General features: G+C 45.0%; 5 protein-coding genes across 8 annotated transcripts in view; 3 read left to right on the plus strand and 2 right to left on the minus strand.

Moving 5' to 3' along the window:
- Window positions 1–9,934, plus strand: part of DHODH (dihydroorotate dehydrogenase (quinone)) — a 15,223-nt gene extending 5,289 nt beyond the window's left edge. Inside the window, exons 3-10 of one of the 3 annotated variants that reach the window (XM_088830456.1) lie at window positions 1–2; window positions 2,609–2,691; window positions 5,403–5,590; window positions 6,195–6,308; window positions 7,612–7,765; window positions 7,941–8,100; window positions 8,592–8,642; window positions 9,731–9,934. The exon at window positions 1–2 is cut by the window's left edge and continues 198 nt beyond it. In XM_088830456.1, coding sequence (XP_088686582.1) covers window positions 1–2; window positions 2,609–2,691; window positions 5,403–5,590; window positions 6,195–6,308; window positions 7,612–7,765; window positions 7,941–8,100; window positions 8,592–8,642; window positions 9,731–9,842 — 864 coding nt within the window. In that variant the 3' untranslated portion in view covers window positions 9,843–9,934. Of the gene's footprint in view, window positions 3–2,608; window positions 2,692–5,402; window positions 5,591–6,194; window positions 6,309–7,611; window positions 7,766–7,940; window positions 8,101–8,591 lie in introns of all 3 variants that reach the window. The other 2 variants (XM_055412409.2, XM_055412408.2) reach the window with 2 other exon arrangements.
- A 21,963-nt stretch (window positions 9,935–31,897) lies between these two features.
- On the plus strand, window positions 31,898–38,111 carry LOC129546942 (haptoglobin). Its single transcript, XM_055412410.2, has 7 exons — window positions 31,898–31,979; window positions 33,869–33,942; window positions 34,223–34,321; window positions 34,602–34,673; window positions 35,230–35,331; window positions 36,167–36,241; window positions 37,196–38,111. Exons 1-7 carry the CDS (start codon window positions 31,975–31,977, stop codon window positions 37,972–37,974), a joined length of 1,206 nt encoding a protein of 401 aa, XP_055268385.2. The 5' UTR covers window positions 31,898–31,974; the 3' UTR covers window positions 37,975–38,111.
- A 3,352-nt stretch (window positions 38,112–41,463) lies between these two features.
- On the minus strand, window positions 41,464–50,164 carry TXNL4B (thioredoxin like 4B). 2 transcript variants are annotated; one of them, XM_088829982.1, is made up of 4 exons: window positions 49,922–50,164; window positions 46,369–46,537; window positions 44,866–45,017; window positions 41,464–41,795 (listed from the first exon to the last, which is right to left on the minus strand). In XM_088829982.1, the coding sequence occupies exons 2-4, from the start codon at window positions 46,498–46,500 to the stop codon at window positions 41,630–41,632; spliced, it is 450 nt and encodes a 149-aa protein (XP_088686108.1). In that variant the 5' UTR covers window positions 46,501–46,537; window positions 49,922–50,164; the 3' UTR covers window positions 41,464–41,629. The 2 variants fall into 2 exon arrangements, with proteins under 2 accessions (XP_088686108.1, XP_088686109.1); XM_088829983.1 differs by lacking the exon at window positions 49,922–50,164 and adding an exon at window positions 48,563–48,620.
- Window positions 50,165–50,398: 234 nt separating this feature from the next.
- Window positions 50,399–68,826, plus strand: DHX38 (DEAH-box helicase 38). Its single transcript, XM_055412412.2, has 27 exons — window positions 50,399–50,605; window positions 52,648–52,989; window positions 53,339–53,526; window positions 54,201–54,305; window positions 54,865–55,012; window positions 55,116–55,234; window positions 55,352–55,428; window positions 55,859–56,014; window positions 56,546–56,707; window positions 56,875–56,982; window positions 57,314–57,426; window positions 59,037–59,174; window positions 59,524–59,710; window positions 59,855–60,040; window positions 60,378–60,518; window positions 60,840–60,950; window positions 61,041–61,157; window positions 61,341–61,448; window positions 61,843–61,955; window positions 62,899–63,107; window positions 63,201–63,355; window positions 63,763–63,918; window positions 64,018–64,152; window positions 64,348–64,473; window positions 64,983–65,078; window positions 66,850–66,971; window positions 68,338–68,826. The coding sequence occupies exons 2-27, from the start codon at window positions 52,667–52,669 to the stop codon at window positions 68,420–68,422; spliced, it is 3,684 nt and encodes a 1,227-aa protein (XP_055268387.2). The 5' UTR covers window positions 50,399–50,605; window positions 52,648–52,666; the 3' UTR covers window positions 68,423–68,826.
- PMFBP1 (polyamine modulated factor 1 binding protein 1) lies at window positions 68,730–120,043 on the minus strand. The gene is made up of 21 exons (XM_088829981.1): window positions 120,020–120,043; window positions 118,509–118,580; window positions 110,549–110,704; window positions 101,481–101,723; window positions 96,530–96,751; window positions 89,466–89,636; window positions 88,621–88,731; window positions 86,212–86,338; window positions 85,959–86,116; window positions 82,399–82,639; window positions 80,084–80,273; window positions 79,761–79,914; window positions 78,886–79,053; window positions 78,481–78,618; window positions 76,039–76,203; window positions 75,111–75,278; window positions 74,601–74,768; window positions 73,677–73,777; window positions 73,112–73,186; window positions 71,812–72,050; window positions 68,730–68,764 (listed from the first exon to the last, which is right to left on the minus strand). The coding sequence occupies exons 1-21, from the start codon at window positions 120,041–120,043 to the stop codon at window positions 68,730–68,732; spliced, it is 3,126 nt and encodes a 1,041-aa protein (XP_088686107.1).
- Between the last annotated feature and the right edge of the window lie 22,105 nt (window positions 120,044–142,148).

The following is a 142,148-nucleotide window of genomic DNA, read 5'->3' on the forward strand; positions in this document are numbered from 1 at the left end:
AGGTAGGTGAGTGGCCGTACGACGTGGTCCATTTTTCTGTCCATGATTCTGTTCTGGAATCATGTTGAGCATAAAAGCAGGTTTTATGATTTAAGTTTAATGTATATACATCCTGGGGCTCGGAAGACTGCAAAACAGCTACAGTCACGAGGTCACAAGCAGGAGAGCGTGGCTATGGATGTGGCTCATTTGACTTTGGACTGTGTGCTTCCACGTTGTTACTTCCAGTGCCCTTGCCCAGCTCTGTCCAGTAGAAATATTATGGAGTCCTATATGTAATTTAAAGTATTCTAGTAGCCACGAGAAAAATGTAAAAAGAAACAGGTGAAATTAAAATTAACTTTAATGATATATTCTACTACATTATTTGTAATATTTATTATACTACTTAATTGTAAATGCTTAATATATACACTCCAGTACTTTTGCCTGGAAAATCCCATGGGTGGAGGAGCCTGGTAGGCTGCAGTCCATGGGGTTGCGAAGGGTCAGACACGACTGAGCGACTTCACTTTCCCTTTTCACTTTCATGCATTGGAGAAGGAAATGGCAACCCACTCCAGTGTTCTTGCCTGGAGAATTCCAGGGACAGGGAGCCTGGTGGGCTTCCGTCTATGGGGTCGCACAGAGTCGGACACAACTGAAGCGACTTAGCAGCAGCAGCAATATATACTTTTAATGTATAAGCAACATTAACACGACTGGCTATTTACCTTCTTTCACTTGTACCAAGTCTTTGAAATCCAGCGTGTTATCCTCACAGCATTCTCGTTTTGACTGGCCAGGCTTCACTCTCTGTGGCCGCATGTGGTTAGTGGTTCTTCCACTGGACGGCACAGCCCCTGCCTTCAGTAACTGGGAAAGGTAATAATCAATGTAGACAGCTGCTTTTAGGAAGAGATCCTTCTAGAGTGTGTAAAGCCCTTCTCTTTGTGACCCCTGGGCAGTTTTCACCGAAGCAAACCTAGAAAGTGGAGCAGTTCCTCCTTTCTGGTAACAGTATTTTGAGAGCCTCCTTGGCGGGGGTGGGGAGGTTTGGGGGCACCTTTGGGGTCATGGAGGGCCTTCGGGGAGGCCGGTGTATGGAAGGGTTATTTGGCTGCACGTCCTGCCTTATTGTGCTTCTTTCAGGGAAAGTCTCCAGCATTAGACGTTGAGTTACTGATCTTTCCCCTGTAGGGTGGGATCGATAGCCTCAGAATGGTCAGGTAAAAAATGTTTACAATTCACCTGCCACAGATAACCGCGGGTACCAGGATGACGGGGCCTGGTAGGATCCAGTGTGTGAGAAGTGGCACGAGAGAGTCGGGCCTGAGCTCCCAGCCCTTGTGTTCCCGGCTTCAGGCATGCCTGGCCCAGGATGGGTGCTGAATGAACAGAGTCAATGAGTAAACATATTGTTAGGTGTTTCTGGCTGCGGAACTTACTGTTTAAGTAGTAATGGGTGTTTATTATTATTGTCTCCCTCATAACGGGTATAGTAGGCAGTTCTGGGGTTGGCTGAGCAGTGGGGTGGCGTCAGGACTCTGGTCCAACCTCTGCGGGCCTTCGCTTCTTGCAGCCTCAGCGGCAAGCATGTGTCCTCACCCGAGGGCATCAGGGAGCAGAAAGGAAAACAAGTATGGATATGGGGGGAGGCGGCATTTTCCCAGAAGCTCCCTGGTAGGCAGCACTTTGTGTCTCAGTGACCAAGCCCCATCACGCGCATTTTCACCCTGTAACGGGGAGCTGGGTTCCCCTGGTAAGGAGGAGGAAGGGAGCGGGGTGGCCATTACAGCAGCACCCCTTGGTGGGCTGGGGGCTGGAGATGAGAGAGACGAGGCCCAGCCTTTGTGGAGTGTCCAGTGGCAGGTGATGGAGAAGACACTGTAATGCAGTAGGGGAACGGCAGCCTTTCCGGACACCCCAAGTCAGGAGAAGACAGGTACAGAGCACTCCATGCATGCCAGGAGGTGAGGGAGCATTTGACTTGGGCCAGGAAGAGGGCGACTGGATGGGAGAAAGGATGAGGAAATGAAGTGGCGGGAGGGGTTCCAGGAGACGAATTTGTAGGGCGAGGAAGGAAGTGGGAAGATGGGGTCTGGGGGCAGCTGCGTTGTTGAGTCTGGGCTGTTTACAGTGCTAGTTGGCTGAGCGACTTGTTGGCAAATTATAATTTTTCCCTCTGTGTTTGATGGTGTTCTGGTAAGTTCTCTAGGACTTCCCGGGGTGTTTAGACTGTAGAAGTCTAAGAACTGACTCTGATTTTTCCTTTTGTTTTTACGTCACAAATATATGGTGAAATGGGCTTCCCAGATTGCGCTGGTGGTAAAGAACCTGCCTGCCAATGTAGGAGACACAAAAGACATGGACTTGATCCCTGGGTTGGGGAAGATCCCCTGGAGGAAGGCATGGCGGCCCACTCCAGTATTCTTGCCTGGAGAACCCCAGGGACAGAGGAGCCTGGCAGGCTGTAGTCCAGAGTAGCAAAGAACTGAACACGATTGAAGCGACTTAGCACGCATGCATATGGTGAAATGGTCAGGGAGCCATCTCCCACTCTCCGGTCTTTCCTTTCTGCCTGAGGGTCCTAACTTTGTCTCTCTCCTTGTGCTCTTCTGTGCTCCAGATACGGATTTAACAGTCATGGACTCTCAGTGGTGGAACACAGGTTACGGGCCAGACAGCAGACGCAGGCCAGGCTCACAGAAGGTAAAGGGCACGGCATCAGAGGGTGGTTCCTCAGCTGTTGGAAGGAAACTTGTGGGAGAAAGTCAGGAATGTTCCCAGTGAAGTGAACATGATTGAGCAATAAGAAAAAAAGAGTGTGGAACTCAGGGCTCCTCTCCTAGAGGAGTTTTCCTGGCTCCACTACAGCATCCAAGCCTTTAATTGAACTTTGCAATTGAACAAAGATAACACTTAGTTCCTGCTTCGTTATGTAACCTGTGTCACAAGTGGGCGACTTGGAAATAAGTAGTGCAGAGCGGCTGCTTTGTGATCACTCGAGTAGGGCCTGGGTGCCTTCTTCGTAAATCTTGCTCTGTTGTCCTTCTCTCCATTATAGAAGTGATGCATGCGAATGATAGACCCGTTAATAAATGCAGGGAAACATGAAGAAGAACACTAACATTACTCACACTCTTCCCCACTCAGGGATAACTAACTGTTTCCAGCACTGGGAAAGTATCCTCCATGACTTGTCTGGAAACACCATGCATTTTTGAAGGCCGCCGTCAGAGATGCTGATGTTCGTTCCTGGGGCTCTCTGACCCGCTGTCCCTCGGGGTGCATGTAGTCCTGGCACAGAGCTGTCTTCACCGTATCTTCCCAGGCATCCTCTGGGGTTGGGTGAGGCTACAGCTGTCTTCCTCTTTCCGCAGGCCCCTCTGGAATCCTTCCAGAAGTTTAGCCTCGTTAGATGTCCTGGTGGTGAGGTGAAAAAAAACCTGTGGATATTGGCTTCATTTCTAGAAGCAAGATTGAAAGTTAGCAGCCTCTGATTTGGGGAGTAGGAAGTGGCCTTGCTTGGAACTCCCTGGCTTTGGTAGAACCAGACCCTGCTATACTGTAGACCTTGCCCCTCGGGGGACTTGCAGGTCACAACAGCGCTGTCATGGTGTGTGATCCTCCCCTGCCTGGCCTCCCTTTCCTCCTTTTAACTGTCCACAGTGCCCTCTGTGCCACTTTTCTCCTCCGTACTCCCTTGCCTGACCCCTCAGCCCCCACTCTGGTGCTAACATTTGTTGGAGTGAAGCAAAATCACACAGCAGAGCTCTGCACATTGTGTTTAGCAGCAGCTGGAAGCCTTGAAGACAGCTTAATCGCTTGCCTCATGCCAATAAACTTGAATTGTTAAAAGTTGTGGTGCCCTTGAGAAGGCAATGGCAAGCCACCCCAGTACTCTTGCCTAGAAAATCCCATGGATGGAGGAGCCTGGTAGGCTGCAGTCCGTGGGGTCGCTAAGGGTCAGACACGACTGAGCGACTTCACTTTCACTTTTCACTTTCACACGTTGGAGAAGGAAATGGCAACCCACTCCAGTATTCTTGCCTGGAGAATCCCAGGGACGGGGGAGCCTGGTGGGCTTCTGTCTATGGGGTCACACAGAGTCGGACACGACTGAAGTGACTTAGGAGCAGCAGCAGTGGTGCCCTTTGGGGATAGAGTAATTCAGCAGTTTTTGTCTAACCCCCAAATATTGTCATTTGGGGCAAATGACTACTAATGAAAGACCCACTGGCTACATGAAAATGATATTCTCTTTTAAACCAGTTTGCCTGGTGGAAAAAAATTACAGCTTCTAAAACCATCTTAGCTTGATTTTGGAAGCTTGGAGACCCTTTATATAACTTGTCTAATTGGGTTCCCTTGCCTCCCCTCCACCTATGAAATTAGCTACACGAATCTCATTTACATTCAAGCTGATGGTAAAACAGGGACTGCATTTACAGTGTGTGATAGCAGGACCAGGTGTCGTTCTTTGACCCTCCCTGACCTGACACGTTTTGTGAACTAGCTGGATGTCTCAGATCTGCTCTCAGCCAACTGGTGGGGAAAACAGCTGGCTCCGTGTATATACTTTATCCTTTGCAGATAAGGTGGTATCCCAGGAGAAATCAAGTACAGAAAGCCCTTGCTTTCACACATCGAAAAATACCTTTCGGAAACACACTGAAAGTCGAAAATACAAGTCAGGTGATAATTCCCTGTATTTTAGAGTAAGGTAACCATATTACCTACTGTGCATGTTGAGACAACACTTTTGAGAGTGGAAGGGACACAGGCACGAATAATTATGCCCAGACTACAGGAGTGTTCAGGGCTAGCCTGGAAGCTCTGGAATGTGCGGTCACCTTAATTATAAGGGGAGTCCCTTCTCAGGACGGAAAGGATAAAACCGTTATGCCTCTTCATTTTAGGCGTGAGAATCGAAAATATTTTCCAGTCTATTTTATATGTATCCTTTAATTTTGCGTTTTCTTCACAACCACACACCCAGTCACTTGACCAAGTGCAACACGCAGCCCCTGAGAGTCAACAGCTGTCCTCTGGCATGCTGTTGACTTGTCTCTCCCAGCTCTACTGCATTTACGAGCCCTACCTTTTTCATCGCTAGTAGTTGCACTCCTAATGTCTCCATGCCCCATTAAATTAAAAAAAAGAAACAGCACAAAGCAACAAAGAAGTAAAACATCCTAGTAGCTGCCCAGGAACGGCTGTGCAGACGAAGGTGGAGGGTGGGTTTAGGTCGACAGGCAGGGCACCACACAGAGCTCAGGGTTTGTCAGCTGGTGTGGGCAAGGTCACATTTGGAGCTAGAAGGCCTTAGGCTGTTCATGGGCTGCTGGTCAAGGATGGCTTCAAAATATTGTGTGGGAGATAGTGAGTGGGGACAAAATCCTGACCGGTGATATTTACAGATGGGCTGCCGCTGGGAGTAAACCTGGGGAAGAATAAGACCTCGGTGGATGCTGCCTCTGACTACGCAGAGGGGGTTCGAGTCCTGGGACCCTTGGCTGACTACCTGGTAGTGAATGTATCCAGTCCCAACACGGCTGGGCTGCGGAACCTTCAGGGAAAGGCCGAACTGCGTCGCCTGCTGACCAAGGTGGGTAATTACATGTCCAGGCCCCGCCCCACTAGTTTGACCTACTGTTCATTCTCTAGGGCCAAGCTTCAGCATCGCTATCTAGTATCGAGGAGTTGTCCTTAAGACCTGGACCAGTTAGGACCGCTCACTTCCCTCTAATCCCCTGTGTAACACTGATTGTGCTCAGTATTAATCAACTGTTCAGTTATCTATCCCTGCTGTTAATCCACAGTGTCTAGGAGAGCACGGACCACAGTTGTCTCATTTACTGCTCTGTTCCTAGCATCTAGCACATTAAATGAACGAATGATAGAATGGCTTTTCATCAAACAGTACTTGTGACAGTATTTGCTGTCTCTTTTAGGGAGAAAAGTCTAAATAAACCTTAATGTATTAGCCAATGCCAGTGACATTAGGGACTGACTCTCGGGGATTAAAAGAATGGAATCAGATCTATCTTGATGGGGTTGTTTGCATAACTGAGAGTGGTGTCTCTGGAGAAGGAGAAATTGCTGGTGCCTTAGTTTGACAGCTGGTGTGAAGACACACTGCGGCCGCAGGTCACGGTCACACTGTAGGCTGCAGGCTCAGGGTCCCCGTCTCTGGCCCCATGTTGCTGTAGGTGCTGCAGGAGAGGGATGCCCTGAAGGTGGCCCACAAGCCAGCTGTCCTGGTGAAGATTGCTCCCGACCTCACAGCCCAGGACAAGGAGGATATTGCCAGCGTGGTGAGAGAGGTGAGGGTCAGGGCCCGGGGACACCCTTTACTGCCTGTAGAGGCCAGCTGACCAGCTGGGTTAGCCTGGATGGCAGTGTTTGTTATATTAAGGGCTGGTTTGGTCTGTCATGATGCAGTGTATCACATATAGGCATTATTGTTTAGTCGCTGAATCATGTCAGACTTTTTGCGACCCCATGGACTGTAGCCTGCCAGGCTCCTCTGTTCATATGTAGGCGTACCTCAGAGATATAGGAGGTTCAGTTCTGCCACTGCGATAAATCAAGTCATGGGAACTTCTTGGTTTCCCAGGGCACCTAGACTATGCTAGAATAGCCTGTTCAGCGTGCAATAGCATTGTATCTAAAAAAAACAATGCACATACCTTTTATTTTTTAAAAATGTGATCCTTGCAGATATCTCTGGTGATAGCTCTATTCTGGGAACTGCCCCTCCCCTTAAAAATATATATATTTACTTGTTTGTTTACTTACTTATTTTGGCTGCACTGGGTCTTAGACACCTGGAGTCTGGCACCTTAGACCACTCGGCCATCCTGACATGCTTGTGCTGGGTCTTAGTTGCAGCATGCAGGATCTAGGTCCCTGACCAGGAATTGAACCCAGGCCTCCTGGATTGGGAGCACAGAGCCTTACCCACTAGACCACCAGGGAAGTCCAAAACAATGTATGTCATTGAGTTAAAAAATACTTTATTGATGAAAATATGCTAACCATCCTCTGATACTGCAGGGTTGCCACAAACCTTCAACTTGTAAAAAACTCAGTATCTGTGAAGCGCCATAAAACGAGATGTGATAAGGCGAATATTTGAATCAGTGTTTGAACGGGTCCTTCTCTCCTGCTTCTTCCCTCTTCTTCCTCCAGCAAGGGCTTTAAAGGTTGTGTATCCTCTAGCCTGGGTCAGACTGCAGTGTTCTGTCTCCGGTCTATCACCAGGTATCGGTGTCACCGGAGACCAGTGCAAACCCAGTCTGAGCCCCGCAGTCCTGCTTCAAGCCCTACTTCCACCTCTTACTGCCTGCAGGCCTCGGCACAGGACACTCTAGATTGAGTTATTCTAAGGACTAAACCCCATCCTGGTGGAACCATACTGGCAGTTGGTAATGTGATGGCTGTTACTGTCATGTTGAGGCTCATTCTGACACTTGCCCAGGAAGTATAATGAGCGAAGTCTGGCTCTGGCTTCTGGGAGCTTAGGTGTGGGGGCGCCTGGCCCACCACTGTCTCAGACCTCCAGGGAAGCTTCTGCAAGTCCCTCATGCCCTGACCAGGGGGCTGTTTCTCTGTCTCCCCCTGCAGTTGGGCATCGATGGACTGATCGTCACGAACACCACAGTGAGTCGCCCTGCCAGCCTCCAGGGTGTCCTGCGCTCTGAACCAGGCGGGCTGAGCGGGAAGCCCCTCAGGGATTTATCAACTCAAACCATCCGGGAGATGTATGCACTCACCCAAGGCAAGGACTCCGAGTCTGTCTGCAGAGCTCTGTGTGTGCGGGCTCCGGGGCTGTGATGGGACTGGGGCTCCTGAGCCACCGCCCTCAGCAGTGTGCTGGGGCTGGAGCCAGACTGAGCTCCTGTTCTCACGTCTCACCCTCCCTTCCTCACCATGTCCCATGCGCTTCTCTGCAGGCAGAGTTCCTATCGTCGGGGTTGGCGGTGTCAGCAGCGGGCAGGATGCACTGGAAAAGATCCGGGCGGGAGCCTCCCTGGTGCAGTTGTACACGGCTCTCACCTACCGGGGCCCACCCGTGGTGGGCGGGGTCAAGCGGGAGCTGGAAGCCCTTTTGAAGTGAGTGGGGCCACGTGTGGCTTGAACCAGGAGAAGTTAATGTGGTTATCAACCAACTCAGAATGACTCAATCAGGGGATTTCACCTGTCTCTGTTCTTCATTCAAAAAGCATCTGAGGGGTACACCCCAAATGCAGGGGGAAATTTCCCTGTTGCTCTTTTGACAAAGGTCATACAGTGCCAAAGAATTAAAGATTAACTTCCAAGACAGTGGTGTTTATAGGCCTAAGGTGTTCTGGCCACATTCCTGTTAATTCGGTAACACTGGCTTGAGGTCAGGGAACTGTCAGTGTTTACAGTGGATTCCCTTCCTGGTCTGAAGACCTGGGGAGATTCCTGGGTGAAGACAGTTCAGAGGGGATGAGGCATGCGTTTGGGATAGCGAGGCAGGCGCAGTCACCGACCGGATGGAGCCTGGTTGAATGTGGGCTTCCAGTAAAAGCCAGGCCTTTCCTTTACCATTTGCTGAAATGGTTTTGTTCTTTTTCCAGGGAGCAGGGTTTTGCCAGAGTCACAGATGCCATTGGGGCAGATCATTGGAGGTGAGGACTGGTTGGGGAGAAGCCTGATCTGGAACTGTCCTGCTAAATCAAGTGAGCCTTCCAGGCTGATGGAGAGAGGAGACCACATTCCCAGACCACAAGGGCCCCTCCTCCGGCTGGACTGTAAAAGCCAAGCCTGACGGTCAGCAGAAGCCATGGGAGGCTTTCCTCAATCACTTGTCAGACAGGAACTGCGTCCTTGATTCTTTCTAGAGTCACAGTCCAGGATCCTTAAATATTTCAGGGACAGTAGACATTTGGAGGGAAAATCATGGTAAAATAAAGTCATTGAAAAACTGGACTTAAGTCGCAACCCTCTTACCTAGAAGTTGTAGGTCTTTTCAGGCCTCTGCCTCCCAGGATCTGCCATCGGCTTCCCAGGAGCTGGACTCTCTTTCATCCTATCTTTATTTAAAGTTTTAACTGTATTTTGAAAATGTTTCAAATGTAGATAAAAGTTGTAAGGATAGGGCGTGTGGACGGCTGTCCTCTCCATGTCTGCACGTGTGTCTGGGTCCTGAGCTCTTCATCGAGGGACACTGGTCATGCTGGTCGTTTTAGCTGCATTACTTGTGTAAAGGCCCTGTCTCCAAGCCAGGTCACATTCTGAGATACCGCAGGTCTGGATTTCAATCTGGCGATCTTGGAGACCCCGTTCAGAAGATGGGCTGGTTGTCCCCCTGCTATACAATCTGTGACCCGGTGCTTCTGGGCAGGCAGGCTCTTGAGGTGCCTGAAGACACTAAACAAGAGGCTCAAGAGGTCTGGTCATTAACTAAAGAAACAGAAATGCTAACCTTTTCAAAACCAAAGAGCAGATGGTGATGGGAGGTTGAGCGCCTCGGCTGGGAAGTGCTATTGATGTCAGCACGCCTTCACAGCCAACAGTGCAGGTTTTATTTTAAATTTATTTCTTGGTAGCTCTGTGGAGAGACCTGTAGCTGCCGTACAGATAACATGTCCTTGTCTCATCTCGGCCTCCTCTAATCTCCTCCTCAACCCCTGCCCATTCCCTCTGCCAAGAAACCAACAGCCAGTCTCAACAGCTGCCTTTGATACAAAGATCTTTTTCCTGCTTTTTAAAAAAGACTCTTAGAGATTTCCCTGGTGGTACAGAGGATAGGAATCCACATACCAATGCAGGGGAACATGGGTTCAGTCCCCGGTCCTGGAAGAGCCCACCTGCTGCAGAGCAACTGAAATCCATGGGCCACACAACTGCTGAAGCCCCTGCGCCCCAACCAATAGTAGCGACCGCCCTCCCCGCACCCCAGCTGGAGAAAGCCCGAGTGCAGCAACAGAGACCCAGTGCAACCAAACACATTTAAAAAATAAAAATAAACACAGTTAAAAACTTAGTATAATGATAATCCCTATTCATAAATTACACGGTTTTGGTTAAGAACGGACTGCCCGGTTTGAATCCTGATGGCCATATGCCAGCTGTGTGATCTTGGGCAAGTTGCTTAAGCTCTCTGTGCCTCTGTTTCCTCGCCTTAATTTAAGGGTGTCAGAAACATTTTTGTTACAGAGTTATTATAAAGTGTAAATGAGTTAATATTTGTAAAGCACCTACAAAGCCATGTTTCACATACTAAGTACCATGTAAAGGTTTTTTAAGTAGATCCCTGAGCCCCACAGCCAGCTGCACACAGGCTGCTCAGACCTGGGCCTTGCCCTCCAGGCCTGCGGCTCTACGACTCACAGGATGGTCTCCTAGGGGGGCCCAGTGCCAGGCAGAGGCTGAACAACTCAGCCGGATAGCTGCTCCTCTTTCAGAGACTGATGAACCATTTTGAGGGAAGTGGTAGATGTCAGGACACTTCATTCCTAAGTACTTTGTAACTTCTGTTAAAAATAAGAATATGTTCCTCTGAAAACATAACTCTGTGATCTCACCTAAGAAAATTAGCCATGATTTTCTAATATCATCTAACAGTCCGTATTCCAGGCTTCCTTATCACCCTAAAAATAACTTCTGGCATCAATCAAGTCTCACCTAGGGGCTTCCCTGGTGGCTCAGTGGTAAAGAATCCACCTGCAATGCAGGAGAAGCAAGTTCAACCCCTGGGTCAGAAAGATCCCCTGGAGTAGGAAATGGCAACCCACTCCAGTATTCTTGCCTGGAAAGTCCCATGGACAGAGGAACCTGGCGGGCTGCAGTCCATGGGGTTGCAAAGAGTCGGACACGGATGAGTGACTAAAAAACAATTCCTACATTATACCTTGTCTCCAGCAGATCCAGTTTTCTCACCATTCATATATATAAAGGCTCACCTATATGTCTCTTTAGCCTTTTAAAATCTAAAGCAGTCAACTTTGAAGAGATGAGTCCAGTTTTCTTATATACAGTCCTACATTCTGGATTCCCAGAATACAGGCTATATTTCCTTTAGCCTTTGATCTCCGCTGGAGCTGAGTGTGAATGTGTGAGTTAATTCTGCTCAGTGAGGTGCATGTAAAGGTACTGTGCACACTTCTGGTAAGTCTGCTGCTGCCCGGAGCATGATGTCTGGAGCTTTGGCAGTGTTTGTAGACCTGAGGATCAGGGTCAACCCAGAGGCATATAATCTTGTATTTGCCTGGGAGATACATTATCTGCTTTCTACTGATAATGTAGAGTGAAGAGCTCTCATTCGTCCAGGTGCAGCTCCCTGGGGCCAGCACGGTGTGAGAACAAGCTCAGACTATCACGTTACCTGAGGAATCTTGGTGGTCAGGGAAATTTTTTGTAAGAAACTTGTGGTTGTAGATGTGGGAAATGAGTATAGTAGTCACAGGTAAGAGGACTCTGAGGGACAGGGCCAAGAGATGTGGGTGTGCAGGGCAGGGTGGGAACACCCCTGGATTGGCACAAAACAGGTGTTTGTGAAATACATGGGCAGGAACCCCAGGGCCAAGTTCCAAAGGGCATGGCCTTATGGGGTGGGGTAGGGGGGATGCAATTAACACACAAACTTCTTGCAATCTTGCCTGACAGGGACAAGTTTCCTGGGTGTTGAAAACCCCATTTGGCAAGTGTCCCACAGGAAACAGGAACTTAACAGCACATGAAGGCCATCTGCCCACAGCACTGCCACCCCTGGGGTTGGGCTCAGGAACAGAGCTATGTATGGAGGGGCAGAAGGCCTCCTGGGGCAGCATAACCCTTTTCTTGCCCAGCCATGCGCAAGCTATAACTGAGGTGCTGCCATTTCAGCCCTTGGTCATCTGAGAAGCTGGGTGGCCTGTCGAGCTTCGACTATCTCTTGGAGGTTGAGTTTGTAGGGTTTCTGGATTTAGTGACATCTTCCTACCTGAGCAGAGCAAAAAGTGTGGCATCCATGTTTTGGATCCTAAAAACTTCACTCTGGTTAGACAAGAATTTCAACTACAGTTGAGACTCTGATACAACGATTAAAAAAACACAAGAACCAAACAAATATATGGTTCTATGCACATATACACACACACATGTATGTGTACATGTATGTATGTGTGTACACGTGTGTGTACACATGTATGTATGTACACGTGTGTGTGTGTGTACACATGTGTGTGTGAATACAGCTGGCCCTTATTCATTCACTCTTTCACTTGCTCGTTCCTCTAAGAATCATATATTGAGATCCTGTTGTAGCCACGCGTTCCGGGAAACAAACTAACTCAGAAGGACAATGCAGATAGTGGAGTGCAGTTCATTACACCCGCGGGCCCAAGGCAGAGTCTCCTCTTAGCCAAGGACCCTGACCAACATTTGTGAAAATCGTTTATACCCTATGCGTATGTGTCTGAACCCACCACTCCAAATTCCTTGAGACTTACATAAACCAAGGAAAATACAATCCCAATAACCTCATCATTCACGTGCTATATACTCAAACAGTCAAATAATTAGCCAATAATCAATAAGCCCGAGGTTACACTCCGATAGATACAGAAAAATTTATGGCCTGTCTGGAGGAAGGGGTGATTAGTGTATGTTTTCTCTTAGGCGATGAGTAACCTAGATACGATCTTCAAGGTTCCCCTGTCTGGAGGAAGGTTCCCCTTCTGTTGTCATTTTCATAGGCACTAAACACAGAGTTCAGAGTCCATTGGAAAGGTGGCCAAGCATGATCAGCATGAACAGGCCTAAGATGGAGTCCAGGTCCTGTGAATTCTTTCTTCAATCCTACTTCCTGTCAGTGGTGCTATGTGTTTGGAATGAAGATAACTGAGTTCACCATCTTTCCAAATCTCAGAAGACACAAATTCAGTTGATCCATGAACAAGGTAGGGGTTGGGGCATTGACTTCTGTGCAGTACAAAATCCATGTATAACTTTATAGTTCCTGAATTCAACCAACCAGAAATCGTGCAGAACTATCATATGCATTTATTGAAAAATAGTTGGGTGTAAGTTGATCCATGCAGTTCAAACCCTTGTTCAAGGGTCAACTGTACAAACACAACTGGTCAGAATCCACTGGGTCATACTCAACAACAGAGAATGAGCCCAGGGTTCCCTAGCAGAGAGGAGGGCCACCTGGGGGCTTAGCAGGTTATAGCCACACTCATTTCCCTGTGGCTGGGACTAATATTTCATACTATTTCCTGGTGCCATAATTAGGCAAATTCCTGATTTCTTGCACTGACTCAAAAGCAGAGCCCAATTTTACCAGCATTCCTTCTAGAGAGATCTGTTATGGGTCTGGGGTGGCTCTGGGATCAAGTCTTCCCAGAAGCTCCTGGCACCCAGGGGTGACTGTTCCCTAATGCTTGCCAGGCAGCTTCCCTGGTCTATTTCCTAATGTGTTTTGCTGCCATGGCCCACGTGGTCTTTTCCCACTTCCCCACTTCTCTGCAGCATCAGGCTTCTCCAGATTTGGGTCCCAGTGCTTTAGGGTCTCCTCTGACCTCTCTGCTGGATGTCACTGCCTAGGTCCTGGTTTTAATGGTACACTGGGCTTCCCTGGTGGCTCAGTGGTAAAGAATCCACCTGCCAGTGCAGGAGAGGATTCAGTCCTTGAATCGGGACGATCCCCTGGAGGAGGAAATGGCAACCCACTCCAGAATTCTTGCTTGGGAAATTCCATGGACAGAGGAGCCTGGTGGGCTACAGTCCATGGGGTCACGAAAGAGTCAACAGGACTTAGTGACTAAAAACAACAATGTGTTGACAGGACTGTGACTAAAAACAACGATGGTTCTTAACAAGCTTTGATAGCCACTCAGAACTGATACCCTTACTCTGACTAGTGAAGTTGGCTAGCAAGTTTGTTCTCCCTTTCTGGTAAGTAATGCCTTAATTCAGTACAGGATTTGTTTCTAATGGACCCTTAAACATGACTAATTGTGGGAACTCAAGGCTGCTTCTATGAGGAGGCCTTGAAAAATCGTGTAACGTTCCTCATGTAGGGGAGGTAGAACCTTAGAGCGGCCCAGGGCTGCCCTGCCCAGGTTTGAATCCTGCCTGCTCTACTTACTAGCTGTGTTACCTTGAGCAAGTTCCATATCCTCTCTGTGCTCAGGTGTAAAAGTGGGGTTATTAGGTAATAAAAGGCTCATCCGCTTCAGGGTTGTCGAAGAATTAAGTGAACAAACACAAAGGAAGCACCCCCAGCAGTGCCTGGCACAGAAGGAAGGACTCCAACAATGTTAGCGGTTATTTTTATGACGCGGGTGCCCGCTCTCTGGAGATACTTGTAGAGCTGGTTCTGCTGACGGCCTTCACGCTTCTGAGGACCCAGTCTTCATTACAGATGAAAGCTGATGGGACTGGCAGCATCTAATTATGTTGTGATAGTCATTTTTCCACCTCTCTGAACTTTTTGAGGGTAGAAGCTGTTTATTACTTGTTCAGTTTGGCAAACTGAATTGACTGAGTGAGTGTGTATGTGTGTGTGTGTGTGTGTGTGTGTGCGTGCGCAGGGTGCTGCTGGGTGTAGTGATTAAGGTGAAAAACAAATGCCAACCTGGCCCCTACACTGTTTCCAGGAGCGTAGAAGAAGTCCTTGTTTTCTGTCCTATGGGTGAGGCTGAAGAAACTGAGGAAAATGTACACGAATTCTGAATATAGATTCAAGTTTTTAAATTTATCCTAAGATCCTTACACTCTGATCCCTGACCAATTTCATACTAGGGAAGGGAGATTATATTTGCAGTCTGTCAAACTCTGGTTGGCTGTCCTTATCAATGGGAAGCTGGTCCAAGGATAATATTTGATTTAGAAGCCTGAAACCTGGAAGTTCCTCATTTATAAATGTCAGGGTTGATGCTACTTTCGAGAAGCTTTTTAAAAGATGTGAAATATCTGCCTGTGTGTCTGCCAGTGGCCCAGTTTTTGCAAAGAGAATTACTGGCACTAAGGAAGTATTGCTGGGAACTGATGTAATCTGGAACATAATCTGGGGACAGCAGGATTTTTTGGTTCCTGGTCCCCGGTCCCTGAGGAAAAGGGAGATAATCTAGAGAGAGGCATAACAGTGGGAACATCTTTGTTTAATTTTCTTATTGACACAAACTGGAATGTTGAACAACATGTACTGTTCTGAATTTGACACCCCACTAGTCATTCTGTTCTAGGGTCGTGTATACTCCTGGGAAAATCCATTTGTCTCATTCCATGGCTGTCCATGCACTTGTGACTGCAGAGTTTCAACAGTTCTAAGATGCTGATTATTGTTCCATTTTAACTCTTCTGAAATTGAGATGCATCTTGCGTCGATTCGCTGGATCATGGAGAAAGCAAGGGAATTACAGAAAAACATCTACTTCAGCTTCATCGTCTATGCTGAAGATTTTTGTGGATCACAACAAACTGTGGAAAATTCTTAAAGAAATGGGAGTACCAGACCTCCACAACTGCTTCCTGAGAAACCTGTCTCTATGTGCATCAGGAGGCAACAGGTAGAACCGGACATGGAACAACTGACTGGTTCCAAACTGAGAAAGGAGTACGTCAAGGCTGTATATGGTCACCCCACTTATTTAACTTCTATGCAGAGTACATCATGGGAAATGCTGGGCTGGATGAATCACAAGCTGGAATCAAGATTGCTGGGCGAAATATCAACAACCCAGATATGCAGATAATACCACTCTAATGGCAGAAAGCAAACAGGAACTAGAGTCTCCTGATGAAGCTGAAAGAGGAGAGTGAAAAATCTGGCTTTAAATTCAGCATTAAAGGAAACTAACATCATGGCATCCAGTGTCATCACTTCATGGCAACTAGAAGGGGAAAAAGTGAAAGCAGTTACCGATTTTATTTTCTTGGGCTCCAAAATCACTGTGGACAGTGATTGCAGCCATGAAATTAAAAGATGCCTGCTCCTTGTAAGGAAAGTTATGACAAACCCAGACAGCATATTAAAAAGCAGAGACATAACTTTCCCAACAAAGGTAAAAGCTATTTTTTTTTCAATAGTCATGTATGGATGTGAGAGTTGGACCATAAATGATGAGCACTGAAGAATTTATGCTTTCAAATTGTGGTGCTGCAGAAGACACTTTGAGAGTTGCTTGGACAGCCAGGAGATCAAAACAGTCAATCCTAAAGTCAATCAAAACAGTCAATATCAACCCTGAATATTCACTGAAAGGACTGATGCTGAAAAGATGAAGCTCCAATACTTTGGCCACCTGATGCAAAGAGCCAACTCATTGGAAAAGACCCTGATGCTGGGAAAGTTGAAGACAAAAGGAGAAGGGGGTGGCAGAGGATGAGATGGTTAGATAGCATCACTGACTCAATGGACATGAGTTTGAGCAAACTGTGGGAGACAGTGGTGGACAGAGGAGCCTGGCGTGCTGCAGTTCATGGGGTTGCAAAGAATTGGACACGACTGAGCAACAACAAAAACTGGTGGGATCGTAGGCATTTTGTCAGTGTCTAACTGACCATTTTCTTTTTCTTACAATTCACAGCATATTAAATTAGATGAAATATGACAGTAGTCCCCAAACTTTGCTTGCATTTGGAATCACCTGGCTATCTTTAAAAGATCCTGGTGCCTACCTACATGCATCATGTAATAGGGATGGGTTACAACTTGGACATCAGGATTTTAAAGTACAGAAAAGTTTGGGAGCCACTGAAATACAGTATTTCTGCTTTATTCAAGCTTTTCTTCAACTCCTAGGTTTCATGAACAGCATCTTTACAGATTCTGCTTACATACTGCACACTCCTCTGTCTCAAGTAATAATGTCTTTTCAACTCTAGCCACTAATCATCCATTATACTCCAGGAGACTGTCAGCTCCAGGAGGGCAGGGGTTTTGTTTGATTTCTTCTCTGTTATGTCCTCAGCACCAAGGTAACCGAGGCACATTGTAGACACCTGATAAATATTAGATGAATGAATATTCCTCCTTTTATATTTGGTGCCCTAATAAACTCATTTCTCATGGAATTTGTAGCAGAAGTGTTAGACATTCAGGTGATTTCCAAATCTGGTCCTCTGCTTCGTCTTTCACACCCCAGTTTTCACATAACGTTTTGAGCTTAATGCTTTCTCTTCCCACACACCCCTCACAATTTCAATCCTAGTCTCTCCAGGTCCATCCACTCGAGACCCTGAGTCTCAAGGTTATAATCCCGAATCATTTTCAAGCCTTGATAATTATTTGCCTTTAATGTAATTAATAGAATTGGCTTCATCTATTGTGCTATGTGGCTCCAGGTTGCTTTGAATTGGGGTCGCCGCCGCGGTTGGGGCAGGGGAAGAAAGCCGTGAGTCAGCTTTTTCGAGAAAGGGTCAGGGTTGTCCACAACCCTGAAGTGGAAGAGAAGGAGGTGACGTGTACAATTAAAGTAAGTATCGTTTTCCCCAGCAGTTGTGGGCCAGAAGTAGGCCAACCACAGGCATCATTAAAAATGTATATGTCGGATATTTGGGGGAAATCAAGACGCGCACCCACAGTGTAAGTAAAAGTCACTCCTCTGTTCACACGCAGAGATAATCTCTGACGGAGTTGAAAGTGAAAGTTGCTCAGTCGTGTCCGACTCTTTGTGACCCCATGGACCATACAGTTCATAGAATTCTCCAGGCCGGAATACTGGAGTGGGTAGCCTTTCCCTTCTCCAGGGGATCTTCCCAACCCAGGGATGGAACCCAGGTTTCCTGCACTGCAGGCGGATTCTTTACCATCTGAGCCATCAGGAAAGCCCAAGAATACTGGAAGAGGTAGCTTATCCCTTCTCCAGCGGATCTTCCCAACCCAGGAATCAAACTGGGGTCTCCTGCATTGCAGGCAGAGTCTTTACCAACTGAGCTATCAGGGAAGCCCTAGCATTTTCATTTTTATTTATTTTCTATGTGAATATTTATATATGCATTATAGTAAGGTTTTGTACAAAAGTGAGAGCACATTTTATATACTACTGTTTTATAAAATATTTTTTCTTTATCGTGAGGGTTTTTCAATTATTCGTCTCTAACCCAGTATATCCGAGAAGGCAATGGCAAGCCACTCCAGTACTCTTGCCTAGAAAATCCCATGGACGAAGGAGCCTGGTAGGCTGCAGTCCAGGGGTCGCTACGAGTCAGACATGACTGAGCGACTTCACTTTCACTTTTCACTTTCACACATTGGAGAGGGAAATGGCAACCCACTCCAGTGTTCTTGCCTGGAGAATCCCAGGGACGGGGGAGCCTGGTGGGCTGCCGTCTATGGGGTCACACAGAGTCGGACACGACTGAAGTGACTTAGCAGCAGCAGCAGCAGCTATGTGTTTTACAGTTAATCCTTCAGTTCTTGTCTCTTTATTTCTCCTTTCCTGCTCTTTTTTAGTACTCAGTTTAAAAAAAAAATCCTCTATTAGTTTTATATATTCTTGTATTATTTTTTCTAGTGTTACCCCCAAAATTTCAAGGTATGGTGGTTCAGATGAAAGAATCTGCCTGCAATGCAGGAGATGTGGGTTCTATCCCTGAGTCAGGAAGATCCCCTGAAGAAGGTAATGGCTACCCACTCCAGTATTCTTGACTGGAGAATTCCATGAACAGAGAAGCCTAGTGGGCTACAGTCCATGGGGTCACAAACAGTTGGACATGCAACTAAGCAACTAAGAACAATTCCAATTGAAAGGCAAAGAATGTCAGAATTGATTAAAAAATTAAATACCAATTATATGGTAAATAGAAAAATATATAGCACAAAAACACTAACCAAAAGAAAGTTGGTGTGCCTTGAGTAACAGGAGACAAAGAGACTTCATGGTAAGAAGAATTACTAGATAAACAGGATATTTCATGACAAAGAGTCAACTTAAAAGGAAGACATAACAAACCTAAATTTGTATGTACTTAATAACAGAACTTTTAGTTCGCTGATTCCTAAAATGTTGATGTTCACTCTTGCCATCTCCTGTTTGACCACTTCCAATTTGCCTTGATTCATGGACCTAATATTCCAGGTTCCTATTGCTCTTTACAGCATCAGACTTTACTTCCATCACTCGTCACATCCACAACTGGGTGTTGTTTTTGCTTTGGCTCTGTCTCTTCATTCTTTTTGGAGTTATTTCTCCTCTGTTCTCCAGGAGCATATTGGGTACCTACCGACCTGTGGAGTTTCATCTTTCAGTGTCATACCTTTTTGCCTTTTCATACTGTTTATGGGGTTCTCAAGGCAAGAAAAGTGGTTTGCCATTCCCTTCTCCAGTGGACCACATTTTGTCAGAACTCTCTGCCATGACCTGTCTGTCTTGGGTGGCCCTACACAGCATAGCTCATAGTTTCATTGACCACACTGCCATGTGGTCCACATGATCAGTTTGGTTAGTTTTCTGTGATTGTGGATTTCATTCTGTCTGCCCCCTGATGGATAAGGATAAGAGGCTTATGAAAGCTTCCTGATCGGAGAAATTGACTGAGGGGGAAACTGAGTCTTGTTCTGATGGGTGGGGTCATGCTCAGTTAATCTTTAATTCAATTTTCTGTTGATGGGTGGGGCTATGCTCCCTCCCTGTTGCTTGACTGAGGCCAAACTATGGTGAGGTAATGAAGATAATGGTGACCTCCTTCAAAAGGTCCCATGCACGCACTGCTACACTCAGTGCCCCGACCCTGCAGCAGGCCACCACTGACTCATGCCTCGGCTGGAGATTCCTGGACACTCATGGGCACGTCTGGGTCAGTTTCTTGTGGGGTCACTGCTCCTTTCTCTTGGGTCCTGCTGTACACAAGGTTTTGTTTGTGCCCTCCAAGAGTCTCCAAAGGATCATAAGAGACTGCTGCTGCTAAGTCACTTCAGTTGTGTCCAACTCTGTGCGACCCCATAGACGGAAGCCCACCAGGCTCCCCTGTCCCTGGGATTCTCCAGGCAAGAACACTGGAGTGGGTTGCTATTTCCTTCTCCAATGTGTGAAAGTGAAAAGTGAAAGTGAAGTCGCTCAGTCGTGTCCGACCCTTAGTGACCCCATGGACTGCAGCCTACCAGGCTGCTCCATCCATGGATTTTCTAGGCAATAGTACTGGAGTGGCTTGCCATTGCCTTCTCTGCATAAGAGACTATTATCAGCAATTATATGCCAATAAAATGGACAACTTGGAAGAAATGGACAAATTCTTAGAAAAGTATAACCTCCCAAAACTTAACCAGGAAGAAATAGAAGATCTTAACAGACCTATCACAAGCACAGAAATCAAAACTGTAATCAGAAATCTTCCAACAAACAAAAGCCCATATAGCTTCACAGGTGAATTCTACCAAAAATTTAGAGAAGAGGTAACATCTATCCTACTCAAACTCTTCCAGAAAACTGCAGAGGAAGGTAAACTGCCAATCTCATTCTAATACCAAACCCTAATACCAAAACGAGACAAAGATGCCACAGAAAAAGAAAACTACAGGCCAAAATCACTGATGAACACAGAAGCAAAAATCCTCAACAAAATTCTAGCAAACAGAATCCAAAAATATATAAAAAAAAATCATACATCATGACCAAGTGGGCTTTATCTCAGGGATGCAAGGATTCTTCAATATTCACAAATCAATGAATGTGATACACCACATTAACAAATTGAAAGATAAAAACCATATGATTATCTCAATAGATGCAGAGAAAGCCTTTGACAAAATTCGACATCCATTTATGATAAACGTCCCCAAAAAAAGCAGGCATAGAAGGAACATACCTCAACATAATAAAAGCCATATAACCCACAGCAAACATTATCCTCAATGGTGAAAAACTGAAAGCAGTTTCCCTAAAGTTAGGAACAAGACAAGGGTGCCCACTCTCACCACTACTATTCAACATAGTTTTGAAAGTTTTAGCCATAGCAATCAGAGAAGAAAAAGAAATAAAAGGAATCCAGATTGGAAAAGAAGAAGTAAAACTCTCACTGCAGATGACATGATCTTCTACATGGAAAACCCTAAAGACACCACCAGAAAATTACTAGAGCTAATCAATGAATATAATAAAGTTGCAGGATATAAAATTAATACACAGAAATCCCTTGCATTACTATACACTAACAATGAGAAAACAGAAAGAAAAATTAAGGAAACAATTCCATTCACCATTGCAACAAAAAGAATAAAATATTAGGAATAAATCTACCTAAAGAAACAAAAGACCTATATATCAGTTCAGTTCAGTTCAGTCGCTCAGTCGTGTCCGACTCTCCGTGACCCCATGAATCACAGCACGCCAGACCTCCCTGTCCATCACCAACTCCCGGAGTATAGAAAATGATAAAACACTGATGAAAGAAATCAAAGATGACACAAATAGATGGAGAAATATACCATTTTCATGGATCGGAAGAATCAATACAGTGAAAATGAGTATACTACCCAAAGCAATCTATAAATTCAATGCAATCCCTATCAAGCTAACAACAGTATTTTTCACAGAACTAGAACAAATATCAATAACCTCACATATGCAGATGACACTACCCTTATGGCAGAAAGTGAAGAGGAACTCAAAAGCCTCTTGGTGAAAGTGAAAGAGGAGAGTGAAAAGGTTGGCTTGAAACTCAACATTCAGAAAACTAAGGTCATGGCATCTGGTCCCATCACTTCATGGGAAATAGATGGAAAAACAGTGGAAACAGTGTCAGACTTTATTTTTTTGGGCTCCAAAATCACTGAAGATGCTGATTGCAGCCATGAAATTAAAAGACACTTACTCCTTGGAAGGAAAGTTATGACCAACCTTGATAATATATTAAAAAGCAGAGACATTACTTTGCCAACAAATGTCCGTCTAGTCAAGGCTATGGTTTTTCCTGTGGTCATGTATGGATGTGAGAGTTGGACTGTGAAGAAAGCTGATCGCCGAAGAGTTGATGCTTTTGAACTGTGGTGTTGGAGAAGACTCTTGAGAGTCCCTTGTACCACAAGGAGATCCAACCAGTCCATTCTAGGGGAGATCGATCCTGGGTGTTCATTGGAAGGACTGATGCTAAAGCTGAAACTGCAATACTTTGGCCACCTCATGCGATGAGTTGACTCACTGGAAAAGACTCTGATGCTGGGAAAGGTTGGGGGAGGGAGGAGAAGGGGATGACAGAGAATGAGATGGCTGGATGGCATCACCGACTCTGTGGACATGAGTTTGAATGAACTCCGGGAGTTGGTGATGGACAGGGAGGCCTGGCATGCTGTGATTCATGGGGTCACAGAGAGTCGGACACGACTGAGCGACTGAACTGAACTGAACTGAGAACAAATAATTTCACAATCTGTATGGAAATACAAAAAACCTTAAATAGCCAAAGCAATCTTGAGAAAGAAGAATGGGGCTGGAGGAATCAACCTGCCTGACTTCAGACTATACTACAAAGCTACAGTCATTAAGACAGTATGGCACTGGCACAAAGACAGACATATAGATCAATGGAACAAAATAGAAAGTCCAGAGACGAATCCACGCATCCATGGACACCTTATCTGTGACAAAGGAGGTTAGAATATACAATGGAGAAAAGACAATCTCTTTAACAAGTGGTGCTGGGAAAACTGGTCAACCACTTGTAAAAGAATGAAACTAGAACATTTTCTAATATCATACACAAAAATAAACTCAAAATAGATTAAAGATCTAAATGTAACACCAGAAACTATAAATCTCCTAGAGGAAAACATAGGCAAAACACTCTCTGACATAAATCACAGCAGGATCCTCTATGACCCACCTCCCAGAGTTATGGAAATAAAAGCAAAAATAAATAAATGGGACCTAATTAAACTTAAAAGCTTTTGCACAATGAAGGAAACTATAAGCAAGATGAAAAGACAGCCTTCAGAATGGAGAAAATAATAGCAAATGAAGCAGCTGACAAAGAATTAATCTCAAAAATATACAAGCAGCTCAAGCAGCTCAATTCCAGAAAAATAAATGACCCAATGAAAACATGGGCCAAATAACTAAATATACATTTCTCCAAAGAAGACATACAGATGGCTAACAAACACATGAAAAGATGCTCAACATCACTCATTATCAGAGAAATACAAATCAAAACCACAATGAGGCACCATCTCATGCCAGTCAGAATAGCTGCTATCCAAAAGTCTACAAACAATAAATGCTGCAGAGGGTGCAGAGAAAAGGGAACCCTCTTACACTGTTGGTGGGAATGCAAACTAGTACAGCCACTATGGAGAACAGTGTGGAGACTCCTTAAAAAACTGGAAATAGAACTGCCATAAGACCCAGAAATCCCAGTGCTGGGCATACACACTGAGGAAAACAAAATTGAAAAAGACACGTGTACGCCGATGTTCATTGTAGCACTGTTTACAATAGCGAGGACATGGAAGCAACCTAGATGTAAATTGGCAGATGAATGGATAAGAAAGCTGTGGTACATGTACACAATGGAATATTACTTGACTATTAAAAAGAATGCATTTGAATCAGTTCTAATGAGGTGGATGAAACGCATATATATGGAATTTAGAAACATGGTAATGATGACCCTATATGCGAGACAGCAAAAGAGACACAGATGTAAAGAACAGACTTTTGGACCCTGTGGGAGAAGGTGAGGGTGGGATGATTTGAGAGAATAGCATTGAAATACGTATATTACCGTATGTGAAATAGATCACTAGTCCAGGTTCGATGCATGAGGCAGGATGCTCAGGGCTGGTGCACTGAGATGACCCTGAGGGATGGGATGGGGAGGGAAGTAGGAGGGGGGTTCAGGATGGGGACACATGTACACCCATGGCTGATTCATGTCAATGTATGGCAAAAACCACTACAATATTGTAAAGTAACTAGCCTCCAATGAAAATAAATTAATTAACAAAAAGAAAAAGCATTTGATATCTCTTTATATTAAAAAAAAAAGCCCACTTCAACAAACTAAGACTAGAGGGAAACTTCCATAATCTTATAAAGGATATTTAAAAAACAAAACAAAACTAATCTCAAAATAAAACAAGTCTACAACTAACTTAAGAGTGAAATTTTGAATGCTTTTTGACTCCTGGAGCTTGGGAACAAGACTAGGATGTTCACTCACCACTTCTAGGTAACACTGTAATGAAAATCCTATTTAGTGCAATAAAGTAAGAAAAAGAAATAAGGTTTAAAAGTTAAAGATTAGAAAAGAAGAGGTAAAATAGCTATTATTGGCAAATAGCATGACTGTGTACCAAAAAATGTAGAACATTAATCAAAACATTAGATTTAATTAGTGAGTTTACCAAAGTTGCTGGATACAAGGTCAATACTTGAAAATTAATTGTTTTTCTATATTAGTAATAAACAGTACATTAAATGAAAATATCAGTTATGACAGCATAATAATCAAATACTTTGGAATAAATCTAGTGAAAGAGGTGCAAGAAATCATAGCAAGATCTTTTTTGACCCAATTCTTAAGAGTAATGAAAATAAAAGCAAAATAAACAAGTGAGACCTAATTAAACTTAAAACCTTTTGCACAGCAAAAGAAACCATAAACAAAATGAAAAGACAACTCACAAAATGGGAGAGAATAGATGCAAATGAAGTGACTAACAAGGAATTAACCTCAAAAATACAGAAACAGCACATGCAGCTCTTTATCAAAAAACCAAACCACCCAATCAACAAATGGACAGACGATCTAAATAGACATTTTTCCAAAGAAGATACACAGGTGGCCAAGAGGCACATGAAAAGATGTTCAACATGACTAATTATTAGGGAACTTCTAATCAAAACTACAATGAGGTATCATCTCATACCCACCAGAATGGCCATCACCAAAAAATCTACAAGCTAAATGCTGGAGAGGGTGTGGAGAAAAAGGAAGCCTCTTACACTGTTGGTGGGAAAGTAAACTGGTATAGCCACTATGGAGAACAGTACAGAGGTTCCTTAAAACACTAAAAATAGAGCTTCCATAGGATCCAGCAATCCCCCTCCAGGGCCAGAGAAATCATATCCAGAGAACATATCCAGATATCCAGAGAAAATCATAATTTGAAAAAACACATGTACCTCAACGTTCCTTGCTGCACTATTTACAATAACTAGGATATGGAAGCACCCTAAAGGTCCATCGACAGAGGAATGGATAAGGGAGACATGGTATATGTATATACAACGGAATATTACTCAGCCATAAAAAGAATGAAATAATACTATTTGCAGCAACACAGATGGATCTAGAGATTGTTATACTGAGTGAAGTCAGTCAGAGAAATACAAATATCACATGATATCACTTATATGTGGAATCTAAAAAAAAAATGGTACAAATGAACCTGTTTATAAGACAGAAATAGAGTCACAGATGTAGAAAACAAACCTAAGGTTAACAAGGGGGGAAGGGGGGATAAATCGGAAGATTAGGATTGACATATACACACTACTGTTCATAAAATAGATAACTGATAAGACCTACTAAATAGCACAGAGAACTCTACTCAATACTCTGTGATGATCTATATAGGAAGAGAACCTAAACAAGAGTGGATATATGTATATGTATAACTGAATCACTTTGCTGTACAGCAGAAACTAACACAACATTGTACATCAACTATACTCCAATAAAAATTAAATTTTATATGAAATGCAAAGGACCTAGAGTAGTCAGTCAGAACAATCTTGAGGAAGAAGAATAAATTTGAAATACCTAAAATACCAGATGGACTTCCCCGGTGGCTCAGACGGTAAAGAATCTGAGTGCAATTGAGGAGACTGGGATTCGACCCCTGGGTCAGGAAGATCCCCTGGAGAGCGGAATGGCTACTCACTCCAGTATTCTTACCTGCAAAATCCCATGACAGAGGAGCCTGGCGGGCTGTAGTCCATGGGCTCATAAAAGAGTCTGACACGACTTGGCAACTAAGCAACAACAAAATACCAGATATCAAGATTTTCTATTAACTGTTCCTTAGTAAGACTGTGACTTTGGCCCAAGATTAAACAAATAGACTCATGGAACTGAATAAAAAATACAGAAAGAGACCAACACATATTTGGTCATCTAACTTCTAACAAAGACACCTCTGCAATTTAGGGGCAAAGGATGATCATTATAGAAAATACTATTGGAGCAATTGCTTATTTATATGGAAAGATAAACCTGAACTTTCATCTCACATCATACACCAACATTAATTCTGTATAGATCACAGACTTCTAGAATAAAATTTAAGAGAATGTTGTTATAGAGCTTATGGTTGTCTTGGGGGTAAGGATTGGGGAAAGGGATAGTTAGGGAGTTTGGGATGGACGTGTACAGACTGCTGCATTTAAGATGGATAACCAACAAGGACCTGCCATAGAGCTCATGTAACTCTGCTCAGTGTAATGTGGCAGCCTGGATGGGAGGGAGTTTGGGGGAGAATGGATACATGTATATGTATGGCTGAGTTCCTTAGCTGTTCACCTGAAACTATCACAACATTTTTTGTTAACTGACTATACCCCAATACAAAATAAAAAGATTTTTAAAAAGAGAGAATGTTGTCACAATCTTATAGGTGAAGATTTCTTAATCAGGACACAAAAAAACACTCACCATAAAATTTAAAAAACTGATAAATTAGGACTTATTAAAATTCAGAACTACTGTACTTCTGTTCATCAAAATATACAACGAAGAGTGTGAAAAGACATGTCTTAGAATGAAAGATGTTGACAATACATTTACCTAAGATTAGTGTTCAAAATATCTTAGAAAAAAAAACTCCTAAATCAAATCAACAAAGACATTTCATAGAGAGGATATCTAAAAGGACCAACAAGAATACAAAAAAGAGTACATAACATTTGATGTCCAGGAAATGCAAATTAAAGCCATTATTATATTTCACTGCACCAGAATGGCTAAAATTGCAATGCATTGGCAAGGATATGGATCAATTGGAGCTTTGTCATATTGCTGTTGGGAGTGTATACTGGAGAACTGTTTGGTAGTATCTGTCAGACTTTATTTTTTTGGGCTCCAAAATCACTGCAGATGCTGATTGCAGCCATGAAATTAAAAGACGCTTGCTCCTTGGAAGGAAAGTTATGACCAACCTTGATAGTATATTAAAAAGCAGAGACATTACTTTGCCAACCAAGGTCCGTCTAGTCAAGGCAATGGTTTTTCCCGTGGTCATGTATGGATGTGAGAGTTGGACTGTGAAGAAGGCTGATCGCCGAAGAATCAATGCTTTTGAACTGTGGTGCTGGAGAAGACTCTTGAGAGTCCCTTATACTGCAAGGAGATCCAACCAGTCCATTCTAGAGGAGATCAATCCTGGATGTTCATTGGAGGGACTGATGCTAAAGCTGAAACTGCAATACTTTGGCCACCTCATGCGACGAGTTGATTCACTGGAAAAGACTCTGATGCTGGGAAAGGTTGGGGGCGGGAGGGGAAGGGGACGACAGAGAATGAGATGGCTGGATGGCATCACCGACTCTGTGGACATGAGTTTGAGTGTACTCCGGGAGTTGGTGATGGATAGGGAGGCCTGGCGTGCTGTGATTCATGGGGTCGCGGAGAGTCGGACACGACTGAGCGACTGAACTGAACTGAACTGATCAATATCAAAGCTAAATATATTCCCACTGTTGACACAACAAAGTATTTACCCAAGAGAAATAATGCATCCACCAAAAGACATGTGCAAGAATGTTCAAAGCAGCTTTACTGTCAAGCAGCTTATTGTTAAAGCTAATAAAAAATGCCTAGGGCAGGGAGGCTGTAAATTTCCTGTGTTGCCCCAGAGCTGGGGTTGGTGTAACAGAGTTCAGGTTTTGTTTGGAAGAGAAGTGCAAATTTTTGTGCACCTGAATTTTTATTTGATAGTGGTGGTGAGAAATATTTCATTTTAGATTCCTGGGACCACGGAACAAAGTGGTTGTGCAGGCCAGGAGAAGTTATGGCCATTTAGAATGCGGATACACAGACCCTGTTCAGACATGCTGAATCACATCTCTGGAAGGAGGGTCTGTGGCTTTGCTTTTTAAGTCTATTAGGTGACTCCTCTACCTTCATATTTTTAAATTTTATTTGATTCCCTGGTGGCTCAGAGGGTAAAGAATCCAGATGCCTGCAGTATGGGAGACCTGGGTTTGATCCCTGGGTTGGGAAGATCTCCTGGAGAAGGGAATGGCGACCCTCTCCAGTATTCTTGCCTGGAGAACCCCCATGGACAGAGAAGCCTGGTGGGCTACAATCCATGGGGCCACAAAGAGTTGGACACGACTGAGTGACTAAGCACAGTACATAAATACTGTATGTGAGATATATATGTGTATATGTGTCATACGTCTTTTTTTAAAATAAAGCACAATAAAATGTACTTTCATGAGCCCATTACCCAGTCCAAAAGCTGGATCATTAGCAAGAATGTATTTGTATTTATATTTACCTACATGCCCCTCTCTTATGCCTTCCTTCTGCCTCCCTGAGAGAGGTAATATTTTATATTTTGTGTTTTCTGTTCTATTAAAATTTTTAAAAATAAAGTTTTTGTCTTCTTGGTATCAATGCCTCTACATTATATTGTTTAGTATTGCTTGATTTTTTTTTAATTGACCAAGAAAATGTTCATTAGCTTTTTTTGAATTTGTTATTGTAATAAAATATATATAATATGAAATTTCTGATTTTAACAGTTTTGAAGTATACAACTCAGTGGCACTGACTGTATTTGCAATGTTGTGCAAACACTGTTTCCAAAACTTTTTCATCATTCCAAGCAGAAACTCTGAACCCATTAAGCAATACCTCCCCTTTCCTTCCCCTGCGGCACACACCCCTCCCCCGCACCCCTGGTGACCTCTATTCTACTTTCTGCCTTGATGATTTTCCCTTTTCTAGACATTTTATACAAGTGGAATCATGTATTTGTTTTTTGTTTCTGGTTTCTTTCACTTCACATATTTTCAAAGTTTATTCATGTCATGGCATATATTAGAACTTCTTATAAGCAAAAAATATTTCACTGCATGTATTTTTATCCACTCATCTGTTGAAGGACATTTGAGTTGTTTCTACCCTTGGATATTATGAATAATGTTGCAATGAACACTGGTGTACAAGAATCTGTTTGAGTCCCTTTTCAATTGCTTTGGGTTAAATACCTAGAGGTGGAATCACCGGTCATATGGTATTAATAATTCTAGGTTAGGATTTTGAGGTACCGTCTTACTGTTTTCCAAATACTACTCCATTTTACATTCCCACCAGCAATGTCTGGGAGTTCCAATTTCTCCACATTCTTGCCAAGACTTAAATTTTTTTTTTTCTTTTAATTGTAGCCATACTTGTAGGTGGAGGCTTCCCAGGTGGCTCAGTGGTAAAGAACCCACCTGCTAATGCAGGGGATGCAAGAGATACGGGTTCAATCACTGGGTTGAGAAGATCCCCTGGAGGAGGAAATGGCAACCTGCTCCAGTATCCTTGCCTGGAAAATTCCATGGAGAGGAGCCTGGTGGGCTATAGTCCACAGGGTCATCAAGAGTTGGATACGACTGACCGCACACACTCATGCTTGTAGGTGTAAGGTGGTATCTTGCAATTTTGCATGTCCTTAATGACGTTTTCCAACATTGTTGACCATTTTTCACGTACTTGCTGGTCATTTTTGTATATATTTATTGGAAAAATGTTTATTCATATCATTTGTTCATGTTTAATTGGGTTCCTTTTCACTTTGTTGCTGTAAGAGTTCTTTATATAGTCTGGATAGTAAATCCTTGCTGGATACATTATTTGTAAAAGTTTTCTATTCGGAGATTATCTTTTTACTTTCTTGGAATTATCTTTTGATGCACAAAAGTTTTTAATTTTGATGAAGCCCAACTTACCCATTTTTCTTTTTGCTGCTTGCAATTTTGGTGTCATATTTTAGAATCCATTACCGAGTTTGCTTGGTTTTGAGCTCTATAAAAGCAATATCATTCACAACATAGTTTCCCGAAACTTGAAGTTCTCTTTAAAAATTATGTTTATAAAACTATCCATGTTCTTTCATAGTTCATTCATTCTCATGGCTGTGTAATCTTGTTATACAAATGTATCACACATTATTTAGCCATTCTCCTATTGATAAACATTTGTGCTGTTTCCAGTTATTTTGCTATTACATCAGCACCACCTTAAATATCCCAGAGGGATTCTTCTGCACACTCTAAGAACCATTGGGCTTTTATAAATGAAATAAGTGTTATTAAAATTGAACAGTACTCAGCTGCAGACATTTGACTGAAGTATATCTACTTTTCTCTCTGCCTATTTGGATTGATTACTGGATTACTATAAATTTTTAAAGAGTTGGGAATACTAGATCACCTTACTTACCACCTGAGAAACCTGTATGCAGGTCAAGAAGCAACAGTGAGAAATGGACCTGGAACAACTGACTGGTTTAAAATTTGGAAAGGAATACATTAAGGCTGTATATCGTCACCTTATTTAACTGACATGCAGAGTACATCATGTGAAATGCTGGGCTGGCTGAAGCTCAAGCTGGAATCAAGATTGCCAGGAGAAATATCAATAACTTCAGATATGCAGATGACATCACCCTTATGGCAGAAAATGAAGAGGAATTAAAGAGCCTCTTGATGAAGGTGAAAGAGGACAATGAAAATCGGCCTAAAATGCAACATTAAAAAACTAAGATCATGGCATCCAGTCCCATCACCTCATGGCAAATAAATGGGGAAACAATGGAAACAGTGACAGACTTAATATATTTTCTTGGGCTCCAAAATCACTGTGGACAGTGACTGCAGATGTGAAATTAAAAGACGCTTGCTCCTTGGAAGAAAAGCTATGACAAACCTAGATAGCATATTAAAAAGCACAGATATCACTTTGCCAACAAGGTCTGTATAGTTAAAGCTATGGTTTTTCCAGTAGTCATGTATGAATGTGAGAGCTGGAACATAAAGAAGGCTGAGTGCCAAAGAATTGAGGCTTTTGAACTATGGTGCTGGAAAAGACTCTTGAGAGTCCTGTGGACAGCAAGGAGATCAAACCAGTCAATCCTAAAGGAAATCAACCCTAAATATGCATTGGAAGCTCCAATAGTTTGGCTACCTGATGCGAAGAGCTGACTCACTGGAAAAGACCCTGATGTTGGGAAAGATTGAAGGCAGGAGAAGAGGGTGACAGAGGATGAGCTGGTTGGATGGCATCACTGACTCAATGGACATGAGTTTGAGCAAACTCTGGGAGATACTGAAGCACAGGGAAACCTGGCGTGCTGTAGTCCATGGGTTGCAAAGAGTTGGACCCAACTGAGCAACTGAACAACAACAATAAGACCATGATAGCCACTGTCATTGAGTATGGTTTGCATCTACACTATAGCCTTAACCATTCTGTGTGATTTGTTGGAACAGGCAGTCAGAGAAGACACAATGAGTACATTTTACTGATTTCAGGTTGGAGAGCTTTGCAGAATAGGGAGATGGCAACACAGTACGGGGGACATGATTGTGAAAAGGAAATGCTTACTTGAGAGCCCTGTCTCAGGTTGCAGGAGTGTCTCTAATGGATTTGAAACAACCCCAAGAAGGGCTTTGTCCAGTGCTGAAAAGCACTCAGAACAAAGAGACCGAGATTGATGGTTCCTCCCCCAGTCCTGCACACTGGCTCATTTCGGGAAACCCTTTGGCAGCTGCATGGGGTAGTGATGTGGCCAGGATTCTTTGGCTCAAGCATGAAGAACACCAGGGGAAACTTAAGCATGAAGCAAGAGCTGGACTCTTTAACAGGGAGGTTGTTTGTGGCTTTTTTACCGGAAAATGTGAGTAACCTTAATAAGGCCAAAGTGTGGAGACACAGCAATTACAAAATCAAGAAGGGGGCGGAGTGAGATACTGGGGACATAAAAGCATCAGCAGGCGCTCCAACGGCACTGCTCTTCCAGAGCCAGACACACCAAAGATGAGGTGAGTCTACAGTTTGCTCCTATCCCTCACTTTCCTCTGGATTATTTCATCCTTCTTTGGATATATCTTTTATCTACATGACAGCCTGGGTACAGGAAAGGCCTACAGTAGAAATGCAAAAATAGAGCGAAGATAAATAAGGCAATTGGACTAAATTATAGACTTTGTTTGCTTTCTGATGCACAGCGTGTAGACAATATCTTTTATCCTCACAAAGCTTCTCAGGGTTTGTTCTGTCCTTGGCTCTGACTCCTGATTATTTAGGGTGGATCTCATTCTTCTTTGCCTGGGGCAATCTACTCATGTGTTTGGTTTTAGAGCCAGGAAGCACCAAGGCTCAACTGGTATTTATAATAAGAATTATCTTCCAAATAGTACCATGTTTATAGAGGATCCTCTATGTTCTATGTGCTGCATACGATTCTGGAGGAGATATTGGAAATGGATTAAAAAGTTTGTTCCTTGACTTCCAGGAATTACGAGTTTAGAGCAGTCCTTTCAGTCATTACCTCATTGTTTTCCAAATTTGATTCATTTGCACATCAGCTTCAAGGTTCTTGCCATATTCCTGTGCTGCCCATACTATTATTCTTTTTGTAACATTCTCTCTGGGGTGTCACTGGCAGCTCAGTGGTAAGGAATCTGCCTGACAATGCAGGATTCGATCCCTAGGTTGGGAAGATCCCCAGGAGAAGGGAATGGCAGCCCTACTCCGGTATTCTTGCCTAGGAAATCCCAAGAACAGAGGAGCCTGGTGGGCTACAGTCCGTGGGGACGTAAACAGTTGGGCCTGACTTGGTGACACACATAGCGAATAAAGGTTTACTATGCAAAAATTCTCTGCTTTTCTGTGTCCATAAAAGGTAATGTTTTCAGATGGTGCTGTCTTTCCCACGAGACGAGACTTTCTCTAAGGAATAGCTTTTTCCTTGAGATTAGAAAGTTTTCATCTTTGTGGGGAAGCCAGAAGCTCCTGTGGTAGGCTTCCTGATGTGTTGGCCACACCACATGGCCTGTGGGATCTTAGTTCCTCAGTCAGGGATTGAACCTGGGTCCTTGGCAGTGAAAGCTTTGAATCCTAACCATTGGACTGCCAGGGAGTTCTCCCTGGCATTTTGAATATGGCTATTAGCAGATTAAAAAAAAAAAAGTATAATGAGCAAGACCAAAAGTGACACATTTGAGTGACACAAGGCACTCAGATTTTATCAAAACAGAAAAAAGTTTTTCCTGAAATGTTGAAATAATGAAACTAGGAACCAAGCCATCTCTGAGTAGTTGCCAGCCTCCGGGGAGATAGTCCTCGGGTGGGTATGGCCTGGGCACTCATGCCCACGTGCACAGTCAAGCTTTTACGGAGTCAATTACCATCCAGGTAACCTTCTGGAATTTGGGGGTTCACGATACGACTTCCTGAAGTCAAATTATCATAAGATAATAGAAACAGCTACATCAGTGTTTTATATTTTAGGGAACCTCTTATTATGAAAAATCCCCCAAAGTAGAGAGAGTAGCATCATGATAACCCCACCACCACCCCATCTTCTAGATGCCCACATTCATTAGTGGGATCCTCGGAGCCCAGCACCGCAGGGTGCTTCCCACCCCAAGGGAGGTTCTCCTTGCTGAGGAGCTCATGTGTTGTTAACAATTTAGTGTTTCCTGAATCCTGCTACTCACTGAGGCCCGATCCCTTCCTAATCTTGCTTGCTCTTCTCCGAAGCTGCTGTAGAATTCCTGGCAGCCTGGAACACACGGGAACCTCTGTGACTGGAAAGCTGCTAAAGGATGCATGTGGATGGGTGAGGGGTTTCTAGGTAACAGGAAGGGTGTGTGTGTGTGTTGAAGTGGGGAGACCAGCAGTGCCCTCCTTTCTGTGTTCTCTGCAGAGCCCTGCCAGCTGTTGTCACTCTCCTGCTCTGCGGGCAGCTTCTTGCAGTGGAAACCGGCAGTGAGGCCACAGGTAGGTCTGCCTTTGGGCGAGGGCTGTACCTGGCCGCACTGCTGCATCCCACTTTGGCCCATCAGATCTGCATCCTCTCTGGGAAAATCCAATTGCTCCTTATCCTGATCTCTGGTCTTTCAGTATTGTAAAGAACATTGGGGAGCCAGCCAGCCAGCAATCTCTCCTGGGCTTCCGTTTGGGGTTGGGAGGTTGATATTCTGTTTCTTCTCTCCTGACTTTTCCAGTCTCTAGGGGCAGTTTCTGAAAATGAACCTTGTCTTCCTGTTTTCCTTTGCAGCAGACAGTTGCCCAAAGGCCCCCGAGATTGCCAACAGCCACGTGGAGTACTCAGTTCGCTATCAGTGTGACAAATATTACAAACTGAGTGCTGGAAATGGTAAGCTTGGGTGAATGCCTCCGGGTCCTCCTGTCCCAACCCCGGACCACCTTGACACAGTCTCCACTATTGCCACGACTGCCACAGTCACCTTGACCTTCGTCTGTCCTGCCGGCCTTTACTGGCGACCCCAGCAACTTGGCTTTTAGCATAGCGCTCCTCCCTTGCTCCTCTTCCCTAGCCCTCCCTGCTCCTACTTCTCTGACTCTGCTCTTTAAATACCTTCTCTCCTAGTGCCAGGTCCAGCTTTTGGCTCATTTTTTTTTTCTTTTTGTTCCAGGGGTGTATACTTTTAACAATAAGCAATGGATAAACAAGGACATTGGACAGCAACTCCCTGAATGTGAAGAAGGTAGGAAGTCAGAGGCCTGGGAGGCAGACTGAAAGTGGGTACTAAGGAGTTGGTGCACGGCAGGCATCTTGGTCGGAACATCCTCAAGGCACATCCTCCCTGTGAGGCTTCCTCTGGGCACACACCAGCCGAGGACAGGGACCGGGGGGGACCACAGGTGGCCAGGCAGAGACATGCACAGGCAGGTGATGCTTCCCCATAAAGTTCACGAGGGATGCGTTCATCTGGTCTCCTGGACACTGACTGGATCCACTGTCCACAGAGGATCAGGGGTCCCTGTATGTACAGAGAGCCCACCTAGAGATCCCTGGGCCACGGGTAAAGCAAGCTGCAGGAAGAGCAGGTCGAGGGAGGGCAGAACAAAACCGCAATCCGTGGGAATGTGCTACAAGAGGCTGGAGATGGCTCAGGACTCCACTGTCACCAGGAAGAGCTGGAGCTCTCCTTTTGGGATGGAGGGAGTTTGACGTGCAAACCAGCTTCTTCTGCTCTGACTTTTCGCGTCTCCAGGGGCAGTTTCCCAATATGAACCTTCTCTTCCTCCTTTCCTTTGCAGATGACAGCTGCCCAGAGCCCCCCAAGATTGAAAATGGCTACGTGGAGCACTCAGTTCGCTATCAGTGCAAAACCCATTACAAGCTGCGCACCGATGGAGATGGTAAGGCCTGGACGAATGCCTCCTGTCCCTCCACTCCCACGGGGGATGGCGCCAAGGTGACTGGTCAGAAAGGGCATGTGCTTTCTGGAGCCAGGAGATTCAGGTTCTAATGAGGGTTTTGTCACTGGCAGTTGTGATCTTTTGGGCAAATTAACTCTCCTCAGCCTCGAGTTTTCTCTCTTGTTAAGCAGAGTTGATGCCACGTAGCCTACCCATCTCAGGGTGAGATCTATATAAAACAGAATGATGGTGATGGTGATGATGGCAGGGAGCCCTCACCTCGTGAGCACTATGCTCCTGCACTGTGTACAGTTTTCTCCATGGATTTGCTCATGAGGTCCTCACAACACCCCTCTGGAGATACTATCATTTATTTTTGCCAAGTTGCACAGCTTGTGGGAACTGAACTTCTTGACCAGGGATGGAACCCGTGTCCCTCGAATTAGAAGCTCAGAATCCTAACCACTGGACCAGAATTCCCAAGAGACAGGATTATTATTCTCATTTCACTGCTGAAGAAACTGAAGGATAGAGAGGTTGATAAATTTGCCCCAAGTTCAGGGAGCCTGTATGAGGGAAAGTCAGGATTTGAACCCTGATTCCAACCCTGTACCACCTTGACACAATCGCCACGGCCACTGAGACCACCATCCGTCCTGCTGGGCTTCACTGGCCCCCAGCACTTGGCTTCTAGCACAGAACTCTTCTGTTCCTCCCCCTCCCTGGCCCTCCTTCCTCCTGTTTCTCTGATTCTGCTCTTTAAACACCTTCTCTCGCAGTGCTAGGTCCAGTTACAACATCCCTTTCAGCTTGCATTTTTTTCATTTTGTTTCAGGAGTGTACACCCTCAACAGTAAGAAGCAGTGGATAAATAAGAACGTTGGACAGCAACTCCCTGAATGTGAGGCAGGTAGGAAGCCAAGGGCCTGGGAAGCAGACTGAAAGTGGGTACTGAAGGGTTGGTGCACGGCAGGCATCTTGATCGGAACATCAAGGCACATCCTCCCTATGAGGCTTCCTCTGGGCACACATGAGCCAAGGACAGGGACGGGGGGGCCCAGAGGTGGCTGGGCAGAGATGTGTGCAGGCAGGTGACACTGCCCCTGGAAGTTCACTAAGGGTGCGTTCATCTGGCCTCCGAGGCACTGACCAAGTCCACTGTCTACACTGTCCACAGAGGACCAGGGGACTCTGTACAGAGAGCTTACCTAGAGAGCCCTGGGCCAAGGGTAAAGCAAGCTGCAGGAAGAACAGGTTGAGGAAGGGCAGAACAAAACCATAATCTGTGGGAATGTGCTACAAGAGGCTGGAGAAGGGTCAGGGCTCTGTTGTCACAGGAGGGGCTGTGCTTTCTCCTTTCCCTCCTGGAACAAGAGGATTTTGCCCATCCTCTTCTGCTACTTGGGCTGTGGAACCACTAACCTGCCAGGTATCAGCTGCAGTATCTATAAAACCTGTATTCCGGCCAACACTGCTTCATGTCCCTATTTATTCAGAGAGAATGAACCTTGGTAGCTCCTTGTCCTGACACTGAATTTCAGGGATCGTGGACCTCTAGTTGTGATAAATCATTTAAATATACCTAGAGTTCAGCAGCTGGGGTTTGGAAATTTCAGTGCTATTTGTGAGTCAGAAAAGCAGGGAAGGGAGCTCTGCTTTAGTGATGTGAACATTAAAAAAATATTTTTAAACTGTAAACACTGGGGATGGGAGGAGCAGAAGGGCAAAGCATGGAAATGTTTCTAGCCCTGGAGACATGAAGAGTATAGTTTTGGACAGCAGCAAGAGTTGGCGTTTTTGTTTTCCGGCCCAGAGGACGCTCACACCCTGCTCATAATAATGGCGGTCTTGCTCTCCTCAACAGTGTGCGGGAAGCCCAAGCACCCCGTGGACCAGGCGCAGAGGATCATGGGTGGCTCGCTGGATGCCAAAGGCAGCTTTCCCTGGCAGGCCAAGATGGTCTCTCACCATAACCTCATCTCGGGAGCCACGCTCATCAATGAACGATGGCTCCTCACCACAGCTAAAAATCTCTACCTGGGTCACACCAGTGACAAAAAAGCAAAGGACATAGCTCCTACTCTAAGACTCTATGTGGGGAAGAACCAGCCTGTCGAGGTGGAGAAGGTGGTTCTCCATCCTGACCACTCCAAGGTGGACATTGGGCTCATCAAACTCAGACAGAAGGTGCCCGTCGATGACAAAGTAATGCCCATCTGCCTACCTTCCAAAGATTATGTGGCGGTGGATCGTGTGGGTTATGTGTCTGGCTGGGGGCGAAATGCCAACCTCAACTTTACGGAGCATCTGAAGTACGTCATGCTGCCTGTGGCTGACCAAGACAAGTGTGTGACGCATTACGAGGGCAGCACTGTGCCTAAAGACAAGACAGCTAAGAGCCCTGTAGGGGTGCAGCCCATCCTGAACGAGAACACCTTCTGCGTCGGCCTGTCCAAGTACCAGGAGGACACCTGCTATGGCGATGCCGGCAGCGCCTTCGTCGTTCACGACCAGGAAGACGACACCTGGTATGCGGCTGGGATCCTGAGCTTTGACAAGAGCTGTGCCGTGGCCGAGTACGGTGTATATGTGAGGGTGACCTCTATTCTGGACTGGGTTCGGAAAACCATTGCTGACAACTAAGGCGGGGCCGGCTAGAAGCAGCTGCCTGAAAGGACGAGGGGAAACCTGGACAGGAGTGGAGGGGACAAAAATGCAGTGTGAAGCTGAGGGGTTCCAGCCCTGCATTGCTGAGTCAATAAAGAGCTTGCTTTGCCTCACTTCTGTAATGTTTCTTACGTTCTTTACCACTGAGAGGATTCTTTACCAGTGAGCCCCCAGAGAAGCCCTTCTGTGCTGCTTTTAGCCTTGGGTTTTTTTTTTTTTTTTATTCTCTCATTGATGGTATAGCAGCAGCCAAGTACTCTAGAGTTTACTGGGAATGTGGCAGAAAACACCCCGAACCAACTGGAAATCCCTAAGGTGATACGAACTGTCCCACTGGGGAACTCATGATCACCGAAAGAGTGCCTGTTCAATGGCAGGCCTCAGAGAGGTCCTGGTTATCCTTGTTTTATAGACAAGGAAATAGAGAGTCAGAGAAGTGATTTGCTCAAGGTTACACAGCTAGAAAATAGAAAAGCTGGATCTTGAACCTTTGTTGTTGCTTAGTTGCTAAGTTCTGTGACCCCCACTGAGACCCTACCAGGCTCCTCTGTCTGTGGGATTTCCCAGGCAAGAATACTGGAGTAGGCTGCCATTTCCTTCTCCAGGGGATCGTCAGCCCAGGGATCAAACCTGCATTTCCTACATCGACAAGCGGGTTCTTTACCACTGAGAAACCAGGGAAGCCCAAAGCTGAGTTCTGAACCTAGGTCTGTTTGAACACAAATCCCGAGCTCTTTTCACAGCATCCTCTGCTTCTTCTGAGTAGAGGAGGAGAAAGAGAGAAGGCTGGTGAGGAAGACGCTGGCTCAAGAGGCATGACAACTGTTCTGACAGATAGTACTCTGTTGCTTGTGCTCCAACACACCAGCGCTTCAGCTAACACAGTAAGATGGCATAAAGGCAGGACTTCTAGATTTGCTGGGTCCAAATCACAGCTCGATGACAAACCTGCCAAGTTCCTTGAGCTCCCTGCCCATTAGTCTCCTGGGCTCTCCCACAGGGGACTTAACCCAGACAGGCTCTAGGGTGCCATCAGTAGTAACATTCTGGGGCTGGGGGGAAGTCAGAAGTCTCTTCCTTAGGAGAGGCTGCTTTTCCCATTTGGAAGAAAACAACCCTCAACTAGGACTCAAACCACAGCCATCTGAGTCCTTCGTTTCACAAAGATAAAGGTCTTGCCATGAACGGTTTCCCAGAACAAAAGTTCTGGAACGCAGCCCATGAAGCTCTTCTTCTAACTGAAGAAGAAGAGGTCTGAGCCTCACACCTTGATTTAGCACACTGGCCCTTCACCAGCATGCAGGCTTGGCACACCAAAATGCGGCCTCCCCTGCTTATGGCTTAAAATGCCAGCTGGTGTCACTACTCTCTCACTAGCGTTCTGTCCTTCTGCGTGATGTTGTCACAGACACTCTCCAGACCCATCAATAACGGAAAACAGGTTGGAGCTCACAGGCCAAGGAACAACTGAGACCTATGTTCTAGAACCTGCACAAGAGACGATGGCCAAAAACTCAAAAATAACACAAACATGTAAAACCACGCCTCTCAGCATACAGCTATACCTCTTTCTTCTAATAATACCTTCAGCACTAAGTTTTTTGAAGAATAAACCATCCAAGTTTTTTTTGAAGAAAAATCTGATTCTATTAAGTGGCTTCGGCCTCTCTCTCAGGAGAAAAATAAAACTTTTGGTATATTCTCACTTTCCTTATCTCCTCTACCTTCCTCCCCGGCAGCACCTCCTGCCCGCCTGCCTCCCCCTCGGGTTTCAGTGACACTGAACTCCGTGGAGCCCTCTCAATATGCATGCTGTCTCCAGCCCCTGGGCCTTCCTTCCCCGGTTACCCCTAATGCCCTCCCCCTTCTCCATGAGTACCTCCTACTCTCCTTTAAGGCTCAGGAACTGTTTCTTCTAAGAAGATTTTTTTCCCTTCCAGGAGTCATTTGTTTTTGTGCAGTATCTGGCATAGGATGGGGGCATACAGTATGTAACTAATAAACACTCGTGGAAGGGAGAGCAACTATCATGGGAACAAAAACATAAATCTGGACTTCAGAGAAACATCACCAAAAAGCTCTCAGGAGGAAAGATGATATGAGAATCTTATGCATGAAAGTGCTGAGTTTTTGCTGTTATCTGAGCACTTCTCACACCTCAAATGCTGTGTAATTTAGGCTATGAGAGACAGAAAATCCAACTAAAGTGACAGGTGGTAAAGACGTTTTATTCTTTCACAGAAATCTGAAAGGAGGCAGGTCTAGAGTCCACTTGAGAGCTTGACATCATCATCAGGGATCCAGACTCTTTTCATTATTCTTTTCAGCATGTTCATTTTTCATCCCAGGGCTGGTTGCCTCATGGTCCTAAGATGGCTGCTGTGGTTCCATGCATCACGATTACCAATGTAAGCAGGAAGTGGGGCCAGGAGAATATGGAGGTGGTGGTGAAAGGATTTTGTTGTCTCATTCCTGAAGTGGCTCTCTCCTTTATCAACAAAGGCCACCCAGGTGCCCAGCAACCTTCCTCCTCTGCCACGTTTGTCACGGAAGACTTGGAAAGGAAGCACTCGGCAAAGGGGGGCAGCTGTGCAGTGACAGTGCTGCCTTGCATGAAGGCCAACAGCTGCCAAGCGGGTCTTGTGCTGCCTGGTGCACTGCCTTCTGGTTCTGCACACGTTCTTATTCTAGAAAGTCAGTGCCATTAGCTGCATGAAAAGAGGAGGAACTTGCCCAAGTGGGGAAGGTTGTACCAGGGGGCCCTGGGAGAGCAAGAATGCTTCATAAAGTTATTAAAACAGGCAAGTCCTATATAGATGATACTTCTTTCTAGCAGTTCTGAGATCTCTTTCCAGTCTTGAGTCCCTGAAGTACAGTTTTCCCCTCAGAAAGAGGTGGAGCTCCAGGAGAGATTGGCTCCTACTGACTAAGGGTAGTTAATTTTTTGTTTAGCTTAAATTGGGTGCTGGACAGTAAAGGTTCAAGTTCTTACCTCTGGGGCAATTTAGTAACATAAAAAGCTGGTAAAATGAGCAAGCCAAGATCTCTTTAAAATTCTGAGCCAGAAAGTCTTGCAGATAAAACAAACTGGGCCACTATCAGTAGAGAATGATTTATTCCAAGAGAACCCGGGGTAGTAGATGAGCATTAGATAAACACATGCGCGGAGGGAGGGCGAGGCTGAGGATGAAGGAAGGGGTGGGTATGTACACATAGGGTAGAAAACAAGTGTTTTTGCTCTTATGTGAACTGATTTTCTATTTTACTCAATGTATCTAATAAACATAGTTGAATCAAACTGTACTAGCCAAATTTAGAAGGATTCTGTACCATCTTAAAGAATAAAGACAAGCACAATATACAGAGTAATTAAAATACCCACACTGGGGAAATTGTCCATGGCTGGCTTGACCTCTCTGAGGTCTGCAGGGCGTAGATACTTGGGCATCCTCGAATGTCCCAGCACCATGTGGTCTTCTGCTTGGCGGCCGGTACTTTCTACTGAGGTCAAACCTCTTATTCTCTGGGATGCCGACCATGTTTCTGAAGGACTCCAGGAAAACCGCACAGCTGGAGTTAGGTACTGTTTTGAGATGGGCCTTTCTCTTCAACTCTGATGGCAGTGAAAGCACTAAATGTCTTGATAGAGGAGGTCATATTTGGGAATATTCTTGGGATCAATAGGACTTTGTACAATAAGTTTCCCCCTCATCGCTCCTCGATAAATTACTTCAATCAAATCTATGAAGTCTTGTTTGGTTTTGAAACTTCCCACAAACTTAGTGTGATCTGGAGACCTAAATAGCATAAAAGAGAAACAACCTGGCTCAGAACTTGTCAAAAATGCTTGTAAGGCCTTCAGGATAAACAAAGTCAACAGCAGCTCTCTTTCCTCTGGTCAGGGAGCCGTTAGACACAAAGCCCTGACACTGATTTTCCATTTGTGATTACAGGGCCCATTTGATACACGACTAAAACAGTGCTGTGGGCTACTGGGAGAGCGTGGAAGCCCTACTAGGTGAAAGCTTCTGCTTAAGAAACTATTTAATCACTTCTCAAGTCGTCATCAGGTAGCATTCCCTGGGTGTCCGAACGGGCTTAGTTTGCTGTTGCCAAAGCTGGCCAGACACTGTGCAAAGTCCATTAACTGGTCACTGTCTCTGGGCGGTAAGTATTAATACAATATTACTTTTTTTTTTTTAACTTTTCAAGGAAAAAAAAATTACCTGTGAGGCCAGATGCTGCATTTTGGCATATATCCTTTCAATCTTGCATGTGTATGCATTTCTTTTTTCACAATCATGAGAATCATATCATGCAAATTACTTTGTAATGTGCTTTTTTCAAATAACATATATTTCTTTCAATGTCATTAAACATGCATCTCCCATACCATATTAAATTAATATCTAGTATCTTTCTATGGACATCGAGCTTCTAAGCATTTTGTTCTCTAAATAATGGTGGGATGAATGAACATTCATGCGGCCAAATTTGGCCACTTTCATGACTATTTTCTTTCAGATAAATTCCTGGAAATACAATTATTGGGTTAAAATTTTTATACACTTTAAAGGTGATAAGTAGTATCACAATTCACCTCTGAAAAGATTCACCAAATTAATACATACACCAGCTGTATTCTAGGAGAATAAACAGCTTTAAAACACTTAAGATAGATAATATTTAACACACTTTCAAATAGATAATGACAAAGCAGGCACACAGGTTCTGGACAATTCCAATCCCAAAGAAAGGCAATGCCAAAGAATGCTCAAACTACCGCACAATTGCACTCATCTCACACGCTAGTAAAGTCATGCTCAAAATTCTCCAAGCCAGGCTTCAGCAGTATGTAAACCGTGAACTCCCAGATGTTCAAGCAGGTTTTAGAAAAGGCAGAGGCACCAGAGATCAAATTGCCAACATCCGCTGGATCATGGAGAAAGCAAGAGAGTTCCAGAAAAACATCTATTTCTGCTTCATTGACTATGCCAAAGCCTTTGACTGTGTGGATCACAATAAACTGTGGAACATTCTGAAAGAGATGGGAATCCCAGACCACCTGACCTGCCTCTTGAGAAACCTGTATGCAGGTCAGGAAGCTACAGTTAGAACCGGTCATGGAACAACAGACTGGTTCCAAATAGGAAAAGGAGTGCGTCAAGGTTGTATATTGTCACCTTGCTTATTTAACTTATATGCAGAGTACATCATGAGGAACGCTGGGCTGGAAGAAGCACAAGCTGGAATCAAGATTGCTGGGAGAAATATCAATAACCTCAGATATGCAGATGACACTACCCTTATGGCAGAAAGTGAAGAGGAACTCAAAAGCCTCTTGATGAAAGTGAAAGAGGAGAGTGAAAAGGTTGGCTTGAAGCTCAACATTCAGAAAACAAAGATCATGGCATCTGGTCCCATCACTTCATGGGAAATAGATGGAAAAACAGTGGAAACAGTGTCAGACTTTGTTTTTTTGGGCTCCAAAATCACTGCAGATGCTGATTGCAGCCATGAAATTAAAAGACGCTTGCTCCTTGGAAGGAAAGTTATGACCAACCTTGATAGTATATTAAAAAGCAGAGACATTACTTTGCCGACCAAGGTCCGTCTAGTCAAGGCAATGGTTTTTCCCGTGGTCATGTATGGATGTGAGAGTTGGACTGTGAAGAAAGCTGATCGCCGAAGAATCGATGCTTTTGAACTGGTGTTGGAGAAGACTCTTGAGAGTCCCTTATACTGCAAGGAGATCCGACCAGTCCATTCTAAAGGAGATCAATCCTGGATGTTCATTGGAGGGACTGATGCTAAAGCTGAAACTGCAATACTTTGGCCACCTCATGCGACGAGTTGACTCACTGGAAAAGACTCTGATGCTGGGAAAGGTTGGGGGCGGGAGGAGAAGGGGACGACGGAGAATGAGATGGCTGGATGGCATCACCGACTCTGTGGACATGAGTTTGAGTGTACTCCGGGAGTTGGTGATGGACAGGGAGGCCTGGCGTGCTGTGATTCATGGGGTCGCGGAGAGTCGGACACGACTGAGCGACTGAACTGAACTGAACTGACCATAGTAAGAAATGATTACTATGGATACATTCAAAGTACATATTAAGCATTGGATTGCTGACTAGGTGGTGGGGGGAGCATTCCAGATTTCATGTTACTCAGTCTTCTTATTTTTAAGATTGATGCGGCTCATTTAAAGTCACTATAGCATTTGTTACAATATTGCTTCTGTTTAATGTTTTGGCTTTCTGGCCTCCAGGCATATGGGGTCTAAGCTCCCCGACCAGGGACTGCACCCGAACCCCCCACTTTGAAAGGTGAAGTTTTAACCACTGGACCATCACGGAAGCCCCTCATCTTACCTATTTTTGACAGACTGAGAAAGAAGGACTTCAAAATTCTCTAACTGAAAGCAGACAGAACGCTTGGTAAGGGAAACGCATGTCTTAATTTGCTGAAGGATCACTTCTTTCACAGATGCAGCCAATAAGTATCAAGAGTTTAAGAACAATGGCCCATTTTGTTTGAAATAAAACTCCTGGGAAACTTTGACCAAAGCTGTTCTATATTTTCTGCAGTGATGGATGGTGAGTGCTTTACAAACTGTACTAGTCTCTCAGATTTAAGTAGTAAATTAACATTCGCCACTCATACTGGAAACACTCTCATTTTGTACCAAAGTTACACACACACACACACACACACACACAAAATTAGAGACTTCATCAACTGAGGAGACAGTTACCAACATAAGACACACAAAGCCCCCATCCCCTCCAAGTGGGTGAGCTACTGAAACTGACCAGAGAAAAGAAACGTTGAAGACTACAGTAACTTCATGTCAATCTAACTTACCCATAGTCCACTTTCATATGCTGCCCATTGAAGAAAAACACAGTGGACGGAATGTAACTGATGTCAAAATAGTGTGTATAGACTGGGGTTTGGTCCACGTCTACTAGATAGATAGCAGCCATTTTACTTAAGTCGGAAGAGGTCTTAGAAAGCTGCAGATGAAGAGAGAGAGGTGGGTTACAACTTGACGGCTGTTAACGTTCCTTCTGTGAACCTTTTAAATAGAAGAATTTTCTGTGTGAAAAAAATTCCTGGACCAAGAATCTCGCCTGTTGGGAGTTCCATGTTAAGAGACAGTATAACCTTATTCAGAGTGGGAATCACTGTTAGTAGGGTAATGAGAGGCCCTGAGCAAACTGGGTGAATACATTTCTTCTTTTCATCTTCTATTTTTGATTAAAATGTGTTTTTAAACTTTTCATGGATCTATAAAATCCATACTCGCTTAAATAAAAAAGTAAACTCAGAAATATGTGCTACAGATAAAACAATTCCCCCAAATCTTCTTTCTGATCTCACCCTTAAATGAGTTATGAGAAAACAGCAGACCTTTATGTGGCACTTGCTGTCTGCTAAGTGTTCTCAGTGCTTTACCCTTGTTGGCTCCTTTAATCTATACATTTCCAGGAGGTATGCACGGCTACAGGCACCATTTCACAGATGAGAAAACTGAGCCACAAGGAGGTCATGTGCCCCCGGTCACACAGCTGTAAGCAGCAAGGCTGGGATCTGAACTTGGACGGCCTGGCTTCAGAGTCTACACTCTGTGATATTCCACACCCCCACAGTTGAGGGTAAAATGCTCTGGCCGCTTTCCACCAGGGTAATGCATCACACCCTCATTGTTAATCACACTCATGGGGTTTCTTACACTGGATCCACACTGTGGAAGGCAGCAACAGAAAACGTGGGTGAGGTCTCAGTCCTGGGTAAGTCTCTCTCCACAATAAAGAGAAACCAAGATAAGCTTACTCTGTCCTGTGCTCCCCTCTCGACTCATCAGACTGTAAAGGTGTGCTGTGAAATCATAGATTACCATCAGGCACACACTGGAGGCATCACCCCAGAAAAGCATATTTGCAGGCAAAGAAAACAAAGTTCAGATTCCAGCTCTGCAACTTAGTGGTTCTGGGCCTGTGGGAAGTCACCTGACCTCCCTGGCATGCATCTCCCCTCTTGGGAATACTAATTACCCCACTGCGGGGAGCATTGAATAAGACAATGTTCATAGACTCTAGTTCGTAACCTTTCTGGTCTTCCACTGCTTGTTGGTGAAACCGAGCTTCGGCAGCTGCTAATGGGGAAGGGCATCTAGGGCGGATTCCACACAATCACAGACTAGGGGGTTCGACTCAGGCAGGCACATGATCGGTTCTTGGTGGAAGTGTGCTAACAATTGAACAGCTGTACACCTGGGCCCTGCCTGCTCCCGCTCATGCACTCTGCAGATGTTGGAGTAAGAACGTATAGGTTTTTAATACAAATCTTAAAAAATTCACTTACTATGTCGTCTAGTTGCAGACAGACTGGATCCTCGTCTCTCCCAAACCTGAGAACCAGCACCTTCTCTGCAGTACTTTTTATTGCTTGGTCTACTGCCTTTTTGCTACTCAGTTTGGGTAACAGGAAGCTCATGTTGAAATAATCCGATTATCAGTCCTCACTGTTTGTCCTGAAAGTTGCAATGTTTAAAGGCAGATTAAGTGCATGAGTCCTAATTTTAAAACACTGTTCATTTCTGGAGTAGGTAACATACATATTTTTCCCTCCTAGATGAAAAAAAGTTTCATACAACATAGTAACAAAAAAGTAAAAGGAATACACTAAATGCCCAAACTGGAGGCAAGTCAGTCCACCAGTTATAAAAAAACAACAGAGTGGTAATACTGTCATAAAATTTCCCTCTCCCCATTCAGAGGGCTTGGTTGCCAGCGCCCTGGCGTAGTTACCAGGCAACAACTTTCATTAGTTTCTCAGGTATCTTTCAGAGTTTGTTATGTATTCACAAGAAAATCCCTTGTCACTCAAAAGATAGTGTATTCTATCAGTTGGTTCCAGCGGGAAAGAAATGACATCTTCAAATTTGGTAATCTGAAGACTTTCATTGTGGAAACAACAGGGTGTAGTGAAGAACCCTTGGCTAGGAGGGCCAGGACGGGGAGCTGTTCTCACCCCCAGGCCTGAAGGCGCCACAGGAGGGAGTAGTTACCAGAACTGTGTGGCCGACGTTGATGGGCGGACAGGGCCACTGTAAGCGGGGTCAGCCTGCAGTGAGGGGGCGCAGCCACTCTCCTCCCACCCTCTGATGCTAGCACTAACGCTCCCGCTGACTGCCTCCAACTGGAATGGAGAGGGCAGGGGAGCCGCAGAGCAGTCTAGAGAGGAAGAGTGGATCTGGAGCGGTAAATGACAGATGTCAGCACACATACTTCACCCACTCTTCTGCACTTTACCTCACATGTGAACATCTTCCCATTGCTCTATGCAGAAAACTCACACATTTCTTGTTACAGTGCCATGCTACTTCATGCATGTTCCATCCCTTTTGTACACTCTTTTATTGACAGACATTTATATTATCATGAGTTCTAGTTTAAAGATTCTTGGTGTATGTCTTATTGAATGTACCTCATTACATGCAAACAGATCAACTAAGAGGGCGTAAAAACCACACACACACACACAAAACAAATAGCAAAACACTGAGATAGAAGGGGATTCTCATTTTCAGGTTCACAGTTACATTTTTAGCTACAAAAACAAGGACCAGAATCCATGCCATCAAATTTCTAGTCCAGTATTCCTTTTACTACAATGGAAGTGAAAGTGAAAGTTGCTCAGCTGTGTCAAACTTTTTGCAACCCCATACTATACAGTCCATGGAACTCTCCAGGCCAGAATACTGGAGTGGGTAGCCTTTCCCTTCTCCAGGGGATCATCCCAACCCAGGAATCGAACCCAGGTCTTCTGCATTGCTGGCAATTCTTTACCAGCTGGGCCACAAGGGAAGCCCAACTTTTTACTACAGTAAGTCCTATTTTTTATGATCAAGAAACTCTTTGATCAAGGAGCTCTATTTCTGATCCACAAGAGACTCCACTGAGATATTTGATATTTTGAATTCAGTCCCAGGGGACTGAATGCTATGAAAAGGGACGATTTCATTCTCTCTTTTTCAGTGACAAGTCACATTTTAAGATAAAACTCATATAGGAAAGGAGATTGTCCCAGTAATGGGAAATAGGAAAGAAGACTGTCAAAAGGGACTTTCGTCAAGTAGGAGTGGCAGAACAAATTACTGATGAAAGGGAAAGTCAAAGAGAAGATGGATTTGTCCCACCACTAGAAATCAAATGAACAGCAACTTCTGTATTGTTAAGAGAGGAGGAAGCGGTCAACAGGGAGTGTGGAGGTAAGCATGTGAGAGAGTGGGACTGGATAAATGTTGGAAGGAGGAGAGGGAAATTTCTCTCTAGGCATGGGGAGAGACCATGCCTAAGAAAATGTCCACAGCAAAGGATACCAATAGAGAACTGACAAAAGAAAAGGTAAACATGGACAGCTATATTTGGAAAGCTAAGCTTTACCTATAAGCAAAGGAAAGCAAATTCAAAGATATATCTTTAAAAGTCATTCATTTGGCAAAGATTAAAGAAAAAACTGCAAGAGTGTGAGTTAACTGGCAGGCATTCAATACCTGATGGAAGGTAGAGAAACGAAACTTTTCTAGAAATCTGAAATACTCTTTGACCAACAATTCCACTTCTGAGAATTCCTAGGATATAAACAGACATGTGCACAAAGATCTGTGTACCATTTATAAGTGTGAAAAACTGGAAACAACCTAAACAGTCATCAGCAGTGACAGAGGGAATAAATGATAGTATAGCCCAGTGATGTACTAGTACAGTATCATTATAAACTGGGTTCAGTTCAGTTCAGTCGTTCAGTCATGTCCCACTCTTTGCGACCCCATGAATCACAGCACGCCAGGCCTCCCTGTCCATCACCAACTCCTGGAGTTCACTCAAACTCATGTTCATTGAGTCGGTGATGCCATCCAGATATCTCATTCTCTGTCATCCCCTTCTCCTCCTGCCCCCAATCCCTCCCAGCATCAGAGTCTTTTCCATATACTGGGTTGCTGCTACTGCTGCTAAGTCACTTCAGTCGTGTCCGACTCTGTGTGACCCCATAGACGGCAGCCCACCAGGCTCCCCCATCCCTGGGATTCTCCAGGCAAGAACACTGGAGTGGGTTGCCATTTCCTTCTCCAATGTGTGAAAGTGAAAAGTGAAAGTGAAGTCACTCGGTCATGTCTGACTCGTAGCGACCCCATGGACTGCAGCCTACCAGGCTCCTTCGTCCATGGGATTTTCTAGGCAAGAGTACTGGAGTGGCTTGCCATTGCCTTCTCCGATATACTGGGTTAGAGACGAATAATTGAAAAACCCTCACGATAAAGAAAAAATATTCTGTAAAACAGTAGTATATAAAATGTGCTCTCACTTTTGTACAGAACCTTACTATAATGCATATATAAATATTCACATAGAAAATAAATAAAAATGAAAATGCTAGGGCTTCCCTGATAGCTCAGTTGGTAAAGACTCCGCCTGCAATGCAGGAGACCCCAGTTCGATTCCGGGGTTGGGAAGATCCGCTGGAGAAGGGATAAGCTACCTCTTCCAGTATTCTTGGGCTTTCCTGATGGCTCAGCTGGTAAAGAATCCGCCTGCAGTGCAGGAAACCTGGGTTCCATTCCTGGGTTGGGAAGATCCCCTGGAGAAGGGAAAGGCTACCCACTCCAGTATTCCGGCCTGGAGAATTCTATGAACTGTATGGTCCATGGGGTCACAAAGAGTCGGACACGACTGAGCGACTTTCACTTTCAACTTCGTCAGAGATTATCTCTGCGTGTTAACAGAGGAGTGACTTTTACTTACACTGTGGGCGCGCGTCTTGATTTCCCCCAAATATCCGACATATATATTTTTAATGATGCCTGTGGTTGGCCTACTTCTGGCCCACAACTGCTGGGGAAAACGATACTTACTTTAATTGTACACGTCACCTCCTTCTCTTCCACTTCAGGGTTGTGGACAACCCCGACCCTTTCTCGAAAAACCCGACTCAGACGGCTTTTTTCCCTTGCCCCAACCGCGGCGGCGACCCCAATTCAAAGCAACCTGGAGCCGTTGCCTAGCAACCCTCTGCGGCCCACCAGAGCGGACGGAAACTGAAAAAGAAAACGCCCAGGTGCGGTGATGAACGCGCGTTCCGCTCTCAATAACCCAATCAGCAGAAGAGGTTGTTCTAGTCACCGCCCACCTACCCTGCTCTGACCGGAAACCCCAGGGTCACTCCCGCCCTTATCAAACCTGACAGCTCTCGTTACTTCTCCCTCCCACGCCCCACCTGGAGGCGGGGCCTCGCCTCTTCCACTAAGCATGATTGGTCGCCAGGGGACTCGGAAGTGTCTCTCATCAGAGCCCCAGAGAAAGACCGTCTAGTCTCGCGTGCGTGTTCGCGTTCTGTGTCGCACCGGGAACAGGCGTCTTCCGGGCTGCTCTCGGTGGTATCTTTGGGTGGATAGAAGGAGCCGCGTAAAGTATTATGGGACAATAATGGCCGCTTTCATGTAGTTGATTTTGGCTCTCAAAGCTGTCTGAGCGAGGAGTTGGCGGCGCCAGCGCCCCAGAATCCCGGACAGCAGGTCCTGAGAGTCAGGCTTGGTGAGGTGAGTGTCCCTTTTTCCTTTCCGACCTTTTCTTCGCCAATCGTGGCAGCTCCTAGAGGCGGATCTCGGCCTCTCGCTCAAGTTCGGGCCCGGGCTTGTAAAGTCTTGTCCCTGTCACCCGACTTGCCTTACTCACGCTATGAATGCTGCGCAGGTTCTGCCGGCCGCGGCCTTTCTCCTTGATCAGGTCAGATCGTGCACACGGACGCGGCCCCCCAGAGGTCCAGGGATGCTGGCCAGGAGTCACCCCGCCCACGTCCTTAGACCTTCTCGTTAGCCCACTCCCAGACGGACACCGAGTCCAGAAGGGCTCTTTTCGTTTTCTTTTTCTCTGTCACAGTGGTATCTCTACCAGGCGGTATCTTTTAATAAAAATGACATCTCCAAAAAATCGGGATTTTTGTTTTGGTCTCTTATCTCTAACGCTCAGAGCAAGCGATTGGCTCACTGAAGGCACTCGGTAATTGTTGAATGAATGTATGTAGTTTCTTTCTTCGTTATTTTTCTCGTACCTCTTGTGGCTTCTTTGCCACTAATCCTTTTTCAGAAGACAACACTTAAACTTCTTGTTTTTCTCAGCCACTAGTTGTCCTGTTTGTCAGACTCTTTCCTGTGCTGCTTGGCACCTTTCTTTGCTGTCTCTAGAGATTTCTGGCTCCCTGTTTCCTTTAATCAGTTTAAAATTATTTATTCCTCAAATTTTTATTTTGCTAGGCACCGGGCAACGCAGTCAACGAGACAGACAAAGTTCTCCTGCATAAAAGGACGTTCTAGGGGTATATTTTCTAGTTCAGACTACTGAGCAGAGCATGTATATCTTACCTTCCCGGGTAGGTTTCCTCCCATGAGTACAGATGTTACTAAAAGTTAGCTTTCCCGTTTCTCTTCTGTGTGATGGCGTTTCCAAAGTGCAGCTCTTGTTTCTGTGTCCGTGTTGTGTCCAGTCTGTTTGGCTATATTTTTCTATAGAAGTGTGCATGTTAATTAGAGCTGCGCGAAACATTCTGGGTTCTGGTGGTTCTCTTGATAGTTCTTCGCTTCACTGACTTGTTGGAATGAGGGAAATTATTCAAGCACAAAATGGGATATGTTTATAAGCAGATGGTGTGTGGTGGGAGGTAAAGAGGAATTTGTTATGAGTTGAGTGCCAGGATATCTTACAGTCACCTAAATACATTTCAGAAACACCGTTTCCTAGCCTGGTGATTCTCAACCAGTTTTTTTTTTTGGTGAATTTGAATTGTTGTTAAACAGATTTTGACTGCCGTGAGGTAATTCTTCTCTGCAAAACAAAACTGGCCCAGAAAACTCATTTAAGAATGGATCACGTGGATGGTAGCCTTATATCCCAACAACTCTACTGTATCTGTAGTTTAAAGGAGTAGAGAGTAGGAAGAACTTGTGTAAAAAATGGTGAGGAACCCAATCAGTACCCAAGAGCACAGCAAGTGAAATAATGTAACAATGACGTTTATGTAACTGTTTGTGGTTACAGAGTGAGTGCTTTCACATATACTTTCTTGTTTGATATTCACAGTAACTTCATGAATTTAAGAGAGCAAAAAGCACTTCCATTTTTCAGGTATAGACATTATGCCTAACCAAAGATTAAGGTTAATATCTATTTGCTTATGGTCACACAGGTAGAAAATGTTGAGAGGGTTCTAATTGAGATTTCTGACTGCAGATCTAGTATTTTCCCTACACTCCCTTTATAGATGCTGTCCTTTTCTAGTCAGTGCTCCTTAGTGAGGTCTGTTCTTGTCTGAATGATACCTTTTTGGACCTTGGGGTATGTATGTGTATGTGTTTATCTATTTCTGATATGTGTTGGGTGGAAATAGAAAGATCTTTAATGATTAAGATTGTCAGTGAGTTGATGGAAGAGTCTTGTGAAGAGGTAACTAAAGGAATTCAGGTCTTGAGGGGGAGGTCAGCACCCCCCCACAGATATTCATATATTTACAGTTATTTTGGGATGTAGTGGAGCCAAGTCTTTTCCCTTCTTATGTCTGATAGCAAATGGTTTGTTTTCCTTGCAGGGAAATCCTGGAATCTGTCATGGAGGACAGCAGCGAGGATGCCTCGATCCATCGATTAGAAGGCACTGATGTGGACTCTCAGGTTGGCGGTCTTATTTTCAAGACCAAAAGTGCAGCTAGTGAGCAGCATGTCTTCAAGGCCCCTGCACCCCGCCCTTCACTGCTGGGACTGGACTTGTTGGCTTCCCTGAAGAGGAAGGAGAGAGAGGAGAAGGATGATGGTGAGGACAAGAAGAAGTCCAGAATCTCTTCGTACAAGGACTGGGAAGAGAGCAAGGATGACCAGAGGGATGCTGAGGCGGAAGACAGCGACCAGGCTGGCCGAAGTGGCCGAAAAGACAGGTAAAAGCCTTTGGGTGGATTGCCTGAGAGGGAATGAAAATAGAAGCCAGAAAATAATGTCTCATGTTTATCGTTCAGTTTTCTTATTGGATGTTTAGGACTTAATTTTTACTAGGATTCTATAACATTGAGGCTAGGTAGGAATTGGTGTTTTTTTTCAGATATGGGGAAACTGTCAAAAGCAACTGAAGAGTAGGTGATGGGGAGTTAGAAGTGCTTACGGTTGTCGCCATATGCAAGCCTGCCATACCAGGGAGATAAAGTGGAAGAGACCAGGTTGCTTGTTTGGCATGGCCACAGGTTTTTCTTCTCCGGCTGAGCCCTTCACCAGCTGCCCTCCCTGTTGCAGGCATTACCGATCGGCCCGGGTGGAGACTCCATCCCATCCTGGTGGTGTGAGCGAAGAGTTCTGGGAACGCAGTCGGCAGAGAGAGCGGGAGTGGCGGGAGCATGGTGTCTATGCCTCATCCAAAGAAGGAAAGGATCGGAAGAGGGAGAGGCTGCGGGATCGGGACTGTGACCGCAAGAGAGACAGAGGTAAACTGCCCAGCAGAGTTCCTGGGCCTGCTAGGCACCCTAAGTAACACATTGGCCTTTTTGCCGTTGTGGGAGTTTTTATAATGCCTGTTAATCAGGGAGATCCATTTTCATGTCAGCCTGGTGGTATTGGGTATTTGACTCTTGCTATTGGGACAGGCGGGCAGACTAAGAAAAGAACTGTTACTTGCAACATAGCTATTTTGCTTGCGTGTGTGGTTCTTTGCGCTTTATCTTGAAAATTGGTACTAAAGGTGATAGTGGGTAATATGAGAAACCAGTTGACAGTAGTGTTGGTGAGAGGGAAAGGACAGTGCTGTGGAGCACAGCTAGACATAAGGTCCAATGCTGGCTTTCCTTGGTAATATTTGAGGTCTGTAGCTTGTAGACTTGTAACTACTAAATAGTTATTCAGGATAGACTTGTAACTATTCTTTTTTGAATTCTTGCAGGAAAATAACTGTTACTGTGAGTTTGAAACTTTGTAGCCAGTAACTAATCTTTGCCCTTTGAAAGAATGGGGATATGTGAGATTCAGGAGCCCCTGGATCGCATTAGAGCAGTGAGGTTGCTCCTGTGAGTGAGTGGGGAGGCCTGTCCTTTCTCTTGGGTGAAGATGGGTGGAAGTTAGGACAGGCACCTGTTTTCTAAGCTCTGCTGGTGACTCCCGACAGATGAGCGGGACAGAGGCAGGCACAGCAGCAGATCGGAGCGAGACGGAGGGTCAGATCGCAGCAGCAGAAGAAACGAACCCGAGAGCCCCCGACACCGACCTAAAGGTAGTCCGAGCTTGCTTATGGTGGTTTGTGAGAGCCACGTACATGAGAGGCAGGGTGAGTGACTCCCATCCTCAGTGGAACTGGGTCGAAATTCCTGATTCCACCATGAATGACTTGGAATACTTGGTTGATTCAGTTGGGAAGGCCATGGACTTCTTTGGAAACTCATACGCTCCCTTAATGCGACTTGCCTGTTTGCCGAGTGGCCAGTTTTCCAAATGGTAGGAAAGAATAGGGAGCTGGGGGTGGGGAGTAGGGGGAGTGAGAGTGGGGTAGGTGCAGAAGAAGGGTTGATTATAAAGAAATACATATATTCAACAGAGATATGTTTGCAGAGACAAATTGGATATTCCCTAAAATGTTCTTATAAACACAGGTGAAAAATGGAACTCTTCAAATTCAGATATCTTTAAAAGCTGTCAAACCCATCATATCCATTGCAAATAGGTACAAAGTTTAAAAGTAGCAGAAGAAAGAAATTTGGCGAACTGAGTTTCCCCTAATGGCTCTAGCGCCGTGTCTGAGTTAAACGCTGAACTTCATGTCTTTCGTGGCCCAGATGCTGCCACCCCATCGCGGTCTACCTGGGAGGAGGAGGACAGTGGCTGTGGCTCCTCGAGGCGCTCACAGTGGGAATCGCCTTCCCCCACGCCCTCCCATCGGGATTCCGAGCGGAGTCATCGGCCGTCCAGTCGAGACAGGGACAGGTGGTGTTCTGTGCGCATGGCTGGGGCTGGGCGGGCAGATGGTGGCTGGGAACACGTCTCAGCTTAGTGACTGTTTAGTGAAGCTGGTTTTCCTGTTTCCCAGGTCTGTGAGGAGCAGGTACTCAGACGACACCCCTCTGCCAACCCCATCCTACAAATACAACGAGTGGGCTGATGACAGAAGACACCTAGGGTCCACCCCACGTCTGTCCAGGGGCCGAGGTAAGACGGGGTGAAAGTGGGAGGGTGGGACACTCCTCCTGGTGTGGCTGGTCTGCGTGAGGCCACTGGGGACACGCTGGGGCCTTGCACACCGACCCGCTACGTGTTCTCCCGCAGGGAGACGTGAGGATGGCGAAGAAGGAATTTCATTTGACACAGAAGAGGAACGGCAGCAGTGGGAGGATGACCAGAGGGTAAGAAATACATCTCCGAGCAACTGAATGAGGGGTGGTGGCCGTCTTTCAGTGAGCCGGTGACAGGGGTATCAGCGTACAGGGGCCACGGGTGACACTCTGGTGAACCCGGACAGTCTGAGCTACGTTCAGTCCTGAAGCCCTGGAGTCATTTTCCAGGCAAAGGCTCCCTGGTGAAACTTCTCACCAAATGCAGATTAGACCCAACTTCTTCTGCGCGCTGGCGCCACTGTGTGGTAACCCTTAGAAGTGCCATCATGGTGGCCTGGGCTGCACACCATGCTTCTCCTGTAGGCAGCTGGCCCTCCAGCAGGGGGGCCCCTCCTGAGTTGTTCCACTGCGCCAGTGACTTCTTGCCGAACGTCTCCTCCCCTTCTTGCACATACACTCACTCTGTTCCCTGTTCTCACGGCTCTGTCTTGCGCTACAGCAAGCCGACCGGGATTGGTACATGATGGATGAGGGGTACGATGAGTTCCACAACCCCCTGGCCTACTCCTCCGAGGACTACGTGAGGAGGCGGGAGCAGCACCTGCACAAACAGAAGCAGAAGCGCATTTCGGCTCAGCGGAGACAGATCAATGAGGTGAGGCTGCCCGCGGGAGGCAGAGCGGACTCTGCCGGAGTAGCGGCAGGTCACAGCCCAGCCGACAGCACGGCTCTTCTCCCCATGGCTGAAGTCCCAGAAGGAGCGATACCCCTGGAAGTAGAGGGGTGGGCAGGGAAATTTTCAGTAGGTTGGAAAAAAACCCCACAAAACCCCAAATCCCAACTTTGCTCTTTGGCAGTGCTTCCTGGAGGGAGCTGTTGATGGGAGCTGAGAGGGTGGGCTTGGCTCTGTGTCCTCTGTGTCTCTGAGTGGGATTGGGGGACGGCCACTCAGTGCGTCCATGTAGAGGTTCTGGTTTAGACATAAAAGGTGGCTTCTGGGACAATGTGCTGCAAGTGATTTGGGATCAGGGCCTCTGCCGTCTTAAGGAGCTGCAGGGTCCAGAGACTGATGACATCCCCACGGCCCTTCTCTCGGGATCTGCTGTGTGGCCTCGCCGGGGCCCTTTCAAGACGACCTCGCGTGGCTGCATTCTGAACGTGGCCTCCTCCCGCTGTGTCCTCACAGGACAATGAGCGCTGGGAGACCAACCGCATGCTCACCAGCGGGGTGGTGCACCGGCTGGAGGTGGACGAGGACTTCGAGGAGGACAGCGCGGCCAAGGTGCACCTCATGGTGCACAACCTGGTGCCGCCCTTTCTGGACGGGCGCATCGTCTTCACCAAGCAGGTGGGGGTCCCCTGCAGTCAGAGGAGAAAGCCAAAGTGGGAAAAGGCCCCGTCGTGACAGGGCTGGGGTGGCAGCCCTTTGTTTCCCAGTACCATTACGAAGCGGACCTTCGTGTTGAGTTTTAACGATCAGTGTGGAATTTCTGCTTTTTCCTCAACCTCCTGCAGCCGGAGCCTGTGATTCCAGTCAAGGATGCCACTTCAGACTTGGCCATTATTGCTCGGAAAGGCAGTCAGACGGTGCGGAAACACAGGGAGCAAAAGGAGCGCAAAAAGGTTGGTTTGTGGTCATCTGGGCCCAAGGGTCTCTGTTTTTTTTTTTGGTCTTCTTTTTAAGGATCATGTTGTATCTCACAGGTCGGGTTCCTTTGGCAGTTAGAGGAAACTCGCAGAGCAAGTGTCAGCTCCTGGGGGAGGGCACTGTGTTCCTCCTGCCGGGCTCAGTTGAGATGGTGCAGGGCTGAGGTCTCAGGAACTTCGGAGGAGGGCCTGGCTCGGTGCCGCCGCTGACTGTGGGGACTTCCTGCTGCTGGAGGAAGCCTGTTGTCAGACGGGATTGATTTTCCATCACGGGATGGAGCAGACTGACTTTCCATGTCTTTTTCAGGCTCAACACAAACATTGGGAATTGGCTGGAACCAAACTGGGAGATATAATGGGCGTCAAAAAAGAAGAAGAGCCAGATAAATCTCTGACCGAGGATGGGAAAGTGGACTACAGGTAGGAGTCTTGCAGCGGCTGCACCTCTGAAGACAGGCTTTAAGGGGACCGATATGACTTGTCACTCACTAATAGGAGTGTGACGTCACTTGGGAGTCTGTGGTCCCTTCCTCCTGGTCCATCTTCAACTTTCTCGAGATAATATCCCAACTGCCTCCATGGCCACTGTAGGTACTTGCTCTGTGCCGAGCAGCACCACACGCCTCACAGATACTTGGTCGTTGGATTCTCACGGCAGTCCCGTGGGACAGGTGTAATCTTTCCCATTTTTCATGTGAGAACGATGCAGCCCAGGGAGGTTAAGTAACTTGTTTGAGGTTACCCAGCTGGTAAATGATGGAGTGAGGATCCCGCCCAGACAGTCTAGCTTACGAGCCTGTGCTCTTAGCCTCTCTGCTAGAGAGCCTTTTAGACGTTTGGTGTGGGAACATGTGCTTTGCCCCCTTAGATTTAAGTTCGGGTATTAAGTTTGAAAAGACCCTGATGCTGGGAAAGATTGAGGGCAGGAGGACAAGGGGACGACAGAGGATGAGATGGTTGGATGGCATCCCCGACACAATGGACATGGGTTTGAGTGAACTCCGGGAGTTGGTGATGGACAGGGAGACCTGGCGTGCTGCAGTTCATGGGGTCACAAAGAGTCGGACACGACTGAGCAACTGAAGTGAACTGAAGGAAAAAACTGTTTTTAACAGACGTTTGAAAATAGAAAGGGTTGTCCTTTCAGTTAGAGCTTCCCCGTTCATAGAGGTGTTTAAGCCAATGTTGGATGACCACTAGTTGCGCTTCCCTCATCGTGTAGGTGGTTGAACTCAGATGTCCCTTCTGAAGCTCATCCTTTGAACACTCTGAAGTCCTTCCAAACTGTTGTCTCAGTTAATAATTCTCTGTACCACTGTGGGAAATGAGAAGCTGGTGCTGTTGATCAACCTTGTTAGTCTCTGGTTAGTTTAATCTTGTGGGTTTTGAGTTTCAGCTGACCAGGAGTGACTGGGGCATTAGAAACAGGAAACTCACAGGGCACAGCCTCGATCTGATGGAGGAAAAGTCTCCTGGGGAAGGGGTGGGTGGAGATTGTAGATTTACATAGTTAAGGTGGGACTGGCACCTCTTTGCTGTGCGGCCTGGGGGTGTACATGTGTAGGACACTTCAGTGTTTTTAGTGGAAGATGTTGGTAAAATCAAGTAGGACTGTTCTCACAGTTCTTTGAAGCTAAAGCCTTATATACTCTGCTGTCCTGCTGAGAGGTGGGAGGGACTCTGACCTTGGTCATGACTGTTACCACGACTCCTCCTTCCAGCCCTTTAAGTGTGGTGCTGAGGTTGCCCAACGTTATTCTATATGAGGTGTGGCCTGTGCATTTCAGCTCCTCGTCTGGGTGGACTGTTCCAGGGCAGAGGATTTGCACACCTGCTGATCTGCAGCTCTTCTGAGCCCTCCGCGGGTGTCTGTCCCAAGGGTGTTGAGCAGGTTTTGGATGATGGATGCTTAGACAGAAGTGTGGTCCCTTAGGCTGGAGGAGATGAGCAGCAGCTGGCAGTCACCCAGTCGGGAGGGAAGATGCGGGAGGCCTCTCAGGGCACTTAGGCTGCGTGTGGTGTGTTCTCAGGACGGAGCAGAAGTTTGCCGACCACATGAAGAAGAAGAGTGAGGCCAGCAGCGAGTTTGCCAAGAAGAAGTCAATTCTGGAGCAGAGGCAGTACCTGCCCATCTTTGCTGTGCAGCAGGAACTACTCACGATCATCAGGTGACTCCCCAACCCGGGGATGGGACCCCAGGTCAGGTGTCCTGTGTGTGCTCCATGGCCCTTTTTCTTTGGGGTATGACATTTGTTGGAGAAGGGAAAAGGTTTTTTTTCCTCCTCTCCTGAGTGCCCCAGGCTACTCTGCTTGAAATAAGCAACATGGCCTTATGAAACAGCATGGCACTTGTTTCAACCTTACTGTCTTTTAGACTTTTCAGGGGATTTCTGTATGAGACTGTTTTCCCAGGGAAATCCTCCTTTCCAAGCAAGCACGCTCCTTGGATAGCTGCAGGTGGGGCTAGAGGTGGCCTTCCACTCGTGCTGATTCACCAGTCTCTTCTCCCCCTTGCAGAGACAACAGCATTGTGATCGTGGTTGGGGAGACAGGGAGTGGAAAGACCACGCAGCTGACCCAGTACTTGCATGAAGACGGCTACACGGACTATGGGATGATCGGATGCACCCAGCCCCGCCGTGTGGCCGCCATGTCAGTGGCCAAGAGAGTCAGTGAAGAGATGGGGGGAAACCTCGGTGAGGAGGTGAGTGGGCCTGAGGGCTGAGCTGTGTACTTCATACCTGTGGCTTCTGTCACTTGAACTGATCCGCTGAGGCCTAGACCCAGCTCGGGGTGTGCAGCGGTGTGCAGGTGCCCAGAGCCCCTGAGCCATCTCTCTGGCCTCCAGGTAGGTTATGCCATCCGCTTCGAAGACTGTACTTCAGAAAGCACCTTGATCAAGTACATGACTGACGGCATCCTGCTGAGAGAGTCCCTGCGGGAAGCGGACCTGGATCACTACAGCGCCATCATCATGGACGAGGCCCACGAGCGCTCCCTCAACACCGACGTGCTCTTCGGGCTGCTCCGGGAGGTGAGGGTCTGGGCCTCTGTGCCTTTGGGACTGCGAGTCAGTGATGAGACGTCTGGGGTCTAGCCCGGGGAAGCTAAGGGGGCCTCTGACAGGCCAGAGTTGCCCCTGAGGCCTCTGGCTGCCCAGTGATAGTTCACTCTGATCTAGCTCAGCCGAGTGACTTGTGGTTCTCCTGACTGTGGCTCCGTGATTCAGCCTTTAGGACTATTACAAATCTAACGAGCCCCCCGTCAGCTTGGGCTTCTGTTTCACTTAGTAGTGATGCTGATGAGACTGGAGGGCAGAAGCCAAGGGTTCCGAACCCGTGGGGAAGCCTCTCAATGACTTCTTCTCTTAGGTGGTGGCTCGGCGCTCAGACCTGAAGCTCATTGTCACGTCAGCCACCATGGACGCAGAGAAATTTGCCTCCTTTTTTGGGAACGTCCCCATCTTCCACATCCCTGGTCGTACCTTCCCTGTGGACATTCTCTTCAGCAAGGTACCAAGGCCCTTTTTTTCTTAATTGACCACGACCTTAGGTGAAGAGCCGGGTGGGGGGCGTGGGGTGGGGTATTGAGTGGGGAAAGGTTTTGTGGGCACCATGGGAGCCCACGGCTTTTGGGCTTGGAGGCGAAAGACTGTACTGTGGGGACATTTGGTTTGATCGTTTCTTTGGAGTGGAGGCGCGGGTCCCAGGGAAGGTCATAGGCCCATCTGCAGCTGCATGACCCCGAGAGCCCGCCCAGCTCTGGCCCCAGACCGGGGACTGGGCCGCTGGATTCTCAACGGGGCCTCTGACGGTGCCCTGGCTGGCTTGCAGACCCCACAGGAAGACTACGTGGAGGCCGCGGTGAAGCAGTCCCTGCAGGTGCATCTGTCGGGGGCCCCCGGGGACATCCTCATCTTCATGCCTGGCCAAGAGGACATTGAGGTGCGTGCCTTGGTCATGACCTTGGTGAGCGGGTGGGTCCTTGGTGAGGATCGGGGGCCCTGGCATCTGACAACTCCTCTCCGCCCTCAGGTGACCTCAGATCAGATCGTGGAGCATCTGGAAGAACTGGAGAATGCGCCCGCCTTGGCCGTGCTGCCCATCTACTCCCAGCTGCCCTCTGACCTCCAGGCCAAGATCTTCCAGAAGGTGAGACGACAAGAGTGTATGGTTTGTGTTCCCACCTTGGGAACCTCCCAGACTCCCCCAGGAGGGTAAGAGGGAGAAGGTGTTACTTTCCTCGCATAGGTAGGGTGTGCTTTTCTCCTTGTGGGGGGTCTCCTACCTGCCAGCCTACAGCCTTCCCTCCCTGCATGTCCTGTCTGATTGCAGGCTCCAGATGGCGTCCGGAAGTGTATTGTCGCCACTAACATTGCTGAGACCTCCCTGACTGTCGATGGCATCATGTTTGTTATCGATTCCGGTTATTGTAAGTTAAAGGTAAGAGGAGACACAGGCACATAGGCACCGGGCCCCTGGGCCTTCACGCAGGCTCACCCGGCCTAGGAGGTGGGAAGGCAGGCCCTGGGTCCTCAGACCTTGTACAACAGTTGCTTGTGGAAGTGGGGGTGGTGGTTTGAGTGCTGATTTTGCCATGTTCCTCATTCATCCAATCCTTGTGATAACTCAGGGTGGACAGTTTAACTTGATAAAGGTTGTGGAGCTGGTGATGGGTGGAAATTTCTTGAGGTTCCTGACTAGGAGATGGCTACCTGCAACACTGAGACATTTCACTCGGTAGCGTGTAGCAGCCAAGGGTTTTCTTTGTCTCAAGGCTGCCTCCCGTTTATCCCCTTGCTGTGTCCTTAATCAGGTCTTTTCTGCTCTCTCCCAGGTCTTCAACCCCCGGATTGGCATGGATGCTCTGCAGATCTACCCCATTAGCCAGGCCAATGCCAACCAGCGGTCGGGACGAGCCGGCAGGACGGGCCCAGGTCAGTGTTTCAGGTAGGAGCACTGTGCTTGCCTGCTTTCCAGGGTGGGAGCTCAGGCAGGGGTAGGCAGGCTTGGCCTTTGTTCCTGCAGAGGGGTGATCCCTGAGGCTGGGGACCAGTGGTGGGGCTGCCACTTGATTCTCTCGTCACATGCCGCTGAGTGGAAGAAGTCGCTTTGCCAGGCAGTCCTGAGGTCCGAGCGGCCTTGTGTTGTAGGAAGACCTATGCTGAACGTCCCTGCAGTGGATGACCACTATTGCAGTGCGCCTCTCCTTTGAGGATAAATGTGAACAAATTATATCACTGGTTCTTTTTTTTACTTTTCTAAGCTAAAGCTGAAACTGCAATACTTTGGCCACCTCATGCGACGAGTTGACTCACTGGAAAAGAGTCTGATGCTGGGAAAGGTTGGGGGCGGGAGGAGAAGGGGACGATGGAGGATGAGATGGCTGGATGGCATCGCCGACTCTGTGGACATGAGTTTGAGTGTACTCCGGGAGTTGGTGATGGACAGGGAGGCCTGGTGTGCTGTGATTCATGGGGTCGCGGAGAGTCGGACACGACTGAGCGACTGAACTGAACTGAACTGAATTATTCTCTCTTTTTTTGTTCTGACTTAAAAATAATAGAAATTCAAAAAATACAGAAAAACATAAAGAAATTATAACCCAGCCATAATTCTAGTCCCAGGCTCACTGGTTCCAAAAATGAAACAATTATATAAGAGACTCCAGCAGAAGGGTGAATTGGCACGACTGATTTTTAAATAAGTGGAGATTTGTAAGAGACAAGGGGAGTTGGAGGAAGAAATGAGGCCTTCTCCTCCCTACCTGGGCTCTCATCAGCACTGGCTGTTCTGGCTGCATGAGTCCATGGTGCTGGTGGGCTCACCTAGGCAGCTGGGCATGTTCTAGGGACTCAGCAGGTGTGGCAGCACTGTGTCTTCTCTCTGGCAGACTCTACACCCAGAGCGCCTACAAGAATGAGCTCCTGACCACCACGGTGCCCGAGATCCAGCGGACCAACCTGGCCAATGTAGTGCTGCTGCTCAAGTCCCTGGGGGTGCAGGATCTGCTGCAGTTCCACTTCATGGACCCACCCCCGGAGGACAATATGCTCAACTCCATGTACCAGCTCTGGATCCTTGGGGCCCTGGACAACACAGGTGCTGGGCAGGGCTCCGTGGGCTCTTGGGCCTGGGTTCTCCATCTTACAGCAGCGTGTCTGCTGAATCTCTAGGTCCACTCCTCTCTCTCAGGTGGTCTGACCTCGACGGGGCGGCTGATGGTGGAGTTCCCGCTGGATCCGGCCCTGTCCAAGATGCTCATCGTGTCCTGTGACATGGGCTGCAGCTCCGAGATCCTGCTCATAGTCTCCATGCTCTCGGTCCCAGCCATCTTCTACAGGCCCAAGGTGGGAGGCGCTGCCTGGCTCCTGTCCTCCCAGGGATCTTGGGAGTGTATGGGCTGGAGGGAGGTTGAGAGAGGGGAGAGGGTCCCCTGTTGTGAATATGGAATGGAGGGGGTGGAACCAGAGTTTCTGAAGAGTGATTTTACTGTGTTACATTAACCAGGTTGGGGTGGGGAAAGGGGTTGGCTAGATCCATGGTTCTCAGGGAGTGTTTTGCAGTCCTTTTTTTGCATCCTTTTTTTCTAGGATGGTTGTGCCTGAGCCTTCACATCTTAGAATAAATATTTTGCTATGAATGTGTTTTGTTTTTGCTATATCGTCCCGCACCACATTGATGTGTTTTAAGTTGGGGGGCGGGACAGCCTGAGACAGCTGTTCTCAGCGGCCTGGAATCCCCTTTCCCTTCCCAGGGTCGAGAGGAGGAGAGCGATCAAATCCGGGAGAAGTTCGCAGTCCCCGAGAGTGACCACCTGAGCTACCTGAATGTCTACCTGCAGTGGAAAAACAACAATTACTCCACCATCTGGTGTAACGATCATTTCATCCATGCCAAGGCCATGCGGAAGGTGAGTCTGTGGCCCGGAGAAGCAGGATGTTGGGAGGCGGGGTGGGCTGCGGGGGAAGGAGGGGGTGCTCCATCCCTGACCACCTGCGTCCCGCTCCAGGTCCGGGAGGTGCGGGCTCAGCTCAAGGACATCATGGTGCAGCAGCGGATGAGCCTGGCGTCGTGTGGCAGTGACTGGGACATTGTCAGGAAGTGCATCTGTGCTGCCTATTTCCACCAGGCAGCCAAGCTCAAGGTGAGCCCGGTGGGGCTGTGGCCCCTTCCTGGCCTGATACGTTGTCTGAGTGCAGAATTCTCCTTTCTCACTGTACAGTCCTACAGATCTGGGCTTCCCTGGGAAGCTGGTGTCAAGCCAGCATTGAGGGGTGGGGGAGCTGCCCAGATGTGCAGTGTTTTGCTGAGGCAGTCACCTGTTGGGTCTCTTCCCTAGGGAATCGGGGAGTATGTGAACATCCGGACAGGCATGCCCTGCCACCTGCACCCTACCAGCTCCCTCTTTGGGATGGGCTACACCCCAGACTACATAGTGTATCACGAGTTGGTCATGACCACCAAGGTGAGTGTTTTCCAACGTAGCTGGCATGACGTCAGCCTGCTTGGCTGGGCCAGGCTTTTAGAACCGTTTGCTGCCTTCTGGGATGAGCTTTGCGCTTGGGGGACTGGGGACCACAGGTGCCGCTTTGAGGGGAATGAGGTTGGTTCCCAGTGGGAGGTTTGGGGAAGTTAACTGACCTCTAGGTTCCAGTGGCTGCGGTTATGCCAGCTGGATTGTTTCCTGCTTGCTGCCTGGGACAAGCAGCCCCTTTGGGTGTTGTTAGAGGGGTTTTCTGAGGGGCTGGGCCTGTTCTTTTGGACATTGGAGGGCTTTCTCACAAGCGTGGAGGATTTTGGATGGGAGAAGGGATTAGAATGCCAGTGTCTGTGGCTTTCCTTGCCTTTCTCAGCCTGGCAGGGCTGGGGGTAGGGCCCTGCCCATGAGGATCCTAGTTATGGAACCGCTCCGGGAAGGACAGCTCAAAGCAGTGGTCTGTCCATGACCCTCGCCTGGTGGCCCTTCTGCTGCAGGAGTACATGCAGTGTGTGACTGCCGTGGATGGAGAGTGGCTGGCAGAGCTGGGCCCCATGTTCTACAGTGTGAAACAGGCTGGGAAGTCTCGGCAGGTAAGGGTTCTGTGCTTTCCTGTGGTGGGTCTGTTTGCCTCTGGGATCCGTTTTTCCCCCTCAGCCTGGTATTAAAGACACGTCATCATCTGGCTCCCTCTTACTTCTCTGTCGAACATAAGAGCTGTGATCCAGACAGGCTGGTCTGTCTCCCTTCTCCCACCCACTCCATTTGCTTAGTCTGCTGAGCCTTGAAAAACAAAACAAACCAAAAAAACCCTTATTGTTGAAAAGTACAAGTATCTGTGAAAGTGGAAAAAAACTATAAGGAGTCACAGATTCCTCACCTAGCCTCTGTAATTATCAGCATTCTTCCCAGCCTCGCTTCTCTTATTCCCACCCTCCTCCATACACAGTGAGGTTTTTCCTGGAATATTTTAAAGCATATTTCAGACATTGTGGTTTTTCACTCAGATACTTGAATCAGTTCTGTTCAGTTCAGTAGCTCAGTCGTGTCCGACTCTTTGCGACCCCATGAATCACAGCACACCAGGCCTCCCTGTCCATCACCAACTCCCGGAGTTCACTCAAACTCATGTCCATCGAGTCGGTGATGCCATCCAGCCATCTCGTTCTCTGTCGTCCCCGTCTCCTCACACCCCCAGTCCCTCCTAGCATCAGACTTTTTTCCAGTGAGTCAACTCATCGCATGAGGTGGCCAAAGTATTGCAGTTTCATAGGTGTCTCTAAAAAGACTTTCAAAAATTAAAACATAACCTCCACACCAACATCACTCAACAAAAGTAATCCTTAATGTCACCAAAGTCTCCACTTCTTAGTCTTATTTCCCTTTTTATTTCAAAGATAATTTTTTATAATTGCTTTGCTTGAATTAGGATCCAGATGTTGGAATTTGTCATTATATATATTAAGTCTTTTATTCGAGAACAAGCTTTGCCCCCTCTCACTTTTATGGCATTGACTTACTGGGAAAACAGGTTGGTCATCTTGTAGAATCTTCCACATAGTTTTAGGCTAATTGGTTCCTCAGAATGTTTAATTTGTGCCTCTGTCCCATGTGTTTTCTGTAAACTAGTCATTAAAGTCTTGGTTAGATTCAGGTTCGGCTCTTTGGAGTAGGAGTGCACGAACGCATATGTTGCTGTGAACCTCCTTTTAGGTTCTGTCAGGAGGCACTTATGGTCTTTGGTCCCCCTTTTTGATGACACTAGGGGTGCTCGGGGTTCCACTTGATCCCTCCCTTATAAGTTCTCTACCTACTCCTCAGTTTCCTGAGAGTCTCGGTGTCCTCTGGTGGCCGCCACCAGGATCCATTATTTAGGGTTGCATAAGACAGAGAATGAGATGGCTGGATGGCATCACCGACTCGATGGACGTGAGTTTGAGTGAACTCCGGAGTTGGTGATGGACAGGGAGGCCTGGCGTGCTGTGATTCATGGGGTCGCAAAGAGTCGGACACAACTGAGCGACTGAACTGAAGATCGTAGACCTTTGCCTTCCCATGTCTGTCCTCTCCACTCAGATGCCTTCCTGATTTCCCGTATGTCCTGGCATGGTTGTGAACTTGGCAGGAGCATGCAAGCACTTACCAGGTTGAAAGAGGGCTGAGGCGTGATAGGCTTAGGACTCAGTCCTCCAAGGCGTGTCTTGGCTCAGTAAGAAAAGCAGGCCTCGGCCCTGGTGTTGTGTGGCCCTGTCTCTGGGAGCCGGTGCAGGCTGCACCGCGCCTGGCTGGCAGCAGAAGGATGGGCACGGGCCAGGCCTCCTCACTGCTGATCCCCGGTAACCCCAGTACCTCTCCCTTCTCTAGGAGAACCGCCGCCGGGCCAAAGAGGAAGCATCCGCCATGGAGGAGGAGATGGCGCTGGCTGAGGAGCAGCTGCGTGCCCGGCGGCAGGAGCAGGAGAAGCGCAGCCCACTGGGCAGCGTCCGGTGAGCGTGGCCTCAGGACCTGGGCTGGGAGGGAGCCTGCTGGCTGGGCCCACCAGGCCCCGAGTGAGGCCACGATTTAAGAGAAGTTAAACATGCAGAGGTGAACTGGTGACAGGTTGACTGTGGTCACATGGAGGAATTCCGGACACACTTTGAAGGGGTGGAGATCCGGCTGCAGCTCCTGGCATCGTTAAGTTGTGGTGGGGCTCAGGGTGGGCTGGAGCGCAGAGTGGGTTTCACAGCCTCACCAGAGAGCGAGGGCTTGGGCATCATGGTAGAGAGGTGAGGCTGGGAGATTCGTGGGCCCCTGTGTCTGCCCTGGTGTCTGGAGTTGGGTCAGATCCCACAGGTGAAGGGCACAGACCCAGCAAGACCACTCTCAGAGCCTCAGTCACCACCTGCAAGCTAGGGGGTACCCAGGGTCACCCTCATTTCTCACCAACTTGTTAAAATTTGGGGATCCCCACTGTGGTGCCCAAGGCCAAGGGAAATTCGAAAGGTCTAGAGATAACCTCCCGGAGAAGGCAATGGCACCCCACTCCAGTACTCTTGCCTGAAAAATCCCATGGATGGAGGAGCCTGGAAGGCTGCAGTCCATGGGGTTGCTGAGGGTCGGACACCACTGAGCGACTTCACTTTCACTTTTCACTTTCATGCATTGGAGAAGGAAATGGCAACCCACTCCAGTGTTCTTGCCTGGAGAATCCCAGGGATGGAGGAGCCTGGTGGGCTGCCGTCTATGGGGTCGCACAGAGTCGGACATGACTGAAGTGACTTCACAGCTGAAGCAGCAGAGATAACCTCTAGGATGTGGGGACAAAGCCCTGCCTCAGCTGGAGTAGCAGCTTGCTGAGGCAGAAGGGAGACCTCTTCCAAGGCTCACCTGTTGTTGTTGAGTCGCTCAGTCGTGTCCGACTCTGCGACCCCATGGATGGTAGCCCGCCAGGCCCCTCTGTCCATGGGATTCTCCAGGCACAAATACTGGACTGGGTTGCCATTTCCTTCTCCAGGGGATCTTCCCCACCCAGGGATCAAACCTGAGTCTCCTGAATTGCAGGCAGATTCTTTACTGCTGAGCCACCAGGGAAGCCCATAGCTCACCTAGTGGGTATGAAAGGATTTGTTAATAAAGCCATCTCACAGCCTGCCTCAGTGGATATAAGAGAGAAGGCCCATCTCATTCTGCTCCCAGTCACAGATAGGGAAGGCAAGGGGAGTGGAATAATGTTAGGGGAGAAGACCCTGCAGCCCCAGAGCCTGCTCACACACAGTTAGAAACAGCCAGGTTTCAGGCTCCCCATTCTGCTGTGTGTCCTGGTCAAAGTGAGCCGCAGTGTGATTCCTAATCCTTCTTCTGTGTCTCCAGGTCTACGAAGATCTACACTCCTGGTCGGAAGGAGCAGGGGGAACCCATGACCCCCCGCCGCACACCAGCCCGCTTTGGGCTCTGAGCTGAGGCTGTCCCTGCAGGGGAGGGGAGCCAGGTGTTGAGTCCCGAGCCCCGGCCTGTCGACAAACCCTCTCAACCCAGGCCACTTTGACAAAATACCTGCACACAGCTTTCATCTGTGTACATCATGGCCCCGGGGGCCCCTGCTGAGGCCAGGCTCTGCCATGGAGGAGGCTGGAGTTCCTTGGTGCGTGCACGGGGCCGCAGAGCGGCTGCCAGGACCACAGGAGGTGGCCGGACCCACCGAATACAAATACATTGTCCCAAGACACTTGGTGCATCAATGACATGGCTGTGACTATGTTTTTTTAAAAAGTTCTTGTGTAAAACAGCACAGTAAGACCTAGAGGGAATTATAATTTGGTTATAATTCAGGATTTGGAAATAAATTTATTGTTTGTAAAATGCTATTGTATTTCTGATGGTTCTCTTCCCCTCACTGCCCTGAATCACACGCTAGAGAACAGGCAAGCCCTGGCGTGACTTTCCTCAGATGGGGCCTCCTAGAGCCTGAGCTCGGCCTCGTGTCTGTTCTCCAGGCAGTGCCTGGAGGGGCCGGTGGGGGGGACTCAGCTGACAGGGAAGGAGGATGGCTTGGGGTCCAGCAGCAGGTGGATCTGGTTCTCAGGGTGCCTGACTGCCCCTAAGGCTGGTGAGCAAGGCTGGCCCTGATGGCCAGGCATGGGAGGAAGGCGAGCAGCCGCCTACCCTCTGTCCTCCATGGTTGGGTTGATGGCCCTATTGCTTAAAATGGTAGAAGTTTCTAACTTTATGATAGTATTATGTATTGATGGAAAATAGAGTAAGATGTTGCTTATGGATTTTCATGTAAAAGGTGATCCCTGCACTGGAATCACAAGTCTTTTCTCGCGTTAGGCAGCCTCAGCAGTGTGCCGAGGTGATGGTTTGTGTATCTGACCCTTTGGGTCACCACCAGAAGAGCCCTTCACTCCTGCCTCACACTGCATTTCCAGTATTTGCCCTTCCCGGGTCGTAGCAGGGGCATCCTATGTGACAGATTGCTGCTATCAGCAGAGCATTTTCTTGGCTTTAGTTTAGCTGGGCAGGAAGGCGAGATATTAAAGAATTGCTGGACTTCCCTGGTGGTTCAGTGGTTAAGAACCTGCCTGCCAGGGCAGGGGACACAGTTTCAATCTCTGCTCTGGAAAGATTCCACATGCCACAGGTCAACTGAGCCATCGCTCTAGAACCTGTTCTAGAGCCTGTGCTCTGGAACAAACCATAGCCTCTGCTTGCTGCAACTCGAGAAAGCCTGTGCCCAGCAACGGAGACCCAGCGCAGCCAAATAATAAAATTACAAAAACTTTTAAGAATTGCTACCAACTAGTGGGTTTCTTCTTTCATTTTTCCTCTCCCCTCACCCAGAAAGGCAAAGCTCTTTGATTTCTTTCTCTTACTTTACCTTTGGCTATTATTATTTCTCTCAATTTTCTATTTTTGATCCCTTGGTTGGGAAGATTCCCTGGAGAAAGGATAGGCTACCCATTCCAGTATTCTTGGGCTTCCCTGGTGGCTCAAGACGGTAAAGAATCCGCCTGCAATATGGAAGACCTGGGTTTGAGACATGGATTGGAAAGATCCCCTGGAGAAGGGAATGCAACTCACTCCAATATTCTGGACTGGAGAATTCCATGGACAGAGAAGCCTGGTGGGCTACATACAGTCCATGGGGTCACAGAGAGTCAGATACGACCGAGTGACTTTCATATTAATATTTATCCCAATTTTCTATAGACTAGAAATATAAATTCTAGACATGAACTCAGTTGAACAAAATCTAACCACAATAAAATAGGTTAGCTGTCCTTGGAGTTATAACTGGAATTTTACTTGTACGGAGCTGACTGGGGAAAAAAACAAAACTGTTAAAAGGAATATGGCAGGCAGCGAGAAAGTAGATGGCCATTTCTCCCTCCTCCATTTGAAAAGTGCATAATTTATTTCTCTCCCTCTCTTTTGGATCCCAGGATTACTTTTCTTTTTGAGATTTCTAAGTATTTTTTTTTCTTAAATTTCAGAGATGAATAAAAAATTGAATTATCTCTTGTTGGTTTAAAAACTAATCCAGACAATCCAGAAGCTTGCTTTGGGAATTACAGTCCCCCTACATACATAGCTCAGCTGGTAAAGCATCCACTTGCAATACAGGAGACCCCGGTTCGATCCTTGGGTTGGGAAGATCCTCTGGAGGAGGGAACGGCTACCCATTCCAGTATTCTGGCCTGGCTAATTCCAGGGACAGAAGAACCTGGAGGGCTACAGTCCATGGGGTCACAAAAAGTTGGACACAACTGAGTGACTTTCACTACATATGTGAAAGAGAGCTCTTGTTTTTTTAGAATGCAAAGAAAATGGGGATGAGCACATTGCTGGGGACTTGAGTGGGCGTAAGTGTCAGCCAGACGCCGAGAGCTCACTGAGACATCTGTGTTCATGTTTTTATTTTAGAATTTGGGTCTAGAGAGGGTATAGTATGGTTCACAAGGCTCACTCCACGGCAGGAAGTGGACAAAACTCAATAAAACGTTAGCATCTTGCAGAATAGCCTGGGACCTTGACATATTCCCATTAGAGTTGGTCCAAGTCAAGAGAGAGGGATGGGAACTCACGGTCCTCTGAAAAACATGCGTGGAAAAGATGCTCAGGGCAAGGTGCTGATTCTAGCAAAATGAGGAACCTGAGGGAACAGGGAAGAAATGAGTCTTAATTTGAGAAGAAATTAATGAGGTGATTCCTTAAGGACTAGTCCTGTGGTGGGGCAGCTCTGTTGCATGTGACTCCTTCCCTGGGAGGGGGGAACCATGGAGTTTGGAGGTGGCAAAAAAGGTAGCCTGGGACCCAGGCTGTGCAGGGGACACCAGGGCATCTTGGGAGGTTTCCAGAACATATTACAGGAGAAAGATGCCTATTCTGTCTGTCCCCCTCTTGTCTCCACACTTTCCAAAAGAGACTGGGTCTGGGGAAGGGATAGGTCTGAGATAGGAGGCACCTGGGTCATCATCAAAGTATCTTAGATCAGAATGAGCCTTAATTCATTTGCCTCCTCCCTTTACAGAGGAGAAAACAGTGATCTCCGGTTCAGAGTGTGTGCTAAGTCCTTCAGTTGTGTCTGACTCTGTGCGACCCTGTGGACTGTGTCCGGCCAGGCTCCTCTGTCCATGGGATTCTCTGGGCAAGAATATTGGAGTGGGTTGCCACTTCCTTCTCCACTGGTCCAGAGTAACTAAGCAAAAGACCATTTCCCACCCACATCTTTGAATTTCCAATCTAGTGATCTCTTGAAAAATGATATCATGCTCTTTTTTGTGGGGGGTACTCGTTGGACTAAGACAACGTCATAGTAAGTAGCAGAAGCCACGGTGGACATACCTGAGCAGTGGGGTATCCCGACAAACTTGGTGATGTCCATTCTTTGGCTCACATCCTGGGTTATCCCCCTCCAGCCCAAGGTACCATACACTTTCCCCCTGATTGTGGGTTCTGTTTTGCTTTGGCATAGGGCTTTGGCATACACCCTCGAGGGCCCAGCTTTCAGCTTCTTCTCCTCTATTACATGCTTTAGCTTCTTGTTTTCCTTTTGCAGATGGACCATCACATTGTGGAGGTGGCTGGGGAAGGACAGGGAAGGACAGGTGGGTGTCTGGTCTGTTTCAGCCCTGTGGACACCCAGTTCCTTCCAGAGCTAGGGCTCTTATGCCTTCTGTGGAAATGGAGGCCTATGTGCATCCCCTGGAAGAAGCCCAGGTCTGGGGTAGGGGTGGACCCAGAGCCAGCACTCCTGACCCACTGTGTCATGTCAGCTCTGGGCTGGCTTTCTTAACTGTTAGATGGGGACAGTTCAGCCTGATATGCCTTCTGGGGCTCATATAAAAATCCAGTTTGATAAATAATAGAAATTTGACTCAAAGAGCCAGAAGAGCCAGAAGAACTCGGGCTGTGTGTCTTCAGTTTCTCATGGCCACGCCTTGGAAACATCTGCACTCACTTCTGATGCCCAAGTTCTCTCACCTCCCTCAGCTGAACGGTTGAGAGAACAGGGGATCACGGCTCTGTTCAGAGTTTGGGCAAATTACATGTCCCCACTTTATGGATGCAATGGCAGCTTCATGTAGGTGAGGGGAAAGGTAACTGAGCATAACCCTGTGGCTCAATAAATGGCAACTGCTAATACTAACAACCTCATTTCTCCAAAACCAGTGTTGAGGGCAGTGGGTGACAGGGGCTTTGGATTCAGGCCTCCTATGTTGGGATTCTGACTCTGCTGCTTACTGGTCATGAGACCACGGGCTAGGTATGTTGCCTGAATTCCTCCGTTTCTATATCCATAAATGTGGATTATAAGTGCACTGCACGTGTGAGGTCTTATAAAGATTAAATCAGTGAATACATGTAAAGCTCTTAGAACAGCGCCTCATATATGGAAGCAACAAATACTAGTCGAGCTCTTGTTATGAAGATTAAAAGATGGTGTTCCTTTTATGAGGGGAGGACTGCTCCCCTTCTTAGTCGTTGGTGGGGGGACTGAGGCCCAAAGAGGTCAAGTGGTATGTCAAGAGGTCACACAAACACAGATTCAGGACTCAGGGTCCTTCTGCACACATCCTGGTTCCTTTGCTGACTCTTCTCCTTGGGGGCCAAGCTGCAGCTAGGGTGGCATGGGAAGACTTACTCCTTTTCACCAGTCAGCTTGGCGATATATTTGACCTGTTCCCGGAGCTTGTTTCCTAGTTTCTCATTGGCGATCCTATAATAAAATTCACAGAAGAGAAAGAGTTTCCCAGACCCCTGTGAGCAAGAGCGCAAGTTGGCTGAAAAGGACACTGGGTGTTCTTGGCAAGGCCTCTGCTGGGCCTAGAGCCCCGCTCCCGACTCGTTCCTCAGCCCCAGAGCTAAAGCCTTCTTTGCAACTGGCAGTGAAGAGGACTCTCTATACTTCAATGGAAAAACCACTGTGGTCCCAAGGGTGTTCAAGGGATCCAGGCAATGAAAGGCAGTAAAGTCCGTTGCCAGGCTGGGAAGAGGAAGTCTCCCTTCTGTCAGGGAACAGCTCCATTTCTGGGTGGATGGGAACCTGCCTGAAGGGTTGAGGCCCCTTCCTCTTATTCCTAACCTTCGGGCTAGGCTGAGACTGGATCGGCCTCCCAGGAGGGCTCTGGGTGTGTGTGTGACACTATTCTTTAGTACGTGTGTGCTTCCAGGCCTCAGAGCCTTCCCTTACCATTTTCCTCACTTACTTCTGCTCTTTTGCCCATTGCTCCATGTTGGACATGATCTGGTCATTCTCTCGGTGCGTCCTGCAGCTGTCTTTGGGCGCTGACCGCTGGGGCAGGCAGGGCTTTGGCGCAAGAAGTAAATGCGATAGTGAGAGGAGGGAGTGCAGGCCTATCACCTCCCCACTCCCAAATCAGGCCTCCTCTCTTCCTGGGAGAGGAGACACTGACTCTGCCGTCCAACCACGAGGCCGGAGTTGGAACTAATGCAGCAGGACTCCTCCTCCAGCAGTACACTGTCACAAAGGTGAGAGATACCACTGAGCAGATACCACTTATGCTAGAGACAGAGTAGGCTTGCACCTTTACAATAATGATTTTCAGGGTATCAAAGTGACTTATTCTTAAAAAAGCAGTATATTAAACCTTTTAAAAAACAGATGGCAGAAAAAATATCAGGTAGGAAGAGATTTTTTTTCCCCCTAATTTGAGCAAAGGCCTGTAGTTACCCCTAGATATGTGGCGGCCTCCTGCTACAGACTTCATTGCTCAGAGAGCTGGGCATGCCCACGGAGCTCTCAGCCGATTCTGAGGTGTCAGAAGGGGCTCACTCTGGAGGGGGACAGACGAGTGATTACCTAAGTCAGGGGGCTGCTAAGTCAGATGGCACTCTCACTCCTCTGGATTGGGACCTTTGTTCTGCTCAATATCTCTATCAATAAAGTCACAGGAAGATGGTCAGGTTGAGACAGCAGCTGTGGGCCTTGAACACCCAGACCCTGCTTTGGTACTGAATGGGGAAGATGTCCTTTCCTTGCTCCCAGGCACTCCCGCCCCCAGCCCCACCCAAGGGTGTCTGTCATCCCATCTGCGTTCCTGGGATGTTCTTGGGGGTGGACTGTGGATGTTCTTGGGGGAGGAAGTGATCGCAAGTCAAGGGGCACCCACCTCCTTCTCATCCGCCAGGAGGTTCTCTTTCAGGGCACACATTTCCTCCTTGAATGCCCTGAGCTGCTCCTCTTTAGCAGCCAGCATCTTGAGGTCGCACTGGTGCTGTTTCTGCCACTGCAGCACCTGGTTGCTCATATCCTCCAGTTTTTTGTCGAAGGCTTGCACCTGCTCGGGAGCGCATGGTGAGGAGGGAGACCCTGGCCTGCCACCCAGATCCTGAGTACCCCCAACAAAGCGGGAGGGACCTTTCTCTGGGAGATTCGTTGGGAGTATTTTATTTCCGGCGGCCAGCAGAGGGCGACCCTGCTCTGATTCGTTGCCACCTTCCAGAAACCTGGGGAGCCCAGCAAAAGGGAGGGAGCCCAGCATAAGGGAGGGAGCCCAGCAAAAGGGAGCGAGCCTGTTAATCAAAGGGTAGCTCAGAGCGAAGTGTACAGCTCTGAGCGCGAGAAGTGACCTTGGGCCCCTGGACAAGGACAGCAGCCCGAGCCTTCGGCTGCTCCTCACCTCTAGCTCACTCTGCTGCTGGAAGCCCTGCAGTTTTTTTAACTCCCCATTCAGCTTTTTCATCCTCTCTTCATAGGCAATGATTTCTTCTTCCAGCTGAAGTTTCCTGTCCTGGGCCTGTGTCAGGCTCCGCTGCAGATTCTTTGTCTCTGAGGTCGAATGATTGAGCTTTGATAAAGACAAAGATGTGGGGCGGGGGGTGGAGAGTGGCTGTCATTGTGCTTGGGCCCTCTCTGCCGAGACCTGTATGGGGAAGGGTTCTACTACTACCCCAGGGTGGCAGAGACACCCGGTCATGTTGCTTAGTGTCCCAGAGAGGGGCGAGAAGTGACAACGGTCAGTCTTCTGCGTCTCCCCTTTCGCTCTCCCATTTCCTCTCTTTCCAATTCTATGAACTGATCGGCCAGGGGTGATCAGCACAGGGGTAGGGCACAAACTTCCCTGAAAACCCAGGTATTGGGAAAACCTTGCTCTGGGTCACCCATGGGCAGAAAGACTTGCTCAATTTGGCCTCTGTCCCCTTCTTTCCCAAAGCCTTACTATGAAGAAGCAAGCCTTCTCTGGATAGACATCCCCGCCGATGCAAGGGCTTGCAGATGGCCTTGGTGACAGCCAGTCATGCAGGAAATCGACTCCTGCACCTCTCATGCTACTGGGGAAACTAAGGCATTAAACAGCCCTGGAATGGGTAGCACTGTTGGTAAAGACTCTGCCTGCCAATGCAGGAGACTTAGGAGACATGGGTTTGATCCCTGGGTTGGGAAGATTCCCTGGAGAAGGACATGGCAACCCACTCCAGTATTCTTGCCTAGAGAATCCCATGCACTTGAGAAATCTGGCATGCCACAGTCCATAGGGTCGCACAGAGTCAGATGTGACTGAAGTGACTTAGCGTACATCTCTTAGGAGATGAGAGGGTGTAGCCTACCTTCTCCAGGGCTTGTGTGAGGTCGTCCTGGCAGCAGGCTGATTTCCGGCATAACTCTTCATAGACGTCCTTACTGATCATGGTCTGGAGGTAGTGCTTCTCTTTCTCCCCAGCCTTGTCCAGCTGAATCTTCAGACTCGCTATGGTCTCCTTCTGAGAGGTTATCTTTAGGGTGGGGAACATCACTGTCAGGGCCATAGAGGCATTCTCTGTGTTCACAGAAGATAAACAAGCACCGGTCTCTCTCCTCTCTGCACCAGCTTGCCAAGCAGTCTGTGATCATGTTCACTTCCCCTCGCTGTTGTGAGAGGAAAAGCTGCTTTCTCAAGTCTTTTGCACTCCTCTCCCCAAATTTCCTTTCTATTAATAGTTAGCACATCCCCCCAATACAAGGAATATTGGAAGCACTGGGCCCTGATGTGGCAAGCACATGAAAAGTCTCTTTCACAGACTTCACAGCTTTGATGCATGCCAACCACGCATGCGTCCTACATTCGTAACTGGATGGTTTCTGTTCACAGCTAATTGTCTCCTGGTTAGAGCTAGGATGAGGGCTAACTGGAATTCAGTTCTAGGTTAGAAACACGATGCTGCATTTCATTTCTGCCTCAATTCCTGACATGATCCATTAGACCTAATGCACCACGAATGCAGGACTGTGCGTGCTTTCTTCATCACTGCGTCCCCATTACCCAGGGCTTAGGGCATGGCACACTAAATAGGTGCTCACTAAATATACCAAATGATTTGTTTGGACTGAATGAAACATTGCATTGGGCAATACTAGGGATGAATTGGACATGTAGTTCTGACACAGTGTGTTTAAAATCGAAATATGGACTACCGATGAAAGGAAATGCAGTTTAGAACACAAAACTAAGCCTCTTTCTACGGGTTGTTTCCAGTGATTCAAAAGGTCTATTATATGTGGGGCATGTGTTAAGAAAACGGAACGTGCTTACACACACCCAGACCCCTCTGGATTCCTATCAAAGGAATTCTGAAATTAGTGCTGCAGGTTGCATATTTACATAACTAACTTTCTTTTGGCAAATGTGATAACACGTGTATTAAGTCGCCTCAGTCATGTCTGACTCTTTGTGACCCCATGGATTGTAACCCACCAGGCTCCTCTGTCCATGGGATTCTCCAGGTAAGAATCCTGGAGTGGGTTGCCGTTCCCTCCTCCAGGGGATCTTCCCAACCCAGGGATTAAACCTTCGTCTTTTATGTCTCCTGCATTGGCAGGCAGGTTCTTTACCACTCGTGCCACTTGGGAAGCCCAAATGTGATAACAGGCCTATATTAAATATTTAGGCAGTATTCCTTATAGTGAGAGCAGTTCCTTGGGGATTTGCGTGATTCAGACCTCAAGTCTGGATCACACTAGAGGAGAGACAAAACTCCAGAAACATCAGTGCCTCAGACCTCTGCTGTTTAAGATGGCAGCCACTGGCCACATGAGACTATTGACATTTAAAGGAAACTAAAATTGGTGAATATTAAGCTTATAAATTCAGTTCCTCAGTCCTACTAAGCCATATTTCAATCACTCAATAGCCACATATGGCTAGTGCATGTAGTATCAAGTAACTCTAATATAGAATTTTTCCATCATCACAGAAAGTTCTACTGGGTAGTGCTATTCTTACACTTAGAATAGTCATAGTATTTTAAGGTGAATTTTTCTTTTTTTTAATTATGAAGGAATCAGAGCCGCTTGGTCTCTCATTTATAATTCAGGAGACCACCTAATAAAGATGCTGTGTTTTTTTCTTGGCCAGAAAGGTGGAGTACTGCCATTCATGATGAAGAGAAAAAAGAGGTTTGGTGTGACAGTCAGATGATCCTGGTTCAAACACTGCTCCATCCCATCACATACTAATTAGTCAGTTTAAGCCTCAGCCTTTCTCTCCTCTGTAAACCAGCAGAGGGAAGCCACGTCAAGGACTTAAGTAGACAGTCACTCAGTGATGACTGAATGTAAGTGTGGTGCCTCAAATACATTAGAAGCCAGTGGCTCCTTTCTGTTTTTAATTCATGTAATGAAATAGAACCACGTCCCCTTCCACCTCATTTTTTTTTTTGTGCTTTGGGACTATTTCTGGAAGTGTTCCCTAGCAAATTGCCCCCAAACAATGGGTTCCCCCAACTCTGGTCTAAAAGGCAACTCGGGAAGACTTGATGCCAAAGCACAGATGGTTTTGGGCTTCACCAGATATTAAGACCTTCCACAACTGGAAGAGATCCTTCTCCGCCAGCAGGTGGGTGATGGAGGCATACCCCACTTCAGGAGAGAAGTGGGGCCTCGCGCACCCCAGAATGCTCATGGACTGGGCAGTTAGTGGTATTTCTGTGATGCAGAAGAGCTGGGTGCCAACTTAAGGGTCAAGAGTCACAGAGCTCAAATTTCTCACCCCCTTGGGGTTTCTGTGTACTCACCTTATTAGTCAGCTCCTCGTTGACTTGCTGGGTGCTGTTTTGTTTGCAGACAGAGGTGTCCAGTTGTATAGTAAATTGCTTTACCTGTGATTTGAGGTTATCGTTCTCCTCCTCCACCTTTCTCAGATTCTCCTTGGACTGCTCCCAGATTAAGGAACAACAAGCAGAATAGAGGCGTTACTTCAGACACCTGAAGAAGCCCCTCCTTCTCTGCCTTCAGGCACAGCTGTGTTCCACCCCTGGTGTATCTCAGGCCTTCTCTCTCCCCGTCACGTGTCTTTCTCACCTTCCCTCCCTTCTCTCCTGAGGTCTGAGTACCCTCAGCCTCTATATCCCGCCAGGCCATGCAGGGCTCAGGTCCAACCCTGGGATTCTTAACCCTGACTCTTCCCAGATTATCCTCACCATCTTCTCTTTCCTTTTTCCTTCTAGTCGGAATGTCTCGAACTCTTGCTCCACTAACATCTGCTGATCTTTGCTCTTTTTCAGTTGCTCCTTTTTCTCCTCCAGCAATCTGGTTACCTCCTGAAGTTGTTCTTCTAGACTGCTTTTGCAGGAGGCTTGCTCCCTATTCTGAGAAAACAAACGCGGGGCTGAAAGTCAGTGTTAGACACCACATTTGGTTGGGGGGTTGGTGATGGAAACCCAACCCAGGCAACTGTTCACAGAAATGACTGAAATAAATATGAGGAGAACTCCTTGATTATTTAGCATGTATAATAAAAAATTCCTTCAGGTAGAGCAACATTTTTTTTGGTTCAATTAGATATACTTTCTATTTATAGATACAGGTCTCACTTATTTACCAAGTCTTTCTACATAAAAACCTCTTTGAAGAAATTTTTTAAAAGTCGTAGAAAAATACAAAAAGAATAATTCAAAGTTAAAAAAAATTAAATTGACTGAGAAGGAGAGCTTTTGAACCCTAGAAAAAGAAATAATATTGTCCTTTTGTTTTTGAGCTTAGCCCTTGAAAATGCTTATTTTTGGCCGTGGGAACTGGAGCTGACTGGCTGGCTTGGCAATTCTAACACAAATTTTGGACAAGTAGTTTGCAATGGACTGGTGGTAGCATCTTCCCAGATAAAGAACAATGCAAGTTTTTTGGCCTCGCCGTTGGCCTTGTGGAATCTCAGCTTCCGACCAGGGATTAAACCCAGTCCCTCAGCAGTGAGAGAGGGGAGTCCTAACCATTGGACTGCTGGGAAATTCCCAAGAGCTGTGTATTTAGTTTTAAACAGAGCCAGTGCTTGAGCTGGCCACCTGCTTGCCCTCCGTACCTGGTGTTGAATGTGGTTTATACGATCCAGCTGTTCATTCAGTTTTACATCTTGCTCGGCCAGTGTCTTCTGAAGCTGCCTCTTTTCCTTCTCTGAAATTTCAAGCTTTCTCGTGACCTCATAGAATTCTAATGTTAGTTCCTCTATCCGTTTCCTAAAACAAAATGGCAACAAACAAACAAACACAGGTGGCTGGACTTCAGGGTCCGTGGACTGTGGGCTAGCTGCAACAGGGCTTGCTACCCCACTCCTGGGCAGCAGCCCACGGTGCCCAGCTGGCTCATGGGGGACAGAGCCTCTGTCTGGAGGTAGGCCTGCGATACCTGCTGGGGGCGAGCTCCTCCTCAGCCGTCAAGGAATCCTTCTGCAACTTCTGAAGCTCCCTCTGGAGCTCCTGGATGGTCTCTGCCTTCTGCTTCTCCAGGCAAATACAGCTCTGCAGCTTCCTCTGGCAGTCCTCCAGGTTGTCTTTTGCCATAAAGGCCTCTTCTTTGTAGTCGGCTGCTTGCTGAGCTGCAGAAGACAGAAGACGACCCCTGGGGCGTGTCCACGTGTGAGAGGAGTATGTGTGAAGATTGGACTCTCAGATGAGACCAGTTTAAAAAGGTCTGCTCCTTCATGTTATGACTTACTTCAGTTTCCAATCTGTCCTCCTCTCTCTCTATTTCACCATCACTCCTGAAGAGCTTGGTTAAAGTATCTGTCTTTAACCTACCCACCAGCCATGAACTTCTTCTTAAGTTCATCAAATTGGTAGAAATTGCTCAGTAACTGTTTTGCGACTCACCCTGTCACTGGGGACAAATCCTGACCTCATGGAGTTTAGCTGTACCTGGTTCACCTGACGTAGAGAACACAGTAATGTTAAACTCACACTGACTATGAACTCAGGAAGCAAGATCAAGTGTGGATAAGTGGAGCCTGGGCCTTAGAAGAAGGAAGAGAAAGGTTGATTATTGGTGGGGGGGTAGAGGTGGATTGTTAGAGGAAAGGCACAGTGAAGGCAAGGGGGGGCATGTCTGAAGAGGATGGGAAGATACCAGTTTAACTGGAGAGTGAGAAGGAATGGTGGGAGACAGTTAAGTGCATGGACTCGAGGTGGGTTTTGAAGAATGTTGAAAGGCTGAGAGAAATATTTAGACATGATTTAGTGGGTTCTTAGCTGGATGGCATCACCGACTTGATGGACATGAGTTTGTGTGAACTCCGGGAGTTGGTGATGGACAGGGAGGCCTGGCGTGCTGTGATTCACGGGGTTGCAAAGAGTCGGACACGACTGAGCGACTGAACTGAACTGAACTGAGTGGGTTCTTGAGCAGGGACCTGCCATAAAAAGAGTGTGTTAGGAAAAGTGGAATGTCTTAGAAAGATTTCTCATAATATCCTTCTAGCCCACGTCCTTGTCTACACTGGGGGTGAAGGAAGAAGCACTCAAATAATTTGTTTACTGGAGTTTCTCAACACCAAATACCTCCCCACTTCCTGTTGTTTCTCCCATCATTTCTACGTTAAATATCACTCCTCTCTCCATTTTTTTTGGGGGGGGGGAGCTTGGAATACTGAAAGAAAGATGGTGTCACTATTATACACCCAGCAGAAGGGAGGAGGATTTTTTTTTAACAAGGAAGAGAGCAGGTTCAGCTTTGGGGATGTTGGGTTAGTCGGGAAGGTGGACAAGACTGACTAGGTGCCATGTCAGGGCTGGGGCTCCAGGCATTGGAGTTGCCTGCAGGGGAACGCGGCCACAAGGAGCAGAGGCGCTCACCAGCAGAGGGAGAGGAGAGACGGCGGACGGTGGGGTCTTAGAGATAGGTGACCAGGGCAGGAGGGAAACGCGGTGAGATATGTGGAAGAAAGGGTCAGCTCTGTGGAAGAATGAGGGACCTGTCATGTCTCCAAAGCTAAGAAACAGCCACTGAGGTGTGGGGGCCAATGGCACGGACACACACAGAGTTAGAGGAGGATGAGGAAGGACACAAGCTTTGAACTTTTTTTTTCCCCAAAGTTGATACATTGCTCACATAGCATTTATCCTTTTAAATTGCATAGTGCAGTGGTTTCTGGTAGACTCACAAAGTTGTGTGACCATGAGCATATAATTCCAGAACATTTTTTATCACCCCCAAACAACCCATATCCAAGGCAGGAAGTTACTAGTGACCTCTGAGAGAGCACTTTCAGCAGAGGGGCAAGAACATAACCCACACTCTAAGTGAATGTGTTTGGAGGCCAAGAAAGGAGAGAGTTAAAAAGCAGGGAAGGAAGAAGTGAGTGGTGTGACAAAGGTCCCAGAGAAGGTGGAGAGGAGTGTGGGGCAGAGTAACAGGGTGCAGAGCTCTGTGCTCCCGTGTGGAGGAAAGGAGAGGTTGCCGAGAAAACGTGGGCATGTGAGAGCAGCAGCCTGCTTTCCCAGCCGCAGCACCTGTTGTGTGGCCGGCACTTCAGAGGGAAGGGAAGGTGGGGGTGAGGAAGGGGCTTAGAGGGCGGTCCCAGCTGCTGTGAGGTGAGATGGGATCCTGAGGCGATCGGAGTGAGAACGTGGAGAGCGAGAGGGATGTGGCCATCTGGAGAGGGGAGGGGACTGCTCTGGTCCAGTGGGTTGGAGGCAGTGGGGACAGTGCTTGCCCGGGGGCCTCACCAGCCAGCCTCTGCTGCTGTTTGGCGTCTTCGAGACAGTCCTTCAGCTTCTTGATCTCCGCTCGCAGGTGCCCGTACTCGGCCTTGCACTTGTCCTGCCTCTCCTCCTGGATGGCGATTTCGAGTTCGTTTGTCAGGCACTGCTGCTTCTCCAGCTCCATCTCCTTTTTCACGAGGTTGTTCTGAACCTGTGCCAGTTCCTTCTCGAGCTCGTGCAGCATTTCGTCTTTCTCCTGGAGGAGCTGAAGAAAGTGAAGTGTTAATGCTATGGACGCCTGAAGAGAAGCAGGGTCAAGACAGCTAGAGAGTGCCTTGAGCCACCGTCTTCACTTGTCTGGATGTTGTAGGAGCCTCTGCCTGGGCTCCCTTCCTCCCCTCGGGCTATTCTCTGACAGAGAATAGCAGCCAGAGGTGGGCTTTTACAAATGCGAGCCAGATCTTGTTATGCTTCTGTTCAAAGCCTCCACTGGGTCCACCTCATGTGGAAAAACGCCAAAGTCCTTACAAAGACCTCCCGGGATGCTCACGATCTGGTACTTGGCTACCTGTCTGACTTTACCTCTTGCCACACCACACTTGCTCTGCTTCTCTGCTCACTCCGGCCTTGGGGTGCCAGCCCTTGCTATTGCCTCTGCCTGGAATATTCTTCAGGATCTCAGCCTGGGTGGCCCTCTTTCTTCATTCAAATTTCTGCCCAAATGTCACCTTATCAAAGAGGGCCTTCCCTGACTACCCTGGGTAAAACAGCCACCAAGTTGTTTTAGGAATTCATTAGTACCTAACATTTTGTTGTAAGTTTTGTTATTTGTTTGTTGTCTGTCTCTATAGACTAGAACGCAAGCTCCATGAAAGTAGGGATGGCACATGTTTTATTATATTCTTCATGCCTCGAAGAGTGCTTGGTGTATCATAGAAATTCAAAAATACCTGTTCATTGAACATATGAGTGAGTCAAAGAAGCTTATCCAGACTCCTCTCTTCTTGTTGTCATCTCTCCAAATATCTCCATTAAAAAATTAATTTATTTTTCACTGGAGGATAATTGCTTTACAATATTGGTTTCTGCCATACACCAATGTGATTCAGCCACCGATATACATATGTCCCCTCCTTGAACCTCCTTCCAACCTCCCACCCCATCCCACCCCACTAGGTTGTCACAGAGTGATGGTTTGAGCTCTCTGAGTCACCACAGCAAATCCCCACTGGCCATCTGTTTTACACACGGTAGTGTATGTGTGTCCATGTTCTCTCCCAATTCACCCCACCCTTTTCTTCCCCTCCTGTGTCTGAGTCTGTTCTCTGTGGCTGTGTCTCCACTCAGTTCAGTTCAGTCACTCAGTCGTGTTCGACTCTTTGTGACCCCATGCATTGCAGCTCTCCAGGCTTCCCGGTCCATCACCAACTCCCGGAGTTTGCTCAACCCATGTCCATTGAGTCAGTGATGCCTACCAACCATCTCATCCTCTGTCGTCCCCTTCTCCTCCTGCCTTCAATCTTTCCCAGCATCAGGGGAAAGCATCAGTCTTTTCCAAGGAGTCAGTTCTTTGCATCAGGTGGCCAAAGTATTGAAGTTTCAGCTTTGGCATCCTTCCAATGAATATTCAGGACTAATTTCTTTAGGATGGACTGGTTGGATCTCCTTGCAGTCCAAGGGACTCTCAAGAGTCTTCTCCAACACCTCAGTTCAAAAGCCTTCGGCACTCAGCTTTCTTTATAGTCCAACTCTCACATCCATACATGACTACTGGAAAAACCATAGCTTTGACTAGACAGACCTTTGTTGGCAAAGTAATGTCTCTGCTCTTTAATATGCTGTCAAGGTTGGTTGTAGCTTTTCTTCCAAGGAGCAAGTGTCTTTTAAGTTCATGGCTGCACTCACCATCGGCAGTGATTTTGGAGCTCCCCCAAATAAAGTCTCTCACTGTTTCCACTGTTTCCCCATCTATTTACCATGAAGTGATAGGACCGGATGCTATGATCTTATTTTTCTGACTGTTGAGTTTTAAGCAACTTTTTCACTTTCTTCTTTCACTTTCATCAAGAGGCTCTGTAGTTCTTCTTCACTTTCTGCCATAAGGGTGGTATCATCTGCATATCTGAGGTTATTGATATTTCTTCCAGCGATCTTGATTCCAGCTTGTGCTTCATCTAGCCCGGCATTTTGCATGATGTATTCTGCATATAAGTTAAATAAGCAGGGTGACTATATACAGCCTGACATACTCCTTTCCCTATTTGGAACCAGTCTGCTGTTCCATGTCCAGTTCTAACTGTTGCTTCTTGACCTGCATACAGATTTCTCAGGAGGTAGGTCAGGTGGTCTGGTATTCCCACCTCTTGAAGAATTTTCCACAGTTGTTGTGATCCACACAGTCAAAGGCTTTGGTGTAGTCAATAAAGCAGAAATAGTGTTTTTCTATAACTCTCTTGCTTTTTCAACGATCCAACGGATGTTGGCAATTCGATCTCTAGTTCCTCTGCCTTTTCTAAATCCAGCTTATACATCTGGAATTTCATGTTTCACATACTGCTGAAGACTGGCTTGGAGAATTTTGAGCATTACTTTGCTAGCATGTGAGATGAGTGGAATTGTGTGGTAGTTTGAACATTCTTTGGCATTGTCTATTTTTGGGATTGGAATGAAAACTGACCTTTTCCAGTCCTGTGGCCACTGCTGAGATTTCCAAATTTGCTGGCATATTGAGGGCAGCACTTTCACAGCATCATCTTTTAGGATTTGAAATAACAGCTGGAGTTCCATCACCTCCACTAGCTTTGTTCGTAGTGATACTTCCTAAGGCCCATTTGACTTCGCATTCCAGGAGATCTAGCTGTAGGTGAGTGATCACACCATCGTGATTATCTGGGTCGTGAAGACCTTTTTTGTACAATTCTTCTGTGTATTCTTGCCACCTCTTCTTAATATCTTCTGCTTCTGTTAGGTCCATACCATTTCTGTCCTTTATTGTGCCCATCTTTGCATGAACTGTTCCCTTGGTATCTCTAGTATTACTGAAGAGATCTCTAGTTTTTCCCATTCTGTTGTTTTCCTCTATTTCTTTGCATTGACCACCAAGGAAGGCTTTCTTTTCTCTCCTTGCTATTCTTTGGAACTCTGCATTCAAATGGGTATATCTTTCCTTTGCGTCTCCACTGCTACCTTGCAAATAGGTTCATCAGTACCATCTCTCTAGATTCCATGTATATGCATTGCCCAGAGTGCCTGTGTACTTAGGCACTCAGTCATGTAGACTCTTTACGACCCTCTAGACTGTAGCCTGCCAGGCTCCTCAGTCTATGGGATTCTCCAGGCAAGAATACTGGAGTGTGCCACAAGAAGTTTCAAGGAAGAGCTTAGAATTCCAGCCCGCCCCCCGCCTTTCCCGTGGCCCCCCATCCCCCTGGCCCCCCATGTCCTTCCCCGTGTCTAAAGCACCGCAATCTCATTGCGCATGCGTAGGTGCTCTCCAAGCAACACGGATGGCAGAGCCCGCTCCCGCCAGGCCTAGTCTGGCACCTGCCATCTGGCGGTTTCCATCAGGGAGCTCCTCGCTTTACCTTGTCTTTCTTCAAACCAAGCTTCTGGGTCTCGGTGAACTGCGTCTGCAGCTCCTGCAGCCGCCGCTGCATGATGATGACCTCCTTATCCTTCCTCTCCACGTGGGCAGATGTCTCCTCCCGCAGCCCGTGCAGGTCCAGCTCTAGCTTCATCATGTCTACAGAGGGAGGAGACAGGGTGCTTCTTGCTCAGAGGGGCGCTCCGCCTTCCGGGGCTCCCCTCACCCGCCTCGGCCGCCGGCCCACGGTTTACCCTTCATGATGTTTTTCTTCTGCTCTGACACGGACTCTAGCTCCATGCGCAGATCCTTCACGAGGTTCTGATACTCCTCCACGTGCAGGCACTGGCTGTCTTTCTGCTCCTGCAAGTGCTTCAGTATCTGGGCAGACGCAAGAAGAGCGGGGCGGGGTGAGGACCTGCGGGGAGAATGCTCCCTAGAAGGCCGAGGGTCCGGACAGGCCAACCCGGAGGGACCCAACGCAGAAGAGTAGTTGTGGGGGGCCGGGGGGCCGGGGGGCGCATGGGGAGCGATCCGTGATCGCTCATGGATATGGGTCTCTTTTTGGAGTGATGAAAATGTTCTGAAATTAGTGGTGATGTTGCCCAACTTTGTGAATATACTAAAAACCACGGATTGTACACTTTAAATGGTGAGTTTACTGGTATGTTTGGAGAAGGAAAGGGCAACCCACTGCAGTATTCTTGCCTGGAGAGTTCCATGGACAGAGGAGCCCGGTGGGCTACAGTCCGTGGGGTCACAAAGAGTCAGATACGACTGGGTGACTAACACTTTTCTTGTATGTAATTACATCTCAATTAAAAAATAAAGAATAAAAAAAAAGGAAGGATATGGCCGACTTCACCTGCTCACACAGAATGCTGCTGCTGCTAAGTCGCTTCAGTCGTGTCCGACTCTGTGCGACCCCATAGACGGCAGCCCACCAGGCTCTGCCGTCCCTGGGCTTCTCCAGGCAAGAACACTGGAGTGGATCGCCGTTTCCTTCTCCAGTGCATGAAAGTGAAAAGTGAATGTGCATAAAAGCCACCCCCTTCCTTCTTGCCATACTCAGTGTCATTCATGAAGCACCACTGTGTGCCAGGCACTGTCCTGGGTGCCGCAAACACCACCGACACCAATTCTTACCCCAGGGGGCCGACCTTCTGGTGGGGTGAGACAAAGAAAGAGCATAAAGCAGTGACTTACAGAAAACATGAAAAGCTGGTAAGTGCTATGGAAGAAACGGGTCAGCAAAAGGGGAATGGAGATGTACGGGGTGGAGGTGAGGTGTGCTGCAACTTTAAATCGGTTGGATAGGTTAGCCTCAGTGAGGTGGTGACCAAGGAGGGACAGTTAGTTGTCTGGGCATGATGGGATGCTGGGGAGGCAGTTTATGTGATTTCAGAGTTGACAGTGATGGTGGGCTGCACAATGAGGACCCTGCAGAAATGCAGGGCAGTCTCCGTATGACCTAGGAGAGGGCCCCGTAGGGCCAACCGATGGAAGAGAGGTGGCTGGCCCTAAGTGAGATGTGAGTAGTTTCAGTCCTGAAAGAATATTTACATAATGGCTTTGGGTAGGATATATAAAACGGTATGGGAAACTGGATTCTGTTTCTTGAAGAAATCTGTACCTTTAAAAAAAATGGAGTGTTAAAGAATTTGTGTTTAGTAGATATAGATTTTCAGTTTTGCAAGATGAGAACGTTCTAGAGATTGATTGCACAATAATGTGAATATACTTAACGCAACTAACTGCACATTTAAAAATGATTAGGTGGTCAATTTAATGTCACGATTTTTTTCCCATTATGAAGCATTAACAAGTGAGGGAGGAATGAAGACATTTCTCAAACATGGAGTGTATGAGATCTTTCTATATGTCAGGATATGAATAACATGGGACTGACCTTTAAAATATATGTTGACAGATGTACAAGGAGAAATTCCAAAGTTCATCAGACTCTATGGAGATAGAAAGTCCTGGGAAAAGATGCATCTCTGTTCCCCAACTAGGGGATCCCTTGGAGAGCTAAAGTGTGTTGACTCTCTCTGCCACTTCCCTTTACCACTACAGTATTCATCATCGGCATGGCCTCATGTGGCTGGCTTTATTTTACGTCTCAAATTCAGGCATGACTGATTTCAGATCTCTAGAAGGGACCCTCACTTTGTTTTCATTACTGTATTGGTTGGTCAAGTCTTAGGATTTGTTTATATGGCTTAAATGCTTTTTCATTATTTGAATCAACTTTTGAGATGGCTCTGAATTTTGAAAACGTAAGAGTTTTTGAAAAGGGAGTGAATTTGAATTAATAATCTTCCCTAAATTTGTTGCTTTTCAATTTCAGCCAGAAACCAGAAGGCAGAATGATTCTTTTGAATCTAGCAAGACAACAGGAGTCTCTGTCTTTTTTAGCTATACCTTTTGGACATGAATGAAGAGATAGGTGCAATGCCAAACTACAATTTCAAAATCTAATCATTCCAGACACATTCCTTGGGTACATTATATACAGTATCCTTATTGCAGGGCTGAACAAAGTGAGGCTAATATAGAATAAAATATAAAATGTAGTATAAAAATTTTAACATGAAGGAGAACCCAGAATCAAACCCAACTTGGTCCATCCCATCAGGCACAAATAGGCAAATTTCTCCCACCTTTTTGATGTCTTCACAATCTTCTGAGGAACTAGGGGGGTGTCGGTGGGTGGCTGTATAGGAAGCAAAGTCTGCTTGTAATTTTATCAAAGCCTCTTCACGCTCCAGAACCTGCAACGCAGCACAAATCAGTTACGCTGGATCATCAACGCAGTGGCTTATTACTAGTGCTAACTTTTCAAGGGTTCCTTTGTCAGCCCAAGTTTATTACAGAATTGTGTAATTCATATTATATAAACTAGGGAGAAAGAATTATGTTTTCAGTCTTATATCAAGGCTCACTAAGGCACAGACAGTGGTTTTTCTCGAGTCCATCAATGGCCACACTTTTGACCCCCTCTTGATCCTGTGAAAAAACTGTCTTTCAGGAACCAGTCCCTGGTGCCAAAAAGGTTGGGGATCACTGATATATTATGATCAAAGACTTTAAAAAATAAAAGCTGGATTGGACTCTACACAGGATTCTGAAACTTTTTCTCAATAATATACCACAAATATCCTTCCATGCAGCCCTTGCAGATCTACTTAATCCTTTCCCTTGGCATATTATTATTCCATAAAATGGATGTCTCTTTAATAATTTCTTTTAATCTCTTTAACTGTTTCCTTGCTGATGGACTCCTTGGTTGTTGAGTGAAATTTTAAGTCTCTTTAGAAGCTCAGAGTTAGTGTGAGTTGGGGATGCACACCGAGGACAATATGAACAAGAGGCAGGGGCATGTATATGTAGGACATGTGAGGAGTGCTGGCAAAGAGACGACTTCAGGTGATTCTTTCCCCTCCTCCCTTTACTCAAGACTTTATTTTGGGTCTCTTGGGAAAATGTTCTAGAAGGAGACACTTACCAAAGCGTTACTGCAGGCTAGCTTATTTCGAAGTTCCTGTATCAGATCATCCTGTTCAGAGACCTTTTGCCAGACTTCAGATAATCGTTTCAGGGTCTCCTGATGCTCTTGAATCATGCAGGGAGAAGTGTATATACGCACGTTTGAATGATCACCCTTGTTCTCGGGATCCTGGAATATTTAAAAGTGATAGGTTGATTTTGAGCCAATTTTGGAGTCAATTTCAGAATGCCACGAGCATGAACAGTCTCTAGACCAATATTCTAAAAGTTCATGTTCACATATCTGATTCATATATGTGAATCAGATCTTCCAGAACAAAAGAAAAAAAATTAAAAAGTGCACATACAATAAAAAGTTCAAATGGTTCACAAGAGAAAACACTGAAAAGTAAATCTTGACCCTCCGTGACCCAGGTCCCCTTTTCCATGATGGTCTATATTGCCAGTTTTTTGTATATCCTTCTGGGGATAGTTTATGCATATTTATATATCATTTATATATATGCGTGTAACCCCTTACTCTTTCCCTACCCAAGTGAAAGTCTTCTGCATCCTATTCTAAACATTTATTTAGGATATTTTCCATATTGTTATTTGTAAATCTATCTTATTCTTCTTTTAAAAATGAATTTCAAACTGCACAAGTAATACACACACACAAATATATATAAAATCTTTACAGAACACTGTAGGGACTTTCCTGTTGGTCCATTAAGAATCTACTTTTCAATGCAGGGGACTCAAGAGTCAACCTCTGGTTGGAGAACTAAGATTCCACATACCAAGGGGCAAGTAAACTTGCATGCCACAACTGGAGAGAAATCCATGTGCTGCAAAAGGAGCCTGCATGCTGCAGCTAAGACCTGACAGCCAAACAAAAACAAAAAGAAGCAAACGCCAAACTGCCCCACCCCAAACCTCTAAAATGAAAAACACTGTAATATTACAGGCAAGTCTAAATTTCTCTTTGACCACCACCTCTAATCCCATACTTATTGCACTCTCCAGAGATGATAACTTGTGCATATCTTTCTAGAACTTTATCTACACATTTACATACATACAAATGAATATTGTAGAATACAGATATTATTTTCACTTTTTGAAACATAAATTTTTTCTTAACAAGATGTTTTAGAAATTTATCCATGTTGGTATACGTGCCTCTATCTTGGCTCTTTTAAATATGTTTATCTAGTTTCCTATTGATGGGAATATATGCTGTTTCCAAGTTTTTTTCTAAAATGAAGCTGAAATGAATATTTTTGCACATAAATCTTTGAGTAGCTATTCTAGTTTATGTGTAGATTAAATTTGTAGATGTATTATAGGAATCTATCTAAACAGGGTCTATTTAAAACTTTGATAGCTGTTGCATGCTTATCCTTCAAGGGAATTGTACCAATTGACACTCTCATCAACAAGAATATGTCTGTTTTCCTAGAACTATATTTTTTATTTTTACTTGTCTTTCTCTAGGTTATCTGAAATCATGCGTGAAGGTTACTACCTGTTCACTGGTCTGCACTAATAATGGGGTGAACTGATGCAGAGAAGCAAAAAAGAGCAAAAAGTCCTAGGTTAGATGGTAGATCCTTTCTCCATTAAACTATCTCCCTAACTGGGCTTTTTCAGGCAAAGTTAGAAATAGTTCATGTTCACTGAGCATGAAAGTTGCCCATGAGTATATAAATAATTCAGTGTCTGTGTGGAAAAAGGAATCGGGAACAATAAAGTTAAAAAACAGAAGGATGATATCTACAGATCCCAATATCTTAATACTTACAGTATTAAAAATAGAAATTACTTTGAAAGTAATAGAAGAAAAATTCCTGGAATTGAAAAAAATGTAGATCTTCAGATTCAAAGGATCAGCTAAGTATTGAGAGACTTAATGAGAAATAAATTTTAAACAATCCTGAGCCGAAAAACCTCTAGAGTTCAAAGAGATAAAACAGGTGAAATGAGAAACAGGTTGAAAACTAACAATTCCTCTTTAATACTGCATGGTATAATACAACACAGCTATAGTTTTCTAAGACTTAGTTGTAAATCTGTATACCCAATCAAAATAGCATTCACGAATGATGGCAAAATAAACCTTGTTCAGACGTGGAAATTTTGAGGATTTTTACCATTCACTGTTGTTTCTGAAAGAATTAACAAGGAATTATTGCAGCAAAAAGAAAAGTCCAAGAATGCAGAAGAGGTGGAATATACCGTTTAGTGAGTAAAAGTAGGCTTTATTTGTAATCTTAAAGAAATGTACATTTTGCCTGTCATATAACTAGCTCAAGAAATTAAAGAAAAGATAAAATGTTTTCAAATTCATTTACATTAGGGTAGCATAATCCAGACACCAATATGAGATGAGAACACATAAATTTAAGTCATCAGAATAATCTCACTTCTGAAAATACATAAAAACTAAATGCTAATAAACTTATAATAGCAGTTTATTATAATTTAGTTTAGCAGTTTATTATGACATATACTATTTTAATTAAAATTAAATTATTATTTAATTAAAATAACATATATCAAGGAGGATTGGTTCCAGGAATGTAAAGATTGTTCAATAAAAGAAAATCTATTAATTTATTACACTTCATTACAGGAAAAAAACTCTATTATTACTTTGATAGGTGCTAACAAAAACATCCAATAAAATCCAATATCTATTACTGGTAAAAATTCTTGATAAGCTATGTAGAGACAGTTACATCTTTGACTTCAAAAAGGATATTAACAAGAATCCAAGAACAAATATTGTACTTAAAAGTGGAATATTAGAAACATTTAAAAATATGAGGAGCAAGGCAAGGATGCTACAATTCTACACTGTTCTGGAGGTCTTAGTCAATGTGGCAAGATGGAAAATAAGTTGTATAAATGCCAACAAGAAAAGCAGTTTAGGAAAACCTGAGAATGCTAAAAATCTGGGAACAGACAGAGCTCAAAAATAGCAGGATAAGAGTTTTTCTCTACATCAATAATAACTAATAAAATTAAATGTACAAAAGAGCTCATTCATAAAACAATAACAGCTGTAATACATCTAAGAATAAACTTAAGCAAGAAATATGTGAGATCTATAAGGAAAAGTGTAAAATCTTACTAAAGGACACACAAGAAGCCTTGAATAAAAGTAGAAACATATCATGTTCCATGTGTGTGTGTGTGTGTGCTAGGTCATTTCAGTTGTGTCTGACTCTGCAACCTCAGGGCTGTAGTCCACCAGGCTCCTCTGTCCATAAGATTCTCCAGGCAAGAATACCAGAGTGGGTTTCCATGCCTTCCTCCTGGGGATCTTTCCAACCCAGGGATCAAACCTATGTCTCCTGCATTGTAGGCGGATTCTTCATTGCTGAACTACCGGGGAAACCTGTCATGTTCCACAGGGTATGATAATTTCCCCCAAATGAATATAAAGTTTGAAAGTAAGACAATATGAACTTCACCAAGACAACAAGATACAAAAATGACCAAGAAATATTTGAACGTAAAGAACAGTGAAGTTGGACCTGCCCTAAAAGGAAGTATGAAAATGTACTATAAGTTAAAGTTACTATCAAAAACAACTCTGATATTGGTGCAGAAACTGGCAAGTAGATCAAAAGAACAGAGAATCCAGAAAGAGATTAGTATGTATTTTGAGCTGGCACTTCAAGTCAATGGGAAAAGATGGGGATGTTTCATAAGTGGAGCTGGGACAACTGGAGATCCATTTTGATAAACATAAAATTATAGCCTTCTCTCATTATTTATATGGGGCTTCTTGGCCCTGGGTCAGGAAGATCTGCTGGAGAAGGGATAGGCTACCCACTCCAGTATTCTTGGGCTTCCCTTGTGGCTCAGCTGGTAAAGAATCCGCCTGCAATGTGGGAGACTTGGGTTCGATACCTGGATTGGGGAAGATCCCCTGGAGAAGGGAAAGGCTACCCACTCCAGTATTTTGGCCTGGAGAATTCCATGGACTGTATAGTCCATGGGGTTGCAAAGAGTTGGACACGGCTGAGCAACTTTCTCTTTCATTGTCTTAGGTGGGTCAGTGGTAAAGAATCCGCCTGTAATGCAGAAGACACAGGAGATTCAGGTTTGATCCCTGGGTGGGAAGATCTCCTGGAGAAGGAAATGGCAACCCACTCCAGTATTCTTGCCTGGGAAATCCCATGGACAGAGGAGCCTGGCTGGCTACAGTTGATGGGGTCTCAAAGAGTTGCACATGACTAGACAAGAAAACGGCAACAGCAGCTCATTATTCATAAATGAAATACATATATATATATATATAATATATATATTTTCCAGATATACTAAAGCTAAAAACATAAAACTACAAAATTATAAAACTGCTAAAATACAGTATAAGATAAACTTTTGCAATCTGGGGGGTAGTGAAGGCCTTCCTAAATAAGACATAAAACCTAGGATCTATTTTAAAGAAGGGCTAAGAGATTTAGTTTCATAAAATTAAAAACTTTTGCATGTTGAAAAACACTATTAACAAGAAAAAATAAAAATTACAAACTGGGAGAAAATATTTATAACTTATATAATGAAACATTATTACCTATAATATAGATATAGAAGAACCTTCTAAATCTATATCATAGAAGGTATAGAACTGTCTATGATGTTGCTGTTTAGTTGCTCAGTCATGTCTGACTTTTTGGACTCCATGGACTGTAGGCTGCCAGACTCCTCTGTCCATGAGATTTCCCAGGCAAGAATACTGGAGTGAGTTGTCATTTCCTTCTCCAAAGAACCTCCTATAAGTCAACACAAAAAAGGCTAACAATCCAATAAAAAAAAATGGTTAAGGATTTAAAAGCAATTTGTGAAACAGAAATCCACAGGATCATACACTTCTGAACAGGGCTCAATACTTTGTTCATGAGGGGGGCACTGTGACGTGCCTTCCCAGTCCCCTTCGGCAGTGAAAGACTTACTCCTCTAGCTGTGGGGGTGCTGCCCTAAGACACTTCAGTGGTCAGTCCCTCTTGGGGATTGCCTGGGTTGAAGAAAACATTTGCCCAAGGTCATGTCTTTCCCTAGGAAGACAGCTCACATCCAATCACTGATCACAGTGGAGATATAAGGGCCAGCTCCCTTCTCCCCAGTTTATAACTGCTCTAAAGGTCTTTCCAGTCTCAAGGCTCGCCATGAGGTTGACTAAGGCATTTGCTGGGACAGCTCAATGTGTCCTTCTGCCCAACCCTGCTTCCTTTCCCTTCATTGGAGCTGATGCCAAGACCTTTCTCTAAAAATGTCTGACATGCCAGCCTGTCTCAGAGTATGCTTCCTGGGGAGCTCAACCCACAATTATTAGAACTAAAGGAAATAAAAATTGTAATGAGAAAATCTGTTTTATTTTCCCCCATCCATCAGTTTAACACAACTTAAAGAGACTGAAAACATGCCCTGTGAGTGTGGGGGAATTATTGTTGATCAAAGTGTAAACTGGTAGAACCTTTTTTAGTATTCAATGTAGAATTATCTTTAAACATTAAAAATAAGCATTTCCTTTGACCCAGCAAAATCCCACTTTAGGAATTAACTCCCGTATGTGGTAGACAAACAGGTCAGTAGATGGCACAGGGTATAGTCATACTACAGAATACAAGGTAGTAACTAAAAGAAATCATTAATTAAGAAAGAAAAGAAAAAATCAAGATATACATTTAGAAAGCAAAGTACAGAACCACATTTTTAAAGTGACTTATTTATGTAAAAATAAAACCTTAAAATTTAATATATGTAAGTGTATAGCAATAGGCTGGGGAAGATGGTCACACATTTTGAGTGACTGCCTAGGGGGAGAAGAGTGGGATGGAGAAGGGCAAAGGTGGACTTTTACATTTAATCTCCATAATTCTGTCTAGAAAGCCTATATTGTTGTATTAGTTGTATAATTTTAAAAACCAATTAAAAGAAAAAAGAAACAAGTTCAGGCTCTTTGGCTCTTCTTTGCTATGTTTCATGACTTTCTCCTATTTGATTCTGAAGCTATGATTTGCATGAGTCTTGAAATTAAAAGACGCTTACTTCTTGGAAGGAAAGTTATGACCAACCTTGATAGTATATTAAAAAGCAGAGACATTACTTTGCCAACAAAGGTCCGTCTAGTCAAAGCTATGGTTTTTCCCGTGGTCATGTATGGATGTGAGAGTTGGACTGTGAAGATGGCTGATCGCCGAAGAATTGATGCTTTTGAACTGTGGTGTTGGAGAAGACTCTTGAGAGTCCCTTGTACCACAAGGAGATCCAACCAGTCCATTCTAAAGGAGATCAATCCTGGGTGTTCATTGGGAGGACTGATACTAAAGCTGAAACTGCAATACTTTGGCCACCTCATGCGATGAGTTGACTCACTGGAAAAGACTCTGATGCTGGGAAAGGTTGGGGGTGGGAGGAGAAGGGGACGACCGAGAATGAGATGGCTGGATGGCATCACCGACTCTGTGGACATGAGTTTGAGTGAACTCCGGGAGTTGGTGATGGACAGGGAGGCCTGGCATGCTGTGATTCATGGGGTCGTGGACAGTCGGACACGACTGAGCGACTGAACTGAACTGAACTGAACTGTGACCTAGAAGAGGCAACATGGAAGATTTGGAAACTCATTTGGTAATTTACTTTCTGCCTTATTTGAAGTGGTGGGTCCTCATATTATCTTTCCTTGTAACTCATATGGTAAATAATCTGTCTGCAATGTGGGAGACCTGGGTTCGATCCCTAGGTGGAGAAGATCCCCTGGAGAAGGGAATGGCTACCCACTCCAGTGTTCTTGCCTGGAGAATTCCATGGACAGAGGAGCCTGGTGAGCTACAGTCCATGCAGTCCCAAAGAGTTGAACACACTTTCTTTTCTTCTCCTTATGTTAATTAAGGAGACTTAACATTCCTACAGAGCAATCTTACAAAAGATGTGAAGGCTTGAAGTTCAAAGCTGAGGGCCACAAAAGTCAAGGGAAGGAATGACAACTTCTGACAGAGAGGGTGGGACCACTACAGGGACCACTCAGAGCTCCTGGTCCGAGTGGTCTGGCTGAAGTCCTACCTGACCGACGATCCCGCTGAGCTCCCCTTCCAGCATCTTCACTTGGCACTCAAGTAACTCGATGTTGCTCAGGGAAGTCTGGTATTTATCCCTGTAGAGGTTTAAGCTCCTTTCGAGGGAGACGATTTTGTCCCCAGCCAAGGCGAGTTGCTCCTGGGCCAAATGGAGCTTATCCCCTGTGTTCTCATTATGATTTCCCAGTTCCTCCTCATAGAGAATCACCTGTTGGTATTGGAAAGAAACCACACTGAACCCATGAAAGCATCTAATGACGAAAAGATATGGCTTTAAGATAGCATGCAGAGGAGTCTTATATCTTAACTAGAAACGCAGATGCAAAGAATAGGCCCAGCACAGATCTAAAGGGTACAGTACATAAAATCAGAATGGTAATAATTAGAAAAAAATTTTTAAAAAGATTGTCCTGTTTGGAGGGTAAGCTTCTTAAAGGCAGGGGCCATTTCTGTTTCTCATTCTTCCTGGTATGTAGTTAATTCAATAAAGATATGTTAGTTGATTAACAGGAATGAATATATAGCTCCATTTTTAAAGGGCTTGAGATGGCAGTATTATTTCTTTACTAGGTATTCTCTAGAGGTCTAATTTAGAAAATGTGGAGTCCCTGGTGCACACAGGTCTGCTTCAGCAAAGTTCCCTACAGACAGTGGGGGAATAGGACCTGAAGTTCCTGAGGAATTTGCCTCCTCGTTATTTAGGTTCTTTTTCTTCCTAATCAGATAATTAGTCAACCAACTGAACATACATTTATTGAATGCCCAAGAACAATGTCTTCGGTGCAGGCTCCTCCCTCACAGCATTTACAAACTTCTATTGGGGGAGATACAGTTTAAAATTAGCAAACAACTCTTGAGTGTGCTAAATTATATGACTTGCATTATATGTATTGAAGGAGTTAAGAGCAGGTGGGTCATCAAGGAAGGCTTTGCTGCTGCTGCTGCTGCTAAGTCACTTCAGTCATATCTGACTCTGTGTGACCCCATAGACGGCAGCCCACCAGGCTCCCCCATCCCTGGGATTCTCCAGGCAAGAACACTGGAGTGGGTTGCCATTTCCTTCTCCAATGTGTGAAAGTGAAAAGTGAAAGTGAAGTTGCTCAGGCATGTCTGACTCGTAGCGACCCCATGGACTGCAGCCTACCAGGCTCCTCCGTCCATGGGATTTTCTAGGCAAGAGTACTGGAGTGGTTTGCCATTGCCTTCTCTGAAGGAAGGCTTTATTTGGGTTCAAATAGTTCAGAATTCAGATAGAACACATTCTATTGATTTAAGCTGATATATTTGCTGCCTGCCATTTGAGAGTCATCTTAGGAGAGGATCATTTACTTTGAGGTGTTTATTAGGGAAGAAAAAGAGAAAATGAATATTTTATATTCATATGTTTATAACAGAAGCTATCAGAAGGCCTGCCTACACCCCGACACTCGCCATTCCTCCGTATGTTAACTCCCTTCCAGCAGCAAGCATCTTCAGTTTTTTTGCCTGAGGGATGCACTGGCCCCAGGAGCCCACTCAAGCCGAGGAGCAAGACAACAAGTGACAAGCAGGGAGTTAACAATATCAGGTGCAACCCTCAATCAGTGACTGGAACGATTGGCTGGGATCAATTTTCAGTGTGTCCTACATTTTCTCCTGGAGTTCTCCAGAGGGATTGAATCCTGGTTTCCCACAGCAGTGATAATCTTTTTTTTTTTTATTGGAGTATAGTTGCTTTACAATGCTGTGTTAGTTTCTGCAGCACAGCAAAGTGAACCAGCTATATGTATATATATATCCCCTCTTTTTAAAGCTTTCCTTCCCATTTAGGTCACCACAGAGCCCTGAGTAGACTTCCCTGAGCTATCCAGTAGGTTCAGCAATGATCTTAATAGTAATTTTCTTTATGGGCTTCCTGCCCTTGTTTGACACACTTCCCTACTCTTTCACTGTGCTTCATGGGATCACCTCCCTCCTGAATTAACTAATACTTATAGAGTCAGACATGACTCAGTGACTAACACATACTTGTATCCATCTCCTTGTTTTAGGATCTGCTGTTGGGAAACCCAAACTTAGACAGAAGTTTGATACTTCTGTGAACAAAGTATTGGGGGAGCTTGCTGAAGTAACTTTTACAGGACTTTCCCATATTGGGCTCTGTGTCATGACTGTTGCCTGCCAGATCCCACAACAATTCCTCCTCTCCTCCTTGTAACAGAACCTTGACTTTGTTTGGGACAAAAGTGTGCCTCGCTCAGTTCAGTTCAGTTCAGTCGCTCAGTCGTGTCCGACTCTCCGCGACCCCATGAATCACAGCACGCCAGGCCTCCCTGTCCATCACCAACTCCCGGAGTACACTCAAACTCATGTCCACAGAGTCGGTGATGCCATCCAGCCATCTCATTCTCTGTCGTCCCTTTCTCCTCCCGCCCCCAACCTTTCCCAGCATCAGAGTCTTTTCCAGTGAGTCAACTCGTCGCATGAGGTGGCCAAAGTATTGCAGTTTCAGCTTTAGCATCAGTCCCTCCAATGAACATCCAGGATTGATCTCCTTTAGAATGGACTGGTTGGATCTCCCTGCAGTATAAGGGACTCTCAAGAGTCTTCTCCAACACCACAGTTCAAAAGCACCGATTCTTCGGCGATCAGCTTTCTTCACAGTCCAACTCTCACATCCATACATGACCACAGGAAAAACCATTGCCTTGACTAGACGGACCTTGGTTGGCAAAGTAATGTCTCTGCTTTTTAATATACTATCAAGGTTGGTCATAACTTTCCTTCCAAGGAGCAAGCGTCTTTTAATTTCATGGCTGCAATCAGCATCTAAAACACTGAATTTCTTTGCCTTCCTAAGAAATTGTTACAGCCATGTGACTGTTGCCAGTGGTATATAAGTCAAAGTATTGTGTGGGGCTTCTGGAAAGTGTCCTTTAAAAGGGAGGAGTGTGCCTTTCTCTCTCCACCCCATTTCCTACCCTCACCCTAATTATTTGGAACAAAGATGTAAAGGTTGGTGCTCCAATAGCCATCTTAGGTGACCTGGAAAATGGAAGCTTTCAGCTGATGATGGTGGAGCCGAAAGACAGGACACAGGTAGCAGTCCTAGACTCTCTCTCTCTTATTTTATGTCATAGAAATGACCTATTTTTTTATTTTTAAAAATAAAAAGTCTTTATTTTACTTTTGTTTTTGAAAGACCCTTCCACTAGATATACAAGTCTAGCTTGATAATTTTTTTGTGTTTTCTGATTACTAAAGAAAGATCTGTTGATCCCCAGAGTTCTGTTTCTGTGCAACTCAATCTTCTCTGTTACTCTGTCTTATGAACTCTAAGAACTTAGTCTTCTGGGATCCTTAGACAATCCCCTTCAAGTAAGGGAGTCTACCAGACTCTCCCAGATTCCCTTTTTTGTGTCATGGACTAGAAACTCGAAACAATAAGCCAAGGACAATAGTAGTGCTTACCTCATTTGTATCCCATTTCTCAAGATTTCTGTCTTTCATTGTCTGGTGTCCAGTGTCTTTAAAAACAACAGTGGCTAACTATTTTATTTAAGACACTATTTCTTTGGGGTTTTCTGTTGTATGACGCCAAATAGAATCCCAACTATTAATAATTCAGAGTCACTTTATTCAGGCTGGACTCTTGTTTAAGTTAGGATGAACCAACCAGTTTTAATACAGCTTTGCATTAGCTTTATTAAACCATGGTTATGCTCACAGGCTTTGTCCCAGATCATATTTTGTAAAAAACCTTTCTTTGTTTCTTTCCCTCCCAGTCCTTTATAGCAAATTCTCATTGGTCATAATATTTCCTTTAAAAAAAAGTTCCATGTTTCTTCAAGGCCCTTCATAAATTCCATGGAGTTAGTCATTAAGTAATAGCACCATTCAAGACAGTCCTTGGAATTTTATCTCTAAAGGTAGAGAAGGAAGATGCCAGAGGAGGCTGCCTGTTCCATTACTTCAAACCCATGGTTTTACTCGGAGAAGGCACTGGCAAGCCACTCCAGTACTCTTGCCTAGAAAATCCCATGGACGGAGAAGCCTGGTAGGCTGCAGTCCATGGGGTCGCTAAGGGTCGGACACGACTGAGCGAGTTCACTTCCACTTTTCACTTTCACACATTGGAGAAGGAAATGGCAACCCACTCCAGTGTTCTTGCCGGGAGAATCCCAGGAACGGGGAAGCCTGGTGGGCTGCCGTCTATGGGGTCACACAGAGTCGGACACGACTGAAGTGACTTAGCAGCAGCAGCAGCAGTGCTACCACTGCCCAATTGATTTTAGTTCTAAGGCTTTTGTCTTTGTCATTTACTCGGGATTATATAAAGATGATATACTCTGGTTAAAAAAAAAATACCACCCTGGGACATGAATAGAAATGAATATCCAGAAGGTACTTAAGTCTACTTGATCTAAAACTCCAGTCTGCAAAAATGACTGATGGGGTAATCTCAGTGGTTAACTCAGACTCAACATCTGGTTATCTTATCCACTGTGCAAGTGCCAGGAATTTATATATGATTGAAATCTGATTTTTCTAAAAAAAAAAAAAATTGATTGATTTAGTGGACTTTATATCTCTTTCATAACCCTTAGAGACCTAGAGTCTTTTGCATTTAAATTGCCATGGTAACAGAATGGAGATGATAAGCCTCCATGCACACCACACACATATATGTACATGTGCACACATACATCCCACATGCGCGCACACACACCACACACTCCCCATGCATTAATACTGGACCTCTCACCCAGTTATGCCATTTGGTTTAGTTCCCTCTGTTCAGTTTCAAAGGAATCAAGAGTTAAAGAGGGAAAGTTGATAAAATCTGCTCAAGATGGGACGCTCTCCTCTAAGTCCACTGCTCGCTTTCTCGTAGTTTTGACCTGACTTCTGTAGATACATGGTCATATAGGACACTTCCATAGGTACTTTATCTATACCTCATCTTCTTTCATCTTGCAGTGATGGTGGAGGATAACCAGGTCGGAAGTCTGCTTCTCCAGGACTGACTGATACTGCAAGAGGGAGCAGTAAGAAGTCTGCAACTCCTCGGTGCGAAACTCCAGTTCTTGCTGAAGGGCCAGCAGCTTTTTCTTGAGTTGCTGGAATTGCCTTAGATGACACTGCCTATTGGACTCAAAATTCATGTGTGACTCCTCAAATGCTAACGCTGGCTTCTTAGTCTGCAAATGAGAAAGGCTTTAGATTGTCACCAAGCAGGCATTCATTTAAAATATTTTTTTTCATTTGCTCAACCATTCACATCCATCTATCCACCCTTTTGTCTTTTCATCTCCAGAGCACTTATTAAATGTTTCACTCTGTTCACAATGAAGCATTACTTTGTACTTTCACTCTGTATGAAGAATTTAAAAGAAGGAAAAAACCATAGTTCCTTCCTACTGTTTAGATCTACCATTCCTATTATGTAGGTCAGAAGAAAACACACACACGAAAGGGACCTAGAGAGCACTATAAAGATACACTCGATAATATGCTTATGTTTTGTCTTCATGTGAAAAGAAAACACAACTGACCTGGAAGGGAATGGATTTCTGGTTATGGTTCTTGGACTAAACTTGATTTTTAAAAATGCCCAAATTAAAGGACAAACTCTTGGGGAAATGGCTTTCTGGAATGCTGGGAAACAGGAGGCAGAGATATTGCTAAGGCACATCTAAGCACTGACTCTGTCTCCTCTTGAAAGCAGATATGAGCTTGCAGTTGCTGAGTGTGTGTGTCTGTATGTGTGTGTGTGTGAGAGAGAGACAGAGAGAGAGAGAGACAGAGAGATCTCTCTGCCAGTCCACGGTCAACCTGAAAAGCTGCTAGACCCCACTTAAATTTTCATTCATTCATTCCATAAGCATATGTTGAGCACCTACATTGCATCAGGCATTCTGCTCATCGGACACATCCCTGAGTTCTTTATTCTGGTACAACTGAGGCCTTTGCACTGAAGGACCCTATGGTCCTTCTCCTGTATGTCCTCCACCTGTCTTTTGTCTGTACAAAAAGTTTAGCCAAAGCGTAAGTTTAATCAGAGAAGTGAGAAAATGCAGAAGCAGAGGAAAGTGGTGCAACAAGACCAAACCATAATAGCTTAGTCATTAAACAAAGTCACGGAACTTTAGCTCCTTCTCAAGGGCTATAGATAATATTCTGAGCCACACCTTGTGAGCTGTCGTGTAGATACTGAAACCCCACCAGGTGGAAGAAGTTAACTACCTGATGACCAGACTGTAGTCATGACATGCTGCTGCTGCTAAGTTGCTTCAATCATGTCCGATTCTTCGCGACCCCATGGACTGCAGCCCACCAGGCTCCTCCGCCCATGGGATTTTCCAGGCAAGAGTACTGGAGTGGGTTGCCATTACCTTCTCTGGTAGCCACGACATAAGCTGCCACAATTCTAAGAACTGGCCTCAAGAAATGGGAACAAACCAACCCTGGAACTGAAGATGAACTATACTTAAAACAATCAAGATGACGCTTGATCAGACCACTGCAAACTTCAAGATGATTGTCAGAGCTGACGGTGTTGTTTCTGTATGTAGCCCCTTTCCTCCACATATATGCCCCTGAAACTCCCCTTTAAAAGCTCTTGGCCACTGATTGTCAGTGGCGGGAGTCAGCCTTTGGACATGAGTCTACCCACCCTCCTCCCTAGTTGCTGGCCTCTCACATACAGCAAACTTTCCTGTCACCAACCTTGCCTCTCAAGTATTGGTTTCAGAGTGGTGAGCAGCCAGGTCCCACTTTCGGTAACATGGTGACTTGTGAAGGAGAGGAGGGTGAAGCAGATGGATTGTAGGCATCCCTTAGTTCCTTTCTCTGCTTATTGTCTTCCTATTCATCGTTTAAAACCCTGTCCAAATCCTACTTTCTTTCTTGTTTTCCCTGCAAAGCTGTATTTGCACGAATACCATAGACTTTCTGAGCATGTCCTTAATGTGGCATTTCACATTCTGTCTTGCATTGTAATGATCTCTGTGCATCTTATCTTTTAATTAGACCATAAATTTCTGAAGGTCAGGGGTCATGTCTACTCGTGTAAGGCCTAGATTAGAGATTCATACAGAGCCAGGTATTGAAGGAAAGAAAGACATAAAAATTGGCTCCCAAAAATTTGAGCTTGGCCCAATTGGCCTTGGCCCAATTAACAGAGTACTTTCAAACTTTTCTAAAATTAAATTTTTTTTTTTTTTACAGTTTTATCAGTATCTTCTCTATATGTCATAAAATTCAACTACTGTTAAGTATACAATTCAATGATTTATAGCAAATTTATAGTTATACAACCATTATTACAATCCAGTTTTAGAATATTTCCATCACCTCAAAAATTCCCTCATGCCCATTTGTCACTCCCATTCCTACCCCAGCTCCAGGCAACCACTAATCTGCTTTCTGTCTCTATGGATTTGCCCTTTTCAGACATTTAAAATAAATGGAATTGTATAATATGTCATCTTTTGTGTCTGGTTTCTTTCACTTAGCATGATGTTTTTGAGGTTCATCCAGGCTGTAGCAAGAATCAGTATTCTGTTCATTTTTACTGCTGAACAGTGTGACTATACCATATTTTGTTTATCTGTTCACCAGTTAATGGATATTTGGATTGTTTCAGGTTTTGGCTATTATGAATAATACTGCTATGAACATTAACAGCTGTCATGTGAATGTCATATTTTCATTTAATGAATTTGTTCAGCAAATATTATGGTACACCTCCTATGTGCCAAGTACTCTACTAGTTAATGGGGATACAGAAGTTTATAAAACAGAATCTCTGCCTTCGTGAGGTCTGCATCTACTGGTGGGGGAGATGTGGAGGGGGAGAGAGACAGAGAGAGGGAATGAGAGAGAGAGAGGAGAGGCAGCAAATTAAAGAAGCAAACTGTGTAGTTTATTAAGAGGAAAAAGTGCTACGGAGGAGAATAAAGCAGAGGAGGGGAGGGATGCCAAGATGGACACAGTTGTAATTTTGAATTCAATGTTCTCATGGAGGACCACACCAAGAAGGTGACATCTGAGTTAAGACAGTCAAGGAAGAAGCCTGGTGGGAACATACAACAGGGACACTCCAGACAGAAGTAACAGCAAGTGCTAAGACCTGGAGGTAGGAGGTGCCTAATGGTGTTTGAGGAGCCACTTTGTTCAGGTTGGAGCAGAGAAAGTAAGGGGAGAGTGGTACCAGATGAGGCTAGAAAGGAAAGGGAGGAAAGGTCTTTTAGGACCGTGGAGGCCATCCTTAAATACTTAGCTTTTCCTTTGAGGGAGATGAAAGGCCATTGGAGGGTACTGAGCAGAGGAGTGATGTGATCTCCTGTAGCTGTCACAAAAGACACACTGGCTGTTATATTGAAAACAAACTGTAGGGAGCCAAAGACAGAAGTGGGGAGACCAGCAAGGAGGATGCTACAAGAATCCAGGTGAGAAGGGACAGCAGCATGGACCAAGGTAAAAGCTGGGAGAAGTGGCTGGATTTTAGATGCATCTTTGAAAGTAGACTCCACAGGATTTGCTTCTGCATTAGATGTGGAATGAGGGGAGATAATGGTCATCCAAGGCAGAATGATTCCATGGTTTTGGTCTGAGTAACTGGAGAGATGGAGTTTTATTTATTTTTATTTTATTTTTGGCTGTGTCATATGGCACGTGGGATCTTAGTTCCCTGACCAGGGACCGAACTGGTGCACCCTGCATTGGAAGCATGGATCTTAACTGCTGAACCACCAGGGAAGTCCTGGAGAGATGGAGATTTAAAGAGATTACTTCAGTAAGAGCTGGCACCCAAAAGGGAAAAATCTTCGAAGTAAGAGCTGGCACCCAAAAGGGAAAAATCTTCTCTAGTGAGAGTGGGTCGGGGCAGCACAGATAAGGTCAGGGAGGCTCAACCCAGTTCAGAACCAGAAAGACAACAGCTGATTGTTGTCAGTTCAATCTGAAAGAAAAGACAGAAAATGGATCATAATGGTCAGTAGGCAAAAGAATTCCCAGGCAAAGACAAGTGGAACCCTTGACCTGAACATTTGGTGTATGTAGCCAGAGGGAAATGAATGAGACTTCTTTCCTAGGCCAAACAAAGTTGAATTTTTTATTTACTCTGCTACAATTGCCAACATTTACAATAAATGTTTTAAATTATGTGTTTTCACTCTTTTCAAGATAAGAATGGTGCTATTCTTACAACTCATCTGTGAATGAGGTTCGGAGGGAAGGGGCTTGGGAGTGATGTATGTGTGTGTGTGTGTGTGTGTCTGCTCATGCTTGCATGTGTGCATGAACACAAACATGCATGGGGGGAGGTTCTCAAGGGCCCAAGTCCTCAATCTATATAGGTGAAACTGTGGAGTGGGGAGCTGCTTGGAGAAAGACGTGGTTATGGATAAATACTTAATGTGGGTAGAACTAAAGCAAAGGCGTGAACACCTGGGGTATGGTTATTGCAGAAGGGCTTATTTTAGTAAAGCACCTACCTATAACCTATTTTGCTCCAGTCCTGTTTTTCTTAGCTTTGTTGAAGGTGCCTTGATCTCTAAAAATTAAGAAACTGGAGTTCTGGTCCTGTTAGTATTTGTGTGCAATTGTTGAACTGCCGGATGTGTATGCCCCAGTTGAAAACTGACCAGTCTCCTTATTATATACTCTTTCTCTACCTCCCCTTATTTCCATGTCCCCGTTTTCTTTTCATTACCCGAAAGAATAAAAGAAATGCTCTTATTTTTAAAACAAGCCAAACTCTTTCCTTAGGGCTTCCCCTCCAAGCACATCATCTGTATTTCGGTGTGTTCATAATTGTTCTTTGACTTTAAAACCTCCTGTGGGTAAAGAGTGACTCTTCCTAGTGTAAAGCTTAGCAACCTGGCAGTGATACTGGAGAACTGTTAATAACATCCCTTCATCAGAGGTCGTGTTCAACCTTCTGGGTTTAATTTTGGTTTGAGGTAATATGATAGATGGACCAGATGATGAAAGTTCACTAAAGTTTTTCAGTATAGGGCAAAGGTAGCACCTGACCTAATTTGTCTGGCAGTAAAGATCCAAGAACTGCTCATACCTGCAGAGAAACTAGAGTTTTCTTGGATGAGGATTTTAAACATTTGCACACTGTAGATACCTATGGGTTTAAAGGAATCAAATTTCAAAGACTTGGAGAAATGACTAGACTTATTTGAGACTTATTAAATTTCCACTCATTTATCCTTAAGTATTCAATAGATTATTTTTCTTAATTCTAAATGAATAGAAAATGACATGCTATGGATTAAGCCTGAATTTCACTTATATTTGTACCAAGAAGCCCTGTCACAAAGGCATAATGCATTTCCTGCTGCTTCTTTGTCTTCTTTTTTAAAAAATTTCTTTATAGTGAAGGCAGATATTTTATTAGATTCTGCTTTGACCTTTAAACCAAAATCTTGGGGAAAATGAGCGAGTTGGAAATGATCTTATGGAAGTAAAACTAGTTCTTAAAATGACCATTTAGAATTGGACATGATACCGGAGGCCATCTGGTCTACCAATGTTTCTCAGATTGATTTCTGTCCAGGATTCAGCTGTCTTAAAAGATAGAGGACTTGGCCACCTGTAGGAACCTGTTCTCATATTTAGACTACTTTTCAGCCCTCCTTGTGGTCAAAGAGATGATAGGTACTGCTCCTTCCTTGCATATGTGGCCACTTGATCACAGAAGGAAATTAACTGGCCTGGCATGATTTCACCTTTTGAAAAGTCGTGTTGGTTTCTACCCAATACTTGGTGGTTTTCAAGTTGATGCTAATTGATTGATGTTAAATTCTATATTTTCGCTGATGTTGAAGTTAAGCTGACAGGTCTATAATTACCGAGATTGTCCTTTTTTCCTTTTTAAAAAGATGAGCACTTCATTTACCCTTTTTCAGTCTGCAGGGACTTTCTTTATCCTCTTGAGTTCTCAAAAATAATCGCTAGCAGCTATGTAATAACACCTGCCAATTCCTTAAGTACTCTTCGAAGTATATCATCAGGCCCTGCTGCTTTGCCTAAAGCCAGCTTTTTAAAATACTTTTTAACCATTTTATTCCCTTTTTTAGTTTCTGTCTCAGGTTGGCACTGCTCTGAAAACTGAATCCCTGATGATTCTTCTTCATTTAAGAGAAAAAGCCCCATCTTTTCCCAGTTGTTGTCAGAACTTCTTTCTGTATCTTTGAGGTGGGAAGTGAGATATTTCCCCTGTAAGCCTGATTTAGTCTTATATCACTAGAGAGGTTCTTCCCGGGGTTGGGACTAGGGTGAGGTAAGTGATGGGCACATCTTAAGGAGGCATTCAATCTTAGGACTGACCAAGTACAGGGTTGGCACCTAAAGGATGAGTGCTCTTGGACTTCCCTGCTGATCCAGTGGTTAAGAATCCACCTTTCAGTGCAGAGGACATGGGTTTGATCCCTGGTCTGGGAATATTCCACATGACTCAGGGCAACTGAGCCCCATGTGCTACAACTATTGAGCCCATGAGCCCTAGAGCTGAGGCTCTGAAACAAGAGAAGACACCTCAATGAGAAGCCTGTGCACCTCGAGAATAGTAGCCCTCACTCGCCACAACTAGAGGAAGCCCATGGGCAGCAACGAAGACCCAGTGCAGTCAAAAATAAATAAATAAAAGTTAAAAAAAATAATGACAGCCCTCGACATTTTGCACCCCAGGCATCTGACTTGCTTTACCTCAGGCCCAGCTCTCTCTGTTCCTGGGACTTGGAGCACAAAGTTGTCTTGATTTACAAGGTCACTTTGCCTGTCCCTCTTTTACACACACAACATCTGATGTCATATTTTAATTTTTTTGCATAACTGTGTTCTGAACCTCTTGCTTATTTCTCCAGGTCCTTGTCCGATATTAGTCAAAATTTCGGAAAGCCTGGGTTCCTCCTTTGTTCCCATATTATATTTCCTTGTGGAAGGCAGGTCTTGCAGGGGTTTTCTGGGTGGATGAGGGTAAGTCTATATCTAATTCTGTATTTGTATGCATAGTCTGCAATTTAAATTAGGTGCTAAGTGCTGGGGGGAAAAAGAGCCTGTTTTAAAGCTTGTTTCAAGCTATTAGAACTTCTTTTGGACAATTAGAATAATAAAATATGACTTAATACCTTTCTCCCTCCAAGTTGCCAGGTACATTGATAAGCCACATGACTTTCCCTGACTGGGGGAATAAACTTGCAACAGTAATGGTGAAAATATCCTAAAATGTTAATATTTAGAAAAAAAATTACAGTAATATCCTTCCTGGGATCCATTTAGGGAAACCAATGAATTTTTCTATATTTGTGACTTACTGCAGAAAGGCCAGTACTGCCTTTCTAAGCGCTAAGTTGCTTCAGTCATGTCCAACTCTGTGTGACCCTATTGACTATAGCCCACCAGGCTCCTCTGTCCATGAGATTTTCCAAGCAAGAATACTGGAGTGGGTTGCCAGGCCCTTCTCCAAAGGACAGTAGTGCTCAGTAAGAAAAGGTAGAATTGAAAAAACAGAATTGCTTTGCTTTTAACAGTTTTAGGACATCACAGGGGAACAATTTGTGGTTTCTATAGGGAAGTGCTAAGTCCTGGGAGAACTCTTAACAGAGTTCTAATGAACTCTAATTCTAACTCTCTCAATTAGGAGAGGCGAGATCCTTGACTGCACCTCGAAGGCTAACTCGGAGGTCTGGCAACAGAGCTGTGCAACCAGTACCTGCCTTTTGTTTGCCAACAACTCAAGTCCCGAAGTAGAAATGACGACTGCAAGTTAGGAGGTCTTAGAAACCCGAAGTGTTTACAAAACTCTGGGAAAACATCTCCCAGCTGGCTCCCCAGCTTGTGTGCATAAATTTAGAGACTGGTTTAAAGAGCTTAGAGCTGGAGTTTCCAAAAAGAGAAAACCTCAGGATGAAGTGAAGTTGCTGCAGCTGATGAGTTGCCTAGGAGGTTAGTTCAAAATCAGAGTCTCAAGAAAGATGATCATGCCAGGAGATCCTCCTGCTCACACATGTTCAGGACAAGTGTTACTGAGTATCATGGCTTGGGCACCTCTGAAAGCAAGTCCTATGACAAGGAACCCAGCATCGAGTAAGTAGCTTGTGTGGAAGGTAATTTTAGGAAACTCAGGTGCGGGAGTGGGGAAATGAACAGGGCAGGGAAGGAAATTGTGAAAGGAGGTCAACCTAGCTGCCACTGTGGGCACCTGGTACTGGGCCCCGTTGAGGAACTCCCGGGGAGAGCAAAGAACGTGCCTGGAGTTATTTCCCCTGTAAGCCGGGGAGTAAGGGAGATGAGTTGCTCATCAGCCCTCTCCCCATCAGTCATTGGTTAGGGCTGCTTCTAGGGGCATTAATTCTTCTGCACTTCAGCTTGTCCTATGACTGGGCTCCTGTATCCATCCAGAAGTAAAGCTTTTAGGCAGAGAGCTACAGGCGTGGCAATAAAGAGCTCCTGCTGCACTGACAGGAAGTGACACCTCAGAGCAGGTGGAATGGCTGCTCTTTTCCTGGGTGATGTAGAAGTTTGTCCAAAATCCATTAAGAGACTTCCCTGACAGTCCAATGGTTAAGACTCTGCATGCCCAAGGCAGGGGGTACAGGTTTAATCTCTGGTTGGGAAACGAAGATTCCACATGCCGCAAGACTTGGCCAAAAAATAAATAAATAAAGTAAAATCCATTAAGAGGTGCTATTCTCTATACATAACTACATAACTATGATCTGGCTTTTTTTTTTTTTTTTTTTAAAGGGCAATGGACCTCAGGTGCTGCTAATTCAGTGTGAAAGACCAGGTAAAGAAAAGAACTCAGATGTAAATAACCTTGGAGATAAGATAGCAGGGCAGGGATGGTGTGTCTGTGTGTGTGTGTGTGTTTAGTTCTCTCTCATTGTTTGCTCAGTAAGTGCTCTTGAATGACCAGTGGGAGAACTTTCTATTATTTCTCCTACCCAAGGAGGCAGAAGTGGAAACAGAGGGAGCAGAGGTGGGAAGTTGACGGTGAATCCCTTACGTGGCTGCTGTTCATCATGGCCTCCTCCACACAGAGCTGATTCTCCTGCAAGGTCTTCCCCTGTCTCTTGCAGACATTGTGTAGATTCTTGATGTCAGCTTGCAGGTTCAAGAGCTTGCTGTTCAGACTGCTTACGTCTCTGTCTCTCTCTCCCACCTCGGCAGTCAGAAAAACAAAAGCATCAATTATGAACTATCAAGAAAATGCTTACTTTCGTTCACTGGTTGACAGAGACTTTAAATTTGCCGGAAATTTGTCCATCAACCCTTCACTGTTATTACTTATCCCATGTAACATTTACACAGTATCCATTTGTGAGGTGTCTGAGTGCTCTGCATTATTCAGACAATTACTTATTTACATTAATTAATCTTCACCCACTCCTGTGGGTGCATCATAGACGTTTCCCTTGCTTTCAAGAGAAAGTCAGTGCCTAGAACAATTGCAGGCACCTGGTGAGCTGTCTATAATATTAATGGCTCTGCCTCTGATGAGATGAACTAGTGAGATGTCAAATGGACTTGTCAAGACTCTAGTGAATCAGTGCTGGAGCTGATGTGGCTTCTGAAAAGTCTCTTCACTTTCCCTTCTACCCACTAAACTAAGACTTCCCTCACCTACAAACCTGGGTTTCTCTGGTGGCTCAGACAGTAAAGAATCTGCTTGCAATGTAGGAGACTGGGGTTCGATCCCTGGGTCAGGGAGATCTCCTGGAGAAGGAAATGGCAACCCACTCCAGTATTCTTGCCTGGACAATTCCATGGACAAAGGAGCCTGGCAGGCTATAGTCATGGAGTTGCAAAGAGTTGGACACGACTGAGTGACTCACACTTTACACTTATTACACCTATAAACCTTGTGCTTTTCTTTGGAGATATATACCAATGGGAATGAGTGTAAAATCCCTGGACTGATTGCATAAGATCCCTGTCTTTGATTATAAGTGAAGAAAGTGAAGTGAAGTTGCTCAGTCACGTCCGACTCTTTGTGACCCTGCGGACTGTAGCCCACCAGGTTCCTCTGACCATGGGATTCTCCAGGCAAGAATACTGGAGTGGGTAATTACTGCTAGCTCAGATGGAAATTAGTGATCAAGATCAAAACAGAGAATATGGGGCATAGTAGCTTGGGTGGGGTTGGGGCGTACAGCCGTGGGAAAGGGTGGGGACTCTGTCATATAGGATGCCACCTTCCACTCCCAGTGTTGTGGGTGACAATGGTGTGAAAAGAAATGAGCAAGCAGCCCTCTGTGAACCTGTTTAGTGCTCTCGTACTGTCACTGTGCAAGCTTTTCGTGATACTCGAGGACAGGCACCACCACCTTTGAGTTTTAGATTTTGGAACTGAGGCTGGTGCTTTTATAGTAGGTGCCTGCTTGTGTAAGTTACCCAGAGCAAGCTCTTAGGTGAGGATTCATGGCACCTGTGAAAGAAAACAATCCCAAGAGAAATCAGGACGTAGGAAGGGCACTAACTAAGGAAGGGCACAGTTTCAGACAAAGTTTTGTGGGAATGGCTTCAGCCTAATTCCACAGGGAACTCCAGAGTCTAAGTTACACCTTAGAGCCTGTCCTGATTAGATGCAATGAAACCTGGGCCGTCAGCCTCAGCATCGGCCAGTTAATGGCTAAGGGCTGCCTCATGGAGTGTTGGAGAAGGCAATGGCAAGCCACTCCAGTACTCTTGCCTAGAAAATCCCATGGATGGAGGAGCCTGGTAGGCTGCAGTCCGTGGGGTCGCTAAGGGTCGGACATGACTGAGCGACTTCACTTTCACTTTTCACTTTCACACATTGGAGAAGGAAATGGCAACCCACTCCAGTGTTCTTGCCTGGAGAATCCCAGGGATGGGGGAGCCTGGTGGGCTGCCGTCTATGGGGTCACACAGAGTCGGACATGACTGAAGTGACTTAGCAGCAGCAGTAGCAGCATGGAGTGTAAGCTCCCAAGGACTTCCAGCTTTCTGCTCTTGTGAGTGATGTGACTCCAAATGCCCAAGGGCAATTCTTCTAAGAGAGTTGTAGGTGCAAAAGCACACAGAAGCCATGAATGCCCAGAAATGGCAAAGTGGTCCAAGTGACAGTTTCCAAGGTCCCATAGGTGTTTAGCAGAGGAGAGTTCAGCTCTCCTGATCCTGTAGCCAGTGCTCTACCACCACATCCCACTGATTCGCTGACTTCTTAAATATATGAGCTTTATAAGTCATACTCCCGGGGGGAGCTGGAGACCTGATATGGACATCGTAAATCAAGCCTTGCTGGACAGGTCAGTTTAAGAGACCTCTGCACAAGGCTGGGGGTGGGGTGGGAGGGGGCAGAAATAACCACGAGAATCGGACACCTCAATGTCAGAGTATTCGGAATTCAGAAGGTTTCCCAGAAGTGCTGCTGTCTCAGCTGATTTATTCCATCATTTCCATTTAGTACCTGGACTTTTTTTTTTTTTTTTTACCACTTTACAGTTTAATTAGGTTAACGGCGTGGCTCTGTCATTAAAAGGATTTCATTATCTCAAAACTCTCCTTCTTCCTCTCCAGCGCCTGTCCCTTGCTCCTCACTTTCAGAAAAATAACAGTGGATGTCAACTGCCCCAAGCATGTAATTACCATTAAGACAATTACCAGGGACTCTCTTAAGAGAATGTGTGCAGAGCAGCTAAAAAAACAAAAAATGGTGTACAGACACTGTTCTCTAACTAGAAAACAAAATCCTTGATCTGACAAGGAGCAGCAGTTTGATTCTAGTGTTTTTAAAAGCCCTTTTCTCATGGCTGGCTTACTGGGAATAGTGTATGGAGACTCACTGAGGAGTTGGGGGGGAGCCTAGGGATTCCCTATTGCTACAGGACTCTCTCTTTGGCTTCTATGAGCAGATTAGGTGACAGTACAGTGCATGCTCTATGAAAGTGCCGTGTGCACTATACTCTTGCCTGGGTGCTAAATGTATGCATCAGGTGAGGATCATGTCACCAGATTGTTGTGTACAAAGCCGAGCACACCGAGGACTCACTAACAAAGTACCAGTGATATACAACTTGAGCTTCTCCATGTTAAAAGCTCAATACCCTCTCAGGCTGATTAAAAAACCCCCACTCCTTCTAGTTTTAGATGTCCTCTGAGAAGAAGGCCGGCTAGCCCAATTCTGTTGCACCACCAGGGCTTCAGAATTCGATCTTTAATGTACATGATCTCATCTAATTTGGACATTAGCACTGACTCAGAGTCTCTGAGGCAATTTCTTTGTTCATAAAACAAGAAGTTTGGAATAAATAATCCCTTCTTTGAGGATGCCCTCAGTTCAGTTCAGTTGCTTAGTCATGACCGACTCTTTGCGACTCCATGAATCAAAGCATGCCAGGCCTCCCTGTCCATCACCAACTCCCGGAGTTCACTCAAACTCATGTCCATCGAGTCGGTGATGCCATCCAGCCATCTCATTCTCTGTCATCCCCGTCTCCTCCCACCCCCAATCCTTCCCAGCATCAGAGTCTTTTCCAGTGAGTCAACTCGTCGCATGAGGTGGCCAAAGTATTGCAGTTTCAGCTTTAGCATCAGTCCTTCCAATGAACACCCAGGATTGACCTCCTTTAGAATGGACTGGTTGGATCTCCTTGCAGTCCAAGGGACTCTCAAGAGTCTTTTCCAGCACCACAGTTCAAAAGCATCAATTCTTCGGCGATCAGCTTTCTTCACAGTCCAATTCTCACATCCATACATGACCACGGGAAAAACCATAGCCGTGACTAGATGGACCTTTGTTGGCAAAGTAATGTCTCTGCTTTTTAATATACTATCTAGGTTGGTCATAACTTTCCTTCCAAGGAGTAAGCGTCTTTTAATTTCATGGCTGCAATCAGCGTCCGCAGTGATTTTGGAGCCCCAAAAAATAAAGTCTGACACTGTTTCCACTGTTTTTCCATCTATTTCCCATGAAGTGATGGGACAGATGCCATGATCTTTGTTTTCTGAATGTTGAGCTTCAAGCCAACCTTTTCACTCTCCTCTTTCACTTTCATCAAGAGGCTTTTGAGTTCCTCTTCACTTTCTGCCATAAGGGTGGTGTCATCTGCATATCTGAGGTTATTGATATTTCTCCCGGCAATCTTGAGTCCAGTTTGTGCTTCTTCCAGCCCAGTGTTCCTCATGATGTACTCTGCATAGAAGTTAAATAAGCAGGGTGACAATATACAACCTTGACGTACTCCTTTTCCTATTTGAAACCAGTCTGTTGTTCCATGTCCAGTTCTAACTGTAGCTTCCTGACCTGCATACAGGTTTCTCAGGAGGCAGGTCAGGTGGTCTGGTATTCCCAACTATTTCAGAATTCTCCACAGTTTTAAACCACTTGAATAACAAAGGTATTTTGCTGAACGTCAAATGAAATTTGCTTTGGAAATCAGAACCTAACCATTCACTCCTAAAGGCCAAATTATACAAGGGTTTTGATTCACCAGAATAAGAGTGAAAATGCTGGGAGAGCACCTAGGTGATTTCCATGAACCATGTATTATTTTTTACTGTAGGTGGTTGTAAGAAGGGGCTGTGCTCACCTCAGAACTCCATAAAGGCCAGTGTTTCTGAGGTCCCAGTAAACTTAATTTCTTGCTAATATCATGCACAGAGGTCACTGTACACTATTTCTAATCCTATCTATTTTATGAACGCTAAATTCCAGGCAGATGCCTTTTGAGTATCAATATGCAGTAGAAATTGATTTAATCTGACATTTCATCAATCAGAGCTCTGTAACCAGTACTGGGACACGAGATGAACTAAGAGTCTAATGCTGACCCTCAGGCGCCATCTGATCCTGCTCTAAATATGAAGTCATGAACAATCCAAAATTACAAGCCTCCCCTGCTAGATGGGTTTCATGTACATAAACCACGGACTTAGATATAGGCAAACCTTGAAGATATTGTGGGCATGGTTCCAGACCACTGAGATAAAGCAAATATCACAGTAAATCAAGTCACACAAATTTTTTGATTTCTCAGTGCATATAGAAGTTGTGTTTACAATATTCTGTAGTCTATTAAGTTTGCAAAAAAATTGTATTTAAAAAGTATATGCCTTAATTTAAAAATAATTTATTGCTAAAAAATGGTAACCATCATCTGAACCTTAAGCGAATTGCAATCTTTTTGCAAAAGTAACAAAGATCACTGATCACAGATCACCATAACAAATATAACAATGAGCAGTTTGAAATATTGCCCAAAATGTCAAAATGGGACACAGGGACACAAAGTGAGCAAATGCTATTGAAAAAAAATGGCATTGATAGACTTGCTTAACATAGGGTTGCCACAAATCTTCAATTTGTAAAAAATATAATATCTACAGAGTGCAATCAAGTGAAGCTCAAGAAAATGAAGTCTGCCTGTACCCAATTTTGCTTATAAGGGGTTGGAACCTGGTCACTTTATTTGAAGGCCTGTGATAGCAGCAGCAGCTACCAACCACAGGCAAACTGGTAAGTGCTGATGCTGCAGTTGCTACTATACTCATGATAGTTATTAGAAAATAGGTTACTTACTGAAGCAAATTTTCTGTATTGATTAAGTGAGTCTTTTTTCAAAGAGCATGACTTCTTGAACTATATTTCAAAAGATGGGAAGAAATTTTGCTCTAGGCTTCAAAAGTATTGACAGGACTTGCCTGGTGGTCCAGTGGTTAAGAATCTGCCTGCCAATGCAGGGGACACAAGTTTGACCCCTGGTCCGGGAAGATTCCTATGCCCTAGGGCAACTTAAGCCTGTGCACCTCAACTGCTGAGCCCCTGTGTTGCAACTACTGAGCCCACATGTAGCAACTACTGAAGCCTGAGTGCCCTAGCGATCGTGCTCTGAAATAAGAGAAGCCACCACAGTGAAAAATTTGTGCTCCACAACTAGAGAGTAGCCCCTCACTCCGCTTACTGCAAATAGAGAAAAGCCTGTGCAGCAACAAAGACTGCTGCTGCTGCTGCTGCTAAGTCACTTCAGTCGTGTCCGACTCTGTGTGACCCCATAGACGGAAGCCCACCAGGCTCCCCCGTCCCTGGGATTCTCCAGGCAAGAACACTGGAGTGGGTTGCCATTTCCTTCTCCAATGTGTGAAAGTGAAAAGTGAAAGTGAAGACTAGGCACAACCAAAACATAGAAATAAATAAAAGATTTTTAAAAAAGTATTGACAGATAGTCTTATGCTTCTTCTCCGGGGGAACTGATGTTAAACTGAAGCTTGTGATTCAGTAGTATGCTCAGGCCCCAGGAGCATTACAAAGATTCAAGATGGCAGCATTTCCCAGGATTTGGAACTTGAACAATAAAGCTTGGGTGGCAGTTTCCAGAGTAATTCTGGAGTCCACCAAAGATACCATAAAGTTATTATCTGGGAAGTTATTTTTGTGAGGATAAAGAAAGGTCTTCAATAAACAATGGAAAACCACCCTTAGCCCTCACTACCATTCAAAACATATCAGTTTATAGTCAGAGTTATGTTTTTAAAAACATGAAATCTTAAAAGTTAACATTGCTACAGGAATTTTTATAGTTTACTTCTACAGTAAAAGAGTTTAAAGTTATCTACAAAAGAGACATAGGCATTTAGAACAGTCTTTGGGACTCTGTGGGAGAGGTTGAAGGTGGAATGATTGGAGAGAATGGAATTGTAGCATGTATATTATCATAAGTGACCAGTGCAGGTTCGACGCATAAATTTTCCTCTGTTCATTTCTTTGCATTTGTGCTTTTTTAATAAAATTCTTTTTTAGAAATAAAAAAAATAAAAAAAAAAAATAAAAAAGCACACAGATAAAAAAAAAAAAAAGAGTTTAAAGTTATCTACAGTAATTCCAAACATTGCTATTGATATTACTAACTTGATTCTTGAGTTTACTTTTCCATCTATAAAAACATTACAGTTTTTGTTTACTTATGATGGGAATTAATGGGCATTTATGCAAGGTTTAGCCTGTGAGTAAAAATTTTGGAGTCAATTACATTCATATTGTGAAGACTAAGTATATTTTATTGTGTCTTAAATTCTTTAAAAACTGGCACCCTGTATAAGTATATGGATACACACATAAGTATTAGGATACACATGGCCTATGTCAGAGATCCACCACCTATGGAATATAGGCCAATTCTCATTGGCACATAATTTCCTCCAACATATCCTTGGAGAAATTATTTCCCTAGGAGTAAGCTCCAGAAGAATAGGGATCTTTGTTTTGTTCACTGCTTCATCCCCAGGCCCTAGAGCAGTGCCTGGCACAGTGAAGTGCCCCAAAGATATCAGGTGAATGAACAAATGCCCTTCTAGAAAAGCCATATTAGATCCTTTTTCTTCCTGCAGAACTTTCAGTGAATCCTGAAGGGCTCCCACTAGTAATCTAGTAGGAAAGGAGTTGAAACACCTCTTTTGGAAATCGCTTACCTCTCGGTAGGAGGTCTGTTAGAAAGCATATATCATGTGGGACAGCCCTACACTAACAAAAACATCCCCCTTAAGTCCTTTCTGGAACAAGTCAGGGAAAACATAAACACAGTTTGACTGAAATATTAAACTCAGCAGAGCACTATGTTTCCATATCAGTCCAGATAAAGAGAAAATGTTGGCAATATTTAAAAAGTGCTTAAGTCCCAAGCACTGGTTTTTTACACGTGGTATCTTACTTAATCCTCACAGTGAGCCTTGGAAATAAGTGCTCATTATTCATACTTTCTAGGTAAGGCAAAGAAGCTCAGAGAGGTTAAGTAAAATGCCCAATATCACACTGCTATTAGATATGGACCCAGACTCATCTAGCTCAAGTCTGGGCTCTTATATGTTATGTATGCTCTGCTGCCCACCTCTGTCTGAGATTTGAGGATGCTTATTATAGCAATTTTGAATCATGAAATTTGAAAAGATGTCCCTTGTGACAAAGGTTCAATCAACTCTATTCCTTTATACAGAGGAGTAAGAAGACTTACCTCATCTTTCATTTCCTTGGCACCTCTCAATTCTCCTTTAAGCTTTAGCATTTTCTGAGCTTTGTTATAAACCTGAAAAAGTCCAAGAATTTAAGATGGAAAAAGCATAAATTAGTCTGGCCCTTTAAAGATTTTCCACCTGGATATGTGCTCTCAGCAGGGAGTCTGGAAAAATTTCTGAACTGTTGGTAATACCTACTTGCCTACCCATCTGTTTGTGTTTTCAAAAGTGTGTTAAAGCCTTTGCTAGGAAGACAGGACTGTGGTTTTACATCTTTTCCAAAAATTCACCAGTTGGTAGGCTAGATAGTTTCTGAACTCATCCTTCTTGGAAAGTAAAAGGTCTGAAATGATTTTACTTTCTAGGTTTCTAAATATTCTATGGCTTAAATATAGTTAATATTAGGTACTAATTGTGAACCAGTTGGGATGTGCACATCAACTTCATTCTCATAATAACCCTGGGAAGTAGATACTATTTCTGTCTCCACTTTACAGAGGAGGAAATTGAAGCCCAGAGAGGCTAAGTGACTTACCCAAGGTCAGACAGGCTCTCTTACTACTCCATGGGGATCTGACCTTCCATTAATTTCTACTTATTAATTTGGAAATATCTGATGATGTGATTTTTTTGCAGCGTCAAGTTACTGTTATATTGGTGGTTGTAAAGTTAGGAAACTTGGAAAGTGCTGAAAATTATCCAAATAAAAAGCCTCAAGGAAAACCACAGATATTTGCACATATGTGTGTGTAAGTATAGGATGATGCATGTGAGGTCATAATGCACTGAACTTATTAGAATAATCTAATTCATTACGTTTTAAACTCTAAGACTAGAGGAAGTTTCCATCAGACACTTACCTGCAGAATAGTTCCAAGAATGAGAAGTTATCAAAATACTCATTCTTTGTAATGAACCACATACCCCACCCCTAATATAAGCCAAGTGGGAGAAAGAATGCTGGTGAGAATTTGGAATGTTTTATGGGGTTGTATTCTGATGTGCTGCATTGTTTACCCTCTTACGGCTTCATGCAGAGAGATGCATCATGGGAATGGTGATGTCAATCTGGCTTACCCAGTAAGGAGGGGCTAGGTGATTCTGCAGTAACAAATAATCCACAAATCTCAGTGATTTAAAACCATGAAGGTTTATTTTTCACTTGTGCTACATGTCCTTTATGAGTCAGCTGGGGCTCTGCTCTTTATTGTCCTCAGCTAGTAGAACCTCTATCATCTAGTATGCTGCCTGTTGCCATGGCAGCAGAAAGGGAATTAGGTGGATCACACACAGGTTCTTAAAGTGGAAGTGACACACTTCACTTCTGCTCACATTTCATTGGCCAAAACAAATCCTATGGCTATGCCCACTTTCTTCCTTTACCCCCAAGAGGAAATATTGGTGAATGTTACAAATCACTTCAATGCAAGATATCTTAGTTGATTGGGCTGCTGTAACAAAATATCACAGACTGCATATCTTATAAAGAACAGAAAAACTTTTTTCTCACAGTTCTGGAGGTTGAGAAGTTCATGATCAAGGTGCCAAGAGATTAGGTGAGGACCCACTTCAGAGATGGCTGTTTCTTTCTTTCTTTTTTTTTTTTTGCTGTAAATTCACATGGCAGAAGGGACAAGGGAGACTCCTGGGGTCTCATTTATAAGGGCACTAATCCCATTCATGACAGCTCCATCTTCATGATGTAATCACCTCCCAAAGGCTCCCACCTCCTAATACTATCACCTTGATGGTTAGGATTTCAACACATGAGTTTTGAAGGGACACAAACATTTACTCTACAGTGTTAGACAGCCAAGAAGATTAAAAATAGCATGGCCTAAAAGAACAGTGAACCGGTCTTTATGCCAGGAAGCTGCTAAACCTGGTTCAGCACCTAAGTCAAGGAGCAGCCTATGGAAAAGCACTCTTCTCTCCAAGCCTTTATTCTCCCTCTCTAAACTGAGAAGTTGTACTGAACGATGGCTTTCTTTCCTAGCTCTAAAGTTTACTGTTTTGGTTCTACCTTGATGGACATTCTTCTTTAATAGGAATTGTGAACTGAGCGCAAGCATCACATAAAGGTTGCAGTGGAGTAAACACATCCTTGAGAATAATATTCCTCTAGAGGCTGACGACTGAGCGACTAACAACAGAAACTGACTTACTGGATCGTCAGGAGATGATTCTTAAATAAAATGAAATCTTGTCCCAGAGACAGAAAAATGATTGTCTAATTCATGATCATTTCATCTACTCTGGAGTTACACAGCTACCACTGCAAGGGCCAAAAGCATTTGGAAGGAAACGTGGCAGGCACAGGCTCTCATATTTGCATGGAAATATATTTACTAAGTAAAATAGATTAGAGGAAAAATAGCTGAACTGTGTCCCATGAAGGAAAGATGAGAATCCTGTGAGTCATTAACAATAGAAGTGGGCAATTTGGAAGTGTTTATGATGAAAAAAGAAGGGAAGGGTTATACGATAAATTTTAGAAGCATTTGACAGTAATGTGTGCCAGATGGGTAAGGTAAAGTGCTTTGGGGGAGCCTCAGCTGCTTCATAAAATGATCACAGGAACCTTCACAGTGCCTTCTGAGGAGTGTGTGTCCAGTGTGGCTGGACAAATATTTTGTAGATGAGAGAATTCATCACAGAGGGCGGGGCTCCCCACCTGACCCATGGATACTGATCTCTGGGCACAGGACTTGGATGTCCCCTCTCTTCTCAAACTCTGATTCTGCACCTTCTGTGCTATTGTCTCCCGCATCGCTGTTGCGTCTCCTGCATCACTTCACATCCTTGTGCTCATTTCCTCCACTGGCATCTCCAGTTCTGTTGTTTCTTCCCAGGGAACTATTCTTTCTGTACTCAAAAGTTCTGCCATCTGCTTTTCTAGCAGGCTTTTTCTTGTTGATAGTTGTGACCACAAAAAACAAAAGACAAAAACTTGGTCAAGGGGATCGAGTGATGTTTTGTCCCTCTGAAGTTGGCCTCAGCCCCCCAACACAGCACTTTACAGATTCTCAAGAAACACTTAATACTACATCTAGTCATCACATCAGTGATTAGGGTAGCAGTATGAACTCAAGTGTGCAAAGAAAAAGTAACTATTTTTATATTACTCAATCTCTTTATTAAATTCCATTTATACCAAATGGCAGAAAATGGAATCTTTGTTATTTCTGAGAAATAGCCAGCATTTTTCAGTTAAAAAATGAAGCAGTTCATGATTCCTTCCACCTATTTAGGTCTCTCCAGATTGGGCCTCAGTTCTGGGGTCCTGGGTTGCTCTGGTCCCTGGTTAAGGGTGTCTCTCGCAGCCGGAGTGTGCTGAGATGTCTATGTGCTGGTCATCAGGCTGCAGAGACTGCATCTTCTTCTTACGGTAGCTCTTCTGGGCCTTTTTCATCCTCTGAGGAAGCTGCTAATGCAGAAAGATAGACACACACGTGAGACTGGTCTCAGGCTCTCTTCTCTTGGACCTGCTCTACCATCATTATACCACCATCATCTCCACCATTCTCTAGAAAGGTCACTTGAGAGGAAAGGGATAAGATTTTAAGATCTTGTTCACTCACGTCCCTGTCCCCCATTCCTGGTATGTGTCAACATTTCTGCCCCTGGACTGCTAAATCTATCTGGGGTTCTATTGTTTCCCCCATTTTTGACAATTACACTGATCTTACCAGGGTCAAATTCTCTAACTTATGTTCATATTCTTCTCTCTTTCCTCTTTATTAACTCAGAGAGTCTTTGTTTACTTGTGGGGAGAGGAAGGAAAAAGGTAAAAGTGAGCAAGTTCAATGAAACACAGGTTGAGTGGGGGCAGGATGGGAAACACACGTTAGTCCTTCTTACACCATCTGTCAGTATCTTCGTGACGTGACACACATGCCATCAACACAGGTGACTGGTGCTGACTCCCCATGAAACTGGCCACAGCTTTGGGCATATGGATGAACTACTGGCCTTAAAGCAACGCTGTCTGTTACTTTTCCTTCGTGACCTAGATGGAAGAATATCAAGGATCTATTTTTCTCATCTAAAACACGTTTCTGGGTTTTCACAGAAAGAGATACTATTTAGTTAAAACTATCCTTGGGGGTTAATCAAAACTTAACAGGTTTACCTACACTTAGCCATGAGCCTTTCCACCTCCTACCAATAAAAACTAGTGGTAAAGAACCCATCTACCAATGCAGGAGACACAAGAGGCATGGGTTTGATCCCTGGGTCGGGGAAATCCCTTGGAGAAGGGAATGGCTACACACTTCAGGATTCTTGCCAGGAGAATCCCATGGACAGAGGAAGCTGGTGGGCTATGGTCCATAGGGTCATAAAGAGTCAAACACGACTGAAGTGACTTAGCATGCACACACACACCAATATAAAAAGGTGGTGACTTAACTATTAAAGGGGGTCTTAATTATTGAAATGATGAAAGGATGTTCACTGTTTCTTCCAGTTTACAGTTACATGAACATCATGAATTGACAGGATGCTCCTTGTACAATAAATTGCTTCTGCCAAGAGCTCATGGACATAGCCATACTGTGTGGAGGCCTGGCATGAACGATCTACTTCTTTGGATCCAAATCCAGTTCTAAAAGAAAATAATCTCTGGTCATGTAGTGCATATCTGAGAAGCATAGGTGGGAGAAGGGGATGGTTTTGTCTAGGTTGGGGATTCTGCGCCGTGACTTAGTGATAGGAACCTGACACCAAGGTTACTGACTAGTCCAACCCGATGACTGAAGCTATTCTGGAGAGGAAGAAGGGCCAGTTAGGTCTTCCTAAAGGAGACTTTGGAATGGCTGAAGAAACAAAGGTCTTGAAGGAACAAGAGAAAGTGTCCCAGGATTTATCAGACTCGTTGCTACATGTGAAAATCTCTCCCTACAGCTAGCTCTTCTCACAGAGGCTGTCAGTTGTCTGTTCCAATATCCGTACTATAAATCTTTTATAGTAACAGAACCTTTATCAGGGTGTCTATGCACTCATCCAAAAGACTACCTATCCCAGCCTCTCTGGTAGCCAAGTATGGCTATACGTCTAAGTTTTGGCCAATAAGATGTAAGATGAAATACTGTGGGGAGTTCCTGGAAATCCAAAAGAGAAGTGTACAGCTTTTTGTTCCTTCTTCTTTTCTGGTTGTTTGGAATGATGATTTAGGGGCTGGTGCTCCAGCAACCAACTGGAATATGATGTGATGCTCACAGACGTAGAACCTAGGTCTCTGATGGTATGGAAACACCATGCCAGCCCTGAAGACAGAGAAAGAGCAAGTTTAAATTTATTCATGTGTCTATTTATTGCCACACCTCGCGGCATGTGGGATCATAGTGTCTCAACCAGAGATCGAAACTGCTCCTACTGCATTGGAATCGCGGAGCCCTCACCACTGAGAAATTTCTATCGTAAGTGACTTCTATCTTAAGTCATGGTTGTTTTGGATTTTTTCTATTTTAAGCAGTTAAATCTAATGCAAATGGCTGAAGTACCCTTAATTACAGTCCTCTTCAAGAGACCTCTTTACAACTCACTCTCCATTTACAGCACCTCCACTAGCTGCTTCTACATTTTGGAACCTCTGTTTCACTGTGGACCGACTCTTTGACCCCATGAACATTTTTCTCAACTGTTCCTTTCTCTTCCTCGACTTGGTTTTCTCTTGATACAGTCTCTTTGTTTCAATCTTTCTCTTTTTCCACTTGATGTATGGAGTACAAAGACCCAGGGTGGGGGAGGGAGCAACACACTTGACCCTCCTACTGCCACCATCGTTATTCCCATGCCATTTAGTAAAATATCCTCTTTTGAAGCACACGGTCCATTTAATCTTGGTTCAGTTCAGTTCAGTCGCTCAGTCATGTCCGACTCTCTGCGACCCCATGAATCACAGCACGCCAGGTCTCCCTGTCCATCACCAACTCCCGGAGTTCACTCAAACTTGGTTACCATTAGGATAAACTGACATACTGAAAACTCTCCCCCCTGATTTCTCAGTATCTTTCTTTTTTGAATGTGAGGCATCTTCTTTCTGTCCGTCCAAAAAACACACACTTTCAAGACCCAACTCAGTAGCCATTTCTGCCATCTTCTTTCCAGCCACATGTACTAATCAACACTTGTGTGACAGCTACTATACATGAGGCACTGTATAGAACAAAGAACAATAATTCTCATAGCAGCCTTGCCAGGTAGGCAACCCCTCAGACTCCTGTGGACTTAATCTGTTCACTTAAAAAAATATGTATTTATTTGCCTGCTTTAGGTCTTAGTTGCGGTGTGCAGGTTCTAGAGAGCTCGGGCTTGGCACTTGCCCCCTGGCATGAGGGATCTTAGTTCCCCGACCAGGGATTGAATCTGTGTCCCTTGCACTGGAAAGCAGATTATCAGCCACTGGACCACCAAGGAAGTCCCTAACTATTCACTTTTTAAAGGTAACAAAATCTGCCTTTATTAGGCTATTTGTGATTTGCTTTGTCTCTCCACAAAGGTAACAGTGGTCAACTCTAGTGAAAAAACAGGAACATACAGACTTCTCTGAAATAAAGCTAGATTTTCAGAAAAGTTGCAAACATAGTACAGAGAGTTGCTATATTTCCTCGGCTTCCCCAATTGTTAAGCCTCTTAGACACAATGAGTATAACTTATTACCAATGATACTGACCTTGGTCATTTGGTTATGTTGATGTCTCCTGAGTTACTATTTCCCCCATTACAACTAATAAAAAATTTCATAGAATCTGCTTCTTGAGTTGCCCTTTGCTGCTTTCTTCCTGATACCATACAATAAGATTCTCATCTCGAGAAAGGATTTTCCACAATTCGTTTACCTTCTCTCCTCACGTTAACCCCCTCCACCTTCTTGCAGGTTTCAAACAATTCAATGGAAAAGCCTGGGCCTCTTGGAGATGCTGTGATTCACAAGCGTTTGCCTGGGTGCCTGCTCTCCAGCAGGAGAGGGGTTAAATTCTTTGGTATAACTTCAGCACTGAACTGCCAAGTCTCTAAGGTTCAGCTCAGCAATCAAACCGCATAACCTAATAGAGCCCCTGGTGCTTCGGGAAACACAAGACACTGATTTATATTTTAATATCAGTAATTTCCACAAGAGCAACATTTCTGAGTGTCATTTTACAATTTCTGTCAAATGCCAGCTCAGTTTTTCTTAATTCTGTTTATTGTGTCTGAATTTGCAACCTCATCGGCAATGCAGATTCTTGGCTCCCAGGGGAGAAGAAAATTTTCGTCTTTCTCTGGAATGGGAAGGATGGAGATAGAGGCAGAAATGGGCCTGTAAAATAATTGGAAATGTAAATAAAGTACTGTTGATAATAAGAACAGTGATAAAGTACTTCTAGATGAAAAAGGGCAGGAGGCAGTACTGGACAAACTTTGCAAAAAAGTGACAAATGAAAGATGTGTTTGGTTGGGATCCAAACTGACTCTCCTCCCAGAATGGAGAATGGTTCTGTACACTGCAAAATGGAGAGAAGCGAACGGGTGTGGGAAGAACTTGGTTTGTTTGCTGTAAGATCGTTGCTCTGGCCACATTAGCAGTACAGCAAGTTGTTAAGGGTTTCGGGATCCTTAACGATCAAAGGTGCATGGCTGCATAAATGCCAGATGTTGCCATTAGAAAGAAGGAGCCTGGTTTTCTCCTGTATTCTTTGAACATCTAATAAAAGAACAAAGCTGGTGCTGTTGGCACCAAACCACCTCTACTCAGTGTGCTCCAGGCTGGGTGTGCATCCTGAAGCTGCTGGCTGTAGATGCGTGCTCTAGGGAGACCGGTGTCATCCACGAGTTCCTTGCGGGTCTGCAGCTGCGGTTTCCACATTGTCCTTTCCTGGACAGTTCACGGACAACCTCCTGGAAGAGCTCAACCCAATGCTCTTCTTTGAAGCCCAAGATTTAGCTTCAACTAGAGAGTGCTGCTTCTTTGCTTGTAACATACAGCCACCCAAGAGTCAGAAGTGAGGACTCTGTAACCTGGTGAAGCTTCTGGTGTGGCTACTCAGGGCCTTTCCCAAATGGCAGTGTCATAAGTGCCCATAATCCTTCTTTTTTGCCAAAGCCATAGGCCTGTCAGGTCACTGCGAGCCCAAAGCTAGTTGCTCTGCCTCCAGTTGCTGTTAAGACCTCCTGCTTTTCGCCAGGATCCTTTAGCTTCATACACTCTAAATCCAACATCATGTCTCATTGCCAAACCTCTGGCAGAAGCTGTGTTGAGTTTCTCAGTGGAGCTATCGACCACATTGACTGAAGCCGCAGCAACGTGTTTCTCCCCGTCCAAAAGGGTAAAAATAACAGGAACAAGTTGTCGGAAATGAAATTTCAATTCATCCACGCCCTTTCTACACTTCTGCTGCGACTCCCAAGCAGGGATCAATAGTGTTTAGACAGCCAAGGAGATTTTTTCCCCTCTTAAAGCACCAGATCAATAGTAAAAAAAAAAAAAAATCCTCCAGCCCTCTGTATGTGTTGTAGTAAATGTGAACAAATCAGAGGCCTTCGGCTAAACGGATTGACGGAAGGCAGCAGCAGTCCGGCGCCGTGTAACTAAGAGCCCATCAACCGTGCGGGTGGCAATGAGGGAGGAGACCACAAGGCCGCGGGTGAACGCAGGCGCTCCCTCAGTTCCATCACAAGGGGGCCTCAAAGGGAATTTTTGTCCCCAAAAGGAAGGGAAAAATTAAAAGATTACTGTGCATTACAGCATGTGGGTGTGACTTTTACAAAAATTAGGAACAGTCAGGACCCTTTCGGAGAAGGCAATGGCAAGCCACTCCAGTACTCTTGCCTAGAAAATCCCATGGATGGAGGAGCCTGGTAGGCTGCAGTCCGTGGGGTTGCTAAGGGTCGGACATGACTGAGCGACTTCACTTTCACTTTTCACTTTCACACATTGGAGAAGGAAATGGCAACCCACTCCAGTGTTCTTGCCTGGAGAATCCCAGGGACGGGGGAGCCTGGTGGGCTGCCGTCTATGGGGTCACACAGAGTCGGACACGACTGAAGTGACTTAGCAGCAGCAGGACCCTTTATGGAAATGAATTTTATTTGAAGATAGCTTGGGTGGTGGGGTACAATATACTCCTCCATTTTGTCGCTGCTTTTTTAATTTTCTTTTTTTTTTTTTTTAAAGTTTTTGGCTACCTATTGCTTTTCCTCACTGCTTTACAAATTTCATTTTCCACAATGCTGTCCAGCTCTCAAACATCTTTTCCCTTAGAAAGATGCTGAATGCCGCTTTACTGGGTGGCCTGCCTTTAGCCCAGCAAGGCATGCCTCTGACTCACCTGGGTTCCTCACTTGCCATCACTGATGTTCTCTGAAGTCTGTTCTCTCTCCTTCCCTTAATCCCATTATTCATATGAGGGAGAAATTGAAGTTCAATTCTGATTTTCCTCAAATGATTTACCCAGGAGCAACCTTTCCCTGCCATTATAAAAATTTCTGTATTGCATCTTTTTTTTTTCTGCCATAGGTAAATAATACAGTGTGCAGATATTCACATGGATATTCTAGTCATTAGACTGACTTCCAAATTTGGTCTTTGTGTTTCAAGAGAGAGAGAGAACTGATGGACTGAAGCCTTAATTATGGTGTGAGAAGCTGAAGATTTCTGACAATCCAATTCCTTAACTTCACTTGGAAAAGCCAACCCAAGGGCTCAAAAGACTATCACATAGCTGGTGCCGGTTTGTGGGATGAAAAGTTATTCAGACTGCAAAGATGAACTGATATGAACATGTGAATGTTGGTTTTTATTATAAAAGACTTGTTATTCTTATCGATGATTATCATGCTAAGTTCTGTAATGAATTAAAATTTTATTTGAAATAAAGCACTGGCTAAATCTAATATAGAAGCATAGAAAAATGATAGCATGTCAACATATATTAGCTTTAGATAATATAATTTTTGTGGTAAGTTTAGTTATGCAAATGTTTATAGCCATAGATAAAAGAAATGATTCTTACTGATTATGCTATAAACAGAAGCTTTTCCTGGAGTCCCTTCCTGCCTCTTCTATGCCCATACTTTAAACCAGACCTGTTCTTCTTACAGTCACTGGCATATCTGAAAGATCTCCTAGGGGGAAAAGAGATATAACTCAGTCATTTTAAATAATCAAGAGGTTAGGTGATAGCAGAAAAAGTCCCTCTCAGTGGATGAAAAAAAGAGAAATAGAAAAATACAAATATTAATGTATTCAGTGATTAAAAAGTGCCAAGAACCCAGTATGCATCAGGTGAAGAAGAAATGAACAAAGACGAATATAACTACCAGGACAGAGGTTCCACAAAACAGTCCACTTCTCTCCTGTCAGGGGCTCACACAGTGTGCAGCCTTGTTCTGTAGCTTCTCCTTCTCTATGATTCTTCTTATCAGCAAGTTAAAGGTTTAAATATTTGAATACATAATGCAGCCGACTGATTCCAAAACGTGGAAAGGCACTGGGCCAGGTTTCTCTTTGTCCATTACTTTCTACCCGTTTCTCTTCTCGTTAGGGATGTTCAGGGGATGGAGGTGGGGAGAACACATGCTTGGAAGAAGAGCCAAGGCTTGGAGGTAACTGTTTGCAGTTACTATTCGTATGAAGATTGTTCTAGGACAAAATCCCCAGTACAGATCCCATTTGCAGCTCCAGATCTATGTATGCAATTGCCTTCTAGAGATCTATTCTTGATTGCTCCACAGATTTAAGCAGTTCAGGATCTCCAAAACGAAATCCATAATCCTTTATTCCAAACCTGCTACTCTTTCTTTGTCATCTATTTTGGTTATAGAACAAACACGTATAACATTTATTACCTGGAAGGCATTGTTCTGAGCATGTCAGTATTAACCCACGTAATCCAAATGACAACTCTATGATACAGGTACTCTGGTTATCTTCATCATTGGCCCCAAATGAAACAGTGGTAAAGCCAGGATTCAAACCCAGGTAGCCCAGCTCTGAGTTTGTGCTCTGAATCGCTGTCACACACTGCCTCATTGAAAGGCACCACCCACTCTGTTTGTCATCTCCAATGACACTGCCCGTTCCTCCAGCAACCAACGATATGATCATGGCATTTACTTGCTTAAAACCTTTCAATAATTCTGCATTGCTCTCATGATAGAAGACAGACTCTTAAAATGGTTTACGGGCCCTCCCTGATCTGTGTGCTGCGCTCCTGACCCTCCTCCCTGCCCTTACTCACACCCCCACTCTAGCTCCACTGAGCTATGTTCAGTTTCTCAGACATACCCTGAATCTTTTTCAAGCTGCCTGTGCTTATGTGCATCATTCCATTTCCTTCCTCCTATCATCTTTGGGCTAACTCCAGCTGATGTCTCAGGATTCAGGTAAATATTATTTTCTCTACAAAGGCTGGTCTGGCTCCTGGAGCCTGGATTCTTTCTCCAAGCATGTGCTCCCACCTGGTCTCCTGAATATTTCTAATGAGGCAGTCACTGCACCTTCTTAGGATTGTGGGCATGCTGGTCTGTATCTCCCTCAAGAGCAGCAGTCCCCAACCTTTTAGGCACCAGGGAGCGGTTTTGTGGAAGAAAATTTCTCCACGGACCGGGAGTGGGGTGGGGATGATTCTGGTTTCTCCCACTTGCTCATCTCCTGTTGTGCGGCCCAGTTTCTAATAGGCCACTGACCAACTGGTACTGGCCTGTGGCCCTGGGGGGACCCCTGCTCTAGAATGCAAATGCATTAGATTGAAGGACTGTGTGGTCTTGTTCACCATCTTATCTCAAATGAGTAGATAAGTACCCGACACATTGTGTGTGTTAGTCGCTCAGTCAAGTGCGACTCTGCAACTCCATGGACTGTAGCCTGGCAGGCTCCTCTGTCCATGGCATTCTCCAGGTAAGAACACTGAAGTGGTTTGCCATTTCCTTCTTATAGTAGATGCTCAGTAACATTAATTGAAAGAATGATTAGCCAACTAACTAATATACAGTGAGAAATCACTGTCACAGGAGCTAGAATATTCTCAGTCCCTGTGACCAGCACATGCTCTTTCTATATATAGGAAGACCAACATGAAAAACCCAGAAGGATTCTGGTTGACAGAATCAGGACTAAGGGGTATCTAAAGAGTCCAGTGTTGAAGAGTCCAGCTGGCAAGGATGGCATCATAAAAGCATCTCAGATAGCAAAGGTGTTCGCAGTGGAGCTGGTATTAGTATCTGTTGGCCAAGGCCTTCTGTCTCCTGGACATCACTAGGAGGGTCCAGGCATCCTTCCCTCTGTGACACTGTTCCACCCTCCCTTTATGCATCACAAGATGGATAATCTCTTTCTTTAAATAGTCTATTCTGGTACAGTCTGGTTTTTCAGATATGGAAGCTATTCTGTCTCTCTAAGATGACTCTAGATTCATAATATATCTTTTCCTCATTTTCAAGTTCTGGGGTGACCCCCGCATAATTCACTATGAAGTGGCGAAGTGTCCAAAAAGTTTATAGCCATTCAGAGGTATAGTGGTTCACTTTTCACTGGAACAATCAAGAAAGACCATGGAGATAATTGCATTTGATCTTGCCTTTGATTCTGATAAGGGAAGATGAATTGTATTTTAGGGTATTGGGGAGTAATGAGAATTTCCAATGAAAGCCAGAAAAGCAAGGAGAGGCAGGTGTGTGACAAGCTTTAGATGCTAGGAGGTAGAGCCTGGGATTTATCTAGAGGCAATAGGGAGCCATTGAAGGTTTTTGAGCTGGGAAGTGACACTGCAAGAGTTGCTCCAGGCAGTTTAGCCTGGCCTCTGTGTGTAAGGAGATAGGGTAGACAGATGTAGGAAACAGAGGAGAAGGCCCAGAGAGCTAGACAGGAATTAGGAGATGACGATTTTCAAATAAAGTTAACCAGCTGAGCAGAGTAACAGGTAAGAAATCTGTCTTTAGTTTTTCACTATACTAGTACAATATTATATCAAAATACACAAACACATCATGCTGAAGTTTCCTGAATAGTAATTAAAAGCAAGCAAACTAAAGAACTTCATTTCTGAAGAAATACTTACTAAAGAAAGATAGGTGGTGGGTGAGATTTAAAATCACCCCAAAGAGACGATACCGTATTTCTGAATGGTTCATTTGCTTCAATTACTATATGAGTCTACAGGTTAGATCTGGTTACAATGGGCTCCAAGCTCTGTCCACATTCAACGGTTTGCTCAAAGAAGTCTTAGGTACTAGTCAGGTTGTGGGGACCTGGAAACCTTTCCAATCTAAACAATTTCTGCTGCAGTTGGATCTACCCTGTGCCCTATAGAATTGTGTGTCGAACATCTCAGTTGTAGCCCTAAAGGGTTGTTGAGGTGAGATGAAGGTAGGGCTGATTTTGGAATTGGGTGGGGACAGTAGACTACTTATTTCAAACCCATTTACATTTCAAAGTCCTTTTCCTGTAGCTGTTCTCCAGTCTTGGAGGGAAGGGAGAGTGAGGTGGTTACATATGGGCGCTGCTATTGTTATGTAGGAAAATACTTTTTGATGAACAGTCATTTCCTTCCACTGCCAGAGGGTGTTGATAATGAGCAAATTACCTTTTACTCCCTCTGGTGTGGATGTGAAATTGGCTGTTAATAGAGTTGCTAATGCTACCGGGTTAGCATGTGATTGTTCTATTTTAAGCCAATTTAAGTTATATTTGGGGACTAGCCAATCAGACAGCTCGCTAAGAATATGGGCCCAACTGCAGCATTTAATATTGAGAAACCTGCTTCACCCTTAGATGTGGCTGGGAGCAGAAAGTGCTGAACAGGCTGTCGTTAACATGAAATGTTTTAATACAACGTCTTTTTTTTCTCCTTTGTAGGTACAAGAATGGTCTCATTAGACAAATACCGAATGTTTTCATCATAGGATAGGACCCATTTCAAGCCTCAATACTATGGAATGCTATCTGACAATGAAGTACTGTGGTTAATCTAACAATGGGTTAATATCGGTCATTTCGTTACTGCTTGTTATGCTGTGAAAGCTTACTAGAAAATGAAATGTTCAAAAATTAGTTGAAAGGAGCAAAAAAGGTGAGAGATTTCTACTGAGTTATATGCTCAACTGGGCTAATTAAAGGTACAGATGCATTAGTAAGGGTGTGGGGATAGCTTTGATTTCTTAAGAAATCCCCTAGGAGGGGGATGGTTTATGGCTTTGTGAGACCCCACACCCAAGGGAAGGGAGTACAGCTTTCTCTTATATTCTTCCCAGCCCTCCCCTTACAGCACCTATTGCCACCTGGCACTTGGTGGCTGAATTGACTGCATTGCTTGGGAAAGTTTCTTGCTTAAATAGGATATTCTTGAACAAAGCACTGTTGATTTGTGATTTTTATGTTTTATGGGCCTTTCATGTTTTAAATGTAAAGCTCATTAGCTACACACAGAGAAGGGAACAGGTATGAAGAATGGAAAATAAAACTCGACTGATGTGATACAGAAAGGTACAGTGTGTGCCATTCTGGTTTAGATTAATTGGGCTTGGCACCATTATGACTCCTGTCACCTGATCAGTTTACTGGACTGAAGAAATTGCAGGAATGGAAAGTGCTGGTGTCTAACAGTACCCCAACCTCATTTCTTGCCAAAATACCTCCTAAGGAAATGGTAGGCTCATGCTCTCTGATTTGCCGTTAAGATGGAGTAGCCATGGTAAACCTATCTCTTCTGAACTCCTTCTCACTTAACAAATGCTTCCAGAGAATTGCCACATGCCAGGTTGGAATACAGAAGTGACAGGGACAAAGTCCCTGACCAAGGGAACACAGAGTATACTGGGGAAACAGTTATCTAAAAATACAATATATGGTTATAATTGAACTAATAAGAGATGATTAAAAGCATGGACATTTGCAAAATACTTTTGGAGTTGACTTTTTGCCTTCTTAAGCATCCACGGGACTTACAATGACACCCACTCTAAGAACTTTAGAAATATTAACTCATTAATTCTCATAGCAATCTTTGGAGGCAGGTATGATCATTGCCTTCATTCTATAGTTGGGGAAATAAAGGCACAGAGAGGTTAAGGTTAAGTAACAAGGTCACACAGCTTGTCCATGCAGAATTAGGATTTGAACTCCCATCATCTGGTTTCGAAGTCCTCTGCTACCACATGCCATAGTCCCTGGAAGACAAGTGGGACTGAGCAGAAGGAGAAAAGAGGAATGGGTGATATTTGTTTTCTCTTTTTGACTCACTTCAATCTGTATGACAGACTCTAGGTCCATCCACATCTCTGCAAATGGCACAATTCCATTTCTTTTATGGCTGAGTAAGGCTATGGTTTTTCCCGTGGTCATGTATGGATGTGAGAGTTGGACTGTGAAGAGGGCTGACCGCCGAAGAATCGATGCTTTTGAACTGTGGTGTTGGAGAAGACTCTTGAGAGTCCCTTGGACTGCAAGGAGATCCAACCAGTCCATTCTAAAGGAGATCAATCCTGGATGTTCATTGGAAGGACTGATGCTAAAGCTGAAACTGCAATACTTTGGCCACCTCATGCGAAGAGTTGACTCACTGGAAAAGAGAATGGGTGAGATGAGAATTTCAGGCTTAGCCTTCCAGGCAAAGGGACAAACTTATCCAGGGTTACTGATAAGTGACTATGTATGGCATTCAAGGAGAACCCTCGTGGTCACAACAGGATAAAAGGGGATGTAGTTGGGGTGTGGGTGCCAATCTTAGAGGGATGGGAAGAGAAAGGGGAACGGTGGGGAGGGCTGAGAAGGAGCCTATAGAAGGAAAACCAGCAGAAGGACCTTTCCAATGGGAAGGCAGAGAGATAAGTCCAAGTAGGATGAGGAGAACCTGGCCATTGTTTTAGAGACGAGGAGGCCATCGATGACCTTGCGAGCACTGTTGGTAGAACAGGGGACTGAAACGAATGCTGTAGTTGATGGGGAGCTCCTGGAGGAGAGCGGTGTGAAAATTTTTCTAGAAGTTTTATAGTAAAGGGAAGAGGGGAGAGAGTAAAGGGAAAGGAAGGGAAGACACTGATTCTTGGCTAAGGATCAGAGAAGGGGGAAAAGCAGAATGAGGAGGGGTGTGGGGAGTGGGGAGGAAGCATCAGAGACAAGTAAGATTGAGGTGCGGAACCTCTTCCCGCCAAACCTCAACCTGAAGCATTTCCTGAGAACCAGGTCAATATTATTTTTTCCAGGCAGTGGAACATAATGTCAAGAGGTTCAGACGCAGATTTAATACAGGGGTCTTTAGAAGACATCACAGGCTGTGAGGACTTTGAGAGAAGAGGTTTGTGTTCCTAGCAGAGCACCAGGTAGAGAGCAGGTTCTTAGAATGTGTTTGTTGAATGAATAAATGGGTCTTATTTACATTTTTATTGTGAATATTATTAAAAAAGAATATGACACTGCTTATAAAACACTCGGAGACACAGTCATAAAAAAAAACAACTAACATTTTATGGACTGGGAATCATTTTATGAAATGTTGCAGATACCCTATATCCATCCTGCCTGAGGCCTTGAAGTAATAGGACCATTATAGGATTTCTCATTGGGTCATCAAAAAAGTTTCATCTTTCATATTCCTGCTACTTCACAGATAGATTCTGTGTTTTATTAAAGGTAGGAAAAAAATAAGTTGTTTCTGAAGCACAGGATATAGTTAAAGGTGTTAAGAAAACATGCTACAATCCTCACTAGTGTCTTGACTACTAATTTGAATAAATATTTATTCTTAACTGTTTCAGCATTATCTTTCTTTTTCCAGAAAGGTCAGGCATATGCCACTAAAAATACATTCAGTACATTCAAGAATATTTTTCAAGTGATTTATCGTGGGGTAATGTATGGACTATTTATTTAAATATCTCTCCTATTTCCAGTAATGCCACAACCTCATTAGAAGTGACTTGGCTCATTGCTTAAGCAAAATGATTTTGCTATTTAGTACCTCTCCTTTAAAAATAGGCTATTTTCCTCTAACCATTTACCAGAATTGGAGATCTATTTTTAGAAAAGTAGAAGAGAATGGGTAAGGTCGCAGCCTCGGGGAATGCCTCCTGAAGTTGTGTCTGTTGTACGTGTGGGCTCATTTTCCTCCCTCTGGATTCTCCAGAGTGAAGGGAATTCTCCGCTTGAGGTGTGAGGGCACAGCTGTTTCTCTGGGGAATTGCGGAATCCTGCCAAGAGGCTCTGTTTTGTATTCCCGGTGGCAGGCATCTAGCCGGCAAAGTATGGGGCCTGGTTTTAGCAGTGAAAAACTGCTTTGCTCTTTGGGGACATGAGAGAGCTAGTTGCCGTATTAGCAAACGAAATTTGCTAACGAGCGACTCTGCCATACATAACCAAACTCTCTGCGGCTGATACATTCAGATGCTTATAACACATATAAAACAGAACAATAAAGTGAACACGTGTGACCCCTCTGGGAGCTGAACCATTCCCGATGGGGCATCTAAGAGTTCCTTCTGTTTCATTCCCTCTGACTCTGTCTCCCCCACCACAGTCCTGAATTTTGTGTTCATAATTTATCTGATGAAAAAAATGCTTTTATCACATATGCATGTACCCCTAAGCCATAAGCTTTTTAAAGTTTGCTTGCTTTTGAGCTTTATAAAAATTGTATCATACTCTATTTAATGTTCTGCAACTTGTTCTTTTCATTCAACGTTGTTTCACGGATTCATCCATGTGATTGCAGTTAGCTGTGGCTCATCCGTTTCGCTGCTGCGGGACAGTCCAGTGCGGGAATACGGCACAATTTGCTCAGTCCTTCTCTTGCAAGTGTACACTTGGGCTGTTGGACATTTCTTAGCTATGCCGGACAGGGCCACTGTATGCACTCTTGGGCACTGTCTTGCTCCTGTGCAAGTGATTCTCTAACGTGTATGCCTGGTTCAGAGGCTCGCAAACGTTTAACTTTATAACACAGAGCCGGACTGTTATTCTCTACACTGCCATTTGAATTTTTTACCCCCTAATGAAAAATATGTCAGTGCAGCTGTGATTCCAAAAGAAAGGCGGCAGGCAGACAGGTAAGGAAGGAAGGAGGGAAAGCAAAGAAGGTAGGTGAAAAGAGAAAAGGGTTGGAAAAAAGAAAGAGGGAGAAAGGAGAATTCCCCTCAAATAGTTTAAGGCCAGTATAGAAGATACATAAATTTCCTTAGGTGTTTTGTTCTAATTAATGATCCAGCTCCGATGGCTACAGGATGTTTACCTGTTATTGAACTGGAAGACTAAAGAAGGTACTAAATCTAGTTGGTGTAAATGTGGCAAAACTGACATTTTCATTTATTGTTTATGGAGTGTTAATTGCCTTCTTTCTTGAAAGTAATTTAGCAGTATGGAACAAAAATCCTAAAAAAATTTCAATTTATTTGGCAATTCCTTTTATAGGATTTTATTCTAAGGGAAGAGAAGAATAAGTATATGAAGATGTTTGTTTAAAGATGATACCTGCAGAGTTACTGGCAGCAAAAAGAAAGGAGAGATCATCTAAACGTCCAAAAGTTATTGGTTAAACAACTGTTTAGGAATTTTAAACGAGGGAAGGATGTGCATATTACAGTGCCTGCTGCTGCTGCTGCTAATTCACTTCAGTCGTGTCCGACTCTGTGTGACCCCATAGATGGAAGCCCACCAGGCTCCCCCATCCCTGGGATTCTCTAGTGCCTAGAAGGACTTAAAATGATGGTGATAATGATGATGATTGTTTATCTGTATTTTTTCACTTTTTCTTTAAAAATAATGCATTACTTATCTTGATTAAAATAAAAATAACTTGTGGCAGTCTATTAAAGAGAAAGCTTGGAGATTTTTGATACTGCCTACATGTCATTATCCAATCTGTGGATTATCCTTAGAAAATTTAACAACATAGATTGTCACCTACAATGAAGACTTTCTCTTGCTTTCTGGGGATGTAAACAAATTCTGTATCAGCCAACACACACACACAAACCAAAAAATATAATTTTACAACCCCCAAATGCATTTCATGAAATAAAAAGTAAACAACAAAAATCTGTATTATCTCTAATCATATGTCCCAGCTCCGGTCTATCAGCCTGGATCATCCATACCACCTACTACTTCCCTCCTCACCATGTTTTCCTCCGGGTGGTTTAATATTTCTAATTCCATAATTTCTATTTTCATAACATTCCTACGAGGTGGGAAGAATGTTCAGTGGCAGGTATAGTAATTATCAAGGGTGCTTTTTTTTTAATTTGGTAGAATACTGGTCAAATATTTTCATTGTATAATCCCTGATCTCTTGGAGCCTTTGAAAATAATGGCCAGTAGTTGCGCAAGTTCATTAACTAATTCCCTTAAGGTTGGGGAACGTGCGTTATCTGGACCTGCTGATGTACATATTGTGCTATGTTTTCAAGTATTCCCTTACCTGGTTTATTTCAACATCTATATTTAAAGGTCTTCATTACTTCCTAATTATCTATGCTCCCTTCCCTTATTTTTCTTGTTAAAGACCAATTTAAAGGAGCAGCTTGGTATCTCTGCCACTCAGAGTCATCATTAATTTCACTCCCCTTCTCATTTACTAGGCCAGCCGCTTTACTGCCCAGGTTTCCTCCTCCCCAACCTGTTTTCCTTGCTTCCAGCCTCTTTGGTGGTATTAACTTATTCTGCCTTCTCCACTGCTCTTATCTTGCTTTCCTTGAGAAGGCTTAGAGAGAGTTGTGCATTCATTTTTCTTTTTTTAGCGTGGCAATGGTGGCGGGGGTGGTGGTGGTGGTGGTGGTGTGCTCTTCCTCATCCTTTCTTTATTTCTACAGTGGGCTTTCTTCTAACTTTAGATCTTTTCAAGGTTGTCAAGCGCTCCTTGTATTTTTTTTTTTTTTAATTCAAGGTATCCTGGGCCTTTGTGGCTTAACTGTTATTTGAAAACTTTCTGCCCTTGCCTGTAGTGCTATCTGGATTTCTTAATTCACCCAAATTGGATTTCTGAAAATCTTTGAACTTGAGCAAGTTCCTTAATGTTTTTAAATATAGAGATCAGGTCATACTGCCAGGGCAGTGGCGTTTCATGGTCAACAGCAACAAAGACTGTTTACAGGAAGGAGAGAATCAGCACAGATCTGAGGTCATTGTTCCTGCCTTGGGCAGGATAGAGACGTTTTCAGACCCAAATCCATCCTCAACAACCACAAAAAAAGCTAAAATACTGTTTGTGTTCCAAGTTGTTGACATTGAACTTGGTTTCAATGTCATACCATAGATGGCAAACAGCTTGCTATTTAGAAAGGTGGGATTGAGAAATGCTTCCCAGGAGTTCCACTTTTTAGTTTACATTAATTAATGAAATGAGGACAAGTACTAGATTCTATGCTCATCAATTTAAATGCACCAGACCACAGTGTTCCTTCATTCTCTGTTTTTGACAGGGTCTGTGTGTGGACATGTGGATCTGCTGGCAAGTATGTGATCTCGGCAGTTTCCTTTCCAGTCTATGGTAGCCATACAGTCCTGCTGCTCAGGTCTCCCTTCCAGAGTGGCTCAGTCCCCAGGAGTGCAGTTAGCTGGCAGCTTCTTGCTGTGGATGTCTCCAAGGCAGCTGCTACTCAATGATCAGGCACAGCGGTGCGTGCAGGGACCCCCCTTTTCTGGATCTTTGCACCAGATTTCCCAGCTGGGCTGGCCAACCCCTTCTCTGTGCTGCACTACGGTCTGAGGCTCTGTTTACCCCACCTTCTTTCACAGATGTCAGACCAGCATGGTGGGCTGAAGGTTCTCCCTGCTTATCAGTGATCCATCTCCCTTTTTCCTTTGACAGGTGTCAACACCACTAAGTCACTTGTATGTCTACCTCTATCTCAGCATCTGCTTCTTAGAGAATCTGAACTGACACCAATCCCCCTTTAACCTTGCCAACCCCTCTCCCTGCCCCACCCATCTTGCCTTGGCATGAGCTCAGTCACACTCTCCTTTGTTAGTCGATTTCAAGCTAAACAGAAACAGAATTGGGGGTCATCTCCAGTCTGGGATTATGTGTACAACTACTCTCATTCATTAATATGAATAATCGATCTCATTACAGTTTGATCAAATTGGATAGTTCCCAGGGAAGGAGCATGTACTTAAACCACAGGATCACTAGGTGACGCTGCTGCCCCACATAAAAGCGACAGCCTGAGCTAGGCTTGGACAGAGCCACTCGGGGCTGGGGGTCCGCTGTTTCCTTGGTTAGACAGAGCCCACTGGTCTGTAATCCACCCTAGAACCTGAAAAGGTAATTTCTGGGTCCATGAGTCCAGGCTCTAGAAGAGCGTGCCAAATCTCTCTCTCTCTGACAGAGCTTACGGAAATGTGTGTGAAGGAGTTCTCTGAAACTCTTAAATTGATTAAAAAAACTAACCATATCTGCTGTAACTTCTCCAACTGTCTGCCCATCTACCTTACACAACTACTTACCCTTTCGGATCAACAGAACAATATGGGAGAACTATCAGTTTGCGTGGTGTCGGCACCGTGGTCTTTATCTAGAGCCCCTTAATAGATTTGCACACCCAGGCCTCACTCACTTGTGTTAGGAGTGCAGGGAGACAAGGAGTATCGGGTGTGGGGGCCACTTCCATGCTTGGCGTCTTCTCTACCGAATGCAGATCATGCATCTCCCAGGCCAGGTTTCTGGCTTGAGCGCTGCCGTCTTTCATGCTGCCTCTCCTACCTTCTCACATGTGCAGTCAGCAGTCTGTAAGCATAACACCTGTGCTGTAAATCCTCACAGACAAAGCTGCTGGGTGGGGCTAAAAACTTAACTCTAGAAATCACCCCTCATTCCCAAGCAGTCCTATTTGCTGTACGTGCACAGTACTCCATCCGCACATTGTCAACCTGAGTTTTAAGAAATAGTCATTGTCTTACACGTGGAATGAAATACACATATGCAATGAAATACTTTCATTTCATTGGGACTGGATTCATTCATGCTTCCATTGGGAAATCTCCAGGACCACAACCACAATTCTTTATGTTTCTTCAATATACTGCTCAGTCTTTCTCATCACGTTTTACACCCGTAATGGTTCGGAATTTCCCAGAAGACTTTTGCCTCACTACCTTACATTGAGACATCAGGAGTGTCACTAGATAGTTTTCAATATGGCCCTTACACTGCCAATACGCTCACAATCCAAGTGCAGTGCGACTCAAGTGTGCTTGATTGTAAGATACAGATTCCTGAAACTCTCCCCTGGGGAATCTGACTCAGTAAATCTGAGGTGCACTTGGGAATATGTATTTTAAACAAGCAATCCAGTGACTGTACCGATCAAGTTAAGAAAACACAGCCCCACTAAACGAAGTGGGTTCTAGCTAGAAACAAGGTTATGATTCCAATCAGACATAGCAGAAGCCACAATGCAAAAAAAAAAAAAGATACTGGAGATGTTAATAGCTAGAGAGAACCATCTGTGAGTTGTAGGACACCCTCACCAGGTCATTGGGCACCTAGGGTGATTGTAGCCACCTGGAAGATTCTGATGGAGGAAGCACTGGGGAATCTTTTATTAACATATTTAATGTGCTTGACTAAGGGGAAGAAGTAGAGGAGGCCTTGTTAGCAACTCCTCCTTGTGTAGCGCAGGGCTAGGAAACAATACTTTCTTTCTCAGGAAAGGCTTAGTTAACCCTTGATTTCTTTCTCTGGGGAGAAATCACTGGGCATAATCAAGCCTAACCAGAAGTCTTCCTGAAAGAGTTGGGTGTGCCTGGGGCCCTGTGGGCAGTGCTTGGGAGGTATACACAGAGGGTTATATCAACCTTTGTCATGGAACACGGTACGGCTTCTATGACAGAGCAGTGTGCCCTGTTACATTCCTGGCTGCCTTCCTCCTCTCCTGGGTCAGCTTGAGAACCCCTGAGGACTCTAGAATATTGACCCACCCAATGAGGGATCCCACCTCCCCTTCATCATAGCTGGGGAATGAGTGCTGCTCTTTCCCAGCTGAGAGTTGACTAAAATAAAGAGATGCAGAACCTTAGTGGGAGGCTGAGGTTGGAACCTTGTGTCTCAAAAAGCCAAGCAGAACCTCTGATCTGCAGGATTTTCAGGCCACTTCTGTCACTCTGCACTCAGACCAACATCACACCTGCACACAAACCACAGTAGGTGAGATTTCAACTTTCCCCCTCCCCAACAAAGTCAGCCACTCCGCGGGGAATTTTCTGTTTGGTGGCAACAAACAGCTAAGTTGAAAATGCAACATTCTCTTCTCTACTGTAGATAAATCACGCAGCGTCGTGGCATCTTTTTGTTTTCTGTCCCTGAAAGAGTCTGGGGGTGTGTTTTTTTTTTATTTTTTCATAAATAAATATTTTAACTGGAAATTTCCAAGCATATGACAGGCCTAGAATGTGAACTTGAATGTACTGTAATAGAAATCATCAGTTGCCATGGCGACGTGTTCCAGGAGCAGATTGCAGGGAGTCACATGAGCAGAGAGTGCTCAGTAATACTAACACATCAGAGAGCGAGGCCACTTAACCTCAATCGCTTCCAGCTATTGTGCAGAATGCAATTGAATTTATTCCTAATTTCTGCCAGTGCTAAAGAACAAAATTTCCCTGCAGATTTTAATCTTACTCAGGCAGGACCGGCTAGTGCTCAGACGCTGTTCAGCACCAATATTCA

The sequence above is a fragment of the Moschus berezovskii genome, chromosome 22, assembly GCF_049115385.1.
Source record: "Moschus berezovskii isolate FMDL1 chromosome 22, NW_MosBer_1.0, whole genome shotgun sequence".
NCBI classification, from domain to species: Eukaryota; Metazoa; Chordata; class Mammalia; order Artiodactyla; family Moschidae; genus Moschus; species Moschus berezovskii.

What these genes read in the sequence shown, in the direction of transcription:
- TXNL4B (XM_088829982.1), bottom strand. Translation starts at nt 46,500, where the DNA reads ATGAGCTTCCTGTTACCCAAACTGAGTAGCAAAAAGGCAGTAGACCAA. An exon ending in GTCTGCAACTAGACGACATA is followed by an intron (nt 45,018 to 46,368) that starts GTAAGTGAATTT and finishes CTTCATCTGCAG; the next exon opens with CTTTCTAAGACCTCTTCCGA. An exon ending in CATATGAAAGTGGACTATGG is followed by an intron (nt 41,796 to 44,865) that starts GTAAGTTAGATT and finishes TATGCTATTTAG; the next exon opens with GTCTCCAGATCACACTAAGT.
- PMFBP1 (XM_088829981.1), bottom strand. Translation starts at nt 120,043, where the DNA reads ATGAACTTCTCAACCTCCAGAACT. An exon ending in TTGGTTTGAAGAAAGACAAG is followed by an intron (nt 82,640 to 85,958) that starts GTAAAGCGAGGA and finishes CACTTTCTTCAG; the next exon opens with CTCCTCCAGGAGAAAGACGA. An exon ending in TAAACCACATTCAACACCAG is followed by an intron (nt 79,054 to 79,760) that starts GTACGGAGGGCA and finishes TTGTTTTCTCAG; the next exon opens with AATAGGGAGCAAGCCTCCTG.
- DHX38 (XM_055412412.2), top strand. Translation starts at nt 52,667, where the DNA reads ATGGAGGACAGCAGCGAGGATGCCTCGATCCATCGATTAGAAGGCACT. An exon ending in GAACTACTCACGATCATCAG is followed by an intron (nt 59,175 to 59,523) that starts GTGACTCCCCAA and finishes TCCCCCTTGCAG; the next exon opens with AGACAACAGCATTGTGATCG. An exon ending in TCTTCGGGCTGCTCCGGGAG is followed by an intron (nt 60,041 to 60,377) that starts GTGAGGGTCTGG and finishes TTCTTCTCTTAG; the next exon opens with GTGGTGGCTCGGCGCTCAGA.
- LOC129546942 (XM_055412410.2), top strand. An exon ending in AACCGGCAGTGAGGCCACAG is followed by an intron (nt 33,943 to 34,222) that starts GTAGGTCTGCCT and finishes TTTCCTTTGCAG; the next exon opens with CAGACAGTTGCCCAAAGGCC. An exon ending in ACTCCCTGAATGTGAGGCAG is followed by an intron (nt 36,242 to 37,195) that starts GTAGGAAGCCAA and finishes TCTCCTCAACAG; the next exon opens with TGTGCGGGAAGCCCAAGCAC.